The following is a 144,179-nucleotide window of genomic DNA, read 5'->3' as shown; positions in this document are numbered from 1 at the left end:
AAGGACCAATTCTTGTATTTCCAAAAGTAAATAGGAATCTGTCAAGATTATGTCATGTGTGTTATCACTTAGCTCTTGTGTGCAATTACATTTATGTGCAAAATAAATATGCAATGAAGTATGAAAGATATAATTGTCATGCACATGTATGATTCCTTTCTGTGTTTTTAAGTTTCTTCTCCCCAAAACAAACACAGTTTTAGCAAAATTTGTGTGCTTGTTTTGTATCACCTCTGGTCTGATATCAGTAAATCAGCTACCTGATATCTTGTTTGTTTCTGAACAACAGACAGACTGAAATTATGTAAGTTCCTGGAGTGTAAACGAACCTCATCCATCCATAAGTAGAATGAAGCTTCATAGCTTAACTTTGGCTTTGAGCAATGTAGTGACTGAAAGCCAGATCCTCTGTGGTGTAAATTAAATTATTTTTCCTTCTCTGCCTTCAGTGACTTGCACAAACTTACAGCAGCTGAGCACATGACCTTACACTCAGTAAATTTGTCCATAAGGGACACAGACAATGCTGTGAAATGAAATCCATTTAGATTTTTCAGTTCTCCTCCTGACATTTTTACTCATTCATTTCCTTTTTGTCTCCTGACATCTTTGGGAATGAAGCAAGGAGAACAGCATTTAAGTCTGGTTCAGTAAAAATGTAGACTATAATGGTATAGTTATATATTACAAATCTGAAGCATTTATGTATGTATTATGCCTGTACTATGGGGATAAATTATGCCCACACCTACATATATCTTTATTCTCAATTTGCATTGCAAATGCAGACCTGTACTTGAAAAGAATATATGATTTTATCATATTTTGCCAGTATCTCTTAACTTTTTGTATATACCAGTGATATATCAATTAATCCATGAATTTAGCAGCTTTTTCCTTATTTTAATATATCTTCATGACATACAAGCTGAAAATACAGCTTTTAATATTTTCTGTTTTTTTAAATGGATTCAGTACTCATTCAAATATACATTTAGCAAAATTTTCTTTCTTTATTTGTACTTGCTTTACAGATATTGGTATAGCAACTTTAAACAGGAACAAGATGTCAATAAACCTGGCAAGCTACATTATTTCTCACCATCAGTAGTCAAAGAACTTCAGAAAATCAATGTTTGTATCCTCCTCCCTAAGGAGCACTTATTGTCAGTTGAAGTAAATGTGTTTAATCCAGATACCTTCTTTTCAATTTTAGGGAATGGATGCTCTGCCTTTATGTAAGAGCACAGAGTGATGAAAATATGTGTCTGTTAAGCAGCAGCATAGTACAAGTTTTTCCAAACTGTACCATTAGAGCACTGTCGTGGTTTGACATAGAAGTGAATTTTTTTTCTAAGAAGTTGGATCAAACCAATCAGTGGTCAGGTTTAGATATTGGCACCTGGAGTGACCACTGAAAGTATGGACACGCCTCTGAGAACACAGGGGGTTAAAAGCAAGAACTCCCAGGAGAACTCTCTCTTTTAGTTCCGGTCGTCAGAGAGTGCAGACTCCCCTCCTGCCCAGCCTTAAGCTGGGTGGGAGAGGGGAAGCCACGCGGCCTTGTCCAGGTAGGCCGAGGGGGCTGAGGGTCTGGAACCCAGCCAGCTCCTGTGGACGGAAGGGTGGAGAGAAGTGGAGATGCCTTTGCCCCCACCAAGAGGGAAAGAGACAGAGAGCCTGGCGGCACCTGGAAATCTGCCAGCAGAGGAGAAAGAGAAGGGGGAGGAATGCCCAGCGTGGGAGGCGGAACGCTGGACTGAGATATCGGCCGTCCAGGGAGTCTGAACTTTTAACCCTTTCCAGGAAATGAGGGCTTTTTAAAAGTATTAATCCTCCTTGATTTGTAGTAGAAGAAAGATAGTCCGGGACTTAAGATGTTAGAAGAAGAAATATTTAGGTAGGAAGAGATGATGAAGTAGCTTTTAGCTAGACTCTTCTTGTTAGCCATGGACTGAACCAAAATCTCCTACAATAGAGACTGCATTTTAGAGAGATGCGGTGGTGACCCAAAGAGACCTGTTTCAGCTTCGAACAGCACAAGAATGGCGAGAAACGAAGAGAGCTGAAGAGGGAATGGTGATACCCTCTGTCTTTAGGAAGAAGATGATTCCTGTTTTTAGACCCCTTGGCCCCAGGGGAAAATGGGGTGGACTGTAGTCCCAAGATGAGAAACTGAACTGTTATATCTTTGGGTCCATGGCAAAGCATCCTTAAAGGAGCCCTACGAGCAGTCTGTCCATGCACAGTAGTGAGAGCACTGTGACATAGAAAGGAGAGTGTCACACTGGCAAATTTTTCTTCCGGGCGGTTGCCATGTGTGACAGGGAAACACAGGGGGGCAGCTGTGTTTCCTGGGGGGCCTGTGGTGCAAGAGAGACTTCTCTCTCCCTTGATAGTTTAAGCATAGATTACCTAAAAGGTAGTAATTTGATCAAGAATCCCGGGTAATGTTTCATGGCTAAGTGTTTTTAGAATTAGGAAGAGGAAGGGTAGTTTTAAAAAGTCTTCATCCTAGATTTAGTTTATGTGTTTTCTGTATTAGTAGTAGTTTAATAAAGTTTTTTTCCTTTGTTATTAAGCTTGGGCCTACTCTGCTCTGTCCCTGATAACATCTCACAGCATTTATTTAAGGAAAGTGCATTTTCATAGAGATGCTGGCATTGCACCAGTGTCAAACCATAACAAGCACTTACTACACATATCTGTCTTCCTCTAAAAGCAGGCAACTTCCAAAAGACTTATTTTGTTTTCTGATCATGCATCTAGAGATATCATTCTTGACTAGATTTTTCTGCAGAATTTTTAATTTACCTATTTAGGTACTAAAATTATTTGTCTAACTTGCTGAAAAGATAAATTTTGAAAAAATTGGTAATAATTATATTTTTATTCAAAGCTTATCTCGGTTAGAAAACCAATGTGATTAAACCCACAGTCCCCCAAACCATTCCTTCCTTCTACCAAGTGCATCCTAGAAATAATTACAATCTAGCAGTTAGAGTGTTTCATATATGAGATCCACTTGCCACAGATTTTCTTTAGAGAAAGCAATAAACACAAAGGCAGGTTACAGCTAGAGTTAAGTAGACCTCACCCAGCCACTTGGCTGAAACTGATTATGGGTCTATAGAATAATAACTGTTTAGAATTGTTTCATGTAATGCTTGAAAATTCCTTTTTCCAACCACAGGAAAACAATGTCAGCTGTCAATATTACTGTAATGCCAAATTTTGCCAAATTTTATACACATGTGAACAAGCTATTGAGAAAAGAGGAGTTTTCATTCAGCCTCTGCATAACTCCACACTACTGAAACCTCTGTAGATATGAAATAGCTGCAACATAGTTGCTAGGGGACAATAAAACTATTAGTTTTAGCTGCAACATGACCTGGGTCTACCTCTCTTAGAGCATCCTCGTACCTTAGGCAAATCCTGCGTGGAAAATTCAAAAGCAGTGTCAAGCTTCTGGGCCTTAACTAAATAACTTCTGAATGGACAGTATCAAAGGGCAACTCAGCATAGGGAAACATATTTAAAAGAATAAAATTCTTCAACTGCTCTCAAAATGATCTACCCACAGTCTTAGAATACCAAATTTGGTATTTTCCAAACTCATAACTTTTCAATAGGTAAAGGTTTTTTAGTATACTCACTGATAAATATGTAGTGTTCTTGTTCTTACTTGTGTATCCTTAAATCCTTAATTCTACTTCTTGGAGAGTTTCCTGTTTTTCAAGTGGACAGGTTTCTTATTATAGCTCCATCATCTTTTATGAAGAAAATCCAATTTTAATTCATCTTAGTCATGCATAAAACACAGCATACATTTCTAGTGAAATACCGATAATAGTTGTTGTTACTGGTTGCCTATGGGTTTGGTTTCTCTAGGAAAAGCAAATTTGTGGCTAAGAATGTGACTCATTGGAGTCACACATTTTAAGGAAAGGATTATGCTGGACATTTCTTAGGATCGCTTTCATTGCATTTCTTCAAATTATTGTGTGAAATATGCCAATAACTTTTGATACATTTGGAACATAACTGTAAGTTTATTTTTGATTCTGCCATATAGCTTTTGCAATTTATTCCATACATCAGTGCCTTTTTTTGTTGTCATCTCTGTATAATGGAATAATATTTCCTACTACACAGAACAGAAAATTATTCATGGTTGAGGATTGTTTGGATGGAATGGAGATTGAAATCATCTAAGAAGAAAAAGGTGAGGGATTCCTTATGAAGCGGTAACAGCTACTGAAAGTAAACTAAAAGACCAGAAAAGAAGTTAAAGGCTCTTTCTGGTAGTTTGAGGCCACAACAGAAATGGATGATACCATTTCTCTTTGCTCCTTGAATTTTTGGAACATTTTAGGAACTGTAATCTATCAATAGAGTATAAATATTGCCTTAAAGCTTGAAAATATAATTTAGAGCTTAGGATATAAAAATATTAGAATCTACTTTCATACAGAATCAGACTGAAGGTAGTCTGAGCACTCAAGCAAGTGATTTATGATTTAATCAAGACAGAGGACTTAGATTTATGAACTTTCAGAGTCTTGTTTCTTCTGGTGCAAAACTAGGAGAAGGTGTTGGATGGATTGTTTCTGTGAAGGAGATAAGAAGTGAAATTAGGTTCTTCAACAAGCAGAGAGACAATAATGCTAATGCCTTATTTCTATGATTCAGCAATAACTGAATAGTGAGATCACATCCTGGGTCAATCTGTTTCAAAACTCAGCTGAATTCAGAAATACACCCATGTTTAGCAAACTGAAAAACCAAGCCAGACTTCTAGGAAGAAGTGCAGATATCTGACTTAAGCTTTTCTGGGAAGATTGCACTTTGAGAACCTCTAAAATCTGTAGCTAATTACAGTGCCCCACACTCTATCATTTGTAAATCTCAAAACATTTCGCAATCTTGGCCAAAAATTAATTATGTTTATTTTTTATAACCATAAACAACATTTTGGATTAGGTCTTCTGATACTGAGTGGGTAGGAAAAGAGTCCATCAATCATTCTACTTTAAAAAAAAAATAATGATGAGGACTCTGGATTTACATAAGAATGTTGTCCATCAAAAAATTTCCAGCTGATTTATGAGTGCATTTTGAAAGTAGATAAAAATATAACTTCTGATGTATGAATGAACTTATTTCCATTCTGGAAACCACCATACGAAAGTATTGCAGTCTGTGTTTCACAAGCTGCCCAGCAAATTCATTTGGGTTTGGACTATTTAGCTACTCCACTGAAAGTTTTATGAAATATTCATAAAATATTTACAAGAGTGAATTTTTTCAAAGATCTTTTGAAAATTCCACAAAAAGCCCTCTTCAAATTTCTTTTGAATGGAAGTGGGAATCAAACTTTTCCACATCTCAAATTAATTTTTTTAGCACAGTAAAATTAGAAATCAATCAATTAAATCAATCAATCAATAAAATAAATTATTTTTTCTTACTGCAATAAGACAAAATTTCTCTACATTACTGTAGCTTTAAAGTCAGAAGACTGAGAAATTACAGTGAGGCAATAAGACAATTTAATTTGCTTCATCTACATGAAGTGCCCTTTTTGTCCTGTGCAACACTAAAAGACTCAAGATATGTAATCAGCTACATAATGCAACAGACTTGTCAAATTTAAGTGCATTTTAACAATATATTTTAAGCAGATTATGATATTCAGCATTTAAATAGAAGACATAAATTTAATCTCTATTTCACAGAGATTGTCAGACTCACACAGAAATAATTAGAATATATTGGTTTCAATGCTACTTAAATGAGGGAAACTTTCAGTATTGTGGCTGCTCCACTTCAGAGATGATAAGAAAGTATTAAGACTAAGTTACAAGTAGTCTTAGCTACTGCATTGCTGGTAAGCCAATTTCTTAATTTTGGGACTTTTTCTGAAGAGATGTTTTCAAATAAAAGGGTCATTCTTCCAATATTCCATTCCATTCCAATAAGTAAGAACAGTCAATTTATGCAGATTTTTTTTACCACTCATAATAAATAGAAACACATCTCACTGTGTGCAGAAAATATATGTAGTCTACATATTGTTCAACTGCTGGGATACAGTCTAAAATATTAAAGTACACTTGGGAAGTATCAAAAGGATTTATGTTAATAAAATATTAATGACTGTTTACATATGGTGATCATTCTCTATTATTCTATGTCTGAAAAGCAATATATATAGGTAGGATTTTTTTCTATTATTGTAGGACAGTAAAATTAAAATTCACTAGAAGGAATACCTCTTGGAGTGGTCTGAATTGCCACAGGGAAGAAATTACAAAAGAGGATTCTTTGCTGAATTATGCTTTTTTTGTGACAGAAAAATCCCCAAACCAGCACTCATGGCATGGGAAGATTCACTGTGCAGGCCCATTCCTGCTTTATTCTTTATAGATACTGTGTTATGTTCCTCATACGAAAATTGTATTTGCGTCTTTCATCTCACCTTTATCACCAAGTTGAGGTGAGAAAGGAAAAACTGGATATTTTCACTTTCTGGGACCTAATAAGTCTTCTAAGACTTATCCTCACTGAAACTGCTTTGATGAAGTTGATTTTCAACTTTAGAGACAAAAGGCCTCTAGGCTTTCTCATTGGAGAAATAAGGATATTAAATTGTATTACACAATGTTTGTTATAATGCAATTGCAGGGTTTTCTTTGTCAACAGGAAACAATGTATTTTTTTTTAACTTCAACATTCTTTTTTTGCTGATCTTTTTCAAATGCTATAAACCAAGGAAGTTAAATAAATGAGCTTCCAAATATGACATTACCACTGGGAAATCCTTTTTGGGTCCTATAATTCAATATTATTGCTGTACTTATTTGTTGTAACTACAGTTAGGCCAAACTTGGTTTCATTAACCTCTGTTTCTCTGCCATTAGGACATAAAATGGATCTTTGACTTGGCTGGTTTTTGCATTCCGTTGACCATCTATTTGTGTTTTGTGACTAGTAAATGCAAGCCACATAGTGGTGAGAATCAACCCCTTGCTCCCACAAAAACTGCTGTATGTCCTATCTTTGAAAGGTAGTGTTTGTGGTAGTGAAAATAATCGTACTCGTCATAATAATAACGTATACAGAGGTTAAGGGGTTTTGCTTAAAAAATTTGAAGAGCTGTTTTTCAGCAACAAGATGAAAGCATATTTTGTCAGCCTGGCAGAATAGGATGAAATATAATCATAAAATGCAAAAACCCCAGAACATTATAGCTCAAGGAATGTAGCAAATACACTAATTTATGACCTCAGGTCAAATTGCAAACAATCTTTTCATCTTTTAAACAGAGAAAAATGCGAACAACCCGGTATACTAAATGGGTTGAAACATCACCACAGCTGCAGCCTACTTCACGGTTTCAGAAATCAATATTTACATTAATTTCCTAGTTTTAAAATGCACTAAGTATCTGATGAGATGAAGGAGTTTCTCAGAGAAAAAAACATGTGAGACAAATGCTTATAGGCCACAGGTTTCTGAGAACCTTGAGGGAGAAATACCCTTAACAGTATATATAATCTGCTTTGTTATAGTAATTTGTAACTGAGTTGGTTGTCATATTTTCTTTCCTCCCTCTACCTCATTTAAACCATCTGACATGCACAAATCCATTTTGTATATATATATATATATAAATCAAAATTTCCTTATTGTCCCTTACTAACTTTTATAAAACATTCATTCACCTTGTTCTAATACATAAATCCTAATCTATATATAATGGACTATTTTAATATAGTAACTGGTAATAAGACTGGGAAGTTTCCCTGGGCTTTGTTTATCATTTGTTGCTAAACAATATTTCATATTTTAATAACTTTCATAACTGTGTAGAAGAGTTTAAGTTGAGCTGCTGTTTCTGGATTCTCAGCATGGAGTATGGTGCAGCAGAACTCTGACAAAGGTACTCAAACAGTGTTCTAAATATTATTATCTCAATATAAAAATGTCCACATGTACATGGGTAGATGGTAGGTTCAATAAAGCTTTATGGAAATTTCTGGAGCAGTTAGAGCTGCAAGTCAAAAAGCAGAATTTATGAGTGCTTATCACTGAAATCTAAGCTGGTTATGATCTGTTGTTCTCAAAAACTGTTTTACATATAGCATGCCATCTTTTGCTACTAACATAGTGGTGAAACATCCAGGTTCCTTAAACAATAAAGGAAAGACGGTACACTCATAAATAAGGATCAGTGAACAAAACAGTTTCCTGATGTGCTTTTTCTGAAGAGTGTTCTTCCTCCATGAAAATGCCTCTCTAGTAAATCTAACCCTTTAGGCATTTAATCATTTTATCTGGATGTTCATAAATGTCTGTGTCTCACACTGAGAGCCAAGTGATCTTACCGTAAATATCATGGCAATAAGATGATGAATCTTTGTGTCTTGATAAAATGATGACTTGGATTACTTGATTATCACTTAAGAAAAATGTTATGCAAAAAACCAAGGTGATGGGAATATTGACAAAATAAAGAAGGGTAGGTAAAATACATGTCAACTTGTCCTCATTTTGAAATAGAAACTCTAAAGTGTACATTTGAGACCCTTATCTAGCCCCTGTAAAAATTTGTATGTAAATACATACATTGCTGAAAATGTAATCAAACTTACTAATGATTGTTCATCCTGCTGGATTCCTACACTTCCCTAAAATTGCATTAGAATGAATATTTCAATTAAATATTTGGAATAAATTGGAATAAATAAGGTTTGTTCAGTGTAAAACAATTATTTGATCAAATAGAGGTATAAACTACACCAGTTTAAGAGGTGAAAAAAAAATCTTTTTTTGTAGACTGCCAGACTACATCTACAGGAAATAGAGTATCAGTAGTTTAAAAAATGTTTGAATATCAGAATTTTTGACTCTCAGCTAGTCATATTAGCTATTTTATATTCTTATATTTATATATTAATAAACTATTTAAACATGTCCATAGTTTGAGAGAGAGAAAAAATGTTTTTTCAAAATCTAGTACTATTGCTGAACATTACATGTTTAGTACATACCAGACAGTCATTGATAGTCTAATATATTTTTGCGTGTACTACTTTTGTGACAGTCATGAAAATTTTAGGATTGATGTCTTAACTGATGAACAGATTTCCTAAAGAGTAATGTAGTCCCCTACCAGTCACAATGAGCAAATGGGGAACCTTTATTTACTCTGTAAAAGATTGAGCCTGAGTTATAAATGAAGTACTTTGGGCTACAGCCCATCTTTCCATTCACCTTGGGTCACAGGAACATCTTTCTGAATGGTAAAGCAGCTGTACCAAAAATGGTGATTCCCACCCACCCTGGGGAAACTCAGAGAAAAGATCATTGAAGTCACATAACATTGGTGTTCTCTAGTTGGCTGAAGAAACTACTCAGCACCAGGAAGACTGCAAAGCTTTTCAAGATGTAACATTTTGACAATTATACAAGATCTGAAAACTACTTATTAGCTCCTGTTTAATATTGCACGCCTGTAACAATTGTAATTCTGCATTTTGATGCAGCTGTGATTGATTCTAGAAGTCCTAAAAGGAAAGAAGGTAAGATAAGGTACTAGCTGATGTGTACAAATAAGGTAAAAAACTTCTTCTATTAGGAATTCTACAATTAAGCAATTCTGAATGGTTTCAAAGTGGGCAGTGGCTGAATCTTAGGCACAGTTCAAGGCAGTCACAAAGATGTCAGGAAAATAATATTTTTAAATCATTAGAGCTAGACAATCATATTTCAAAAAGATGACTAAGACATGATGATGAGATGCCAATGAATCAAAAGTTAACATTTCCTTGATGCTGTCCTTATGAAAACCTTTTTACAGCTCAGTGTCAGTTGCTTGACTGCTGTGTGATGCAATTTGCTCATCTGATCTACAGTTAATACAAGGTTGGATGTCACCGTCAGACACCAAATTCTTGCAACATACAGGGTAAAAATTTTACCCTGCAAAGTTGAAAGCAGCTGTTAGCAAGCTGCCAGAGGCTATTTTATATAACCATTTACATTTAGCAAGGGATTGAGAGGTAGGCAAATGACACATTGCAAAGATGTTCTCAAGAGAAGTGTGACAAGCACCTTCTCAGAAGACAAAGATCACCTTTTGGTGTCAGCAAATATTCGGTGTGACATCAAAGCTCATCAGCTAAACAGGAACAGGGAACAGCACAAACAGTCTTTGTGAAGGACTGTGATATGCTGTCACATGTGTGAAGACTGGGCCAACTTCTTGTTCACAGTTACACTCTGATGTGCTGGAGTATTTGGGAAATCTGCAGCATAATTTCAAGTATTTTGGAGATATTACGTATTTATAAAGCACCATTGTGCTGAATTTACTGCAAACTGAAAAAAAACTCATCAAGGGGATGATTTACTTGAGAATATTTTTGAAGTGTTTCAGTAGAAACACTTGTTCCCCCCAAAAATTAAATTACTGGATCTTACTCACAGAGGAAAGAGACAACTTACTATTTAAAAAAAACTGAGGCACACTTAGGATAAAATTTTTTCACCAGCTGAAAATGTAACATGCATAAGGAAAGTTGCTGTTCCTGTGATTAAAAAACCAACCAACCAAACAATAAAAAATGCTTTCTGTGGATTTTAATATTTTGTAGTTGTGTGTAGAATGTAGGGTCCTGTGGCAAGCACATTTCTCTCTCTCTCAGGATTTTTTTTATTGCACAGAGAGAAATGAAAGAGAAAACAATTTCTATTTCTGCTCCTTGTTTTTCTCTTGTGGAATGTGTTTGGAGAATTGTTTACCTAGAGTGAGCGCTTGGTTGGATCATGGTGGATTGTTTGGGCCTGACAGCCAGTCGGATCCACCTGTGTCTGGACTCTGGTGAACAGGGTCACGAGTTGTGAGTAGTTAGACATGATAGTTAGAGGAAGTAGCATGTAGTTTTTAGTATCCTCCTTTATATAGTATATTAATGTATTATATCATAGTTATAATAAAGAAATCATTCAGCCTTCTGAAATGGAGTTAGACATCATCATTCTTCCCATTGGGTTTGCCGACATCTACAACAGGGTCCTTTCCATTTCACTGCTCTTCAGTATACAATCAACAATATTGTTTCTAAACTCAATGACCGAACTGCAATTGCATAAGCAATTAAACTATAATTATCCAAGTATTTGTGCAACGCCCTTTGGAATCAAAAATGAAAAGTTATCATTTGACTGGCTACTTAGCTGATTTCTGAAAGGATTGTTTAGAAGCTAAGCCATTGTTAATCTTCAAAACACTGCATAACTCTAAAGTATTCAAACCTTTCAGAAAAGGTCATTCTGCCAATATTTGATTTCATTCCAGGATCAGTAAGTATGCACAAGCACATTAGAAATATCCCCTCAGTAGAAAAATTTTTCATGAGTGGTTTTTTTTTTTTTTTCATTTTTTAGGGTCAGTTTTTCAAATGATAGAAATCATATTTTACTCATAAAAAGGAAGTGGTGAGAATAAGTTTCTTAGATTGATAAATGCACATTTATGCTTATGTTGCCAAGTTTATGCTGTATGTGCAAAGAGCTGATCCCTGATTGAAGTTATTTTAACTGAATCAAATACAGGATCAGAGAGAGGACAGGGAGGGAATGCTTTGTCACCTAGGAAACTGGGGATCCCAGACTTCCAGTAAGTTATTGCTAAGGCATAAGTCTAGAAGGGGGAATAAAACTTTATCATCCATTATAAGTTATTTGATTTTGGAAGTTACTCAGATATTTGAGTCATGATTTGAATTTGTGCTTAGAGATAGGTTGGTACTAAATTCCTTGTTACTATGAGTACCAAAGGGTCTGGAGGCCAAAGAAGATGATCAGGATGAAGCAGAATGTGCATTGAAGGCTTTTAGAGCTGAAACAACAGGGGAACATATAGACCAAGACAGTTAATGCTTTGAAAATCTTTTTACATAATACAAAATGCAAATGCTGGATACATAAAATGATGTTAGGTATAACAAAAGTGATGTTAAGTATAACAAAATGCCTTATGTATAGTGTATAATGTCATAATGTTACAGGGGCTTTTATTTGTGTATTGTTTTTTATCTTTTTCCTTTGCTAAGAATTGATTAGGAGGACACCTAGAGAATAGTGAAAAGACAGTATGTTGGAAAAGAGAGGGAACAACATCCAGGGGGGAAGTGAAGGGATGAAAGAGTAACTACAAAGCAGTGTGGAGCCAGCATAAAAAGATCTAGAAAGGTTTGGGGCATAACTAAAGCACATAGCCCATCAGTAGGTGGTGTACATAAGCCAGTCAAAGCCAATGACATTTTCGCTTATTAGCAGCCTTTGCAGCTGTCATATGCATCTTAATTTCTTCTCCCTGGAGACTTTTTTCTAGATGGCTTACTGGGTGCCAAGGCATCGCATTCAATCTAACATCTCCTGAGGGAATCTTTCCAGTGGTTTCTTGGGACCATAAAAATTTAAAGTGATAATAAACCATGATTAGTTGCCATTTTGTATCTCCTGTCTCATTGTGCCTTGTTCTGTTTCTTATAGCGTGTAGATGATGTGCTATTTGCAGTGCATAATGTTTGCAAATTTTGCCATGTCTCTCTTCATATATTATTAAACAAAAAAATTGATTGTATGAGCATATTTGCTTTGGAACTTATTCATTGAACTTCTATATAAACATATCAAGCTATGAGTTATTCATGAACTATTTGTTTTGCTTTTGCTTTGAAGTCTTAGCACAAATTGTCTGTAGCACAATTGCAGTGGATTGCAGTAGATTGCAGTGGTATTATTATTGCTTACTTTTTTGTTCATTGCAGGTTAAACAAGATTTCCTGCTAGCCATACAGAGAATTGTGAACTAGGTACACAACAATTGCAAGGCTATATTTCTCTGACAAGTGAAATAAAAGAACCTATTTAGATATTCTTATCAATGAAAAAGGTTCTCAACAGTGTCAAATTTAATTCATAGTTTTTATTCAAATGAATGTGTATAAGCATTCTTTTCTCAGTATTTATTCATGTTGAATAGTATTGATAGATATACTCCAAGGAGAAAACAGTGTTATAACTTAACCATGGTTATAAATGCTGTACCTTGAGTAAAAGTAATGACAGTGGTTTCACTGTCCTGAAATTTTTGTTTCTGTTTGGAAAACACAGGGATCTATTCTCCTTGTCACAAAGGCTGTCCACCCTGCAATAGAGCACAGCAGTGGGGCAGAGGCTTTTCACAAACAGAGAGAAGGTGGTAGCAGCCCAGTGAAGGTACTGGTTTACTAGTCCATAAGCCAAATAAGTGTTTCTGTTACTCTAATTCTGAAATTTTGCTGATAAACTGTGAGAATTTTGCTGTCTTCCATTAATCTGCTTGGCCTTTTTTTTTTTTTTTTTTTTTTTTAATCAGGACAAGACTTAGATTTCTGTTAAAATAAAAGAGTTATTCATTAGAAACGTTTTTGTTCCAAATTAGGGATTGAATTTAACATCCATGATACCTACATCAATATTACAAGGCTGATGTGTTTTGCACAGAACAACATGAACAGAGACTAAACAAAACTAGTCTTGTGAAGGAAAATAGGGGAGCAGGCCTTTTAATCAATTACAAATAAAAGAGAAACATACCAAAAAATTAAATCAACCAGGTAAGAGCACAGATTTGCTTTTTGAAACACTCTACATGTTTAGACTAAAAAGTGAGTCAGCAAAGAAAGACATAACAGGTGCACTGGCTGAAATTTAGAGACAATTTAGAAATAGTCACAAATATCTCATGGGAAAGACAATGAAGCATTTTAACAAACTATCAAGAGAAATGATTAATTGTATATCTTTTCTAAGTCATAACTGGAAATTACTTTTTAGCTACATCCTTTGTTGGCTTCATTACAGATGAATGTATATTTTTGTTTGAATTGCCAGAAGAGGTAGGGTATGTGATTTAATGGTACTTTCTAGCTTCAAAATCAGTTCTGCTGTTGTAGTTTTTCCAACAGGATGAACAGAGGGGAAAGAGAACAACCATGATGTACGCGTGCATCCATGACAGCTACAGTAACTTTTATTACTTATTTGGCAGCAAAAAGATTGTTCTAAAACCACTTCTCACTTCTTCCTGGTCCAGGAAGTCTCTGTCTCCCAAATCAAGGGAGAATTTGTATGTTATCTGTGGCTGATTTTATTTGCAGAATAGGTAATACAGAGCAGGCTATACCTGCAATCCTTTTTATGATAGGCAGCCTCTGGATCTCTGAGAATATTTTTTGTGACATCCTGCCTGTATGATGTATCTTAATCTTTTCTGTTAATGCTGCCATTTCATATGTGAAGCAGTGGCAGGCTTTAAATAAATAAAATGTATAATAGGTTTGCCATACTTAGAATATTTGAAAGCTAGCTGCCATATAATTTTATTTGACTAAACCCATACATTTTCTGCAGTGCAATTCCTATTTACAGCAAATATACCAAATGACTGGCAGACCTTTGAAAGAGGTGAAGAAAATTTTTTCGACATGAATGCTTCTAATATGAGAAATTGTGATTTATTTAAGAAACATGAACCTTCAAAAATCTCTTTGTGATATTCTGCTTTCATTTTGCTGTGCTATGAATGTGACAGTAAGTATTAGCACAGCACTACTCAAAGAATCAATATATGAAAATTATGAGAGCTGATGGAGACAGAATCAAATTGCTACTGTCCATAGCAACTTTACCACTTAAAATGGATATTTTAGTTATGCAGATTAGCTAAACATGTTCCAAGGAGCTGTTAAGGTCACTGGTCAATGCTCTGAGTGAAATCCAGCCATTTGTTAAGCTTCGCCACAGACCTTTGCACAATTATCTTTTAGTGGAGGAACAAAAGGAAATTTAAACAGAGAAATTGAGCCAAGTCTCTGCTTCTGAGTGAATTTAATTTAAAATAATTATAAACTTATACATTAGTATTATATAATAATACTCCACCAGTTTTATTCTTTGCATTTTCTTATGCCTTTGAATTTTTATATTATCAAGATGTGAATTTTATATTTTAATAACACATACTTCTGAAAATTGAATCAACGTGTAAGCTTTTAACAGATTACACATATAATTCCTTGCACTCATATTTAAAAAAGGAAAGAACAGTTTCTTTGCTTACTGAATATTTGTCTCCAGAGAAAATTTGCAAAGTATTAACCATGTAATTTTTAATTTCATGAATCCACTGCTTTTATCCACAGGTGGAAATTATGACTGTATGTGAAGATAGAGAAGGTGAAGGACAGATATTATAAAATAAATTATTCTTATCCACTGCTTTTGGATATCTTTGAATATCAGATATCTAATAATAAATGTGGCATTAAAAATTAAATGTGATGATTCTAATTCCAATGAGAATTAGATTGTAATCCTGAAATGTGGTTCTTAGCCTTATTTTTTAAATTAATTTTTGGTTTAGTGGAATGCAAATTTAGATTACAATAGATAAGGAAGAGAAACAGAGCTGGGAACAGCAATCAGAATGCAGATCCTGTGGTATAATTTTTACTGGTGCCGCTTGGAAATTCTTTGAGGCTCTTGCCTGCTAGTCAGATCAATGTTGAAAATTTCTGAAAAGGAAATTTTTGCAGCTGAAAACCTTTTAGCCCAAAGAAAATGTAAGACATTGATAATCAATCAGCAGGATTCAAATTAGCTAACCAAAAAAACATTGCAGTGACCACTCCAAGTACAGTAGGGCATATAAATGATAAGGAATATCAAAGGCAGAAAAAATTACATGTTTTCTTGTAAGTTCTCTGCTCCTAACCTTTCAAACTTCCCTTCACAATAAGGAAAGAAAGAGAAAGCATCAAGATTGATGTTCTCATGATACCATATCTTTATAGCAAATCCATACCCAACCTGTCTTTAAAACAGCAGGAGTTTATTAACTGCTTTTAAAGCATAATAGAATAACATAAATCACTGATTTAATTATTTTATAGAATGTCTTTTAAAGTCTACCTTATAACAATATAAATCACTTTGGGACCATCAATAAGGCAATCAAAGGCATACACTCTGATGGCAGTCATGCTTCTGGGGTAGTTGAAGGCACTATCTCTTAATTTTCAGGCAGAATATCCCCTGAATATTTCATGTTCATGCTGCAGTCTTGAGGTTCAAAAGCTAAACCAACAATATATTAACCTAACCTGCTCTGCCATGTACTACTAGCATGCAGACCAAAGAATGGCTTTTGCCAAGGTTTACTTTTTACTTGCAGGCTCTGCAAAGAAATTGTAGGCCATGTCCCCTGACTGCCAGGGAAAAGAAAATTAATTCAGTAATGTAGTGAAAAACTGCTGTTGATATTATGGTAGTCACATCATTATATCTGAGGAAATGACTGTTGATCTTATAATAAAAAGAATATTTAATAAACTCTAATGATAATATACCTAGCTATCCTCTGTTACACAGAGAAAAAACAGACTGCAATATATGGTTTCAATATATAATGCACAGCATGTTTATCTTGAAATATTAAAAAATGAAAAGCTGTGACTTATTTTGAGACATATTTATTTACAGATAAAAGTATATGTTAAAATAGTCTGCCAGAAGATCAAGGAAGAGAGAAATTAATTCTTTTAAAAAGGAAACTCCCTTTCAGGCTGAAGCCCATATTTCATTTTTTTCAAGGCCTCCTTCAGCTGCACTTTCATGGGTTTCAGGTAATTGCCTCACTCTTTTGCTACTTGTTCTACTGAACAGATATCTAAATCCTCTCCACTTTCCTGCTAGTAGCATTTTCCTTATTGCTTTACAAGTACGCAGCAGCAGCAATGGGAAACTCCCTTCCATGTCCATCTGCTTTCTGTCGGCTAAACATACAATTGGGATCCAATCACATCTTATCCTTTAACATCATCACCTCTTTTCCATTGTAATAGATGAAAAGCACAGGAAAATATTCCTCATTTCATTAAGATCACCATCTACTCATTTGTTGCTCCTTGCAGAGCTATAAACGAGCACCTCTTTCTTTTGTACATTTTACGAGCTGAAAAGAGAGCTGAAAGGATTTGAGTAAAGGTATCTACCCATCTGTCATCTATTTGCACTTTGATTAGCTTGATGCTTCTATATTTTCCTGTATATTGCATAAAATAAGAACTCTGTGAGGCTAGATAAGCTTGGATACCTGAAAGATGGCTGATAAATCTAAAATTTCCTTCTAAAACAAACATTTTAGCTATTAAGTAATTCAAGTATTTTGGCCCTGAAGTCTTCTAGTGGATGATCATGATTTTAGAGCATAAGAACCAGTGTCCCACTGTCAAAATTTGTCTTGTTTTAATCTTTATTCTCTGGAAATTTTGACAAGTTTGGCACATTACTGCAGCTTTCGGTATTCAGGGAATCAGACATTGTACCATAGCGCTGATCCTTGCAAACCCTGATACAATATTTCTTCCTGCTTCAGTGAAAGCGTCAAAGAATTTTGTGATTTTCATGGACTGTCTGCAGCACCTGCTTTGACTTGTCCAATTATTACTGGTGCTTGGCAGCCTGGAACCTTTCCTGAAGTTCCAGAGATGATATCAGTCATGGGTCTGGGCTCTGTCTGCTGGAAAAAGCAGGCTCTGCAGTGGTCTAATGTGTCAGTAACAAAGTGAAGAGCTCCACCAGAAGTGAAGCACGTTGGTCCTGTTTATGGAATGCTAGTAATTTTCTGTGAAATCATAATCAATTGACCAGGGTCATACATAACAAAAATAATATTTTCTACAATTAGTTACTCCTTCAATATTTGGTACCATTAAATATGTATGAGTAATTTACTGAGTAGGTCAATGCCAAAAGATACAGCAATGCGTAAGAGGCCCTTAATGTTGATCAGAAGAGCCTCTTCAATGGTCCTAAAATTTTATCCTACCAAAAATAATGATGATTTCTACTTGAATACATTAAAAAAATAGGAGGTTTTTTTTGTTTGTTTTGTTTTTGGGGTTTGTTTGCTTGGTAATTTTGTGTATCATGTTTTTGGAAGAACTCATAAAAATAGATAAGAACTGAATTTGTGATTAGGGTTAAATATATACAAGATATGCTGATTTTGTAATCTATACCCTAAAGAGCACCTTTGCATTTATTAAATTGATTGTATTGTTTTCACCTTAATCAGAATGAAACTTTAGTCTGAAGCAAAGCTGATATGCTGAAAGAAAGGGATGTTTTTTTATATGTGTTATCTTTCTGAGGAAACTGTATATTCATTTGCTTTCTGATAAATCAAATTAATGATGAACAGCCTTTATAAGTAGATAAAAGCTTTTTTCTCTTCATTAATCAAAAGTTTTGGAGAGTTTCTTTTTAATATAGCAGGGATGCATCCTCTGGTTGCCACAGAAATAGATTTTTATGTCTGAAATTATGCAGAAACTGATTTAAGATGTGATGAAGCCTCTTCAAATTACAGTTGTCTGGTGTACACTGTCGTAAATTTTGACCTTGTCAGGTGAAGACAGGTGAATTATGATCTAGCCTCTGTGAGAAATGATATGTCTACCATATTAGATTAATTTCCTGTAAACTTCACCATTTTGCATTCCCAAACCTTGTAAATGTCATCTTTATCCATCATCATGCAATATTTTGATGCTGCTTATGAAGGAGTTCTCATTTCATTTTCAGCTTTTCTAAAGAATTCTATTACACTGTTAAAATATGCTTTTTAAGTTCTGTGCTTTTATTAATTTTTGTCTAAATCTGCCCTTTTAAAGTTAATTAATGTGGCTTATTTTCACAGCAAATTATTTGACAGTACTTCTCTTTGAGAAAAACTGGATGATATTTTCCTTTTTCTCATGTTTTCTCTGAAGAATAATGGAAGGTCTGTATTATTTTTATAATTCAACTAAGGAATGAAATAAGGAAATTCAAAGATTTAATCTCATATTCAATATTCTTTCTAACTAGCTATCTGTTGGCCCTTAACTTAATACGTAGCACTACTTTTCAATAAGAACTTAGATCTATGAGAGAAAAATAGAGTAACTTATGGAAATCTGAAAACCCAGAGATATAAATTAAAAATGAAAACTAAGACCCTGAAGACATGCCTTTAAGTCTGTACTCAAAGATCTTTTTCTTATGTGAAAACTGTGTGGAAAGTACTGATGAACAGGATTTACTCACCTGATAAATTACATTGGCTTAGCCAATCAAAATCACAAGAGAAATATCCCATTTCCCAGGGCTTATATGAAGTGGAAATTCTTGTCCATCTGCTTTAATCCTTCAGCTATTAACACTCTTAAGAAATTACATTCCTAATGAGAATGCAATGTTGCAGTTCAAGCTAATTTCTATTACTAATTTATCTTATTAAGCTGAATTCAGAAGGTGAATTTTTATCCCCTTTGTTCTTATTCTACTATTAAATTATTTTTATTTATCTGTCATAGAATATCCATATAATATATCCTTTCAGTTAATCATCTAAATGGGGTAGTTAGGTGTTTCTTAAATTCAGTTTACCTCTCCAGCTCCTTATAATCAAAGGCGAGAATGTAAAGATGTTGCCTTTAAGTGAGACTGCTCTAAGCTTTATCCTGTTGATTGTATTAATCTTCAAATATACTGTACATAGACAGTTGATTTTCTGCTTCAATTTTTCAGCAAAACTGTCATATGGAGTATATTGATCAAAGTGTTTAAGACTGAAAAGAAAAGATCAATAGAAACTTTTCTGTCACACTTGAAAAAAAATCTCTTGTTAGCTTCTTGTAAAGGATTTTCATTCAATTTTAATTAATATATATACATAAAATGCATTTTCATAGGAGATATATTTCTAAGTTAATTTTTTTTCAATTCATGATTTTAACTTTTGTGGTTTAAAATATTTTTTTGCCTTCCCAGGCCTTATGAATATGGGTCACATTCATCTCTTATGTATTGTGTTAGCAGTGGGAAACTCTCTACTCACTTGAGCTCCACTATTTGGTTTCTTTAACGTACTCAGACATTTTTCGGCTGTAGTGCCAATCTGTTCTGTCATCTTTTTCAGCTTCTTACACATTATTTGACACCAGTGTTTTGAGTAAAATGTATATGATGTCTTTGTTCTCAACATTTTTGTGACTGAACTTATATAGGTCTGATAAAGATTACATTACTTTAAAATGTCATTTCCCCCTCATTTTGTTCCTTCTATCCCATTTTTTATTATGATTATTTTTCTTCATTTCTAAATGGGTAGTTCTTATTTTTTGTGTGGATTTTCCAGAAGAGGGAGCCATGTGCATGCACACTTAAAATGTATACTGCAAAATCATAATCATTAAAGAATAAACAGCATTTTTATGAGATTTATAATATATTTTCCTCCAAACTAATGGTTGCTAGGTGACCTGTGGCCAGCATATTGAAACCTAGCAGGAAGCACTGGGACAGTGTTCAAACAACCTTGTCAGGACACTGTAAACATCTGATGTTCATGGAGGTCCTAGAACTCATTAGGATGTTGATATGTTGGGAATTTAGAATATGCAAGTAGTACATTGAATGACATTTCCATACCTTAGATGTTGAGATAACTTCATTATTTATTAGTATGGACAAGGATGTGCTTTGAACCACAAACTTTTTTTTTTTTTTTTTTACTGTGAATATGGGTAATTAGAAATGCTGTTGAAATCTAAAACTTTTAGCTATACTTTATAGGCAGGATGGTCATATTGTAATAAAATTGCATACTATTTACTAGATTTTAGAGATAAACAGTATATTCAGGAATATGTTAATTTTTAAAGACTTTATAATACATTTCACTTCTCAGATCAACAGTTCAGAGGAAAGGAGGGGTAATATGGAGGGTTCAGCATAGAAGCTGAGTACCACAGAGATACTTCCTGTTTAAACCTCTTGAAATGCAGAAATCTGCAATTCTGTGTTTGTGAAGACAGTCTTTTGATAATGTAGAAGACTATGGTGGAACTGCTGTCACTGTTCATCCAGGCATCCTGATGGTTTCCTTTCTTCTGCAAACCTGACAAAAACCCAACAAGCAAGCAGATTCCCTGAAGCCTAAGGACAAAGACAAACACAGTGCCAGTGGTTTGACAGTCTACCATAGGTGTAGAAAATTACAGCTAAAGTTTGTGAGTTCCTTTATGTGTGCGTGGTTGCATAGCTCACCCAATCAATTCCTGCTCAGATGTGTATTCATGTTTAGGTTTACATCTGCACCAATCTTGACAAAACTCTTTGAAAAGTTTTTCAACATGCTTCAAAGACTACAGTACCCTGGTTTAAAATCACTGCTTTGGCTGGCAGATACTGGATAGCAGCAGGAAATGAGACATGTGTGCAGACTCCTTGTTTGCTGAAGTACAGCTGGCTACAGCCACTACAGGCTGAGACCCATGGCTGCTTCTGCAGTGATATGCTAACATGTTGGGCAAGGAGATTCAGCTGACTGCACAAATCCTTTGCATACAGATCTTGTCACACATCAGAGCAGTTTTCCTTTTGAAAAAGCCCCTTTTCAAGCTGGACAGTCATATGGACTGATGTGGTTAAAGAGAGTGGGTGGCAATACATCTGTCATCTCTGAGCCTTATTGAGCAGGTCTTGTTTCTTTGAACGCCCATCTGCAGTGACAACCATGATTCCAAACAATGCTAATGTGTATCAAAATACAAAGGTAAGGATGCTCTAAGTTCCCCTGATTTTCAGGTTTGGAAGGTCAACCTAACCCCTTTTGTCAGAGATGTTTTCTGAAAGAGAATGCTACTAAAGATCATATTTTACTCTGTGGCCAGCTCATAACTAAAAGTCCAAATGATACCAGCACATAACAAAAGCTTCAAAGAATACTTCTGCTTTTATATTAATTTATGCATAATGTGGAAATAATTGTTCATCTGGAGCTGAGTGACGTATGAAGTCTGGTAACATTCAGTATGACAACAGACTTGAATGTCTATCAAATCTCTAGATTTTATAAGATAACTTATGAATGGCTAGGTATATTCTTTACTTAGCAGTAAATATATTTTATATATATATATATATATATATAATTACATTGGCTTAGCCAAATATATATATAAATATATAAATATATAAAATATATTTTTATGATTTATGAAGTTGCAAGAAGGAAATCCATTTCCTGCTTTCTCTAGTTATGTTCAATCCTTTAGAAAATCTCTATCTGAAATGATTAAAAAATCTATACTACACTGTTTTGAGAATTGTATTTTGATAACCTTTCTACAAATACTATTTTAGACATCCTTCACCATTTGCCTGGCTGCATTATCTGTAATTGTCTTTTAATAGACTGAGACTAAATTATTAGAAAAGAATTGCATCACCAGGGAGTAAAGGTTGTCAGATATCACTGAGATGTAATACATCAAATGCAGTTGTGTAGAGCCTTATCTCATATGCTGTTTGTTGTTGTGGGTTTTTTTTTTTTTTCCAAATAGAGCTTTTGACCCATGTAACCTATTCTAGTTCAGAACAGGTAAAATAATGAATGCAAACCTGCATGCATCTCCATAGAATTAATGAATCAATGAGAACAACAACATATTGGATAAAAAAGTTCCCGACCTGAAATCCAGATACTACAAAGTTTCTTTTTAGCAGAGCTTATGGCTTTTTTTCTCTGCAACTAAAGAGAGAGTTCTGTAGGAAAGTTTAGAGAGGTTTGCTTTGCCATCACAAATTATTTATTGTGGTACTCCAGAGTACTATGTTACTTCCTTGAGAAAGCACTTGAACTATAGTTGGAAAAGACCTGGACAAGTTCTTTAATGCCTGAGTTTTAATTTTGGCTAAGAAATTTACTTAGTAATTTAGAGGAAGTATTTAACAGCTTTATATATCGAGTATCTTATCACCAACATAAAAATATTAGCAGTTAACAGTTAAATATAGGCTGACAACATCTAATTAGACAGAGTATTTGGGTAGTGTTTTGGTATCCACCAGCATGTCTTGGTTTATGTAATTTATTTAAATTTTTGCAATGATGAGTTTTAATAATTGTGTCAATAAATTAATAAAAATAAGAGCTGGTTGAAAATGCATCCCAAATTTACTGTCAGGACAAGATAACTCAGCATTACTGCATTTCGAAGATAGAAGTGATGCCATAGGTTAGGTGAGTTTATGGGCAATAGGAAAAGAGCCTTCCTCCATAGGTCAGTGCTGGCTAAGTCAGTGGTCATGTTCACATGAAGAATGTTGGCAGAAACCTCAGAATGAGGGAAAGGAAGCCCAGCCTTCCTAAGTGAGATGTTTTACATGCAGAGCTAATGCACTGAAGTGCAGAGAGTGGGTGGCAGTGCAGAGTGGCTGCTCACACTGTGACCAGAACTCTTCCTTTTCTTTATGGGCAGAGGGACCGAGAGTAAGAAAATATACATAGTGGAGGAGCAAAGGTGTATAAGATCAAAGCAATTTCTTCTTTAGTGAAAAAAGGAGGGAATATCTGCTGCACAGTGTAGGGAATATGCTAGAAGTGGGATAGCTATGCTACCTGGTCAGGAGCATGATCATTTGCTCTGCTGACACAAGAAGCCAAGCTTTCTTCCTACTACTCTCTGGTGTGCTTGCCTGCTTCAAGCAAATAGGAAATTTGTTTTGACACTACTTTATATGGGTGAAGGGAAAAGCCTCTGTGTAACATCACCATTCCCCAGAGCACCTATGCACAGGATACACAAGTTTATGTAAGGCCTCCAGGTAATTTTTTTTAAATTTATTATGATGCTCACCATTCTACACACTACTGATTATACACTACATAAATATTTGTCCTTCATATTTAGACTGTCCTTGATTTTTAGGAAAGAGGTTACATGAAAATGATTTCTTGGATGGCCAATCTGTCTTTCACACAATGAAAAATACCTTGGTTGATTCTCTGTGATTTTATCTGAGGAGAGAGTCTCAAATTCAGAAACAAAGGTCTCAGAAGCTTAAGATATTAATCTGTGTGAGAATATATATATATTTTGATTTTTTAGAGAAAAAAAATTGGCTCAATATGCTCACTATTTTTTGTCAAGCACAGCAAATAAATTTAATGCTATTTTGTCTTTTTTGGGGCTAAGCTGTTAGCACCATCAAGTTCATTATTTAGAGGACTGAAAGGGAAAAGGCATATTTTTGAGAACTGCTTTAATATTTTCTTTCATTTTAAAATAAGCTATTAGTCCAATCCAGAATGAAATAACAGTTTTATGACCCTAATAATTTTATTATTTCATTAAATGTTTATCCCCAAGTGCAGGGGGAGGTAATGTGGATTCTGCCATTAAACTCAATAGATTTAGGACCTGTCTTTTAGACTGTTTTGAGAAACAAAAGCCAGAAGCTGTGCTTCTCTGAATATTTTTGAAAAGTGTAATTAATTAAAAGTACCTTTTTGTTAATATCTTTAATATTTGTTTTACATTACATTATTGGGATAATTCTTCCTGAAAGGCATTAATGATAACCTGGGACCTGCTGAAATCAGTGGGAGTTCTGTGTTCATCTTAGGGCCAAGATTTCATCAACTTTGAAACTCACTAGATGTTGCTTTTTAAATACTTTAAAGAGAAAGAAAACAAAACTGCAAACTGAATGACATAATTACATACTGGAACATTAGGCCTGGTGAAAGCCACCTTGCAAAGCTGATATAACAAAATATAATTGTTATTGTTGATTTTGAAAGATATGTAAACCTCTTGTATTTTTCTGATTTCATAGCTTATGACCCTGGATAATCATGATGCAAAATATATTTTATAGAAGTCAGTCATTTGCTTCAGTAAGTTGCAAATATCTCACAGGAAGAGGGAAAGGTTATTTTTGTATCAGAAGAAAGAAACAGCTATCAGTTATCCATATTATCCACCTTGCAGCTGTACAACAGAATTTAGCTTAACGGAAAAACCTAGTTCAGAACTCACAAGTTTTGAATAACCTTCAGAAATCTATAGTTTGCCTTTTTGCTAGACACCAGGTCCAAGAAAAATGAGAGAGATTTAAAACACAAGTTTGATTTATGTTTCCATTTATTTTACCAATGGAAAGGTGAGACTAAAGCTTAAAACAGAATAAAATTTACAGAATTAGGTCTGAGGTTAGTTCTAAAGCCAGCTACAATGAAAATTCTCTCCTCTAGATGTGACCCCCCGATCTTGTTGCTGAAATTTTTGTGACTATTCCACTCTCAGCCCAGTTAAAAACTTTACCCTGAAAGAACTGTTTCTAAAGAAAATCACATTGGATTCATGCATTTGGAATAGCTGTGATATTAGTAGACATTTAATGTTATCCAAAAACAGAAATAAATTGGTTGTTTTATCAGGTTAGAAGATATCCTGTGTATCTTATGCATGGTGAGTTGCAGTGAATTATATTACTTTTAATCACTGTTTTATTGTTTGCTTGAAATCTTCATTACTATAGCTATGAGATGTGGACTGATGTATTTACACTTTGGGAGGTAATATACACCTGAAGTTTGTGAAGTAAAAGACATAATACCTAGGTAGTAGAATTGCTCATCAACTTTGCGACAAGCAAACTGCAGAGTGAATTGTTTGTTTCTAGAAGAAAACCAAAATATCTCAGAGATTTCTAGACGTGAGGAATGTATGGGAAGTATTCGTTTCCTGAGTATTTGTTGCATATACTAATCACTTGCACAGGGGTGCATGCATTATTTCTAATCTGAATATGATTAGGTGAATTTTTCAAACAGTATTCTCTTTTCAAAAAGTCCCCAGAGACTTGGGGGCTTTACATATATGTGATTATTTCTTTAAAATAATCACAAAACTGAGTTTAGATTTGGTTAGAAAAACAATAAAATTAATATTGAATGCATGGAAAGAAATTAAGTACAGTATATGGTCATTGGTTTTATTTTTGTGTACACTTGCTAACATTAAAAACTATATCTATATGTAGATATAGATTATATTATTATTACTTCATTTTTTGTAAGACTGTATGTAGAAGTTAGTACTGAGAATATTTTAAGAAAGTGAGAATGATGTCAGGTTCAACTCCCAAAAAGAGGTAATTTGGATTCTGTGGGATTATAGAAAGAAAGATAATATAAGTAAAGAAGACAAGGGTGGAAATGTAAGGAAATCTTAAATTATTCAAGAGCCCAGAAATGAGGCAACTATATAAACATTTTAAGGCTGTAACCAGTAGGAGAATTAAAGTAGAGGATGCTTTGACCAAACTAGCAAGATTAAAAGCATTTTTTGAGTGATCTCAATGAGAACAAGATGCATGTCATTGAAATGAAGTGATATCATGAATGGCTATTTGTCAAGGTATGGGCGTTTACTGCACTGTAATCTAGCAGAAGGAAGCAGTGAAAAGGAAAAAATCAGATGGTTGTAACAGCTTGTTTGCTGGATGAATCTATAACTCTTTGATTGCAGGGCCAAGTGATGACTGAATAGAACTAGATTGACAAAGGATTTAAGTCAAAAATCAGGAAAAGTTTAAATGATGGCACTCATTACATTGAGGTAGAAGTTTACTTTTCAGGGAGCAGAGATACCTCAACAAATTAGAGGTCTGGGCAATCACCAACCATACAAAGTCTACAGGGTCAAGTGCTGCATTCTGCACCTGGGACAGGGTAACCCTGGTTGTGTGTATAGATCAGGGAATGAGAATGCTGGAAAGCAATACCATGGAAAGGGACCTGGGGGTCCTGGTAAATGGCAAGTTGAACATGAGTCAGCAGTGCCCTGGCAGCCAGGAGGACCAACCCTGTGTGGGGCATCAGGCACAGCATCTCCAGCTGGGCAAGGGAGGGGATTGTCCCACTCTGCTCTGAGCTGAGGCAACCTCACCTCGAGTGCTGGGGGCACTTTTGGGTGTCACAATATAAAAAGATGTTAAATTACTAGGGAGGTTTAGGGTAGATATGAAAAAAAATATTTTTCACCCAGAATATGACTGAACGCTGCAACAGGCTCCCCAAGGTAATGGTCACAGCAGCAAGTCTGGCAGAGTTCAAGAGTCATTGGGACAGTGCTCTAAGGGACATGGTTTGATTCTTGGGATTGCCCTGTGCAGGGCCAGGAGTTGGACTTGCTGATCCTGATGAGTCCCTTCCATCTCCATATGTTATATGATTCTATGATATTCTATGATTATGATTCAAAGCTATTGAGATTGCATGGAAATATCTTTTAACACAGATTCCTTAATCATTTTCTAACTATTTATGATAGCATCTTAATTAGGATCCACTAAGATTTTACATGATCCAGTGCTTTGCATATGAGTCATAGAATTTTAGAACAACAGCTGGAGACTGCTGATACTTTAAAAAAATTCACAGAAGGATGCAATGAACAGATTGAAATGATTAGTTTAAAATGCCATAGGAAAGATTTTAAGAGAGATGGAAAATAATCCCAGAATCTGAGAAGAGCTATGAACCTTTTCCTCCTCCTGGACTCTTAAACATTTTACAAGATATTCAATGTCTGTTGTTATTTTCATTCAGAATTAATTTTCAATACATAGATAATTAAAGAATTATTTCAGAAGAAAAGCTAGGTTCTAAATAAAATTTTAAACTACTTGAATTGTTTTCAGTCTTCCTGCCAGTAAATGAAAAATGTGATACAGATGCAAATACAGGGTGAAATTTTGTTTAGCTGCCTTTGGTGACCTGGCAGTAGGTGGTCATTATCCCTTCAGCTGAGCTGCCAGAACACCATGTGAAAAAAAATCAGACCTCTTGGAGTGCTGCTATTTCTGTCTTTTTAGGTTTAACAGTGCTGGATGTTTGACAAGATTTGGGATGTGGTAGATAGTGTATTTAGAGGAAAAATTTGAGCAAGCTACAAAGAGATTACTGCATATTTCACAGCTTTATATTTTTTCCAAGAGTTGCATTTATTTTGATTATTATATTGCAGAAACTCATTTTAGAAAATAGATGAGTGGAGATCAGTTTATATAACCAAATCTACATGAGTCATGAGGACAACCAGAGACTTTCGTTCTTAAGAACAGAAACCTGAAAGAATGTGTTATAATCCTATATGTTAATCTTGTATTGGCAACTGTCTGCATAGTGAGAGTCTACATATCTGTGAATAAGTAAAAATTTTTATTGCATTTTCATTTTTCAGAGTTTTGAAGCACTATCTATAAACATAGTCCTCTGAGATTTTCTTTTCTGTGGAATCTCTTCTTTCTGCTAATATGCTCTAACTGGATTCAGGCATTTAATGAGAACTTTCCCTTGAATTCAGGTCACTGACAGTAACCACACAACACTATTACTTTTCCATCACTGCTTTGATCATGTTATCACATTCTGTCTTTCTCCCTCTCATCATGTTAAGGTTTGCCACATTTTTCACAGAAGAGGAAGGCTGGAGACTGTTGTACTGTTTATAAACACAGACCAATATTTTGAATCATGATGCATTTGTTTAGACAGATAGATTATTTATATTTAAAATTATGCATCAAAGATTAGAAATACTGGATAAATTAAAATTTTTTATCAAAATATATGATCTTTAGAAGAGAATTAAAAAACTAAAACTCCCCCAAAATAGTTAAGGATGGCATTACCATATTGAGGGTGAGGGGTGGTTTGCAGTACACAGCACAGGCCTATGACAATAAAATCATTTATGCCAAATCGTGCAGCTTTGGGTGAGCTGAACTGTTGTTGCTGTTTCTATTTCTGACCTATCTTTTCCTTTTGAGTGCTTCCTGTACAAGGGAAAGCTGTTGTTGCACTGAGAGCAGAGTAACAGGATGTTAGCGCAAAAAGACATGAAATGCTGGTGAAAAATATCTGTTAAATTATTAATGATTACAAATATTTTTTTTTGAGCTGAGATTTCAAAGTTCAGAGAGCTAAGTAGGGCCCTTTAAAGAAGGTAAAATTACATCTGCATAAAGAAAAAAAAAAGGTTTTGATGATTATTTTGCAACATCTATATCTAGAGAGATAATATAGCAAAATCAAAAGACTTAAGACTTGTAATGCTGTCTATTATTCTCTGGATGTCTGAATTACATACAGAGGAAGGTGCTTTGCTGTCATGTTTATGATTAATGATAGTGGTATTCATGTGGAATTGACCAGCTCTCAGTTTCAAAGAGCTGTATCAATAAAACAGATACTTAGTGAGGAAAAACCCAACAAAAATAATAGCATTGACAATAAGGCTTGGTAGGTACTACAGTTTCACTGAGGTTTTTTTAATCCATGTCATTCTTAAGCGGAGTTTTCTTGGGACTGGGCAAAATATTGTTGAATACTCAACTGGTTATGGTGGATCATACATTTGTGTTTAATTTTTCAGTTGCTGCCTCACCTATTGTGTGTGCTTCCTTAATCACCAGGGTGCCAAGAGAAAGACAGTCCTGGGGAATGCCATTTTAGAGACCTTTTAGGCAGAAAATCCTTCACCTGTGTGCAGAATCACGTTCCTTTCTCAAACTCAGGTTCAAGCTAAGCCTCCTCCTCCTCTCCTATGATCAGACAAGGAAATTGTGCAGATAGCTGCAAACGCACTGATAGATTGAAATTAAACACTACATGAGTGTGAATTATTATGGGGTTTTCGTGTCTTGGCACAGACCAGATATTTATTAATGAATATACTAAATGCAATTACAAAAGTTACAGAGGAAAAACCATATAAATGTGCTATAATGACAGAAAGGCTCAGTAGTGACACTGAAGTTCCTGCTCCCAGATTACATAAATGAGATCTACTGTATTGTTTCCATTACCTTCATTAAATCCATTAAATCCATTAAATCCATTAACAATTCCCAGCAACTAACATTGGTCAGTATTCTTGCATTTCTCATGGTTATTTCTATAACTTTGAGGTAAAAATAGCTGTTTTTGAAATAATCTGTTAAAATTACCCAGAAGAAAATGAGAACATACAAAGACCTTGAATAAAATTCCAGTATTAGGGACAAGAATTTGCTATTGATTTTTCAAGAACAGGTATTTCACAGTCAATGAGTTATCCCAGGTTCTAAGCTCCTATATCCTACTAAGCAAGGAAAATGGGACTGAACAGGATTCCTATTTTGATAGGAATGTTTTGCATTTCAAACAATTCTCAAGGGGCATCTCAGGATTTTTATTTGGCTAAAGGCAGACAATTTTCTTTGTGGCAATATAGTGAAAGATTACTTATGCAAAGGTTCTTATTTCAATACAGAAATTTAGTGTTGTGGCTTAATTGCACATGCATACTTAATACCAAGTGGATACAAATCAATGTAATTTAATCCAGAATGTAGCTAAGGAAGCATCATAGAAATTACATTCAAACTGATCAAAATTTAAATGAAGAAAGATATCAAGGCTCTTCATTCAGGGAGCACTGTTCTGAAGGTAGCTCAAAGCTTGATGTGCTGAAAGGCTGAAAAAGTGATCAATTTAATGAGACATATTTCATTAAAAAAGAACAATGTTAAAAATATCTGTCAAGCCTGCTTTTCTCCTAAACCATTTACCAGATGTTTATGCAGTTTAGTGAACAATCTTTAACCATCAAGGAAAGTGGTTGCCATCCCTTTTCCCTTCAAGTTCTTGTGTTCATAGTAGCACAGTAGGTGATGTTGGGTATGATGCATATTTGCCCTTTGATAAGGGTTGGCTTGGACAGTCCAGATGGGATTGTTTGCCTTGGATGCATTGGAGAGAAAAGAACAAGGCCAGAGGGTGTGGAACCTCAAAAGCCTGAATAGGAAACAAATTAGTTTGGTTGCTGGAAGGGGCTGATCACTTCCTCAGTAGAACTGATGAGCTGCCAAGGACTGTCATAATGAAACATGCCAATGCCTCCTGGGGGACTGTGCTGCAGACTTCCCTCTCAACATGCCTTCGAAGGAATTTTGAACAGGCTGATGCCAGACAAATTGTTATTCCTCTACTTTTCCCCTTTCCTTGTAAATGCCGGAATTATTTGTTAAAAAAGGCCTAGGACTTTGACATCTTTCTAATGTAAATTGTGGTGGCTTATTCTGTTTGAATCATATTTTATGTATGCCTTGAATTGGCAAGACAGAGTGTGAGACTTTAATTTTGTGCCTATCAATTAGTCAGACATTAAAAGGAGTTTAAGTAGAAAAGGCTGAATAGATGCCATAAGCACTGGAAAGATTTTTTACTTGCTTAAATAAAAATATTTTCTATTTAAAGACACCTAATTAATAAATTTGCATCAGAATGTCACTTTAGCTGAAATATTTTGGTTTCTTAGCATCTTTTTTGATTTCTCTGCAAAGAAAATATATTTATAGTTTCACACGATTTGTGATAGTGCTAATAAAACTTATTTGTCAGATTACTTTAGGTAAACTATCAACGAAAAGTGCTATGTATTCTGAAGTTATTTTTTCAGTTATTTTCACCTTCACTTTTAAAAATTCCTGTAGATACTGTCATTTATCTTCTGATAGTAGTTCATATCTAGACTTTTTCTTTGCCCCTAGATTTTTTGTCACATTGTTGTAAATTGTTTTCCTGTTCAAAATTACGAAAGTTTAATGTAGTTATCTTGACAATGAGTCTATAGACATGATGATTTAAGCAGATTAGCTTTAATTTGTTTTTACTGGTATTTAGAATAGTATTTTAGATAATAGTAATCTGAAGTAATAGAAGCAGTTTTGTAAAAAGTGGAAAATAATTTCATTGTATTTTGTACTTGTCAAAGACTAGAAGATTGGAGAAGCTGTTAATTTTGGATTGTAAAACATGCAAAGTAAAGTAGATACTTGTCTTGGTTTGGAAAGACAGGTGTCTGCTAAGGAAGGCAAGAGCCTCCCCTGAAATGGAAAAAATGTAGACCCCCTCCCTCTGAATTGTTATAAATTTGAAATTAAGGGTGCTCTCAGGCAAAAATATGGGAGCAGGAATTCTTTATTAGGGAAGAAAAGAAAAAGATAAAATAAAAAATGCAGTGAACCAAAACGACACTGACAGAGTCAGAATACGACCTGACACCCTGTTGGACAGGGGGTTTGTAGCAGTCCAATTGGAATTGTGGCCAGTCCTCCTGGAGTGGCTGGTGTGATTTGTTGGAGCAGTGATCCTGTATAAAAGCATGTAGTATTCCTCTGAAGATGCAGTGGAAGAGGCAGCTGTTCCTCTGGGAAATCCAGTGCAGAAAAAGCCATGCTGGTGTTCCAGAAACTCAAGATTATATCCAGGTAGGAATACTTGGCTCCTCTCTCTGGGTGGAGCATCTCACAATGGGATGTTATAGTTCTTATCAGTCATGCAATGACATTCAATGGCCCATTATCAGCAGATGTCTCCCCTGAGAGAGGATTAGTTGTGGAAGAGATGAGGAAAACTGCCCACTTAACAGAAGACAACTGCCATACAGATGGTAAATGGAATACATCTTGCCTCACAATCTGGGACAATACTGAAGAAGCTTTTTGTATAATGAAGTAAGTCCCTGCCCTCGTATGTGTCTCTTTCTCGTAGCCTGAACAGAAGCTTTGTGTAGTCAATAAAGACAGCATTGTCAAAGAATCAGTTATTTAAATACAGCTAGAGATGTCTTAAAAACATTCTTCAATTGTAAATTAATTACTAATTCCACTATTACTAATCCATTACTAATTCTACTAATCCTACAGTAGTGGATCTATCATCCCATTATAAGCACAAACGGTTTAGTGTCTTTGCTATTAATGTCTAACCTTAGGCCTGGATGATCTCATAAAAAAGAGAGTTTAGAGAAGAAGCTGAATATTCTGTATTTTATTAGTATTTTTTTTTTTGGTATGTAAAATGCTGTACTTCTCAACACAGAATTAATTATAGGAAAAGTAGAATTTCAGTTCCACTATCTGTCCAAGAAAAGCATTTTATTTATTCACTAACCTGATTTATCTGAGGTTTAGACTATTCTCAATCTTTTTTCTGTCACATTTACAAACCCCAAACTGATTCTATAGGTTACTATAAACAATATCACAAACACTTCAAATTTTCATTAAAAATTCATTCTTTTGAGTCAGTTTTTAGAAGGATTTTTTTCATTTCAGAAAAATCCTACACATCTCTGTTTCTTCTGCCTCCTCTGACATCATTAAGGCTTTGGTATGACTCTCAGGTTTTATCCCCATTTCAGTGCATTGCTATAGTTTTCTGTCAGAAGGAAAATCTGCAGAGTTTGCCAGTGCTGAAGACTCCTGAGACTTTCTTCCATTGCTTGAGCATATCTATCTAGTGCCTCTTAGGTGCTGTGGGGTCTGCTGCTGAGTCTTCAAATAGATATCCAGGAGGGAATGAGCTTCCCACAGGTTCTGTACTGTATCTGCCAGCTTCATGCTGATGTTTCAGCAGGTCCAATGTGGCACTTGGTGCTTAGAAGTGAGCAGCTGAAGTCAGCTTTTGTTTTGATTTATGCGCCAGGAAGCCGAAGTTTGCAGTCCATGATGATAATTATATTGTGGGTTTGCGTAATTAAAAAGCTTCTGTGTCTCCACGGTGATGACTTCAGACACTTCCTTTCTTTATTTTCTGTTGTCTATAACCATAACCATAATTTCTCACACTAACTGTAAAAAGTGATTTCTTTCACTTACACAGCCAGAAAACATTATCCAAGAAGAATCATCATCCAGGTGTGATGAAACAAATCATTATGGTTGCATGATAAGAGCAGAGAGTAAATTGGAACTTTGTTGATGCAATCTATCAAATATAGTTTTTTTTTTCTTCCTTTTTTTTTTTTCTGGCACGCTGACTTTAATTTAGTTTTCTTTATCCTTGAATGATATTGAATTTTGATAGACTGGTTTAACCCCAGCCAGCAACCACACACTGCCACTCACTCACTCCCCCACCAGCTGGATTAGGGAGAGAACCAGAAGGGTGAAAGGTAGAAAACCCATGGATTGAGATAAAAACAGTTTAATAGGGAAAGCAAAAGCTGCACACACAAGCAAAGGAAACAAGAAATTAATTCACTGTTTCCCATGGGCAGGCAGGTGTTCACCCATCTCCAAGAGAGCCCCATCATGTGCAACGGTGACTTGGGAAGTCAAATGTTCCTACCTTCCTCCTTCTTTCCCCCAGTTTATATACTGACATGGTATGGTCTGCAATATCACTTTGGTGAGCTGGGGTCACCTACTCCAGCTGTGTCTCCTCCCAGCCACCCACACACCCCCAACTTCCTCCCCAGTGTGGCAGTACCAAAACCAGAAAAGGCCTTGGCTCTGTGTAAGCCCTGCTCAGCTGCAACAAAAGTATCTCTATATTATTAACACCTCCTTCAACACACCACTAGCCAGGGTGAAAAACATTAATTCTATCCCAGCCCAAACCAGCATGTTGGCAAAGAGAATTTAATTTCTCTAAATTTAAGATATGCAGGAAGTTACATGTTATTTTCAAATGATATATGGAAGACTGATACACTTCCATCTTTCAGGAAAATGGAGTTTAAACAAAGCTGAATTCTGGGCATAAAGTAAGCTATTGAAATTTTGGGAAGAACAATTCCTTCTCTTCTGAGAAGAAATAACATTTCTGCTGTGGGAAAGCAGAATGACAGTCTAAAAATATAACATAAAGGAGCAGGACATGTAAAGGAAAAAAATTTCTCCCTTAAAGGATTCAAGAGATGCTCACTGCAGTAGCCTAAATTTGCTGCAAAAGACTGAATGGAATCAGGAAACAAGTTTTTTTCTGTTTTCTTCTTTATCTTTAGGGTAAGTGAAAGCAGGATATAAATGCTACAATATACTATGACTTGGGTTCTATGCCTAAATAAGACCAGAGACTATGGGGGGAGGGGGAAATGTATATGATATAACTGCTTGCATGAGCCATTGTTTTCTGACACACAGTGTAGATTATTTATGAAGTGGCATGATTTTTTGAACTACGTATGCAAACTCTCAGTTTACAACAATTAACCAAGTCATCCTCAGGACAGCTGGCCTCCTGAGCTGGTAGATGGGGCCAGGGACCAGAACAGCTCCCTGCAAGCTAGGAGGAAGCAGTTAGTGAGCTGTCGAGCCACTTAGATGCTCACAAGTCCATGTGACTAGATGGACAAAAACTAGGATCCATCCTAGGCTGATGAGGGAGCTGTCAGAAGAGCTCACCCAGATCATTCATAATCAGTCCTGGTGCACTGGGGAGGTCCCAGATGACTGGAAGCTGGCTGGTGTGACACCCATCCATAAGAAGGGCCAGAAAGAGAATCTAGGGAACCATAGACCTGTCAGCCTGACCTCAGTGCCCAGCAATATTATGGAACAGATCATCCTGGGCATGATCACATGGCACCTACACAACAGCCAGGGAATCAGACTCACCCAGCATGGATTTAGGAGGGGCAGGTCATGCCTGACCAACCTGATCTCCTTTTATGAGCACGTGACCCACCAATGGATGTTGTCTACCTGGGTGTCAGTAAAGCATTTGACACTCTCCCACAGCATACTCCGGAGAAGCTGGCAACCCACGGCATGGACATGAGCATACCCCGCTGGGTTAAGAACAGGCTGGGTGGCTGTGCCCAGAGAGTGGTGGTGAATGGTGCTGCATCCACCTGGCAGCTGTTCACTCATGGTGTTCCCTAGGGATGAGTGTTGGGCCCAGTCCTGGTCTAGTTGACCTTAGTGCCATGGTCAAGTTGACAAGGTGGTGTTAGGTCATAGGTTGGACTCAGTGATCTCAAAGGTCTTTTCCAATCTAGCTGATTCTGTGATTCTGTGATTTTTTTTGTTCTTTCTCCTACCTCCTACCTACCTCTTCACCTCTGAATGAATATCTGCCAGCTATTTACATGCTTTTGAGAGTTTCCTTATGCACTTGATGATGATCAAACGATGGATTTTTTTATGGTACTTAGGCTCATGAAGATGCAGATAAGCACCAGTGAGAATTAGATACTTAGGTACCTTTGAAAATTTCATTTGATGACTGTTAAGAGCTAGAAGTTCCCTTAAAAATCATGTCATGTATATTTAATGCCTATCCATATTATTGAAAGGGATTGTGAATCGGGATTTATGTAATGATTTTTTTCAGCTCATTTGTAAGCCTTTGAGAATAGATCAAAATTCATTTTGATTGACTTTTCAAATGGACATTGAATCATTCTTTCATTATCCTCTTATTTTCAGCTGAATAGCTGGATAACAGGAAAGGTACTCCATTTTTTTATTATCTTGTACAGAAGAGGAAAAGAATACAGTGCTGAGAAAAATGGCACTGAGAGGGAATAAAATTGTAACAAGGACATTTCTAATCCTGCTATTCATCCTCTACCGTAGGCAGACAGCTAAAAACAGGCTAGGGGGTTATTATACTATGGGAAGTATATTATGCAAACATACCCAAGAGAATTGCAATGTAACCAAAAAACAGAGTATTCTTTTCTTCCCTATATTTCTGTTTCCCAGTGCCCTTAGAGGTAGTGCCTCAGGCAGAAGGCTGAGCTGTGCATGAGTCTTTTCCATGTACCACAACTTTAGTCAGTGACAGAGCATCCAGAGCTGTGTTTGTACTAATGGTCCGTAGCAACTGAAATGTTCGGATCCTGTGGCAAAGACCTGTGCTATCCATCATCTCAGTTACAGCTGATCATACTGTGAGCATTTCCACGTGCTCCATAGCTATCCCAGTCTCCAAATGGATGAGTGATACCCAAATAGCAAAATGACAGCTCCCAGGCTACGTGTTGCTGAGCTTTAGAGTGTTATGAAGAATATTAGGCTCTTCATAGCTGGAGTTTTCTCCTAACAGCTTGGTTCTCTAGAAATCATGTTTTTTCTTCAGAGCTATGTGTTTGGACATCATGTCCTCCTCAGACCCAGCTGCACTAGGGCTCTGTGGGATTTCTGAAACAAGTTTAAATTAAAGTGCCTTCTAGGGGTGGATAAAATTTTGATTTAGTTTGTAATGGCTTCTGTCATAGCAAGCATTAAAAAACTGGAAAATCAGATTAAGGCTAGTCTTCCATTCCCTTTCCTGAAATGCACAGAACTTGTACCTGCATCTGAGGCTGTGATATCTATGCATTTTTGGACTACATGAATTTAAAAACCTTTCACTTTATCTTCACAGCAACTGCTTATTTGTTTTTGATTTTAGAATATTCTCTGTTCTGGTTCAGTGAGTTCTACTGGAACTTGGTCAGTCTTTTTTTTTTTTTTTCAATTTTCTTGTATTATTATTTTTAACTCTTGTATCACTGTTAAGCACTTTTTCAGTGTAATGCATTTAAAAGCTTCTAAATTATTTGTGTTTTCTGCAAAATGCTGACAATAGGTGCATAATGTAATGAACCAAAAAAATGCTGTGCTCCACCTTTCCTAAAAGAGGATCTTTTTTCCCTTGTGTGGAATATTCAAGAATCTACAAGCGTGCCTAGACCCCTAGAAACAATAGAAAAAAGGAACCACACTGTCACCAATTTATTCACTTGTCAAGAAATTTTTAATTTCAAGCCATTCAAAGTATTTCTTTTTCGCTCTCCACTTGACACGAGTCATATCTGTAACCACCCCATCTCTTCAGTGTCGTGCAGCATTCCAAACACTTTAATTTCAGTTTCTGTAAGGTTTATTGTAGAGCTTGCAGAATGTACCATAAAATAGAGATGTAAAAAACACTCAAACTACTTATGTTAATAATTGATTTTACTCCAGCTCAAGCAGGTACTGAAGTGGAAGAACAAAGTGTTACTATGAGGCAATACAAAAACTATGATAGAAAACACATTTACTCCTGTTGCTGATTTTCAGGCCATAGATAACACATATTTTAATTCAATTCTAAGTACCTGGTTCAATCCTTTGCATTACTTAAGGGTCATAAAATAACACATGTACCAGCAATTTATATAAAAATTGGAAAAAAAACAACAGCAGAAGTGAGACACAAAGAGTAAAAAAGACTAAAATAATAAAAATTAATTCTCCGCCCTGATCCTCTTTGAACTTTGGCCCTCTTTTTGAATACTAATTTATTTATTTTCCCCTGGGGATAGTATATGCAAAAGCCATTATATTCAAAATGCTTTCTAGTGTTCCTGTTTCATTTTACTGGTTGTGTAGCATTAGGGTTCTTTAAGCTCAAAGGTGACTTCTTCTTTGGACAATGAGGTTTTTAACATTAAATATATAAAATATCAAAATTTATGCTTTCTTTTACTAAAGGGAAGTCACTAATGAACTTGCATATATGCTTTAATTTATTAATTTTACTGTTCCCTGTTTTCAGTAAATTTAAGGCTATGAACCACAATAACTTTTTACATGAAGTCACTTTTTGCTCCGACTTACTGGCAATAATTCACACTGTAATACCACAGGAGTGCAACACTTCCTCTTGCTATTCTTTTTCTCCCTGCAAGTAACATATACTTTTTCATGTTGAGTTTTTTTCTGAATAAGAGAGCTTTCTTAGAGCACTTTTAACTCATATTTGAAAATAGCATCCCAGCATTATTGTCCAAACAGACTATAGCAATGCAATTTTTAATTCATTATAAAAGGTTAAAAGCCAACAAAAGAAAGATTTCATCTGCATGTAAGTTGATATATAGTATCTTTTGATGATTGATCAGGAAAACACTGCATTTCAGAAGGACCTAGTAGGGCATGTAGTGATAGTTCAAGAATGTGGGGAATAGTGAAGGTAAGAAGATTTTAGAAAGTTGGGAAAGTAGGCCTTTAATTATGAAAGTATGCATTTAATCTGAAGGAGGGTAGATTTAGATTAACTATTATGAAGAAATTCTTTCAGAGGGGTGAGACAATGGAACAGAATGCCTAGAGACTCCTGATCCCTTGAGTTGTTCAAGGCCAGGCTGGATGGGGCTTAATGTAAGTAGGTCTACAGGAAGGTGTCCCTGTCAATGGCAGGGAGGGTTCGAACTAGATGGTTTTCAAGGTTCCTTCCAAGCCAACCTTTCTCTGATTCTATGATCTTTTACAAATCTGTGAAGCTGGGAAACTGGGATAACTGGGAAACATGTTTTGTCAATAAATGGGAAAACATACCCTCAAGTTAAGCAACTAGAGAATTCATTTATGATATAGATTGTGACTTTATTTTCTTGTTTGTATTTGTTTGGCTAAGATTTCTTTTTAGCATTAAAGTGCAGTATATGCCATTCAACCAGAAATACCCCACAGAAAGAATCTCGTTAAAAAGAAAAACAACAAAAAACCCAGGAGACATCTGAAAAAAGCTGTTGCATTGGTGAGAAATCTAGCTGCCTTTTTTATTTGCTTTATATTTTGTTTGCCTTTTATCTGCTCAGATCATTATCTTCACTTTTTAATATAATTTCCTCTCTATTTGTATTATGAAAATTAATTTATCACAGTTATATTTCACTGTATCTGTGGTGGTTTAACCCTGGCTGGATGCCAGATTCCCACCACAGTTGCTGTGTCACTTGCCTCCTCAGCTGGACAGGGAGGGAAAATAGAATGGACTTGTCAATTCAGATAAGGATCACTCCTCAGTTACTGTCATGGGCAACACAGAATTGACTTTGGAAAATTAACTGAATTTATTAGCAATCAAATCAGAGTAGGTTAATTAGAAATAAAACCTAAAGCTTTAAACATCTTCCTCCCACTCCTCCCTTCTTTACTTTCTCTCCTGAATTCTCTACCTCTTCCCCGTTTCAGCAGCACATAAGGGTGGGACCTGGGGGTTGTGGTCAGTTTGTAACGTTGATTCTGCTGCTTCTTCCTGATCCAGCATGGAGTGCTCCCATGGAGACAGCCCTCCATGAACTTCTCCAATGTGAGTCCATCCCACAGGATGCATTTCTTTATGAATTGTTCCAGTGTGGGTCCCTTCCATGGGGTGTAGTCCTTCAGAAACAGGCTGCTCCAAACCCTGCAGGGTCACAAGTCCTGCATGTGTGCACTCCTCTCTCCACAGGTCCTGCCAGAAGTCTGCTGCAGCACTGGCTTCCCACATGGTCACAGCCTCTTTTGGGCATCCACCCGCTCCAACCTGGGGCCATCCATGGACTGCAGGTGGGTCTCTGCATCCCCATGGTCCTCCATGGGCTGCAGGGGCACAGCTGCCTCACCATGTTCTTCACTGTGGCTGCAGGGGGATCACAGAACTTGGAGCACCTTCTTCCCTTTCTTCACTGACTTGGGTGCTGCAGAGCTGTGGCTACCACATATTCTCACTCTTCTCTCTGGCTGCTAATGCTGTTGTAGAATAATTTCATTTCCCTTTAATACATTATCCCAGAGGTGCTACCACCTTCACTGATGGACTTGGCCTTGGCCAGCAGCAGGTTTGCCTGGGAGACAAGTGGCATCGGCTTCACTGGACATAGGGGAAGTTTCTGGCAGCTTTTCACAGAAACCAGCTGTGTAGTCCCCCCTGCTACCAAAACCTTTCCATACAAACCCAGTACACTATCAATGAGACACTGGCTAGATTTAATACAAAAATGTCAGGTTATTTTATGGTATATTGTTAGTTAAAAGACTAAAGACTTCAATGGGTTAAGCATTTAACAAAGGATCATTTATTTGTCTGTTTCTGTTTGGGAACTGGATCCAAAATCTTTGTGGCAAGAGCTCAGCAGCCACACTAAAGTCACTGGCTAATACAGTAGGAAAACATAAAACATATTAAAAAAACACACAGTGGGATTAATAAATCTGTGTTGCAGGTAGTTAGTGGACTCAATTCATCCCTGATGTAACTTCATATTGGAGAATGAGACAAATCTGGCCTTTCTGTATTTGTGCTTTATCTGATTCATAAAACACAGAAAAATATGGGTATTAAGATAGTTATTTTTTCCCCTATGAGTTCTGAGTTCTAAAAAACAGAAGAAGACATGCTCTTTGCAAGCTTTGAAGCATGCACTCAGTATTATTGTCATTTTGGGATCTCTATGTAACTGTGTTTAAGAAATATGTGAGAAAAAATATTAGCAGACGCAACTCTAATACTCATGTACCCATAGCTTACTAGCTGCAGACTGGGGACTTTAACTTCAGGATGCAACACGTTATTTGCACCATAACTATACTAAGAATGAAATGTGTGGTAGAAAGGCACCTGTCCTCTGATTTGTTGCTCTTTCTTCACACCCCTCTTTCTGATTCAGAACTTATCTGATATTACAAATGCTGCATAAGCCAGTGTTTGAAATTGTTTCTCCAAAGGCTTAAATATATTTTGAAAACAAATTGCTTGTTAGTAGATTTTAGGACTTTTAGGCAGATGATTTTGTAAATACGAGTGTGCAATTCTCTGCAAATGAATTAAATTCAACTAGTTTAATTTCCATGGAAGTTAATGACAATGATCAAATTATTTCAATAAATACCAAATGGGACCTACGGGAGAAATTCCTCTATGGGTAAGGTAGGTTCTTAAAACAAAATGTAATAGGGAAAAGCAATCCATAAAAGAAGAAAGGTAGTCTTCTTAAGGAAAATCAGGCATTTTTTTACATCCTTATAAAATCTGAGGATGAATTTGAATTCAGTTATCACAGGCATGTATGGCAAGTTCAAGATGTCAGACTTACGACTTCGCTGACATTCATGCTTTCTAAAATAAAAATTACAATAATGTTCAAACATCATCTTTGAATTCCACTTTACATCTTTTAGATTACATGAAGAATTTTCAAGGCTTTGGCTTTGGAAGTGTTAAAAGATAAAAGATGAGAGTGACTATGTCTTAGAGTGTGTGGGAGCCTGGAGTGTTGGCATGAAAATTTATGTGTCCTTATACAATTTTCTTAAAAAATATAATTGCCTTTATCCTTGTGTAACAGCAAGAGGTTTCTACTATACCTTTTTAACATGTGTGAGCTCAGTCATTATTAAGATGTTTTACTGCATCAGACTGATTGATTTAATGAACCAAAAAAATATGGAAATATATGTGATTTTCAAGTATCAAGGTACTGTATGAAGTAATTCTCTAGAAAATATGATTCAATAGTTTGCTCTGTCTGGAGTGTGTTTTTGCAACATTACCTTAATATAGGTGATGTGGCTGATTTGAATACACACCTTCTGCCAGCTGGTAAATGTTTCTTGTGCATACTATTGGCCTCTTTTTTCCATGTTAGCTTCCTCCTTGTCTGCTTTTCTGTCTCTGTCCCAGGAAGAGGAGTAGCATATAGGTATACCACAATAGAAATATTGCTCTGGAGGTTGCTAACAGGCTCAAATCATGACACGAGTGAAATCCAAACCTAATTTTTCATAAAGTATTATGTGCTATATTCATAAAAATGCAAATGTTTGTGCCTCTGGTAGATATAACTTACTGCAAAATGAAGGAAAATTCATCCATCCACTTCAATTTTTACAAACCCATTATTTGCCTGTGGTAATGGCTCATTTTGATTTTATTCTACATTATAAGAGGGAGTGGGGACAATATATTTCTCACACCATACATGGGACCTCAAGGATTTTAGTTTTCTATTTCTCACTGATATTATGTTCTACTGCTGTGTTAAAACCGTGGAGCCATGAAAAACATTGTATTTGTGTAACTATACAATTACAAACCGTGACTGAATAGCAACTAACTTATTTTCAACTCCAGGAAAGGACTAGGAAATGGAGAGACAGAAGGAATTGACAAAATAAAGTATGGATTCACTTTATTGTCACCAGTAGTATGTAGGAGTTTGGGATCTGCTAATGAAACACAAGATGAAAGGATGTAATTTCTCAGTTGACAGATTAGTTCTCTTTTATTTCTGAATTGCTTTAATTTCTTTTTTATTCAGAAAAAAAACATTGTGCCCTGTGACTGTTTTAATTTATCTATATTTTCTGCAAACACAAGATTAGCATGCAAGAAATCATGCAGATTTCCCTGCTTTGCAGTCGTAGGATGAAGCCCTTCATTTTTATTCTCCCTGTTAGTAACACTATGCTCTCATTTATTTTTTTGATGCTATATACTTTTTCAAAATAGTCCCTAAATTAAGACTTCTTATTTATCCAAATATATGCTTTATAATTCCATTTAATCTCTGTAACACTTGCATTTATGTACAGTTTCTGTATATGTTGTAGTGCACATCTCAGTACTGGATTTAATCCTGCATCCTCACACCTTTTTCAATGAATTTCCATGGGAAATCTGTAATTTTCTACAGTGAAAAAAAATATGCAGAGCTGACAACTAAAAAGAGTTCTTCCTTTCTGGGACACTGCCGGTCTTCCTAAACTTGAAGGACCCCATCCAGGTCCAAGGTCAGGTGTCTACCCTCTTTTATATTCTGATGTTTCTGCTGCAGTGACCTGGCACCACCATGTCCTTCTTTGCAGCTGCTCCCTTTTAGATGTGGAATTGGGGAGCTGGTTGCAGGCTTTTGATGTCCCTGCAAGCTGTCACAACAATTCACTCTTCCGGAGCTGGTGCTGAGTATCAGCATGCTATTCTTAGCAGCACTGCTGATTATTTCCCATGAAATAATAGGTACTTTTGCAAAATATAACTCCTGAATATAACTGGAATGTAATGTACACTGTTTATAAAGGTGTTTTAAATGACAGAACTATCATTTATGTAAAACCAAACTTTCTAACCATGTTGTCTTGCCAGTTACTTCAGTTAGTGAGATATGTAGTCTGAGGGATAGGGTATGCCTAATATCTTATGTAATCAGTCCCAAGTACCATTCTATTGATATTTAATTAGGGAGGTTTTGAGACATTTACTGCTATATGCTTCAAATATTTCCTTGAGTGCATTAAATGAGATTGATCACTTTCTGACTGTGGCTCCACACTATAGAAATTAAACCCATAGTTTTAATTTTTGGAATTTTAAGTCTCTAATTAGCCTTAAGGTCCAGCTAACTTTTTTCTTTATTCTTGTCTACTTTATCTGAAGAATTCTCTTATTTGTTTCAGAGTTCGTGGTAACCTGCTTAATTTTCTATTCTTACATGTAGTGTTGTTTCTTGATCAATCTTAGTTTTCTTTGATTTGCTTATTTGTGGTAACCTTTATAGAGGAACTTTTATGCACTTCTTTGTAACACAGGATCTTCCTCTTCTCTTAAAGTCAGTATTTTGAAAAATTCGTAAATTCCTTAATGAATGCCTTCAAAATGTTCATATTCACAGACTCTTGAATATCATTGAAATGCTTTTGTAAATTAATAAAATATTCCATTTTCTTCCTTTTTTGAACATATGGAACATGAGCTGATATTTTTTCTTAGGACTCAGGCTTCAAACACTATGATCAAAACATAGATTTTGTTCATTTGCTCATTTTTAAATAGGAAATTCCCCAGGCCTTTCCCTTACAGCAAAAAACAGTAATACCAGAATTAGAGGCAGGGGTTTTTTATGTATTTATATTTTTTTAGTCTGGGTTTGAAAACTTTTCTCTGTAGTGAACATATTTTTTTTTTTTGAACCACAGTGACGCCCTTTCCAGTTTTTTGATATATTCACTTCAAAGCTTTGCTGCTTAGCGTGTGAAATTCATCTCTCTTCTGGCAAAATCCAGGCATTCAATTTTGACAGTTTATTCAGTGTATTTATTATTTTCTGTATGAAATAATTCACTTCCCACTACCCTTATGCATAGTTTTTACTTACCTTATTTTTAGGATTATTAAGTCATTATTTAGTCCACTGTTATATTCTGCATTAAAATATGTCTCCAAACTCTCTGACTTTTTTCAGTCATGCATATGCAGTTTATATGCAATATGCAGAATTTCTAGTAGAATACATTATTCTCCAACATATGTATAGATATAGTCTCTGAAGGATCTTAGATAGATTCAGATATATTTCACAGAATCACAGAATGGGTGAGGTCTGAAGTGACCACAATGGGTCATCTGGTCCAACCCCCTTGCTCATCCAGGATCATCCTAGAGCACAGGGCACAGGATTGTGTTCAGATGGTTCTTGATTATCTCCAGTGAGGGAGATTCCACAGCCTCTCTGGGCAATCAGTTCCCATGCAGGGTCACCCACACAGTAGAGAAGATCTTAATCATGTTCAGGTAGAACAATTTGTGCATCAGTTTCTCCCTGTTGCCTCTTGTCACCGCCGAGAAGAGCCTTACTCCATCCTCTTTATGAGGTCCCCTCCCACTTGTCTCCAAGCTGAACAGGCCCAGCTCCATCAACCTTTCCTCATAAGTGAAATGCTCCCGTCCCTTACTCATCTTTGTTGCCCTCCACTGAACCTGCTCCAGGAGCTCCATGTTTCTCTTGTCCTGAGGAGCCCAAAACTGGACACAGCATTCCAGGTGAGGCCTCACCAGGGCTGAGTAGAGGGGCAGGATTACCTCCCTTGACCTTCTGGCAATGCTCTTCCTAAAGCCCCCCACGATCCCATTGGTGTTCTTGGCCACCAGGACACGCTGCTGGTTCATGGACAGTTTGTTGTCCACCAGGACCCCCAGGTCCTTCTCTGCAGAGCTGATTTCCAGCAGGTCAATCCCCAGTCTGTGCTGGTGCATGGGGCTATTCCTCCCCAGGTGCAGGACCCTGCACTTTATTGAATTTCAGACAGCTCCCAGCTCTCCAAGGTCCTCCATAATCATGGCTAGAAAACTTATTTACAGCAGCTACAATAAGCCATGTTCCTTGAAATTAGATTTTAGAAAACACTTCAGAGAGTGAAAGTGCTGGGACTTTACCCTTAGTCAGTTATTGTTTTGTTCAGTTCTACTCTTTGGACTGCCATGTGGTTGCAAGTAAACTTCAGAAAAAGCTTTCCATGATCTCTCCTAAATTTTCACCCTTCTGGTTAGCTTTATAGAAACACAAGAAAAAGCTTTATGTTATTTTTGGATGTGAAGTAATGAATTAGCCTGTTTTGGGTCTGGTTTAGTTGTTGTGTTTATTTTTGGTTTTGTTGGGTTGATTTGTTTGTTTTTTAAGGGATCAGTTTTCTTTGAATATAGACATATAGGAAATGAAGATAGGTCATCTAGGAGGTCCAGGAAACTATACCAGCATTTTTATTAAAAGGTATCAAATAGACAAGACAATAAACCAAAATTTTTTTAGCGCGAACTAATTTTTTATATGAGTGAGAGCAGGCTTTGGCCAATCCCATGGAAATTGATTTTGTGGTATAATGAAGTCTTAAGCTTAATGTTGTGAAAATGTTATATCACAGCAATATTGTATATGTTTGAAATTCTCCTTTGCTTTATCAACACATTTAATTCTTAGATGTTTATTCTTCAGTGATTTGTTGTAAGATGAGAGTTAAAGACCAGTTCTCATTAAATCACCATGAGATTATGGTACTTACATTCTAAAAATCTTATGAACTCTTTTTACTTTCATTTTCTTCTGTTGTCTTTTGGAATAGAACAATACTAGCAATTTACTGTCTTGTGTTGTCCTGTGCAGAGACTAAGGTTAACACTTGTGCTACAAATCAAAAATGGTGATTTTTTTTTTTCATTATCCTGTTTCTTTTTTTTTCCCTTGGTGGGGTGCATTTTCAATGATGTATTTACCCTATTGAGAGCTGCAGGATTCTGTAAAATCTCTATTGAAACCCATGTCTTCATCATTATCTCACTTGTAAGTATTCTTATAATCACAAATAAGTGATTATAACCCTGCACAAATGTAGCAGGGTTTCTGTTGCTGCAAAGATGAATAAATTAATCTCAAGTGGTCCATTATCGAAGGTGAAAAAAACCCTCATTTTTTTACAAGTGTAAAATAATAATCCATATTCTGATTACCAGAAAACATTGATTAATTGCTATTAAATAAGCACCCTCTGAAAAATCACTATTCAAAGTTCAGTTACTTTTTAGGTGTGTTTAAGGAAAGAAATCACCATCATGTCCACATGCATATCTCCTTCATATAACTTCTCATAATATCAAACCAAATTAAAATTAAATAAATCTGATAGTCATTTCAAGTTTAATACTGTTTTTCAAATTCCTCCAATACTCAGCAGATTCATCATGGGCCCAGGGGAACATAAATGCTGTATTTACAGAGACAGCTTCTTTAGTATCTTGAGATAATTCACTGGAAGGCTTTCACTACAGGACAGGGAGTTTGAATTACAGTTGTAGTCAGTACCACGGAGTTAATAGATGTGATGATTTTGGCCAATAGTCTCCTGCTCCTCCAATTGCTTTTCAAACCAAAGACTGCATTTCTTTGGGTAGCAAGGAATGAGATGGACTTTGAATCCCAGACTGTGTAAGCCTGTGTATGAGAAGTCTGCATGTAGGGAGACCAATTCTTTCCAGTCAGCAAAACTCAGAACCTGTTATGGGAATGATTTACCATCATTCTTGTCTCTGCTTTACATACAGAAATCTCTGCTGAGAAATAACCATTTCTCAAAACTGACAAAGCTTTGGTAAGTTTTTGTCTGACAAACCTGAGGTAAATTACTTACTAAAGAATTTCTTCCTCCAATATTCTGGCATTTTAAACCGTAGTAGCTGATACAAATATAGTTTGTGTTAAGCACTAGTAGCAATATGTAAAGTCTGTCTACCTGTAATATATTCTTTTTTTTCCATTTATAACCTCCTACTGTTGTAATCAGAAAATATTGGTTAGAATATTATTCACTCCATTGTAGAAATACATTCTTTTTATTATTTGGTAAAAACATATGCTTAATGGTACATTTATGCACTGATGGTTGGCAACTAACAATCTATAAGAAATATGTATTAATCACATATTTCTTCAGCATTTCTATTTCAATTTTCAACACCCACTTTTATCTTTATGAAAATACTTGTGCAGAAAAATAAAATACTGGTTCCTTTCTTGTCCAGTACTGTACATCAATCTGTGTTCTGGCAGTAAGAGATGACACAGACTGTAATGTATGGGAGAGACAGCTTTTCTTAAGAGAGTGACCAATACACAACATAACTGGAAAAACACTTTTTGCTGCATTCTCTCTCATCTTGATTTTTATCAGAGTATGAGTTTCCTTAGATGTAAAAAACCTTCAAGTCTCTCCCTCTTCCTCCTTCCCAATTAGGGTCTTTATGCTGTTCACCATCAAGTCACATAATCTAAATATCATGGTGGAAAGGAGAATGTGCTCTAGGCGCATCACCATCTTGAAATACTAGTGCCTCCAAGAGAGTCTACTACTCTGACACTGGACAAAAATTAGTACTGAACTAGAAAATCAAACAGGTGTGAGTGTAAAATACTTTTTTTTTTAACCTCAACTCCAAAGCTGGTATTTTTCCTTTCAAGACTAGGAAACAGATGCATTTATTGTAGTAAGTGATAGCTCTGCCTCTAAGAGAGTTATAGCAAAACATAATATATTTTTGTATTATGTATACCTGCATAAGGGTCTAGTTAAATAGAAGATAATTATTAATTTTGGGGGGTTATGTCAGCAGCATTCATATACCTTCTGTAAATATTTTTCACTTAGACACTTCCTTTTCACTTATAAAAAAATATCAGTTATTGAATCCATGAATTTATTGATTACTCCTAGAGATGAACACAGAGTTACCTTTATGTCAATAATGATTATTTTATGGTTTACCATGTTTGTAATTTAAAAATAAATAATGCAATTGCATTTTGTTCTATGACAGGAATAATTAACTACCTCTGCACAGTGTTTCCATAGCACATATCTCCCAGTGATTTAGATTGTTTGTGTACTCATGCTACAACTGACAAGGGTGAGGGAGAAGACATCTGTCATCTAATTTATTTTCACTGCATTATGTATATAAAGTAAATGCTGGTTATGCATTAACGTTAGTGAGATAGAACATTTCTTTGCATATTTTTTTTTCTGCTTCTAAACTGCCACTTTTATAGCCTTATGTTTAGAAAATAAATGAATGCCTTCTATGCCTTCTGTTGCCTGTAGTACAAATTTCAGAGTTCTGTTAGAGGGAAAGAGCTAATAGAACCATGCTCAATGAATCTACCCTCTGATGGATAGATTTGTCTTATTTGTAGAGAGTGTAGAATGAAAAATACTTTTTTCATTCACTTCTCATAGGGAAGTAGTTAATATGTCGTCCTGTCTTCCAGTCTGTAAATATTAATCCCAGCATTTCTGTCTGACAGGTGCCTACCTCCTCAGGCACTGACTGGTTAAGCACTGGTCTTTGAAAAATGAGTTACTGTTTCCATATGAATTATTTCCCTCAATAAAATTAGCACACTATGTGAATAAAATTCCTCTTACCTTTATGTTCTGTGAAGATTCACAATTCTTCAAGGCAATCCTTCAGACTGATTTTAATGTGTTCCTCTCAGTTTCAGTTCAGGTCTGCTGTTTTTGTCCTTGGCTTCATGAAAGAGAACATGCTCACAGAAAGTCTTCACTCCTTTTTCTTTGAGCCTTGAAAGTTACTTGCCTTTAATTGCTCTGTAAAAAATAAGCAGTGAACTTTTAATGCCACAAGGATAATAGGAACATTCAGTGGTATTTACAGGACCTTTTATTTTTTTTTATCTTAGTACATTTCTAATTGTGCTTTTTATTTATATTACAGAAGCGCTGAAGAATTCCAATTAGGAATGGGCCTCTTCTGTATTAATGTTCTATTGAAAAAGGATTATGCCATGCCCTGAGGAATTTGTAGTTTGATTTAAATCACAAAACTGAATTAATTTAATAATTTGAAAGAATACCTATTATAAAGGAAGTCTATTATATCAACCTATGTGATTTTAGCTGTGGTGCTTTATGCTTTACTTTGATATCCAGCTTTTCAAATCAGATGGCCAAACCATGAGCCTCACTTTGGTCATTTTTACACACCCTAAACTCCCCGCTCTGGAAGATTTAGTCCTTGAAGTTAGAGACAAAAGCTTGGAAAAGTGAGCTTTCTAGGCTGCAGTGAGAATAGAAAGAACATTTTGAAAACTATTTCATGAGGTTAGGGCCTTTTAACTTTTGAATGTTTATGGCTTTCAGTAAAGTGAAATGTCATAACTCAAGTTGGTTAAGTAGAGTTATACAATACCGAGTAGCATAAATACGGAGTGTTTTGCATTTACATTTCCAGGACAGTTTAAAAAAGTGGGTCAGTTTAAATATGTTGAAGACTCGCATGCACATGAAAGAAATATCCAGACTGTCATTACTTTTAAACATTTTTCATGTGTGATCAGTAGGTCGTTCTCTTTAAAAAGGGATTCACTGATGTCTTGCTCTTGCTTGTAGTGCCACAACTACAGCGTAGATCAGGAAAACCTTATGAGCAACAGGAAACCTATGTAGGAACAGACACAGTATGCAGTAATCCTAATTTTGTAGCAAAATCATTTGATAATTTCCCTGAAATTACTGAAGTTTTGTGAGCTTTTCTCCTGATGCCCAAGGACACACAGCGAGCAGTGGAGCCACAGCCATGTCTCAAAACATACCTAGATCCCAAAATATCTTGTCAAAATCTCTGATGGTGAACTGTTTTGGATCTAAATATTCATAATTAATATTGTACTATGCACAGATACTTAATAGAAAATTCACAGTCATCACTGATATGCTTTTTTTTGTTTCTTTGTTTTTTTGTCTTGATATATGATGAATGGTACTATGGTCCTGACAGAAACCATGTTATTTTCATTTAGAACAATGATTTTTTCAGATTCTATAATAAAAATTTAATACCACAATATTATTATAATAGGACAGACAATTTTTTCAGACTAATTGAATGAAGACAAATAATTTGTTTGAATCGTTCTATTTGCATATTCATTCTAAAAATCAGTTTATGACTAAAAACAGCACCACTAACATAATCACACAAGATAGTATTATTATAATTCATATCTGTATTACCAAAACCTCAGTTATAGACCAGACCCCTGTGGGTCTAACTTTTCTGTGAGTTAGAAATGAAGTATATAATCAAGACAACAAAAGTATAAAGATGGTCAGGAAAACACAAATATTCAATTAAATACTGTAAATCAGCTTAAAGTGCAGTGCCCAAAGGACACTTTTGCCTTTCCACATTTGTTTTTATGTAACAACATTTAAATAAGCCTTATTAACATTTTACAACAAAAGTGACCTTCTTTCATAATAAGAAAAGAGACTTTTTGATAATGCTAAATATTTCCTTAATCTGAATATTAAGATGCATATTGAACTGCCAATAAGCTATGGTAAGTCATGGAGATACCTCCTACCAAGAAGATGTCCCTAGACCAAAAAGCAAAGTAGATATTTTTCTGGAAATCTCTGTCCCTCCGTTTAAAAGGTTTGACCCTTCTACTAATCTAGTGTAGACCATATGTGGCTATTTTTTTTGACAATATGGCTTTGACAATGTAGGCTACTATAATTTATAGATAGGTAATAAGGGCAGACAAAACAGCATAATATTTTAGAAAGTGCAAAAGTGAATTTACTGCATCTTTCATATACCTTAATTTATGTTTTGGGGTGCTCAGCAACCCCATTCTGTCTTTTTTGCTAAGAAACAAGATTCCAGTTCCCACCTATATGTCTTAAATGGGCTATTGAACACTTTTGGATGGAATACAGCCATAGAATTGTTGTACAGTCAACATAATTACTCAGTTATCCCCTACAATGTTATTTACCCCTCTTTTCCTCTTTGAGAGAGAAAAAATTGGGGTACCAGTGAAATGAAGAAGAAACAGATAAAAAATATTCACTAGAAAAAGAGGTGCAAAGTTGCAAAATAGACTACAGAATTATTTTCTTCAGGACAGTTCCTAAATTATTGATTTTAAGTGTTTGTTTTTTTTTTGTTATCTTAGGTACTTTTGTTATCTTAGAACTATTCATATAACCTGTGTTGAGACACTTCACAAAATTGTACTGCAAGGGTATTTTTTTTTATTTTTAGGGATCGTTAACATTTATATTTCATTGAAAGTTGATAGTTTTTTCCTTTATCACTAATTTTTGTCCTTCAGAACACAGTCCAGTTCTGCCTCTTCTTCCTCCTTTCCTCATCTCAGGTTTATATCTTCTAATCTATGGATCCAATGTTGCTTGCCAGCCTATCACTGTAAATCTTTAATGAACTGGTCTATATTTTTGCTGAGGAAAAGGAGGGAAAATTAGCTTTGTGCCTCATCTGTGGTGTAATCTCTTTTCACTCTAAAATACTGCATCTCCAAACATGGAGCAGACACAAAAGCCCCTAGAGCTAATACAAAAGCTCTTGTCCATGGCAACTGTTTTCAGCCTGAATTTCTTGCTGAATTCTTTCTTCCTTGATTGGTGCCTTTTGCCAGATCCACCTCTACTATTTTTATTTCAATCCTTCACAAGAGGATTTGTCTTCTTAATTCTTTTGTTTATATCAGCTTGCTCTTGTCCATAGAGTGCATGGCTTTGTCAGCTTACAAAATCAAAAAATGGGACAACAAACTAGTTATTCTGTGAGTCAAATGCATTTTTCTCCTATTCCTGAAGATGAGGTACTAAGTAAACTATGTAATTTTTAATATAATTAATATGTTTATTGAATTTATTTAATTATTTAAAAATTCCTGAACCTACCATTCTCACAGCATTGTGAAACATCTATCTCTATTACAGCCAAGCTACTTCTTTGCCTAATAGAAAAATGTTATACATGATATAGGACTCACAGAAAGTTTTATATCCAGTGAGATCAGCACAGAAAGGAACAGTTTTCTGCCCTCTAATAAATCTTGCAAGTCTCCATTAGTTATGTGCTAGCATATTCACTCTGAACAGAATGTGTTACTTTGCACTTGAGGCCGTATTTCACAAAGAATAGATTGTGCCATGCTGGGTGCCTTGCCAGGCCTTTCTGCTGTAATGGATCTGAGGGCTGCTCTGACTCCCACGCACAAGAACTGGGAGAGAGAGTGGCAATGCCCGAGTGCCAGCAGCTGTCACTGCCCCAAAAGTCCTGCTGTGCTTTCTGTGGCCTTGCAAATACCCTTAACAGTAATTTTCTTCTCTTACCCCATTCTCACAAAGTATGAAGAAATGAGAGAAGTGCTGTTTAGTGCAAAGCTCTCCTGCTGACTAATCTAAAAATTGCACATTAGCCTATGAATCTGTAGTACTTCCACTGTCATTTGACACTGAAAGCAGCTGTCAGTGAATATTTACTCCAAAGGAATCTGCAGGTCTTTCAAAAAGATGTTTATTCCCAAACCCTTAAATTTTATATTTTTCAATATTATTTGTAGCCTTTTTTATTGCTGTTAATCACATTTTATATTGAAATTCTATAGATAAATGGATTGAGTTTTTTATGTACTTCAATTCTGCTAGGATGGAGCTGATTTTGTTGAAGGTCTTTTTTTTTCCTAACAGATTAGGCACCCTCAGCAGTCACTGAAATGCTTTACCTGTAATCAGGAATTCCCTGCTAAGTCACTTGCCACAGTGGAGATGATAGAATCTCAGTTGAAACCATTCACATTGGATCTAGCTTGCAACTAGTTATACTATCTAATTAGAACTTGAAGATTAGATTTTGAAATGTAGTATTTTAATGCAGTTAAATTATTCCAGGATCTAGGAAAGCAAACCGATGTGACATTTTATTTCATTTATTATTTCATTTGAACACTGACAAAATGTAGCCTATTTTCAGATGGAGTGGTAACATCCAATTTGTACTAAATACTAAAATTCTGGCATCTAAATACTAGATGCCAGTATTCTTCACATCCTGTAAAGACCATGATTAAGGCTTATCTAATATACAGTAAAAATGACCAAAGACTGTTTAATTATTGAACTTTTATTAAATAGCTTAAGACAATTAGTTATCTGTTTTTAAAAGGAAACATTTTATATTTTGAATATTAAAAAAAAAGCACATAAAAAAATCAGTACAATACACTGCTTCTCTCATTAACATTTTACATTCTGGGCTATATGGAAAAGAAGTTTTAGGAAGTCTAGTAAATCTCCTTCATTTTTAATCTACACTTCATATCTTTGAGAGAAGATAGTATTTTGCTGGTATCAAAATATTAAATATGTAATTCTGCTTTCATATCAACAGATGTTTGACTTTGATTTAAACTGCTCTGGAAAGAAGGCAGTGTGGTGAAGGAGAGAAGTTCAAGCACCGTCCTGGGAATTAGGATTTTGTGGGTCCTAGTTTTGGTGCAAGACCTTTGGCTAGCTGGGTAATTTTTAAGTGTAAGGGTTTTCTATTTGTAAAACAAGTAGAGTATTATTCACCTATGCATGAAATAATTTTTCATTAAAAAAGCACTTGCAAAAGTGAAAATGATTCAGGAATTAAAAATAACCAAGGTGTCTTCTTAAGAGAAGGGGTGACTATGACTTTATGGCAGTAAGGAACTTTCTTGTGCAGTGTCTTATTGAAAAATTGGAGAACATAGAGAAAAACAGATTTTGATTTAACACAAAAACCAAATATTTACTCTGTAATTCTCTGTCAAACTGTAATGCTGAGCTGTCAATAACTCAGACTTTGTCAAAATTCTATCTCCAGGCACACAGGAGAAAAAACTGTACTGATGCCACAATTTTTTTCTCATTTTCTTTTTTGTGTTTCAAAGGGAAAAATACTTGTGCATTTATGATAGTGTGGGAGAAGACTTACTTACTAACAGAAAAATTACCAGAGGAAAAAGGAATAGAAGCAGGCAGTTAATAACCTATCACTCTCTCTGATGTTATTGGAAGACAAGCTGTAGGAAATTACTGTAGTTGTGTTGAGATGAATACTCTGAATAAGACAAATTGTTACGGAAGTCTGAAATGCACAAAATTAGAAAAATGTCTGTTGCATCTTGGACTTTGGGTTTAGATTTGGGTTCTAATGTGTGTTAGGACATTCTGTGTACCCCCATGTATCCCTGGGTTTTCCCCCCTGCGGTGGCCGATTCCTGAGTTGCCTTACCATGCGGCCCAGCTCCCATCCCCCCTGTCTCTTCCTGTGGGTCCTTTCCTGCCGTTACCCCTCCCCTGTGGCCAGAGCCGCCCGGAGCCCCGGTGCCGCCCCTGCCGTGCCCCATTGGCTCCTGCCTTCCACAGCACACCCCCGCAGACCTGGGACTGCCCCGGGCCCCGGTGCCGACCCTACTGTGTCCCTATTGGCTTCTCCAGACCACGTGACACCCCCCGCTCAGTCCCTGATAAAAGTTCCACGCAGCCAAGACCATGCAGCCATATTCCCCAATACAGGAATTGGGAACGCCAATAAAATGCTGTCAGCTCCTGCTGCGGGAATTTGGTCCTTCCTTCACCCCCTTTATCGAGGTCTCTCGCGTGCGGCGGTAGAAACGGCCAACCCACCTTCCCGGAGTGCATGGAGCCCGGGAGCAGTGGCGGGACCAGGACTGGAGGAGCCGTGGTGCCTCGCTGGGCACGGAGGCTGCTCCGGAGCCGAGAGAGACACCAGAACGCCGCAAATGTCTAGTGAATTTTTAGGCCATCTAGAAAGTATAAAATATTTGCTTTCTGAAAATATAGCTAATTTCTTATGTTTCAAAGTTGTCACAGGACTTTGACATGGCATGTTTTGGTACATCAGCCACAATGAGGCTGCTCGTATATGTGCTTCTCTGTGTTACGTTTCTGCCACTCTGAAGTGGCTTCTCTCCCTGACATGGCAAACTAGGAGACCTAACCTACTCAGGTTCTTCATCATTAATTAATCCTAGATTGCATTAGTATTTGTGAAGGAGTTGAGATTGAAGGTCTTAAGGTGCATGTTCTTTCTTTAGAATTCAAAAGATGGCAAATTGTAAGAAGGAGCTCATACACAATCATGTCTGGATAAAAATCTGACTCTGTCAAATCACATTGGGCTTTTTGTCTGGGAAAACATTGCTTCCACCATAAAATTGATTTACAATAAATAGGATAATTTACTAATTTCAAAAAACTGAAGGATAAAGCCAGGAGTCTAAAAAGTTCTGTTTACTGGTTTTGAGCACTTTTTCGGGAATGAATTCCTGCTTTAGAAAATATGTATTTCTTCTTTTGTATTGACTGTGTTTGTCATTGACAGAGAAATTCATCTGCACTACCTGACCCCACATGACCATCTGTCTGTTTTGGCTGGGCAGCAATGCCTGTAAGCACAGATTTGACCTCAGCCACTGGCACGTTACAACCAAGGTCATCAAACCAGCTGGAAGCCTTGCAGGAGTTGGGCTGGCTGGTGGAAAAGTTTTGAGAGGTCTTTTCCCAGCCCTTCAGTCAGACCAAAGGGGCAGCAGGAATGTACCACCTGCAAATTTGGGAAATTCTTTGAGTGATGAACATCAAAGTCTAGATTTCTGGGTTTTTTGTTTTATTTTTGTTTTTCACAGTAAAAAGTTTTTGACTATTCAGTAAGTTACATCTTAAATCTATTTTTCACAGTCAAACTATCCAGGACCTGGTCTCTATACATATAGCACCTTTTAGTGATTAAAACACATATATTAATTTGATTAATATGAATCAAATTTCCAAATAAGTGATTAATGTTCTTAAGTTTGTGCAACCTCTATTAAGTGTTTAAATTATTTGCTGTTGCTCAAAAGAACTTTTAACTTTGAAGATATGCTTATATGTATATAGAAAAATAATGCTGAACTAAAACCCAAGTCAAAAGTTAACTCTGTTTTTTTTATTCCACTTGTTGTGAACTGAAAACATGGTTGTATTAATGGTGTAAATAATCATGCTGCTTTATGTCACATATTTATCAAAAAACTTTTTTTTTCTACCAAGTGCAGCTTATAAATAAGATATAAATGGTATAAATGGAGACAGTTATTTTAGCCTATATATTTGTGAATGTTGTTTTAGAGAAAATTTTTTTGAACAATTACAATATTTCTGAATTTGTATGTGATTTTTAATAATTTCTTTACCTTGAATCCTTATATCCTTGAAGTGATAATATACTCCCAGTCCTCTGGACCAGTATCATTTAATTAAGAAATCACTCTAATGATCTCCTTGCTGACTACTTCTAAATTGTTTAATTAAGGATTCTGGTTTTAGCCCTTTAAAAAGACCATTTTTCCAAATCTGGCCCAAGTTACTCTGTGTACTATCAGTACTTTCAGGCTTAATGATACATTGAATATTTCATTATTGACCAGCCTGAGTCCTGAGTGATTTCCTGATGTTTTCTCAGCAGAAGCTGCTTAGACTTAGCATTTTTATTATTTTGAGTCTCCTGAGCAATTTTTTTCCCCAAAGGAACAAATTAATTTCTCAGTAGAATGGAAGATTTCTATCTTTTGCTAGTCCAATGAGAGAGAAAGAACTGGGCTGAAACAACATCCAAAGGGGAAAGAGCTTAAATATAAAGGGAACAAATTTCTATCTGAAACAGTGAAGCACATAATCTGTAGAATATTCCTAGTAGAAGGAGATTGAAAATCCATCTTTTCTAGTGACATTAGTTACTGCTAGTCTTTCTATGAGAAATGGTGCTATTTTTTAATTGTTTAAATCCTTGTTGAATTAATTATTTTGGCTGTTTACAGGAAGGCTTTCCCATATTCATTTAGCTCTTCGGGATGTCCATATCAATAAATTTAGTAATTAGTCCTTTATATTCTGGACTTCTGTCATTTTGACTCAGGCAAAATACTTTCTCTTTGCAGAACAAGAAGAAACAGTAGAATTTCCCTTCATCTCTGCTTGTTCCCAGTTTTAATAGAGTCACTCAGGAAGAACTGTGGATATTTCTGATTACCTTCATTGCCTCCTTGCTTGTTTCTGCTGCCATTGTTGCAGTCATTAGGCAAGTAAACAAAGCTTGCTGTTCATTTTTTAAACTAAGGCTTCTGTGGTGGATAATCTTAAACAATAGTCTCACTAGATCATGTGTATACCACAGATCATTTTTACGGAACTGGAGAATTTAAAGTATGAGAGATGAATATGAAGCCTCCAGGATGATGCACTTTAGGATGATGCTGCCATTGCACTCTCTGAGCCTCAGCTGTGGCTGTTTTCAGCCCCCCTGTGCCCCTGCTCCCAGGGAGCTCTGCAAACCCCTGTGCTCCTCTCGTCAGAGCAGAATAGCAATGCTCTCTTGCTGCACAGGCTGACTGCCAGTGGGATACTGACAGCACAAAGGTGCTGAGGGCAGTGGAGAGCTCTGTGATTCAATGAACTGCTCCTATCATGCTTCTTCTGAACTTCAAGAACTATTGCTATGAGAAAGAAAAGCACCTTTATCCCATGTGAGGTTAAACAAAGTTTTTCCAGTATGTCAAAGAAACTCAGTGTCTGGTTTGAATAAGACTTTGCAATGCCTCAGTAGTTAAAACTGTGGATATGTGGGGTGATACTTGGGGAAGAAAGATACTTTTTTGTCATTCAGTAGCATGACTGGACACATTCTTTAATTTGAATCAACTAAAAATATTATATGAGACTGTAGATTTTAATATAATTTTTAGTTCAAAGAAGCATTTAGATTTATTTTGCTATAGAAGAAGCCTGCTGCATGATACTTTTTTTTTTAATTAAACTTTTGTTATTATTATGACTAACATTATTCCTTTTTGCCTCTTTAAGGGGGTGGAAGTGGCTGATAAAACCAAAATTCTCAATTGCTTTATGTATTGATATCTTTTCCTCCCAGCATCATGTGACCTGAGACAAAAGCAAAGATGAGTTTTATTCTTCTCCTTCTGGAGAGAACTCAGAGTAGTGTGAATGTGTAGGATTCATAGGAATGACTTACATACACAGGGGGCCAACCTGTCAGAGAGTGTGTGAAGACTGAAGAATGAAGAAGTGAAGAATGCAGAAGTCAAATCAGAATTCCTGAATGTACTAAAGCCTCATCATTACAGAGAGAAAAATATCCTGGACTCCAGGAAAGCATATTATCTCAACATTCTTTGTGGAATACAATCCTCAGAGTAAACTACACCACTAGTCTCTCTCACAGTGTAAAATATTTAGCTCTGCACTTTTGAACCAGGTCTAATAGCAGTGGTGCTATTTTATGCTCCATAAAGCATGCTGCACTCTGGTAACCTCCTGCCTATACTTCACTTAATTTTATGAAATATTTCCTTCTCTTTATCTCTGGTTCATCTTCCTCTCCCAGGATCTCTAGAAGGGCTGCAAAAGTCTCATTAATTTCAAGCCATTTATTGCCAGCTCTTTTGGCTACAGGTTTCTAAGTAATGCAGGAACAGTCAATTAAGTGTTTAGGAAAATGCGTGAACCTCTTTCAAATTCTGTGGGGCAAAACAGAAAGAATGAAGAGGATTAGAAATCCATGGAGGAAGCTAAGAGAAATGAATCCTTTATTTTGCCAAGGATACACCTCTGGATGAAAAATACTGTTCTTGAATATTGTTCATCTTCTAAACCATTTTCTTTTAAGTCAGCAGACTCAAGCTATGGCCCCACATTTCATACCTCCTTTCAGCAGCATCTCCATCTTGACTCTCCAAAGCCTTCAGGAAATGAAACAGGATGAGGGTCTGGCTGCTCTCTGCCTGGGGCTGTCAGGTGTCTGCAGCAGTCATGTTGCAATATTTCCTCATGTTGCAATATTTCCTCACAGCTGGAAGAGCACAACTAGAAGAAGCAATCTAGTTCTGCTGGACATCAGATAACTCATTGGTCGTTATTCTCTTATGGTGTGTGAATGTGCAGTACAGTACAATAGATCTGGGAGAAAGCCTTATTACAAGCTGGCAAATAGTTCATTTGCGTTCAGGAACTTATCCAGAGGTTTCTCAGTCACATATAGGAGCAGGATTAGAAGGCAACAGTTAATATATTCTATCCAAGATGGACTCACAAGTATTTTTTTCAGCTAAGATATTGTTATTAATATATAGGGAGGTTTAATGTAACTAAGGATGCAATAGGGCATGAAATTATAAACTTCAACTTTGGTGTTTTCACCCCAAAATCTTTCAGGGCATTCAGTTAATGTACCGGAATTTCATCATGATTTTTCTCCTTCAAAATGTATTTCAATTGGAAGAAAAATAAGTCATTAACAAAAAGTGCTTTAATTAGGTACCTAGACACAAATTATATACCTTAATTAAAATAATTTACTTATGTTTTAATATCCTTAATAATTTTTAAGTGGTGATATAACACATCTGATTTTTTTCTGAGGTCTTTTCACTGATTTTTACACTCTAAAATGTAGGAATGTCCATCCAATTTGGTGAAGGAACCACATGCCACACAGTTTCCTCCAATTATATTTGTGGTAAATTGTCACATTTCTGTTTGACTAAAATGAATTTTAAAGAAGGGAAATCAGTTTTGAAATGAAGTTGTCAAGAAATAGAGAACTCTTCTTTATCTCACTAATTTATTTTGAGAGTTGACCTACTAGCCACTCTCGTAATGAAAGATGTGTGCTTTTATTTTTAATACAAATATGCATGGATTTAGTGCCCAGACTTTTAAAGCAGGTTTTTTTTTCCTATTAAAGTAATGTATTTCTATTGGTGAAAAGGTTGGTATTGTATTTTCTTGGATGTATTCCAATACTTTGTTTAAGTAATATCTCAGGCTTCTCTTTTGATGAAGTAAATTAGTTTGCCTCCTTAGTTATCTTCCTCTTGCATTTGTACCTCAGTTAAGATTTGAGGTTGTTCAGTTCTCTTCAATTGTCAATCTCCCTTTTACACTGCAGATGTCTCAATGAGCTGCAGTACTCTATTTTCACTGGTGATGATACAGATACATAATGCCCAATTATTTCAAAATAATTTGCTGTTCACATTAGTTTCCTGGGCATTTTTGGTTGTCAGTCCTTATGGAAATACTGCCACTTTCATATAAATTACTTGCTTTAGGCATACAAATTTGAAAATACCAGTATTTCCTCCAAGAAACTCATCCAACAAAGGAGCTTGATGTAGTGAGGATTTAGTATGCCCTGGGGCATCTATTGACTTTAATGAGGCTTTATACAACCGAAATACCTTCCCATGTGGGAATCCATGAATCAATTTTGAAAATATTCAGGATGTATAATGAGAAAAAATAAGGGTAAGAAAAGAGAAATATGCTGAAAAAATCATCCTCAGGTGGGACTATGATTCTTTTAGATTCAAGATTGCATTTTTCTTTATTATTTTATTTTATTTTATTTTATTTTATTTTATTTTATTTTATTTTATTTTATTTTATTTTATTTTATTTTAATTTTATTTTATTTTATTTTATTTTATTTTAATTATTTTATTTTTAATATTTATTTTAATTTTAATTTAATTTACTTTTATTTTTTAAGATTTTATTTTACTTGTGTCTGAATAGTAAACAGTAGACTGATAAACGGTAGTAAGAAATAGTACAGTGGAACTGGAGGACAAATACTATCCCAAAATTCTAAGGGGGTACTTGATATTTGCACCATTGATTTAATTTTTTAAGAAGTATATATGTCAGTTAATGCCAAAGATTAAACAATATCACTGTATTTTCAGTCAGAACTTGTTCATTGGAAACTTTTTTTTCAAAGAGGAAATAAATTTGAAGAATACTTAATCTATTACTTTCATTTTCAATGCCTTTGGAAAAGACCTTAGAAAAACAACTGTGTATCACATGGAAACTTAAATCTACTTGTTAATAATTTCAGAATATTTATAAAATCTAAATATGAAAATTGAACAAAAGGTTTTTGATACTGATTTTAGGCTGAAGTTACAGCAATCTATGGTCAAAGGCAAGTGAAAGATAGGGAGAAAAATTATGTTGTTTTGTCTGTCTTTCATTATGATTCCAAGCTCAGGAATGCTATATGTCCATGAGAGCATGAATGAGCAAGGTAGAAAATCGCTTTTGCTCCACAAGATTTCAGTAGTTGCTAAGATTCATTAATTGCAAAAGAAGCAAGATAAACTCTGTCTACCAGAGAAACTTCTAAAAGCCCAGAGGAACAGCTTTTCTGGGACAATTCATGTATGTGAACTAAGTAAATCCAAAAGGGGCTCCTTTTCCTCTGTCCTGCACTGGTTTTTTTCTTCTGTCTTTATGAAAGTTTCTGAGGCAGGTTACTCAAATTTGGAGAAAGTGAAAAGAAAAAAAATGTCTAAAAATGTCCTTGAAAACCAAATAACTGTGTATTGCTGTGTCAAGTCTTAAATGGTGTAAAGAATTACTTGACTTGAAATTAATTATGAGAGCTTAAAATTATTTTGTAATGGTTTTGTAAACCTTTAATTGGTGGAAAAAATTTTTGCTTTTTTTGGAATGACCACTTCAATATGGAAGTGTTCTCTTCTTCTGCTAGTCACAACTGTTAGCCCAAGCAATAAGAATCTACTAACAGAGCCTATGTAATGAAAATATTATTAGAGTCAATTTCTGAAAATAAATGATGATATTTGTATCTAAATGATGATTATTTGTATCTATAATGGTTTTTGAAGGACATCACAAAAGTGTGAGATCATTTCTACAACACATCAGGAGCTATTGTGACCACAGAAGAATATCAAGTTATTTTAGGGCTGGAATTAAGATGGGAAATTATGCTTTTCAATATCAATAGCAGTTTCACATTAAAAGTCTGAAGCCTCTTTGTATTATTTCACATTGACACATTGTTCTGCAATATGTTGCAACATATTGCAGCAGCATTGCTTTCACGTCTTTTGGTTTATATAAATAAGAAAAACCGCTTTAAATTCTCAGGTAGACAGGCCTTAAGAATAGCAGTTTGTACTGAAGCCCCAGTCTTTTCTGTTCAAAACTATGTTTAAATGTTAATATAGAGTGGAAATTTGTCACCAAAACTGACAGTATTTTTCCTGTGCCACTTTTGCAAACATTTACTCATGAGTTTATTTTTAGGTATGCATATATTTGCTGAAGGTCAAGTGCTCAAGAGCTTGGGCACATAAGAAATGTTGTTCCAGAGCAGAATAATGGTTCAGTGATTTCCATATCCTGTTCTAGTGATGACCAGTGATGGATGCTTCACATCTACTTAATGATGCAGTAATATATCATGCAGATATGATTGTTCTTATCCTAGACAACCCTGGCTGAAGAACACTGAACTGCCAGAATTACTAATACTAAGGCTGTTACAGGTGTTGCTGCTTAATGGTAAATCTTTTGTTTGTGAATCATTCTGCCTCTAATGTGTTAGTTTTTACAAAACTGCTGCTTTCATTGCAGTTTCACCAAAGAGTTGTATGCCTCTGAAACACAAAGGTGACTGTAGACACCTGATGTGGTTCTCCTACTGTGTTAGAGTTTAGTGTTAATAATGCAGCAAACATGGGAACCTGAAAATGACAAACAGCAAGAACTAGATAAGAACTTAACTAAATCTTGAGGAAAAAAATGAATATTTTTCAGCTATTTGGTTATGGTCCTATTAAACATTGAAAGCAGATAAATATTTTCTACATTTAGTAGAAATCCAAATTCATGATCTAGTTATTGCAAACATGAATAATCCAGTTTGCTGTTGAGCAATGTTCCTAAAACAGCTGTAATTTGCACCTAGAGGTAGAGCAGGGATAGAATCTCAGATACTTTTAGAATTTTTAATGACATACTAGACATAGAAGGCTGAGGTTCAGATTCAGTAAAAAAAAAGTCAAAGGGAAAAGAAGTAGAAGGGAGCTCTTGGTGCACTTTTCTGGGTATATTTGTTTATCTTTTCTGACAGATACTCATCTGGTCAATTGCTGAAAACTTGTAAAGGTGAAGACTTCAAGGCAATTTATTCAATCCTTTGCTGTCCCCTTTTTTTTTTTTTTTTTTTTTTTTTTTTTTTTTAATGCAGTCTGCCCTGAAATCTAACCTTGATCTTGCTGCATTTTACTTCTAGTTTTTATCTTGGAAAGCAGTAAATACTACTTTATCCTCTCTTTAATTTCTACTTCATGATTTGAGACCATTTGGGTTAGATAATATCCTTTACAGAGGTGTTGGTCAGACTGGCAGACTGCCTAGAGAATTTGTGGATGCCCTGTTTGAGGGAAGAGTTGAAGTCCAGGTTGGATGGGGTTTTGAGCAACCTGGTTTAGTGGAAGGTATCCCAGCCTATGGCAGGACGGTTGGAACTAGATGGTCTTTATGGTTATTTCCAACACAAAACTTTTTATGATTCTATGACAATATGATTTTTTTTTTTAATTCTAACATTTCTGTGTAATTGTATCTTTGTATTTGTTGAAAGTTTTAGTTATCAACTTGACAGATTAACTCTCTTCTAAGCAATACAAATGAAAAAAGAAAATACATCTATACGTCAATAACATAAATGAAAGTATAATCATGTCTGTCTTTATGCAGGGCCTGTTTGTCTCCTAAAGTCTTAAGTGGAGAGAGAAGAGACAAATGTGTAGGAGACCAACAGATAACAGTTGAAGGACTCAGAGGTAAGTTGTTTGTGAGATAATGGACTGCACATTTATTTATTCGGTTGTTTGAATCAACTGTAGAATGTTTTGTAAGATTAGACAAAATTTCCTTGATGAAGTAAAAGCTGTGCTGTGTAAAAATTTATTTTCTTTGGTATCAGGATTTGATCTAGATCTTTCTCAGAACACTCTGCCCAGCTGTTTTGAAATAAATGGTACAACTAGTTTTCTGTTAGTGACTTCTGGTTTCTAGAATGTATCCACTGTGTTACAAAAATTCCCCAAACGAACAAACAAAAAAATAGGGAACAATCTAAATCCAATATTTTTTATGTTCATTAATTTTATAAATCTGTGAAATTAATTTGAAAGGAAGGTTTCACTAGTGCTTATTTATCTTTCGCTTACAGTTAAACATATTGAAATACATCTGTTTCGATTCAATACATGCTCCTATATATTTTTATGAAATAGAAAAGTATGAAATACAGCTGAAATAAAAATTGTTTTTTTTTAAAAAAACGTGACTAAATTCTTGTGGTATATTAACTCATACACTGAGAACTCAAAATCATGATTTTCACAGCCATGGTACACTGTTAAATAACTGTGGTTCAGATTGATTGATTTACATGTGAAGCTCTCAGGAAAGCTGATGGGAAACTACCCACAGATCAAGTACAGTCTGTGAGTCTAAACACAGTTATACTCACAGACTAATAAAGTATAAATACATTTTATACAGTATGAAAACTTGAGTACTGAAAAAATTTGTACGGTTTTTATTCCACAGGTTAGCTTAACACAGGTGCTGATGGATCCTTCCCTAATGATGAAGTTGCATCATCTGTTTGTGAGAAGTGGAAAAAGAGGTAATAAATTTTAAAATGTGAAACAGAATCAAGGTTGCATTCAGTAACAATTTAAAACCAGTTCCAATCAGTCTATAATTAATTAAGATGTTCTGCACTCTAATAATTTCTTAGAAAAGTACTTGCCTAGGTCAGTATTAACTTAAAGTGCATTAACTTCTTACACTGATTTTAAACAAACTATGGTGTCATAGAGCAGGCAGGAAATTGGTTTGCCACTGTGACACTGGGAGTCACAGCCTAGAGCCAAATCAGCATTTAATCAGCTAAACTGTAACTCCAATGCAGCTTAGGCAGCTCAGCTCTTTCAGACTGATTCACAAAGCCTCTGTCTGGCTGCTTAGATGTGCCAATAGAGTTACTTTTGGTCAGCAATATTAGTTAGTTCCCTAAAATCTGTAAGTATGTAAACAGCATTTTTAAAGCCAGACATAGCATTTACTTATTAAACTCACACCTAAAGCCATGAAATCAGTTTGTAAATGTGACTAGACACATTTTCATTTGAAGAACAGATTGAGTGTTTTTGTGGATCAACAATATTTTTCATGGAGGACAAAATTATGACAGCTAAAAATTTTTTTCCATAAAGGTGCCTTATAATGCAATCTTCAAATGAAACAGATGTCCATTTACACCAACAGGGAATTTGGCTCATATTGAAACTTCCAGTGACCTGTTTTTTTGGTTCAAATAGGCTTCATTTACACCTTAAGGGTTTGCTGGACATCATTGTTCTCTGTGAAATCCCAGCCAACAGATATTAAAAGAAATTCAAGAAACAATGTCCAAAGCAAGTAATTGAAAGAAACACAGACAATGTTCAAACATGGTACTTGTCCTCTGTTTTTCTAAGGAAGGACAAGCTGTTAACAGTGAGAGAATTCCCTAATAAAGTCAATCAGAATAATAACTTGAGAATCTCACCTCTACCACATCCACAATTTATGCTACCATGTTACTGAGTATAAGGGGGAATGTTTTCCCTTGCCTTAGTCAGTTATAAAATTATTCAAACAGATATACCAAGGAAAAATAATTTTTAATCCCCTGAATTTGCATCATTATGGACCTCTAAAATGATATGAAAATCAGGTTAATTGCTGTGGTGCTTACCACAAATTGCTTTCTATCCTGGACATCCTGTGACAAGTCTCTTTCCAACATGCATGTAGGTATTGCAAAAAGGATGTGTCTACAAACAGCAGTAGTTGCCACTGTAGGGTGCATTGGCAGCCTATCACTTTTGGGAATGAGAGAAGAGTTAGAGGACTTCTATGGATGCCAAGCTCTCCTTTAGTCCTGTATGCAAATTTGACATGCATAAAACTGGGTATTCATGCACTTTTTATTCCACGGTAGCAGAGATGGAAAGTTTTTTGCATCCATGTTTTGTCCTCTGTAGGGTACTTTTGATTTTCTTTACATTTCACTTCTCTGTAAAGTGCTGTTGTGACAGCTGACTTGCAGTGTTTTGACACTGCTCTTACCAATTTGTCAGGTGTTTCCCCTAAAGCTTTGCAGTCTCATTTCCCCCCATTTCTATGTTTAGCACCATCTTTCTGTTTTCTAATTCAAAACTGTCTGTATTGGTTCTTTTCCTTCTATTGCCAATGCTCACTTAATCTGTAGTTTGATGGCTATGAACTCCTCCTCTTTGATCAACTCCTTCATAGCTATAACATGTGTACACCCCCTTTTCAATTTAATTTTTGCCTCCTTATGATGCTTTTGTATGTAGATTATAATTCCACCGAGTTAAACGTGCAGGATTAAGGGAGTCCATACAATACAACACCATTTCAATACAATACATTACAAACAACTCAGAGTACAAGGAAATCCATGCCACAACACAATATTTACATCTCTGAATTTGACACTATGCATTTAAAGATGCTGAGAATGTCTATTTATTGGAACTCTGTTCTTCAGAAGTGACTGCTTCTCACGGTGGCTTTTACATGGAGCCAGGTTTTGGCAGCCATGCAGTAAACAACATGAATCATTCATTGCTGCCTGAAGTCTGGCCTATAGAGATTTTGAAAAAGACCAGAAAGGAAAGGATAATCCAAGGAGAGAACCTCTAGTTCTGTGTCAACAGCTTGTTTTGCTGCTACACGACCTTGCCATAGTGGATGAATGAAAATTTTGTGATCACATTTAACAGCAGTATTTGCTGGTAAGCACCAGGAAATGCTGAGAAGTGTAAGGAAGTACATTTGACATGACACTGTTATAAGAGGTCTGTGGCTGATTGGGAATTTGGAGCATTTTCTGGCAATGGGTAGGTAACAGATACAAAACCCATGCAGCCTGGGAGGCTGGATCCCCTGAATTCTGAGGATGTTCAGCCTGCCTCAGTTGCAAACACCCAGAGGGAAGTAATCCCTGATGCTTAAAAGCCACACTGTCACAGTGGGTTTCCCTAAAATAGTGTGATGATGAAATTAGTCTCACAGAATAAATCCTCCTTAATATCACAGCTGCAGTGAAAGTTTTCATGGGGAACTGACATGACTTACCTGTTTTCCTTGACACTACTGGCATTCCACTGCTGCTACATACCATGGTTTATGTAACTTTTTGTTATTTTCGCAGTACTCACAGACCTAAAATTGAAGCCAGAACATCATAGGCTTACAGCAGTTTGCAGATAAGAACAGCAACAATATTTGAAATTTTGGGTGTTTTTTTCCTGGTTTTTACCTGCATTTTGGGTTGGCAGAGGTTCTTCTGTAAAAAGTTGCTGCTGGCTTAATATGGGCAATACATGTGGTTCTTCCATAACCACTGTCAGTGTTTTCCAGTCTTCACTTACAGTGAGTCTATTAATCCAATCTGAAGCAAAAAAAAAATAAGTCAAGGACTACAAAACATCTTGATGTGGTATTAGAGATACAGTTGTCTACCAGCACATCTCCTTGGAATACTGAAACTCAGTGCTGAAGCCAATGGCAGTAAATCCAAAAGGTTTTGAACAGCACAATACTTTAACTCAGAGCTTTGTGAACAAGTGTGGAAGCTAACGTGTAGCCCTGACTGAAAGACCTAATAGATAATGATAAGAGAAAACATTAAAATTGATGATGTCAGAAAAAAAATTATAGTGTTTCTCTTCTCATTGGGTGCTGCTGTAGTTGCTGTAAAAGAGTAGATAAGAAGGAAGTCTGAAAATAATGTTTCATATTGTAATAATAATTAGATCTCTGAGATTTTCATACTACCAAAGCTGAAAAGATGTAGTGATTTTCCACCTGTGCTTGAGAATTTGAAACATGTCTTTGGCAACTTGGTAGGAATTCATACCCGTGTTTTTGTTTTTTGTTTTCTGACAGTTTTCTTTCATTTTCTACTCCTACATTGCTTAATATAGGTGGTAAAATATTTATAACAAGTGGTGAGATTGGTCTCAGAATAATAATGGATTTGTCATTAAGCACTATTTTGCTTAATGCTATTCTGCCCGTCTGTTTTATAAATATCAGTGAAACTTAGTTTTGTTTAATGATGGAATATTAATACTTAAAAATTCAGAAGGAAAATTGCTGAAATAGAATTGAATTTGTTTGGAGAGGCTTTAAGCTCAAATGCTGATATCTCTCTCCTTTTCCTGTTTCAACAACTGAGTCAAGAGCTGGAATACTCTAAGTATTTGTATTCTTTCAATACAATGTTAGCACTAAATATAAACTTATAAAGGTATAAGACACGAATCATCCTTCCATTTATGTTTTTAAAAGAATTGCCTGTCAAGCAGAAAGACACTTTCAAACATTACTGTGTTTGTCCTGACTTATACCTTTGGAAAGAAAATACCTAATACTAATAATAAAGCTCTGCAACAATCCCTGAAAACTGATAACTGTAGAGAGGATAATTCCTTTACACCAGCTACTGTTTTAATCCACTATATCCTAAAAAAAATTCTCTTGCTTTCAAGGGCCAGTATTTCCTTGGTGCAAATTTTCTAGCTGTATTTTCTTTTCTTCTTTAGGCCATGTGTCAGGGAGCCTTCTGCACTGAACTCTTGCCTATGTCTCTGGCCACTCCCCAGATAGCCAGCAGAGCCAGGGCTAGGAAAAAGACAATTCTGAATTCTTCTGTTCATCTTCTGTAGGCAGCTTTTTTGTCTATCAAGGATACCTTCTTTTTTAGCTGCCTGGGAAGTATGATGAATGAGGTTGCAGTCAGGAACAAGAAGTGTCCAGCTCAATATTCTTTTCATATGGTCTTCTCTCAAATACCACTTTTTTTTTTTTAGTAGGATCCATGTCAGATAGTTTTAGAGCTGGCTATGAGATCAGCACCCAACAACTTTACTGTGATCAGCACCCACAACTGCCTCATGGATAAGAGACCTGTTTGTGCTGCAAAGTGCTATGGTTATAGATTAGTTACACCTTCCTTTCAATGTCCTTTAACTTGTAAATATTAAGCCTTTTTGGTGTCATCATCCCATGCTAAATACATTTACACTACTTTTCCCCTCACTAGTGCAGATGGCAGTGGCATAATGTTTGTCCCATACTGACACTCAGTGTCACTGGCAGGATTTTATAACATATGCTTAAGTTATATTTCCAGATTTGCTGTTGTGGTTACTTTGAACCTGGTAAATCAGTTAGTTCAGCTTTGTCTATCATACTGCAAAATGCTTCAGTAAATGCAGAAACAGTCAGGCCTTTTGCTGCTGTATCTTGCATGCATTCACTCTTATACAATATGCCAATTGTATTTTATGCAGCAGTTTTGGTGAATCATGCAAAATCTATTACCAAAAGCATCACATGCTAAGTCAGTTCTTGGGTGCTTACCCTTTTTCTCTGAGCTCACACAGGTGTATTACAGTTTTCAAGTGTCTACAAAAAGGTGGATTTTCAACAGTTATTCTGCTAATTTTCTTTCTTCTGTAAATTAAATGAATATGTTCCTATAATAGATCCTCTTCCAATGATCACATGACACAGATTAGCAGCAGTGTCTGCACAAGCACTCAAAAAACCCATTTCTATATGTGTAACAACTTACGTTTCTGTGTCGTCAAAACAGTATTGGGGAAGTTATCCACTTTTCTGATTGGAGTCAAGAGGGGAAGCCTTAAATCCAGCAAAAGAAAGACACTCCCCTTTTGTCTCATACCTCAGTTAAATTTCTCAGCAGACAAACACATTTATTTTCCTTCCCAGATAGCTGGTACATAAATACCAACAAGCCTTCCACCTATCCAGACAGAACCTCAATCACCACGCTTTTCTGAGTCCATCTGGTTGAGTGGCAGATGGCAAGCCATGTGTTTAATCTTTCAGATTGCTATTGAGTCCCTCCCCTGAGGTTTGAGCCCCTCAAGGTTTGAATCAAACTGCAATTTTTTTTTAGTGTTTATCAGTAGTGATAGCTGGAAAGTTATGATTAAGCAATTGCATTTGAATGTTGTATGCTTGGGTAATCTTTTGTTTTAAAGAAAAGAAAAGACTATCCCAAGATGAATTGTCTGTCTGGATGAGACCCACCAGGAGTGAAGTAAGCAGAAGTGAGCAGTAACTAGGGGAAGGTAATTCTGGCAGTGGGTGATTGCAACCACTGACTCATTGACCACCTACTGAAAACAGACCCCAGGCTGAAATGGGGAGAACAACTGTGCCTATGGACTAATTAGCATGACAAGTGAGAGATATAACTAGCAAAAAAGGGGTTTGAGTACTAATTAATAGAAAAGTAAATTTGTAACCAATGAATGCTGATGTCTTTGTTAGTTAAAATGTATAAAGAGAGCAAAGTTTTGATGAGTGGTGAGCCAGCCTTTTGAGGGTTACTACCTGCTCCCTACTTTGAGCAAACAGGATAAAATACAGAAATACTTCACTTGCTGTGTGAATTGGTGCTGCGCACTGGGTAAAAAGTCTGTGTTCAGCACAACAAGACGAACATTAGATCCAACAGGATATTTATGTATATATTTATATAATATTATTATATAATATTATATAATAATTTTAATAGTAGTTTCTTTTAGCATCTCATTATGCTGTTGATATAAGTCCAAATTTCCTACTGACTTTTCTGGAAGTTCAGTACTCAATCTGATTAAACAGCTGGATATGTTTATTTCCTCTTGATTTATTTGTATATTTAAGAATAAAAATACTAATAAATTAATATGGTGAAAACAAGTTATACTAATATATAAATATATAATTTAATTTACAGAATGAAAGTCATAATGGAAAATGCAAATAACAGCACTGTTTACAAGTCTGTATTCACTTTTTTATTATTACCATAAAATATGGTAATTGGGTATGTGTTTTTCTGAATGTATTTTTGGGAAAATGGGTTAATTAATATGCTGGAGTTTAATGTTTGACTTTTTTCTCTTCACTGGAACTTACAATTAGAAAGTTTCAAAATGTCTTTTTATAGTTCTTGCCTTGATATGTCATTTGTCTGTCACTCATGCACACATTTTTTAACTTGTAATATGACAAAGTCTTTAGGAATATTTCTCATATTTTATGAAAGTTTTTACTATATTTTCCTTTCTCCTCTAGTGTGCCATTAATCTATGGAGTTATGTCAATATAAAAATACAGATAATGTGCCTGGATGCTATATTTAATGAAGGTAGGACTCAGTAGAGATTAAAGCATTAAAATATGTACTCGTTGACTGTCAATGTGATTGAATAAGATATAATCAACCCCAATTTTTTTTTACTCTTTCTATAACTTTTAGTATTGGATGAACTGAATCTCCTACTGGAAAGGGAGTAATGGAAAAGGAATTTCATTTGGAGAATAAATATATTTTTTAACACTGAGACATGATTTAAATGTACCTACTTCTAAACAGTGGAAATGTTGAAAATATTACAGATTTAACGAGAAGGAAGTCAAAACAGAAGGGGAAAGTTGTGGGTTTTTTTCACTGCAGAACTAAAAATAATCTGTGATGAGGTGACTGAATCCTTAGTAGATGTTATGGTTCCTAGAACAATTAATGCTCACTTTGTATTGGCAAGCTTATAAATATTCCTTATATTTACTGGATTGCTCAATCTATTTCTTTTATTGGTGATTTAACTTTCATACAGACAATGCTAAATTTAAACAGTGAATTTCCTCTGGAATATTGTTGATCCATGTACATAACTGGACTTAATTATGATATCTGGCAGCATTCTGGAGGGCTCGCTGTGATAAAAAAACCAAAATTTTCTGGGACTTTTTTCTTATACTTTTAAATATCTTCATGAGACATGAGGTTAGTAAACAAGATGAAGAAGTGTTATATTAAAATTAGCTATATAGGGCCCTAGGAGCTTGCTTTTAGTTGTAGACTTGCCTTGTACTTATATGTGCATTATTTTGAATATTGTTCAATATTCACTTGGGCAAACCACTGCTAACATCAAAGTGATTTTCCTCCTGGTACAGCTGGGATGGAAGCCACCTGACAGGGCTCCAGGTACAGGTACCCACTTGAAATGAAGGTACAGGATCCACCAGAACCTCACTACACATGCATGATGCCTATGAATGACAAGTGACAGTTTATAAGTGTCACCTCTGATTAAGGCATGAAGTGGACATGTGGTTTTGGAACCACAGGAGCAGCAAATTAAACCACGATCCCTCACTCAGCTCTGGTCCATTGGTAATGCAAAGACTTCTATCAACAGCAGTATTACAGCTAGCACAGATTTTGATGTTCAAAAGGACCTGTGGAGCCTTTAGAAAAGTCTTCACAAAAATGGTATGCAAAGAAAAGCAGTTACCCTCTCTTTTAAAATGCAGACTACCTGGATAATGTGACATATCTGGGACACTAAAAATGAAAACCAGAACAAGTACAAGGAGTGAGATGTTTTTACAGGCAAGCTTCTTCATAAAATGGAGATGTACAGGCATATCCACAATATAAATCAACTCGCATAGACATCAAAATATTTTAGAACCATGTCATATGACATCAGATATGGGAACTGTGCAGAGGAAGCAGTTATGAAGATTTACTTTTTTCTACCTAATGTACTATACAAAAATCTGGCATTAGTAATGTTTTATTGACAAAGAAAAGAGACAAGAGAAAAGAACAAAATCCGATGACTGAACTTCAGGAGCTGAAAGGCTGCATATATTTAGGCTTCATTGAAGCAATGTACTGAGTTGCCATGCATGTGTTTCACTGAACAACTTTGACAATTGATATGACAAAAAGCTTATACAGTAATGTGCTTCTTGTATGAGAGGTATCAACCTCTCATTTTTATGAACTAAACTGATTTACAGTGTTCAAACTTCTAAAACTTATGAATAGAATGGATATGAGAAGAACCATGCTGACAGCATTTCTCCTTAATAGATTATAGAAAGGGTGAATAGAGTACAATGTTGCCTAGTAAAATGATAACTCTTTCAGATTGGGTTAATTACCTGTTTTTGTGATACAAATAAGTTATCTTCAAGAAGACTTTCTTGAGTTTCAAGGCTATATATGAAAATACTTATGATTTCTGTCACTTTTGTATACAGAAATCACTTGAAGGAATTATAGACTTGAAAATACGTCTTCAGTATTTCTCATCTTTTTTGGAAATATTCAGCCAAACTTTAACAAATAACAAATGCATACCTTGCAATTAAACCCTAATCTGATGTCATGTTATACCATAAAAGATGTAATTTAAAGACCAAGCAAGTCTCATTAGAAGGCAATAGGAACACAAAGCTTCCAAACTTTGGTAATTCTCTACAAATGTGAAAACCATTCATTGTTATAGTTCATAATTTTTCACTTACAAGTAGGATTGTAGAGGAAATTTGTATAGAATGGGGTGAAATAATCACATCTTCAGGAATAAATATTGATCAGCATTTTGAAAAGATACCAAGAAAGGCGGAAATGGAAAAGGAAAGATTATGTCAGAGGCTATCTGATCATTATTGGAACTTGTGCAGCTAATCAGACCTCTGGACTACATATACAGAGGAGCAGAAGTAACCCTCACACATCATCTTGTTACACAGGTATCATTTTTGCTTTATCTGAACCGAGTATTAGATACCTGTCTCTGCTGCCTGTTTTAAGGTCTTTGAATAAGGATGCTTGTCACAACAAAGGGAATGAGCTGGTTTTCAACTGGACATGGGAAATGCATGGCCTCTAGGTTCCTTTTAAAAGAATTTTACTAGTTATGGTTTTACAAGCAGGATGGGGCAAGAAATGTTTTGATGGAGCATAAAGTCAGAAAAAGTTATTTATTTACCTTAGAATCTGAAAAAAATATTGAAAACTAGATAACATGAAGAATGTTCTCTATTTATATGGCACTATCATCTGAAGTCATACATGCAAATGAACACTGAACATCTTCAATTGCAGATAGACATTCATAAAGAGTGCAGCAAGTGAACCCTGGGTATTCTATAAAAAATATTGTAATCAAATCAACTAGCAAAATCATATCTCTGGAAGAGATTATCTGCAAGTGTATGACTCCATGTCAGATTAGATGACTCCATGTCAGATTAGATGTAGGAAGCATTTATTTTAAAAATTGCTAAACACTCCACACACATCATTGGATTTACCTTCTGACTAGTGAGATAGCCAAGCACTAATCTAATTTGCAGATTTGGAAATGGAGAAGCTAAGTGCCTCCCAATGTCATACAATAAATCTTGTTAACTAGTTAGTGTAAAGAATAGAGGCCATTCTGATTAACTTTCCCCATTCTTTAAATTTCAAATGGTTAACTTTCTTTCATCTTCTCACCTGTTTGCAAGCAGCTAAAGGAAAGGAATATTATATGACTGGAATTGTTGTAGCAGCCCATACTAACAGGTGCTGGAATAGTCTGTATGTATTCATGTTTAGTGAACAGACTGGATTTCAGCTGCCAGATGTAAAAGTGTGTGATATGAAACCCTTTTCATTGACCTCTATTTCCTTATGAAGTCTATGTCTGATATTAGAGTAACTAAGTCTTGAGTGGACGAAGTGCAAGTATGAAATATGTAGAATCATAGAATCCTAAAAATAGTTTGAGCTGGAAGGAAACTTTCAAGGTCATTTCACCTAAGCTGTCTGGAATGAGTTAACTACATCAGGCTCCATTCAACCTGACTATGAATGTTTCCAGGGAGGGGGCATCTGCTACCTCTCTGGAGAATTATTCTATTGCTTCACCACCCTCATTAAAAACAAACAAACAAAAAAAAACCAACAAAAAAACCCAAAACAAAACAAAACAAAAAAAAAAACCAAAAAACAAAACCACAAAAAAAAAAAACAAACAAAAAAAAACCCAAAAAAACAAACAAACAAAAAAAAACCAACCGAAAAAAAAAAAAAAACCCTCCTTATCTCAGGTCTGAATCTACCCTCAATTAGTTTAAAACCATTACCCCATGTCTTATTGCAACAGGCCCTAGAGAATGTTTGTCCCCCTTCGGTATTAGAAGGCTGCAGTAAGGTCTTGGAGCCTTTTCTTCTCCAGGCTAAACAACTCTTAACTCTTTCAGCCTGTCTTCATAGGAGAGGTGTTCTAGCCCTGTGACAATCTTTATGGCCCTTGTTGAGACTTGCTCCAATATATCCATGTCTTTGCTGTGCTGAGAACTCCAGAGCTGTCCTGCCTTCCCAATTTTAGTCTCTTTAATTGCACTGAACACTCATCTGCTCTTGCCCTCTCTGATTTATTTAACTTTGGAGTAAATTTATTGCATATTAGCATGTTTAAGTAGTGCCTGTGTAAAAAAGAAGTAATATCGTTCCTAAAACTTCATACAAGAAATATATGTGGTAAAGCATCTGCTCTTAAAGTCAAAACTTGTCCCAAGAGGTTATTGCTACTATATTAACACTGGCCAAAACCTTACATCTCTGGCTCAAGGTTAGAAGAGAAGAGTGAATAGCCCAACAACATGCTGGGTCATTTTGGTTTGAAATTGTGGAAAGGAAAAAAAATTTCATTATCATGAAATTGTCCTTAATAATCTTGATGGGAGGTTTTCTAGCTACTCAAGAAACAGATGGGAAAATAATGAAGATGAGTAAATGGAGTTCAAGTGTTAAGGTTACAAGGAAACATAAAGTTAATTTATCTAGTTTCAGGGTTAATTGTAAGGTTTCAGTACAGCTCTGAAGCTAATGGGCCAAATTATTTTTTAAAGTGAATAGAAAAAAGTTTGAAAGAATTTGAAACACAGTTGCCTTAACATCTCCTTGAGACTGAATGGTAACTCCAAGTATATTACATAGAAAAACATTGTGCATAAGTGATATACAAGGAGGAAAAAAAACACTTATCTGGGAAAACTGAATTTCTTCTACCCTTAGGCTGTAAATTCAGCAATTTCCCAAACTGCCAATTGTCTGTTTACATCCTCTTGTCCCCAAAGTTCAAGCTTAGAGCTGTGGTGTTAAAACAGATTGTATTTTATATGTACTGTATTATTGACTGAGTGGTGAATGTATTCTTAGCATTGTACAAACAAGTAAGAGGACACAGAGCTTACCCCAAGGACCTTGCAAAGTAGGTCAGACACAAGCAAACCAGCTTAGGAACATTAAAAACTGACTGACAGCATATACTCAAAGCAGTGAGAAAGTGCTGAAAGCTTTACAGATGTTAAAAGTAAAATGATTTTGCAGGGGGTGGTGGTGGTAATACATTACGGAGTGATTTGAGGGAGATTGATGAACTAGGTAATATAAAAGAGATAGTAGGTACCAGGTCTGCAGAGACCTGATCCACATTACAGTAGCTAAATCTATAAAGTGCCACAAGTTTCAGTCATGGGGGATCAACAGACAAGGCGATGATAATGCAAAAGCTTTTGAAGGGCCTTCAAAAGAGAAAGCAGAAAGGAAGTTTTTGCTGTAGATAAAGAAGCAAAAGAATGATGATGAGGCAATTTTAAAGAAGTAGGATAATTAGTAAGGACATTCTAGAAGTCTTAAAAAGCTATTAAATATGGCTGCAATACCAAGTATCACCTCTTGGCTCTCAATTTTCTTTCTGCAAACATGCAACTAACAAATGGAGATAAAAGAGAAAAAATGGCTTGCATTTTGATAGGAAAAAAATTCCTTTGAGCAATGTTTTATCTGTCTTGTCTTTTTAGGCACAATGAAGTTAAATGGACTATTAAGGTTCATCCTGCCATACAATTTTAGAATCTTTTTTCTAGGCTATATTAGTACAAAACTGTTCTAAATCCATTTACTAATCATCTGTTAATAACAGTGTGTCATCCATTAACGAAACCTTTTCAGAAATTCTTCTTTTCCCTGCCAAAAAAGATCTTTGCTGACTTTTACCTAAATAGCGTTCTTTTTTTCCAGCATGTTTAATTTAATCAGATAAATTTCTTATTTAATTTTGAAGCACTAGAAATTCACCATTAGCAAAAGATTAGATAATAAAGGACAACACATAAGTACTGATAGGTAGTATTAATATACTAGATATATAGAAATGCAGTTTGTTTAAAGAAATGAGATTAACCCCTTGCAGAAAATGGACATATATCCACATGCAAACCAACTGCTCAAGCAAAATTCAGACCTAACTAAAATAAAAATTAAGTGGAGAAAGTACAGCTATTTTCTAGCCACATTTTAAGAGAGAGCATAATTTCCTAACATGGGAGAATGGGTGACAGACTTACACTACTAACTCAATACAAATTTACATACTCATCTCTTGAAAGTTCCAAAGGAATGATGCACCAAAATCAACTGTCATGGTATGCATGTTTCCTGAGGGAATGTGGCTGTGAGTCACATGTGCTGGTGTTGACCCTATTGGTGGTGATTAACCCCCAGTCCTGATGCACCACACTGCATCATTGTCCTTATGCTGAACTCTCAATTATCCTTTTCCTTCTTTCATAAAGTAGTGATATTTTTAATATGGCAGAAAATAATAAATTAATAAATATGTCTGCTTTGTGTTTCAGAGTATAAAATACAGTATTAGGGATGTTGATAACAGTCTGAGTCAGACTATAAAAACCACTTTACTCTTCAGGTATGCTAGAGTACAGACAGTGTTGGGTAGCCTTGGATCATATTTGATATGGAGTCATTATGACACTGATGGGAAGCACTACATGACACTCATGGTTTTTACTGTCTTCATTGCTGCCAAAAGAGCAAAGAAAATTCACCCTGCTGCTGTTGATTGGTGAGTTACTCCTTTTTTCCTCTTGTAACACAAAACTGGTGAAGTAGCTGTTGCCCTGGCCTGTGTCAGCACTCTGCAATGCAGTGTGCAGAGGTGTTTTGTAAGGCAGTTGCTTCTTTGTCAATGCTGCAGGTTTCAGATTTACTTCACACCAGCTGTTGCCTCTCCTTCCTCAACCAAAATCAGTGGAAGCAGAAAAGAGGCCTGAACACAACTTTAATAACTGATTGTGCCTGCCACTGCATTGTTGTTACAGGCTGGAGAGAAAGAAAAGTTCTTGCTCTAAGAGAGACACAAGCAGCAGATTTAGTAGAACCCCAGAGGCAGTGCTGAATCTTTCCCTCTTACTGTGATAGAGATTGTAAAGTTAAGTGAGACACTGGAATTAGATCTTCTGTAAGGCTTTATATTCCCCTGAGCTCTTTGACACATGTGAAAAGCTCTCAGAACATCCTGTCCTCTGCCCTAATTGTAGACTAATAGAGATAAGACCCGCTTTAAAATTGTTTGTTTGCAATAAAAGTCTGAATGTTTTGCAGTCTTCTTGAACCAGTGAATGTGATCTGTGACATCCAGCTCCATTCCATATGATCTCCTTCCCTCTACACTCATTATAATTTGTGCTCCAGGTATAGTTTATATTAAGTCCCTATTAATAGTGCTAAGAAGTCTATCAGCCTCTTAGATAAGAAACCACTGGGGATTTTCCATACAACTAGAGCTGTTACAAAAACACACTCTGTGTGAGCTTTGAATGAAGCACTTCTAATTCTCATTGAGTGGACTCCAAAATAGCAAAAAATGCCTGGAATCTCCTTCAAAATGGGTAGACATGGGACACAGGACAGATCTGACTAACTATATATATATATATAAAATTCAAATACATGGGAAACTGACTCACACATCATCCAAATATTTTCTTGAGCACCTAAGAACACAAAAAGAAAACCAAGTGTCAAAGATCAATGTTTTGCTTTCACTTATGTAAGTGGACCTTGGCTGTCTTTTCTCAAGCACTGTGGGAAGAGATGCAGCTGAAATACTGCATTTTTCAATTCCTTTGAAATTTTTGTTCAACCTTTTACTGATACACTCTGTCACCTAAGGAGAAAAAGCACATGAAACGGAATGTGATTTGGTAATTTTTAGGATTTTTTTCACTTTTTCTGTCTGATTTTTTATTCTAATTACCTACTGGCTATATGTTGAGATTTTTCTTCTCTATTATTGAAATAGAGAAAGTGATGAGACCAACTCATCAGCCAAATAAAAAATTTTGTCAATTTATGCCATTACAAGCTGTTCTCAAATGTTAAATTTTTTAGTAATAGCAAAATATAAACATATATAAAAAAGAAAAAAAATAACAAACACTGATGATGGTACCAAACAGAAATGAAGGGTGGAGACTGATGGGAAGAGGCAGACATGCCAGAAAAATGTTTTCTGAAATGACAAAATTGTAGTTTGGCTGAGAAGATGGGGTATATAGTGGATGAAAGTAAAGCCTAACAAAGGTGTATTAAAAGGGCTAAGGAGAAATTAGGATAGTAAGATATTAAAAAGCTTGATGAGAATGGGAGAAGCATGAAATAAAATTGTAATATTTGGGAGAACACTGCAGAGATATTTTTGCTTGTGTTGCCCAGCAGGAGGCAAAAATCAGTGCTAGGAACTGAACAGACCAATAAAGAAAAAATATCCAAAACCTTGTTCAGAGGTTTAAGATTTTTACACATAAAGCAATAATTTTGGGAAATAGCTAACCATATATATATGGAAGTCATATCACAACACACCAATTGCTAGAGATTCTAGAAAACTCTGGGGCTTACACATGCACATATAGCAGGAAACTTTAAGCGGGAAACTCTAAGAAGTTCACTTCTTTGATATGATGTTTAATGTGAAGGTTTAAGAAACTATGCCCATTAAAAACTTTTAGTTTGAATAATTTAATTTATTCGTTCTTGAGTTCTTTTATCAGTTCTGCCTTCTATTCTTCCTCATCGATATATTCAGGTTTAAGTAGAAGGTGAAAGCACCTTCAAAAATATACCTCACATTGCTCTTCCCATGCTCAAAGCATATAGGATTACTTCTGTAGGATAATGCTAGCAGAGTCCTTAAAATGGTTTAAAAGTCACATAAATTATGCAAAAGAGGCTTCCGCCCCTTTTCTGCAGGACTAGAGAATGACTTTATTGTCTGACAATCTTATTTCAGAGAATATCAGACTGTATATAAGTGGGTGTTATTGAAAATATAGTTTCTGTGAATGCTAACATACAGTAAAAAATTGAGTGTATGTGATTGTTCAAAACTGAGATTTTGTCCTCTCAATTTGAAGACTGCCTCTTCCTAGATACAAATTATATGGGCCAGTTTTAGATTTTGAAAGTGCCTGGGCTAAACAGAATTGGCATATCCAGTTTCTTCCATTTGATACAGAGTCATGAGGCAGGATGCTTAGGAGCCTAAATATGCATGATGTTTCTGCACATATTGCTTAGAGCGTACAGAGGCTGGGAAAACTGGGGAGGTGGGGGGTTCTTCTGCAAAGAAGAGCTGGCACCAAAAGAAGAGTTCCCAAAAAGAAGTAGTCTTTGAAAGACAGGTTGGAGTAAAGACCTCAGAAGTGGGTGCAGATCCTGAAGATGAGGTAGATGCATGAAGCTGAGTGACAGAGGATGCCCCAGGACCTTGGCTGGTGATGCCCAGGATGGGTAACTGTGAGCAGCGTCCAAGGTCAAACAATTCAAGAGTTCATTCCTGATCCATATTCCCTTCTAGATATTTCATCATCCTTGTTGTCTTCCTTTGGATGTTCTCAAAAAGCTTTGTATCTTATATTGTGGTGTGCAAAACTGCACACAGGACTTCAGGTGAGGCCACACCAACACAGAGAAGTTGTATTGCAGTAAAGCATAAAAATAAAATAACTGTAAGGCTGTAAGAAGTAAATATTGTGAGGAAAAGCATTACAAAATTTCTTTTGACTCAAAATACTGGGATAGTTCAATGGAAGTTAGAAATGGACTGTATTAGCTATAATTGCAGACAAGATGAAAAACCCACCAAACATCAAGCTTTTAGAACACTTGGGTAGAATGCTTGCCAATGAAATATCTAAAAAACTAACAGTAGATATGTATGACAAAAGTCAACTTGATGATAAAGTTTCCAAATTGAGCTAGGAAGTTAACTAGTCCTATGCAGGGGGAGTATGTCTTGATAATGCTAAGGAAAAATTTCCCCCCATGACCAAATCTGTTCAAAGCCAGAAATATAGTTAGGCATCAATGACTACATTTCTGATCCTTTAGATTGCAACTTGACTTTGGCGTGGATTTTGTTATTTAAGTGTTTTACTTTACTCTTGCAGAACACCATAAATGTCCATAGTAACTAGGAGCAATGATGCTTTTTGAACTATGCTGGAAAGAAAATGGAAATGGATGTTGAACAGGAAGGATGCAGAAGCAGCATCTCAAAAGAAAAAAACAGAATTAATGCATGAAAAAATAAGGAGAAAAATGGAAAATTTACAATGGAACGAAATGTGAATGGCTATTGTCCCAACAGCCTTCCCTAATATATAATAGTCAGCCAGCCATAGTATAATATCACACAAAGTTATCCTGCCTCTTATTGGAGGTCTTTTTCAATAAAAGTATAGAATGGAATGACCACTGACATGAGAATAAATTGACCAGGGATTCTGTGTGTATCCATCTCTGTAATGTAGAAGGAGCAGCTTAGTAAAGTATAAAAATAGATTTGAAAGGAATATTTATCAAACCTAATGGATTGATTCAATTTGAACTCCTCTTTTTTTTCAGTAAATTCTCTCTTATTCCAAATGTTATGTACCACATGTTACTTACTCTACAACAATCAATTGCTTTGCAGTAATATAAATATGTATTACTGAGTTAAGTATGGCTAATGAAACTTTGCTTATTATTCCTACTATAATTCTCTAAGACCTGTAACTCCTTCTAAGACATTTGGTTAATATATCAAGGTGCTGTGCACTTGAAGTTTTGCTTTCCCGATATGCTTACATCTTTATTTAACCTTGTGTTTGTGATTAATGGAATGTGCTATTTCTGTTTTACTGTAATGGATGGCTATGTTGGAGCAATGCACAACTCAGTAATAACATCTCATTCCATAGAAGACATTATAACAAAAATTCATAGCTTAACCAGAGTTGACAAATGCATTTTTACCCTGTATTTATTTATCTCTTTCTCTTTGACATCTCTTTATAACCTAAGTGGCTTTCCCTGTAAAATCCCACTGGTAGCACTTCTCAAAAGTTCTCTTCTAACTACCCCAGGGATTACATTACCCCAAAAACTGAGTTGGTGTATTCACAGACTGTATATGAAAGTGCAGATACAAATGTGCAATTCCTTCATTTAGAAGTCAATTGTGCACTTCAAAGGAATAAGAAAAGTATGTCATATCCCTTGGTTACTAAAATGTTAAAGCATTTTTTATCCTGAAATGAAAGAATTATTGAAATCCTTTTGGTGACATATTATCAAGCATTTCAAAAAGATAATGTAACTTGCAATTTTTGCAGTAGTAGGCTAATTCAGGTAGTTACATGAATATAGACAGGACCACAAGACTGAAGATTAAGATGCATCCTGAATTCATTTATGATTTTATCTGTTGCTGTGTTTATACTTAAAACAGTAAAGATACTAGGAAAAAAATATGACTATAAAAGGTATTTCTAATGTCCTAAAAGAAAATATTTCTAAGTCAAATACAAAATGCTTGACTGATTCAAATTATACTAAAGTTAAATTCTTGTCATCCAACCTCAGATGAATACCATATAACTGTAATAAATTCAAGAAAGAATTATCAGAAAGACAAGGAGTTTCTTATGTAACTTAAACAAGATTTTTAAAATATATATAATAATACTTTATAAGATTTTACATAATATCTCATTCAGGAAAGACATAACTATTGAAATGTTACCTATGCTGCCTAAAAGGTATTAAAAACATGACTAAAGAATGATTATTTTACTTTTGTAGTAATATAACGGTCTTCAAAAATAATAATGAGCAGTAGGCTTAATATAAACAAAAGGAAGTACTTTACCGTACAACCACAGGACATAATTAATCTGGGAATCTGATTGTCAGAGGAACTGGGGAAAAAAAAAGAAAAACTACGACACTACAAGTGAGTTCAGAAATAGATTTGTCAAGTTCCTGGAAAATAGATTCTTGGCAGCTATAAACAAAAAAGTCTTGGATGGAACATCGGGAATGGGAAGTACCTAAGATGGAGATTGGAAAGAAAAGGAACTATCAACTATTCCCTATGGAATTAACGACCCTATATGATTTCCTATATGATTAACAACTGCTATTGATGTCATTAGAAAATGGTACTTGTCTAGGGAAACCCTGTACTGACCCTACATTGTCATTCTTCAGCCATTCTTCCCACTCTCTGTTGTACTTATGCTTTGTATCTTCTTCCACTTCAAATTTTATCAGTGAAGGATTTTTGCTTAGTTCCACAGTACCTATAGCATCAAACATTTGTAGAGCATGGTTTAATAGACTATCCTACATCAAAAAATGGTAACTTTTATGAAGCAAATGGAAGATCAAGGTCCTAAACAGGTTTTGGACAGGATAAAGCAATACATATAATAATGCATTGTTCAGTTCTTTTTTGTAGGAATAGGCCCTGGCTTTGTGCCAAAAGAACAGTGTGATTGTCAAAATCCATTTTGACTTGTTAATGCAAATATATTTTTTCCCTCAGAATTTGCTTGAAATGTAATGATTTATGAGTGTTGTATTTGTCCTTTTGATTATACTCAACATCATTCACAAGTGTAAATGTTATTCTAAAACACTGAATGAAAAATCTTTTATATTGATTTTTGTTGAAATTAATGCTACAATTAACATCGAAATACTATGAAATTGCTTCAAGATTTTTGAAGATTTTCAAATAGTCTTAACTGTTATGTAAAGGTCACAATTACTTGGTTGGAAATTACCAATGATTTGCTTATCATGGTTACAAGCTATATGGGATGTTCTCTAAAGGATTTTAAAAGTTGTCAAGGATTACAAATTTTTTTTATGATGTTTAAAGTTGTCTTGTGAATGAGATACAGCATTAAGTTGTCTGCTTTAAAATTAAATTAATTTGATTGGTGTACTCCCATTAGTCTCATCTCTATTCTAAGAAGCACTATATTTGATAATACAATGGAAATGTAAACAGTGTTCCCTTCTGTTGTTGCGACAGCATGTGATAATGTTCTCTGGAGTATGAAATTTTCTAATAGAGCCTGCCAGAATATAAACTTGCTTGGATATTGTCACAGGGCTAAGTAGAGTTTTTTGGCAATTGCTATTCATGTCCAAAAATTTCCTAGATTTATTAAAAATAAAAGTATTTCAGAAAACCTCTTATGTGCTCTGAGCTTCTATTTTGTGGCAACTGTGACAACCTCAGGAATACATTTTTCTTCTAGGGTTGAAGCACAAAAATATGCCAGCTATCAATTAGGAATCAAGGTACATATAAAATTACAGTGTCAACATTTGAGTCTTCAGATGCCTTTAGGTTTATTCAAACTTGCATTTTGAATAAAATTTATTACATTCTTCATAAAGAATGTTAATGTACACGATTCTCCAGTGTTTTGTAAATTACCCATTGATGCAAAACAAACATATAGATAAAAGTCATTACTAATGGCAAGCAACGTGCTCATGGGCAAAATCTGTGCAAATATTTTTGTAATGAGACATAAGTCATCAGTGGAAGGGATGAAGTAAGATTCTTCAAGTGATGCTTCAGAACAACTGAACACTATCTTTGGTCAACAGCAATTTAGAGGCAAATGCACCAGATACCTGCAGGACATCTCATAAGATTTTTTTTTATTGACTGAATGGATGTTAAAAAACTATTCATCTCAGTTCTAGAGGCTGGCCTTTCTAAGGTGGGTCTGTGAAAGACACATGCTGTCAAGTCTCCTACCGGTTCCTGTTTTAACTCTGATGGAGATTAGCAATTCTTATCTACAGGGCTTTAGAAAAAAATTAAATGTGAGTAGTCATTTGTTTGCCTAGTCTCACTGTTAGAATGAGTCCAACATCCTTTATGTTTTATCTGCCTAACAAATACATTTGGGTGTAGCACAATTCTTGACAACCTTTTAAGAATAAATACTTGAGATTAACCTGTTTGTTCTCCCGTCAGAAATATTCTTATTCCTTTTTTTCTTTTAAACAATCAACATCTATTCAGGGAAAGTTTAACTAATGCCTAAATTCCCTGACTTACTAATTAAAGAAAAGTCTCAATACTACACAGAAGCCTTTCAGTTCTACTTCATGAATAAATGAACAACCCCTTTTGGATAAACCCAAGCCTTGCACTTTGGTATAATGATTTCAGTGAATATACTGTCACTACTGATGGTATAGATGATTACATATTTTTCTCTTCAAGGTACATAAAAGACAGTTTGGTTCATGATCTATCAACAGCTAGGATTTAAGGTCCCTTCCTGTATATTTGCTTCATGCATGGCTGACTTTGAAGGGTTTTCTCTGTATGATATTAAAAAGCAAATGTTGCTGTAATTTTATTTGGTTTTTTCAGAGTACATAAATTAGATACTATGTGAGTGAGAGAGTCTGTGTCTTTGAGTTAAAAGCTTTAACTTGGTATAAACAAATAACAATGTCACTCCTCCTGGCTGGAAAGACTAATAAAGAATAGTAGTTTTCATAAAACACTGCATCTGTTTTCATATAAAGAAACACATTGAGACATTTATAAGTTGGGGGAAGAACATTCATGTAATTCAAGTAAGAAATATAGCTTCAAATGGTATCTTTGCATCACATATAGTACATCTAACCAAAGCATAAATCTTGGAATGATTTTTTTTTTTTGTTAAAAGGATATAGATAAATATGGATATTTAAGAGTGAGAACATTTTACATAAGTGAAGGAAGTAGCAATGTTAAGCAGCTGTTAACAATATCTATTTTCTCTAACTGATCTAATTGTGACAAAAGGTAAACTGATTACCTCTCCTACCTGCCAAATGCCCCATTCTGTACAACACTGGAATCTGTGTAAGTGAAGCTAAAATCTCACAACATGAAAACTGGCCTAATTCTTAGCCAGAAGGGAAAGTCATCATGATATAGACATCATGCCTTGCCTTGCCTGAAAGAGAAGAAATTAGACCAATACAAGCTAAAGTCCAAATATAATACACCAAAAAGTAAAATAAGCAGAAAATACCAAATCTTTATTATATCAGTACAGCTGTGTATAGTCTTACTAATATAGGAATGATTGTCTAAGAATATGAGTGACACAAAGGAGAATATTTGTTAGACCAAGTGATGTAACCAGAAAATTCAGAATGCTCCATGACACAAGTTTTTCTGACTTGGTTACTGAGAAATTCAAGCAACACACAGGATCTGAGGAGATTTCAAGCTCTCAACTTCATTTCCAGCTTGCTGTTTTTTTATTGAGAGATATTATAATGCAGACATAGTGCTGAAAGCTCTAATTTGACAATGTATTGCGTACCCATCTCTTAGAGAAACATGTGGGGTCATTAAAACATGTGGGCTCTGATTCACCCCATGTAAATCAAATATTTACATAGGTTAATGCTCCATTAGTTCCTTTAAGTGAGCTGTCTACAAAGCAGATTGTCCAACCTTTTCCCTATCAACATTTGATCTCAAATTTGGGATGGTGTGTTTGTGTAAACTGATGTCTAGATATGAAGTTTTATTTTTGTATATGAACCTTAAAAGCATCTACTTTTCTCCAGTCTCCCAAGAGGAGGGTGATACAAGAGTTAATGACCTCTGACATTTAATGTTGTCGCATTGCAGCTGAACTGAAGCTGCCCCCTAAACTCAACCAATCTAGAAGAAAACAAGTCCCTAGATAAGTTTAATAAGCCATATTAAACTCATTGCTGTTTGCTGATGACCCACGGGTGTTGTGTCATGTGTCTGTCTCCGATCCATGACCCCATGAAACACGTGGATATAAACGTAATACTTAAGAGTGGGGTGTGGTTTTGTTCTTTTTTCCAGACACAAGAAAGCTCAAGATATGTGATTCAGGTGTTTTATCTTGCCTTCCTCATTCATGATCACAGAATCACAGAATATGCAGAGTGATAAGGGACCCATCAATGTGATGATGAGAAATGGAAGCTTTACTTTGAGCTTCAAAGTCTCTGAGATTTCATGTGGAGAAACAGCTTTTTTCCTACTTAAAACAGCTGCTGTATGCAGCTACTGATGGAAAGCAGAGAAATCTGTTTTCCCCTGCATCTGCTCTCCGGTTTGTGTGGTAGCTTCAATAGAAGTATATTTTATCTTCCCCTCTTGGCTATTGTCTTTGCCCTAAGACTGTCACACTGCATGGATGAGACAGCCACAGATATTTGGATTACCTCCACAGAGGTTTCTGTTTTCTCCTTCAGCGCGTTGACAGTCTTGTTTTCTCAGTAGCAAATGTTGTAATTATGGTGGGTGACTTGCTCTTGTAGGGTCAGACAAAGCTTCATCTCATTTTGACCTTTGATGAAATGAATCATGTCATATATTTCACACGTGCCCTTTCCAGATATGTGATGGCAATCTATCTGACAGAGACATGGAGGAAAGGACAAGACAAAATAATAACTGATGCTATCAGCAATAGCAGGCACAGAAGATCACAGGTTTTTTTAGTTTTTTCCAGCTACATTTTCTGAGACAGTAAACATGTACTGTTTGTATAATACACAAAACCTTTTTCTTTCTGCAGTAAGTTAAGCCACTAAAGGAAAAAAAAATATTATATGCCACAATACACCTTATATAATTTTTCTCTTCTTACTCTCTCTGCTGCAACAAAGACTTTCAGTGGTTCTGTTTCTGGAAAATTCATCTGACTTCAATAAGGTAGCATAAAGGTTTCTCAGCAATTATTTAAGAGCATATTGCTGAGTTTAACCCTGATGGACACAGCAGCTCTGAAGTTTATGTTTTGTAGAAGCAGTAAAAAAAGCATAAGCATAACCTGGATACAACATTTTCACTTTACAACAAAAATTAACATAGATCTGCAAACAATCTGGATTCTTTTGAGGTGCTCCTGAGGAAAGTTTGCCAATAATTTATCCAACAGTGAAACAAATATATTTTTCAATGGCTTGAACAAAAGGGAGCCAATTTCAGTATAAAGCTTATTGATGCAAGTGAGCTTGGTTGAGTCTTGGAAAAAAAATATTTTCAGAAATAAGCACAGTGTTGTGAACATGTGAAATGCCCTTAACAAAGCAGCTGTCAAGTGTCTATTCAAATAGGTGTTTTTATCAACATGATTCCCCATATGGTTTGTCTGCATGTTGCACACAAAGTGCACATATTTTTCCATGGCATTGTGCTTGTATAGCTGTGCATTGGTTACAACACTTTGTGGTGGTTCTTGGGTCTGAGTTTATACATAGCCACATCCCTGCCTTGTAGTGGGGTGAAAGCTGCTGTGCATTGGGTTTTTTCTTCCTTTACAATAGATTTTTCCTTCTTGCTCCATTTTCTTTTTTCCTTGGTAATAAATCTAGACACCTGACCTAGTGGGCATAGAAACAGTCTGTGTTTCTGTTCATTCTGTCTGGAGTTACCTTTTGTATTTAAGATGAGGTTTCATTTTCAAAAACTCCTTCATTTTAGAGAAGATAAAATTTTTTGGTCCAGTAATCCAAGTAGAGAGACTAAATTTCTCTTTATGCAAGAAATTGAGGAAGATGACACAGTTCAGATGCTACAATCATTATGTGTGTCACTGGGTCTTTTATTGTCTTCATCAGTACCTGTTAAAAGTCCTTATCTATAGTTTTAAAACCATGGTCTTATTTAATAAATAATAAAAGTGATCTTTGGATGATGACTGTGTAGTTTGCAAATACAACACTATGTTAATTAGTTAAATCTCCATTTGAAGATTTCAGGGTTAGATAATTTTTATTTCTTCTGTATCTTAAAAACAATGCCTCTGTTTTAAGCAACTAAATAATATAATTTTTTGAACAGAAATAAATCCAAAGCATAAATGAAACATATAGACTAACAAATAATAAAAATCTATTTATTATGAGCACTGTATGCTCACCAAAATATTTCTGAAATTGTTTTCTGTGAACTTGTCTTAACTATAATATCTGGTATGGGCATCTTCCAAATTTTCTTAAGACTTTTAGTGCTCACATTCCTAATCTCAGATTGAAAACAGTATTTTGTCTAGAAAGGATATTATGCAAGATCTTCTTGCCAAAACCAGGTGATTTATTTGTCCAGTGTCATAAAAGAAGCCAAAGGAAAAGCCAAAGGAAAACTAACTCTATTACCTGTCTCTATTACTGTTTCTAGCTCTATTTCTACCTTACAGAATTCTGACTCTATTACCTACCTTTACCAATTAAGGCATTTACCTGTGCAAATATTATGAAGCTTACTTGGATACTATCTCAGGGGTTAAAAACTGTTGAAATCAAGATTTTGCCTCCTCACAAGCAATAGAGGATGTATTTTGAACCAGTGAAATTATTTTATTATTTTTAACGGCTTTAAATACTTTTATGAAATTATTTTACAGGTTCAGTTGGCAATGTTTCTATACACAAATACAGAAAGGGAGGTGCTTTAGAAAATGGCCAATGTTTCACAGAAGATATTTGCATTTGTGTGTGCAGAGACAAAAAATATGAATTCAGAAACACAGTATTATATTATTATAGTTCTCATACAGTCATTGAATCTTTAAGGTTGGAAAAGACCTCCAAAAGATCGAGTCCTACCTTTGACTGAACACCACCATGTCAACTAAACCAAAGCACTACATTCCATGTCCGGTCATTTCTTGAACACATCCAGGGATGGTGACCCCATCATATTCCCGGGCAGCCCATTCCAGTGCTTCACCCTCTCAGTGAGAAAATCCTGCATACTCATAACTAGACATGTGAAATACATAAACAGTGCCAGCATAATCACTTCTATGAAAAAAAAAGAAACATGTACAATGTTCAAATAGGTACAGCGCTTAATTTTTTTCTTTTACAAATTGCATAGATTAGTTGCCTGTATTTAACCAGTTTCAAGAAGCAATTGACAGGAAAAAAAAAAGGATATTTAACCAGTTTCAAGAAGCAATTGACAGGAAAAAAAAAAAAGGTGTTTAGTTGTGGAATGAACACTCTAAGAATCAGAGCAAGAAACCTCTCTTCTCCTGGGGTACAAAAGATTTCTGTCAGAACAGGGTATGCTAAAGGCATTGCTAAAACCAGATGTATAAACTATAAATCCTATGTGAAAGAACTGACCTCAATTCTGTTTCTTCAAAGTAGGAAATATCATGGGAAATATGGGAGAGGAATAAGCTCATCTACGAACTGGTAAATGTGAAAGAATGAGATGTGCGAGAGAGTAATAAGTTAGATGAAGCATTTCTGAGCTTTGAAATCTCAAAAGGATGCACTTATATACTCTGAATAATTTTCTAAATAAATACAGAAATACCAATATCTTCAGCTTTATTCTTCTAAAAAGATGAATTTTTATTGGAAAAAAAAAAAAAAAAGATCCCCATAATATTTATTTGAGACTAACTTTCTGTGAAACTATGTGTGAGCTCAATAAAATGTTTTAATTCTAACAGGCTAAACTCTAATTCAAGAAAAAAAAATTCAAGTGATATTGTGACACAGATCTGAAATATCTCACTGCAAGGCTTTGATATTCTGCATGGAAAAAGCATAGCATCATATACCTTGAGAGATATTAACAAATCATTGATATTCTTTCTCAATGTCTTTGTTTTGTATAGGCAGCCATCATATTCCTTATGTAAGCAGCAATGCTTTTTTCCTACCAATAACAGAAATCTACCTAATAGAACTTGATGGAATTGTATGAGTTCAACACAGGGGAACAATCTGGTTCTGCACCTTCAAGATCTTGAAGAACATCCAGGATCCCTGGACATTTGCCAGTCATGAAGTCATTTTGCTCTTCACGACTGCCCCCCAGGGGACTGCCAACAGGCCCCTAAGCAGGCCGAAGTCTGTCCTCTGGAAGTCCAAGGTTCTGCTGAGCACCTTAGTTCCATGACTGCCAAGAGTTCTCCAACCACCACATCCCTCACCAGTCCTTCGCTGTACACAAACACCAAGTACAGTGGGTACCTTCCCTAGCTGGCTCCTTCACCAGCTGTGTCAGGCAGTTGTCAGCCAGGAACACTCCAGGAACCTTCCTTGGCTGTGTCCTCTGCTGTGTTGAATTGCCAGCAGACAACTGGTCAGCTGAAGTCCCCCCCAAGGGCCAGTGACTGTGAGACTTCTCCCAGCTGCTTATGAAATATTTCAGCTGCCTCTTTGCCCGGGTTGGGTGGCCTGTAACAGGCTCCCACCAGGATACCTGCCTTGTTGGCCATTTCTAAGACCTGCTGCAACTGATGATTCTTTTCTTGCCCAAGGAAAGCAGTTTCAAAAATCAAGATTTAAAGTGGATTATTTAATTTAAGGGAAGCTTGAGCTGATACAGAGGCTTTGATATATTCTCTGATATAAAAAAAACCCAACAACTGAGCAAGCATACACAATTTTCAGTGTCTCTAAAAGAGAAAAAAGGGGTTTCTTTAGCTCTGCTTGAGCCACTGCTTACAAAGCCATCCTGAATATCTTCTTTGTTTTGTTTTGCTTTGTGGCACATCCCCTAGAGTATATTAACTTTTTCTCACTTTCTCACTTTTTAAATCTTCTTCTTACCCAATGTGTGCATATTACTGTTTTTAAACCACAATTATAGCACAAGCAAAGACATCTCTGCCAAATTTACCATAGTCTGATAACTACAGAGTTTGTTTATTAATTAAGGCATTCCTTTAATTTGTGTACTTTTAGTGGAGAGCTTGTATAACATCATTTCACAGAGACCCCTGAACTCCTTTGCGGAAATTTCAATGCAGACACCTGCATAGTGCCAAAAGGGTTTTAAAACATCATAATTAATACAAAGGATAATGTGAAATATTACACAACTTCCAGACCCAAGGAAATGACATTACTTCTCTGTCCTCCATAGTAACATTTTCATTCACAAAATTTTCTATGCTTTCTGCACAAACATAACTGCAATGATTAGTGATAACTGCAACTATGATATTTGACAGGAATAAGGAAGCATAGTTCATAAAAAATAGAGGATTTTATTCTGCACACAGGAATTTCTCCTGTTGTCAGCAAGATGAAAATTTACTACCCCAGGAAGTCATAAAGACTCTGATGCATTCTTACACAACACAGTGTGAGCTGCATCTGAATGAGACTGTCCTTTCCAACAGCTTCACCCTCACCCTGCACTACACTGTACAGTCTTACACCTCTGGCATACTACCTGAGGCTTTTGTACAGTGCACAGAAAAGCTAAGTAGCACACCAGCATTATTTATGATTACTTCAAGGCTGGAAGCGTTTTCTACCTGTTTTAATTTAGGGGGTCATTCATTGTTTCAGACAATACATTAAGAAGTGTGTTTGGCATGATTGGTTTTTCTCCAATGCCCAAATAGGCAATGGAGCAGTTAAATGTTTTGTCATGTCTTTTAGGAAGAATCTAGAAAAGCTGTGAAAATGATGCTTGCTTGTCTCTGGCCCATGAATACTCTATTTATGAAGGTGAAGAATAGATGCAATACATCATCATAGTTAGAAGAAAAAGGATGACCTTACGCATCATCAAGTCCAGGAATAATACAAATGATTGAAATTTCTGCAAAACCTTAATGCAATGGCTGAAACACTTGGCAACAAGGAAAAAGAAGAAAATTTTGCATTTGCACCTACATTCTGCTAAGGGCTTGCAATCTTGATGTAGAATTGAATCCTTATGGTGGTGAGTTCTGGTTTTGACTGGGATAGTTAATTTTTATCGTGGTAGGTACAAAGCTTTGGATTGTGCAGAAAAAAGGGTCAATAACACAGAGATGTTTCCATCATTGTTAAATAGGTCTTGCACAATTCCTCACCCCACCTTGCCAGAGAGGAGGCTGGGAGTACACAAAGAGCTGTGAGGTAACAGAACCAGGACAGCCCATCGTCACTGACCAAAGGGATATTCTCCACTGTATGGTATCACACTCAGCATATAGAGTTGGGGGAAAAAGGAGGAAGAAGGGACATTCGGAGGGATGGTGCTTGTCCTCCCAGGTCACCATTAAAGATGATGGAACCTGCTGTGCTGAAGATGACTGAACACCTGCCTGCCCATTAGAAGGGGTGAATGAATTATTTGCCTTGTTTTGCTTGCCTGTGCAGCTTTTACTTAATATATTAAACTTCCTTTATCTCAACCCATGAGGTTTTTCACTTTTACCCTTCCCATTCTCTCCCCTATCCCACCTGAGGATATTGTGTGAGCAGCTGTGTGGGGCCTAGCTGCTGGCTGGAGTTAAACCATTACATGGGGTGATTTCAATTAATTAGTTATTAAAATCTAACCCCCTGATATCACAAGGTAATGGCAGTTGCATTAACTTAATCTAACAACCTAATATTGAAGATTTGTAGCCACTTTGGACCAGGTTTCAGAAGTATCTTTATTAGCTATGGATATCATGTCAGTTGATATAGGTATTTACTAACAGAGTTTCTAGGTTTTAGTACTTTGGTCTCTGTCTGAAAAGTCTACCCATGTGGACCAGCACTTAGAGAAAAAAATCATTCCCATTCTTAGTGCAGTATCCATTCTGTATCACCTTTCAGAAAGTTTATGCATGTGGGGAAGTTCAATTGACAGAATCATACAATATCCAGAGTTGGAAGGGACCCACATGGATCATCGAAGTCCGAGTTCTGGCCCTGCACAGGACAACTTCAAGAATTGCATCATGTGCCTGAGAGTGTTCTACAAATGTTTCTTTAACTCCCTTGGTGCTGTGACCAGTTCCCTGGGGAGCCTGTTCTAGAGCCCAAATAAAAAATTATATTTAAAAGTACCTACACAGATATAAAAGTGATTCTTTGAACTTGAAGTACAAACATCTATTTCCTTTATTTTGGTGTCAGATGGATACTATATATTGAACACTCTTAGAATTCCTTTCTGCTCTGACAGACTGAACAACAGAGATTTTATTGATTGATCTCTTTAAGTCACTTAAATAGAGACAATTCCTTACAGTATCCAAGAGATCAAGTCAGAGTATTCTTGTACAATGCTTCATCAAAGTGAATTATAGATTAAACAAATAGAAACTCAGGGTTTTTGTTTTTCTGGCCTTTTACTAAAGAAATGTGTGTTCATTCAGTGAAATCTTGTCTTTTACCCATTGATTGTTCACCATTTCTTGCAAACATTGTTTATTTTGTTGGGTTTTATAATCAATACAGCACAAGGCAACCATAACGTCACTAAAATTAGCAAGAAAAAAAGAAAAAATTCTTTTACAGATAAGGCTTTCTAAATCAGTAGTGGCATACAGAATAAATGATAATAGAGTAGTATTTGGAATTAAGTTCTTGTTTAGTCAAGTTCCATGAAAATACTCTACATTCCATCAACCACAGAGCTTCCTAAAGCTCTCAGGCTGGCTGCCTGTTGAATTAATTGCAGGACACGTGCCTTCTATTAGAATCTAAATGATCATATTGCCCAACTTGTACAAAGATGTGTGGGAGTTTGAGGTGCAGGTTCTGCCTCATTAGAGATATTTCTACATGATGCACGTGAAGAAAAAACCAAAAATAAACCCTTCCTAGAGACACTTTTACACACATAGTGCTCATTCACACAGTAATGCCTTTGCTGTCTTTCTCTGTTCTCTAGGCACCAGTTTCTGGAATATTTTGAATGTTTTTCTGATTATACCTTCAACTATTAAAGATTTGGGTTTGTTTTTTTTTAATCTGTGGTGTGTGGTATATTCACAGTTTATCAAAAAAGCAACACCCTTTTTCTGAGTGCATATTATTTTTACAATATTCACCCAAATTGTTTTTAATAGCGACCTCTATGAAGTTTCTCATGTTATCAGATTGATTCTGAAGTGTCTTTAATTTACTGCACTAAGATAAAATAATGACTATCACTTCTTATCACGTTATATTTAGCTTTTATCTCAGCTTCCCAACAGTAAATTCGGGTTTCGAAATTTAGTACCCAGTGAAGGCAGTACAACCTGAACCATGTATGCTTTAAAAACAGCTGATGAGTTCTTAGTTAAAAATTATTACAGATGATGCATTAAACTTGGAGTCTCTAAACAATACCACTCATTTTCTTTCCTAAACAAAGAAAGTTATGAAATAGTGAAAAAGACTTGTTAAAAATTAAGTCTCATATTCGAGCACTCGAATATGTCAGGTTTTCTTCAGGATTGCATATCCAAAAATCCCCCATGTAGTACTGCTAGGGGGTACACAAACTGGGTGTTGCCATTGTATATACCCTGAACAAAGAGGCCTCATTAGCTATGACAATTTATATACACTACATGGAACCTATTCTGACCATTTACCAAACATTTAATGTAGTGAAAGGTATGTCAATTTTTTATCATTTCATTGTATTTGTTCTCATTTTCATAAGGGTACAAGGAATGTCCATTTCATGCATTCTTTTGCAAACTATAACAATTTTTTTCATCACAGAATGTCATATTTTCTTCTTATAACTATTATCTTAAACAATCAGGTTTTCTAAATATCTAGTTGCAGAAAACTAGTAATATAATGCACAAATTACCATATTACAAAAACGTCCTCAGCAGCTCAAGGAAGTATCTCATCTATGAAAGCCAGAAATCTAAACACATAGGTAGCAAACCTGCAAACCTAAGAAAATTATATTAACATATTATTCTACTTGCAGAACTTTACAGCTCTGCAAATCATATCACTATGGAGTACTGAAAAAATTCACAACAGCACTGAATTCCATTTCAGTGCCTTCATTACTGTATTATTGGCCCATTACACCTATCAACACATCATTCTGAATAATCACTATAAGGATGAGCCTCTACCCTAAAACATAATGACGTGTATACAGCCTGCAGCAACAATAAAATAACAAAATAATGTACACTAATATAACAAAGTACTAAGTGGAGTTGACAACAATCAGTAAAAAGACTGGCATGCCTGTTAAGTATTCCCTTAAGTAATAAGAACAGTAGGTGAAGGATTTGTTTTAAATACACTCTATCTTAGGGAAGATACAAAGAAGCAAAACACTGTCCTACCATCTCTAATATCCAGCCATGGAGGTAAAACCGAGTTGTGCATTTATGTCTGTATAATGAATTGGTTTAGTCCATACTTTCTGGATTTTCCTCATTTGTTAATAGAAATATCTGCGACACTCACAGAATTGGTTCAACAAGAATTCTGAAAACCGTTCCATATTTTCCAAGAGAACAGGTACAACAGAGCCACTAGTTCTGCACATTTTTATATGTGTCTTCCAAAACACTTTCAATTTTAAGCTGAAAAGAATACCTTGTGGGAATGAGAGAGTGGCTAATTTTCAGTGCTCAATCAGTTCTTGCAATTTCTTCCAAAACTGCCAACAGGGATGCCAATTAATTTGAGCTAAGATAGATTTTGTGATGCACCTTGAGATCATTATTGTATTTCATACAGGTCACTGACCCACTGTTGGCTAGTAATACATTACTGATCAAGAAATTTCAAACTGTTATGATTCATATACCAAAGTCTCTTTTCTTTTTTTTTTTAAAGGGGAATAATAATTTTTTCCTTCTTTTCAGATGAAAATTGAATTCTACTCTTGAAGGATACGCTTTAGCTGAAATGCAAGTTACTGATTTCAGTTCAGAGGCAAATGGGTAAAATACAGTGACCTGTGGGAAGTGATCCAACTTTATAATCAGATTGACCCTTGAGGCCCTCAGGTCTGTCAGTCTATGAAGTTTAGCTGAAGCATTCACACTGTTTGAATCCTCACCATTGTACACTATGATAAGCTCCTTAAAGAGCTCTTCTCTCAGTTCTGAAACAGAGAAGGTGTCCCAAAACAACTATTTATTACTCCTGCTGTATTGATAGAAGTGCAATCGCCCATTATTCTTGAACACAACACATTTTCATTGTAATTTTTCTTTCCTTTTAGTCCCTTTAAAATGAGGGAGAATGGAGAGATGAGGAGGGCTCTTAACTCCTAGATGTTTTTTCTAAATGAATTAGCTTGAACCCGGCAGGGCTAGTAAGTTCATCTGATTCTATTTCAGACTTCCATGTTTATGCTTTCTGTTTTCTGGTGGTAATATATTTTAGGACACTGTAAAAAGAGAATTATTTTTCAGTTTGATGAGCACTGCTACATTGACTATGTAGAAGCTGAAGTGTCTTCAGGGCTTTGAAATCCATAGACTGGCTCCTGACTAAGCCTCTCCAGTTAGTGAAGAGTTTCTGATTTGTCTTAATGAAAAGAATAAAGGCACTAAATAATGCATCTTTTTCTTTGTGATAATTTTGCACCTGGCTACAGTTTACTTGTCCTTTATTGTTTTTGAGGAAGAGAGGTATTAAACAAGAAGGGTTTGCACAAAGCAGGTTAAGGGTAAGATGCTGTAGCTGAGACCACACTCACAAATTGTACATCTGTGAGTAGAATGAGTACAATGAATAAAACTCCAAGACTCTTAAATAAAGACAGTTCTTACAGTTTCCATGGTTGGAGATGGAAACTTGTAGTCAAGCAAGTCTAGTTCTTTCTTGATGTAAAATGTTTGCCAATGAACTTTCTGACAGTATATTTTATTTCATCTGGTCAGATGTGATATGGCTGCTGACTACAGCATATGAGTTAAAGATGTAACAGATGGGGAGGATACACTAAAACTTCAAATTTTTGCATATATAAGGCAGTAATATTCCATCTGGGACTTGCTCTGCCTTTGTGCTTCATTGAACACCTCATCAGACTACAGCAGGCATCCCAGCTTTCATGCTTTACAGAGAGACTGTCCCAAACTTCTAAATACCAGGACAAGACTTCAAAAACCCTTTTCCTTGAATGTGTTTAATTACCATGGGAATAGTTTAATATTCCCACATTTTCAAGCCATACTGAAGAAAATGTTGATGTGCCAACTCAAGCAGATTATAGGTGCATGTATAGTTAGGAACATATATGTTTCATAAAAAAAAACCCAACTTACTGATGAGAAAAATTGATATTTTTAACTTATAGACACATAATTCTGGGAAACTTAGTTATTAAAATGGCTAATCCCTACAGGAATAACTGTCTATAACTCCCTTTTGACTGAAAATTATAAATGGTAGGTAATGAAAACCACAAATATTCTGAAATGTTTTTAAAATTTGCTGTTGCTGCTGTTGACAGTTTGGTATTATTTCCATGATTTCATTAATATTTTTTGAATTAGTGTGAATAATTTGTCAAGTGTAATACTCAGGCCACTTAAGAGGCACAACTGATACATTTTTTGCAAATGAAACTGTTTACAGTTACCACTTCAGTGTGTATGTCCAGTGACAGCAAATGGCTGTTATCCAGTGAAAAATACTACATTTTTAAAATCAGCTCTTAAATACAGCAACCTAGTGGAACCAAAATACTACAGAAAGGATATACATGGAACAGTAATTATTTTCGCTCCATTAATTTGATTTATTGCATTGTTTATTTGTTACCAAAATGTACTATAAAATGAATACTAATACTTGTCGTGTGTAGTAACTATAGCACAAGATATGCTGGATGTATTTGTGCAAAAAGCATGAAACTAAATCCAAGATGCATTTAATTAAAAAGAGATTATTCAGACTCAACAACATAGAAAATGAAATTATATCTAGTTGAATTCTGGGACCATATTAGGTCACTTAAATCCTAAGCTGAATTCCAAATACAAAGTATTCTGCCTCATCAATCACAGTGAGGGAGGAGGACTTGCAGCAACACTTGCTCATCTCAGCAAACAACTGACTCTAACAAAGATTATTGCTTCCAGCATGTGCAGTTGTAGGGGTGGGATGGGAAAGCAACAAATGCAGGCACCTTCTTTATCAAAGGTATTTGTAGAACAGCAGTGTCTCAAATTCTCTGAAGTAAGCTTTGGCTTAAGCTGTTTCATTGCACATCGTCTGACTTCCATCCTGTGGAGTCTGCAGTACCTAAGGGGAAAAGAGGGAATCCTGCACACACTGACAGCAGTACAACTCATCCAGAAAGAATTTTAGTTTTTTGTGTTAGAACTTGGCTGGCCTACAACTAACTTTCTCCCTTTGCACATATGGAGGCATCCAATGCAATAGTTACATGTCAGGGACATGTCAGGAATAATGGAGTGAGAGAGCTCCCTTGCATTGTACGGGCATGATGCCTCCAGCTATTGACATTTTGGAAATTTTCTCTGGCTTCTTCCCAGGATGATTCTGCTCCAACTGAGTAATACAATTCAAAGTGAGATACAGAAATTTGGAGTTGAACACATCCATGTACTTATTGAGGAATGGTATCTTCTTTTTTAATGTTCACTTAGCAAGTGAGTAACCACTGAAGTTCTTGCACAACACCCCAAACCAGTTAGAGATTTTAAGACACTTCTCCTCTGTCTTTTCTTTTATACAAGCTTTCCAACACGACCAAACAGCTTTTATAGACCTCTTTTGATTAGAATTTAAACTATAAAGAGAAACTCTTTTTTAAGAAGGAAAAAAAAAATTAGAATGTGAAGAGTGAAAAGGGGAGACTGGGAAACAGATCTTACTCCCTTTGCCAGCCATATCCTTTAGCTGAGGTTACTTAGAGCAAGTAACTCTAAGTAACCTTTTCATTTAGGGTTGTTTTCATCCAGCAACCTTTACTTGGGCTGTAATAAGCTCTGCAAGGATAACTTTGGATTTACTCTCAATCTACAATGGTCTGCATAGGTATCTTGGCCTGCTTCAACCTGTACTCTGAAGTATTATCCTCTAAATATTTCCAGCTCTTCCCACAAAGGAGTAATTTTCTTCCAGATTCTTTTAGAAAGTTGTGTTTGACAAAGTGTGCAGCAATCAGGACATGACAAATGGAAGCCTTCTTGCTCTTCAGATTCATCCTGAAAAAGAATCACAATATGTAAAATGAGAACAAACACATAAAAGAACTGCTGCAGAATGAAAGGTTGTCCATTTTAAATGAAAATTTGCAATTTTTCTGTTGAGTACTGTAATGAATTACTACAGTAATAGATAAAAGACTTCTGCACTTTCAAGGAAGTTTTATTCACTATTTCCCAAAGCAGGAAGAAGGAGCTCCTTTGCAATCTGATCCTCGGGCTTTATTCAGCCCTTGAAAACAAGGGACAGTCATGTGCTTTGGCAGGAGGTGATATATTCACTGTTTCCTGATCTTCATTATCAGTGCATAGAGATATATTTGAGGGGACATCTGTAGTGGTTTGATCCTGTCTGAATGCCAAGTGCCCACCAAAGCCACTCTATCACTCCCCTTCTCAAACTATAGAAGGGAGAGAAAAATATAATGAAAGGCTCATGAGTTGAGGTAAGGACAGGAATCACTCCCAGTCATGAAGCAGGCTGTTCCTTCAGGACTGTGCTCTGTGGAAAAGGGGCCCATACTGGTGGTAGAGACTAAAGTTAAACCCAGGAAGAAGGTAGTGGTTGGCAGAAGGTGCTTTTAAGATTTGTTTTACTTCTCATTGTCCTGCTCTAATTTTGACTGATAAAAAGATCAACTAATTTCCCCAAGTTAAAGCTGTTGTGCCCGTGATGGTAATTGGTGAGTGATCTCTCCCCATCCTTACCTCAATTCACAAGACTTTTGTTGTGTTTTCTCTCCCTCTCTCCAGTTTCAGGAGGGGAGTGAGAGAGTGGCCTTGATGGGCAACTGTTCTACAGCCAAGGTCAAACCACCATAACATCCAAAATGTTTTTTCAAATGCTTGCAATTGACATCTCTGTTATAAAAGAACTTTTCTCTTGCAGAGGAAGCTTTCACTTAGCTGTTGCACTGTTCAATAATCTGCCATGTGTGAGAGGGATGGATAAGCCCTCTGAACATAGCTGTGGGCTGGACCTTTGAACAGGCAGAAAGTGCAGATGCATGGAAGCTGGTTTGCAGCTATCAACACATGACTGCACATTAGTTTATCAAAAGAAATGGAGAAGAGGTGGCACATTACAAAATAGAAATAAATCAAATAACTCCTAGATTTCAGTGTATATGATAAAATTAAAATTTCAAAGCATCCTTCATAAGTTATTTTAAATCTATTTTTTTTTTCACAGAAAACACCTGGAGAGTTAAATGTAATATTCTCTGGTTTAGATTTATAGTGGAAGAGTATTAGAAATGCTTGTTTCTTTTTCTTCTTTTCTAACATGGGAAGACTACAGAAGTTCCCCAGGCAATTATTTTATATTTTGTGCCCTTATTTACAGAATGTCAACTGTTGCCTTTGCATCTAATGAAAAGGTAATATGGCAATGCTGCAAAGGCTAATACTGTGGGCATTAGACTTTATCATACTGAAAGTCAACTTTAAGGCAACAAAGTTTTACTTTGTGGAAGAATTCTATAAAGATTCTTAAGCAATGATCTCTAACATTTTATATATTTTTCTTGCCTTTATGCAATGTACTAATATACTAACCCTTACTAATATACTTTTTTACTAATATTTCACATCAGCCTTTCCTCATGCACTAGAACATATGTGCCTTGTGCCTTAACTAATTTTTTCCCTCTTTCCCATCACCTCCACCTCCTAACCAGCTCGCAGTGCTTTTGATGCATGTTGCCGGGACCTCAAAACAACGTTCTTCTTTCTTCTTTCCTGGTTTGGAGTTACCTAATTCAATCCCAAGCCCTCTCTTCTGCACACCATGATGAACACATAGGATGTAAAATCTTTACTAATGTTTTTCTGCTTTTCACATCTCTGGTGTTTGAAAGGTCTGAGAAATTTCACTGGTCTTCTCAAGGAAAGCTAATTTCCCTCTTACCTTCTCCTCTGAGGACTATCATCTACTGGCTGGATTTTATATACTGCCAGAGAAATCTGGAACTTGTGTCTGTTAAAGTTAGAGCAGGCACCATTATAGCCAGCCTTTTTTCTGCAGTGCAGATCATGTGGCTCTATTGTCTCAAAACAGACTCATTTGTTGCCCTGCCACCTAAAATTTTTTCAGCTTTTCAGTTTGTTATTCTTTTGATTAAAATTGCTGGTCGCCTGTAGTCTTGTGGATCCCTTCCAGTTCAGGATAGCCCATGATTCTATCACTTGCTTCCCGGTCAAAGCCAAAATATCTGCTGCTCTTTATTAAGATCAGTACTTCTTTAGGTCTTTCTCCTCCTTGTAATACACCTCGAAATTTCTGTGTGCTTTCAGTTGCTTTTCCATTTATCTGCCATTTGACTTTGAGAGGTTCATTGGTGTTCATTGTGTGGAATTTTGTCATATTTTCTTTCCAACTTGCCATGATTCTAAGTATCATTTATTAAGAAACATTTAAACAGACAAACTGGATCAGGAACCACACTATTAGGGTGATTTGCACTTGAATCCTTTCAAATTTTGTTTGAGGAAAAAAACTTTAATCACTCCTCATCTCTTGCATCAATTTCCTCATCCTTTGATACAAGTCCCATATATTTTCTTTTGAAATTTTTTAATAGTTAGGTCTCATAAAAGTTCATACCCAGTCTAATTCCCCTTCATTGTCCACACACATTGTCCACAATGTCCTCCACTGTTCATGCACAATTCTTCAGCCAGATTTTTTGAGCAAAGCTGGAAATTTGCAGAATCCTAAATTTACCTGTCTAAATTCAGACCTCATTTCTGCTTGCTTAATATTTTTTTTATTTTCTTTCTGGGGCATTGCATCTTTCCCTCTTTGCCACTAACTCCTTGCTCTACACTGGTCTGACAGGTTTGACAAACTAAGAAAAGCTGCAGATTGCGAGGGAATGCATAGAGTAGTGATAAGTGAATTTAAAAAGACAAGCTGCTGTGAGAGGTATGTGATTATTAGGATTAGAGTTAACAGGCAGAGAAAAAATCCAGGGAACATAATGAAATGAGAAGAGTTATGGAAACCAGCTTGCTAGTATATAATGAGGGAAATGGTTATAATCCTCACCCATCCTATAGTACTATTTACACGAATGTAATTGATAGATTAGATCAAGGTAGGACGTTCCACATGCTATAAATTTCAAGATAATATGTACTGATATTACTATATACAATACTAGCCAACACTTGCCAAACCATTACAAAAAAACCCAATGTAAACTAAGAATATTCTCTAGAAATCAGTATAAATTGCTACTCACTTTTTATCTTCTTGCTAATGGCTACATAATGCGTGTGGTACTATGTGGAGCTGTTAACTTTGTTGTTACGAAAAGGTTGCTTTGTTTAATTTCAGTGGTAACAAGAGGAAAATAAAATAAGAAGAATGTGTGTGTTTGGAGTAATAAAATAAATAAACAGTTAACACCATTTTTATGCTTAAATTTCATCCATCTCTATAAATAAGTTTGGCATGATCAGTGCAGAATCACATTTGAATATTTGGATATTTTTAACTTCTTAGTATTCTGATGATAGTTACATTCTGATGATGTTCTTCTGCTTGTAAGTAAAAGTGACTAGTTCAGAATAATTCAGGCTGTGATGCACAACACTGTAAAACAGTTAAAAGTAGTGATCAAAACAAAATAAGTGTGTTTTCTGTAAGAGGGATCTACTATTTCCTTCTAAGTCAGAAGGCTACAAGGAGTAACACAATATCACCCTAAGGGAAAAAGAAAAACCTGATGACAGTGTCCTAGCTTCATTTCAAATACATCAAGCATTAATATTGCACTGCTGTTGAATACAAATGTTCAGACTGTAACATCTGAAAAAAAAAAAAGGGTTCTTTTTATCTCTGTGAACTAATCTGTTGTTCATTTATCAGGATTTCAGCTAGGTCATATTCAATTCCATTCTTAGAAATATTTGGATACCTGCTGCATAGCTCTGCACTAAGCCTCTGGATTATCTCATTTTTCACTCTTGCAGTTTATTTAAGCACATTTCTCCAATTGCTCAATTCATTGCTTGTAAAATGGAGATGTTTGAATCTCCAGATTTTGATTCTAATTTATCTGCTTTTACTCAGCCCTCAGTAAAGAATCAACTCTACCATATTTTCTGACTTCAGAATATTTCTTATTTTTAAATTGTTTAAATCATGATTTATTCTTTATTTGGAGAGTTTTCTGTAACTGGATCCTCTCTATCCTTCATGTATGAGAATCTCGAACAATTCCCTGTGCCTGGATGTTCTATTTTTTTCTGACCATAATATCTTGTAGTTAGTTGTATGGCTTCTTTCACATAAATAGCACCAGTACTGCGAACCAGCTGTACCCAGAATTTCTATCTTCTTCCATTTATCAAGATTTTCTCAAGACTTTTACTCTCCCCTGGAGGTTGAAATGCTTTCTACTCATACCATGCTTTCACACAGTCCCTCAGGGGCTGGTCAAGGCTCTTTGGCATCAGTTGGGGAGGAGAAATAGACCCCTTTATTTCCTTCATTTGCTACTATGCTGAAAGCTATTCTTTGAAAATGACCAGTTTCTGTTACATATTTCATTGGAAGCACCTCAGTGTAAATTTCAGGAACATAATTCATGTATTTCACTGTATTCAAATCAGAATCAGAGGTAAAAAATGTAAAAAACTATGACAAAATTTCATAACTGCTTTGGATGCTTAAATAAAGCATCCCTCTTGCTTAAATAAAGCATCCCCATTGCCCCCCTTGGCAATGCAAGGGAAATATTTTGGGGAAATAATAATATAGTTATTATTAATGTTAAAAAGAATGTAAAATGTATATTGAAATCCACCATTCCTTTCCTGCAAGATATTGTAAACTTTAACTGGCAGCTACATGCTAGAAAGGCAGAACATCTGCTTCATTTGTGAGAAAGACATTCTCATGCTTTACAGAAGGCTGTTAAAATAGAAGTAGTTATTATTTCATCTCAGTTTCTCAGTTTGAGGAACTTCTACTATTCCACAATGGAACTCAAAAAAAAAAATATTTTACCATACAAAATAAAAGCTGACATTGAATTTCCTGTTACCTCAGAAGTCATTCAGAGTTTTTAGTTGCAAAGAAAAACCTTTAAGTTTTCAACAAAAGAATCCCAGCAAGAAATGAGGGATTTGTCTGTGTGAGGAACAGTCAGATTGCAGAACTCTACCCTAGCACTCTGGCAAAATACTTGCAGTAGAAGCTTAATCCTAAATAGCCATAAAAGCTGAACAAGAGGTTTTCCTGATCAGCCTGGGGAAAAAAAAAAAAAAAACAAAACCAAAAAAAAACCCTTCAGTATTTCCTTCCTGTCACAATTCCACTGTTATTCACTGCAGTTAATTCTTTTTCAATCTTTGAATTCCCTTTCAGGCCTGCTATTGTACAAAGGGAAATGGTATATTGAAGGAAGAGAATTTAAGTTGATCAAAGTTACTCAAAGCCAAGTAATATAAAAATTAGAGAGAAAGAAACTTTTAAATCAAAGAAGAATATAAACAATAATAATACAGGGGAAAACTAGTATTGAAAAAAAGTGACCCATTTTACTAATCAGTGGAGGGCCACATCAGAAAGTCCCTTATAGAACTAAAGGTAAAACTAAGAAAAATATCTGAATATTGACTCTGATGACATTATTAAAAAAACACACTAAAAAAGAAATAGTAAAAAAGACCTGGAAACACCTACCTGATAGATGAATAGGATCATCAGAACCTATCAAGCTTGATTTTTTGTCCCTTATTTTTCATCTTAGCTAATTACATCAGCTGAAGCTTATGCTATACCAGATGTTAAAGAAGCCACGCAAAAAAAATGTATTTTCATTGAGAGGTAGATTTTCAAATATCCAATAAGGTGTAAGCTGTGAGGAGTTTCTCCTGTGATTCAAATATTGACAACACACCTCCCTTCCCCCATGGTTTCAATACACTGTGTCTTCTCTTGCAGTGGACATATTAATAAGGCCTCTAATCTTAACACTGCCAAGAATTTTCATTTTCCAAGGAAAGAAAAATTACACATAGTTGAATCTTTTAGAATTCTATTAATGCAGTTATGTGAATTCCTGTGAGTATAGTTTAGGTAGACTTTAATTGTCTTTTCAAAGACATGAGAAGTCTGAGAAATGAATTAAACATGAACGGAAAGGCCAAGTATTGTTATGGATAAAAATCTACCTAGAGGACAAGAGAGAATAAATGTTTTATTGTGAGAAATGATTAATAGTTGTCTTTCTTACAAGAGCTGTCCCTGGAAAGCAAGTGAGGACTGAGACAACAAATGGGAAGATTACTTAGGCTAATCAGAACCAGAAAGAGCTGTGAGGAGCTCCAGAAAGCTATAACCAAATGGGACAAACGGGCAACATGACAAGCAGACAACTATGTGATATTATCAGAAGGTAAAGTGTATACGAAAGAGAAATGCAAATCTTTCTTCTCAAAAATGCCAGTCATAAATGAAAAGTGATGAGTATCAAAATGCTAACAAATCTACAAGTCAATAGTGAATTCTCATCTGGGTTTTTGGTGACTGTGCTTTTAAAAAGTTGCTTCAAAATGAAGGAAGCTCAAGAAGGGTGAAAATACTGAAGTTGTAGGGGGAAAAGAAGCTGAAAAGTTTAGGATTATTTGCTTTCGAAAAGAAATGAGTAAGAGAGAATATGATGAAAACCTACAATATAATCAATGGTAGGCAAGATGGAGTGAACATACTTATCTACTTGTTTCATAACATGAGAACATGGAGACATTCAATTTAGTTCAAAGGCAGAAACCTGAAAGATTATCTGTAACTTTTCACATATGGTGCAGTTAAACTGTGAGACTTCTACTTTCAAGAGTTTATTTAGGCTAAATTTAGTGAGATTCAAAGAGGAATTGAGTATTTATATGATGATCAAGTCAAAGTTATCCAAATTAGTAATAAATAAAAACTTGGATGTTAAATTCTGCCTTTTATGGTTTTTATGCTTAAATCAGTCTCTAAAAATTAGAAAGCAGAGAGTGACCTATGTAGGGGGATAGATTGTGCCATACCTATGTCAACTGCAGAATGCTTGAATCAGTCTTTCAAGCTTCTTAGTTCTTCTCTTCTTAAACATAAATTACTGTATAAAATATCCACTCAGCTACCACAGTATATTTATTTTTCTTCCATGTTTCTGTATAGCTGAATTGAATATGCAAATTCTAATGTACAATTACTTTCGTTTTTTTACAACATTGCATTATGACTCAAATCAGCATGCAACTCAAAATGAATTAAAAAACAAATAAGAAATGAAGTAGTAGTAGTTACAAATGCAATCTGAAGTACATGAACAACCACTTTATTTAGCTAGCAAAAATCTAACGGATGCCTGAGCAAGTTTCCCAAAGGAATAAACAAGCAATTAAAAAGTCAAAATCACAAAAATGTCAGTGGTTATTTTGGCTCTCTTCCCCAGCAGGAGCACTCATTAAATAAACATGAGTCTTCTTTTTACATTTCTGTGGTTTTGTCTTTTCCTTGAGTGCTCATTTCTCCTCTGCCTTTGTGGATTTTTTTGCTTTTATTTTGTTTGGTATTGCTTTTTCCTACATTTTATATTATAACCTGGATATAAGGAATATAAATTGCAAACTAGTGTTTCCAGATGTTGAAATTACAGTTGTGTGAAAAAAGTCCCCAGAGCAGAAAAGGATATAAAAATGTGCTTATTGTGAATCAAAGATTTTTTTTTTTTCACTAAGATAATATGAACAATCGGATAGCAATTTCAGCTTGTATTCTAAAAAGGGTTGAGGAGCTGTTCTATTAATTTCACAAAGTATCAAGTTCTCAGTGTTGACTTTTGTCATTTTCCCCACTTATTCTAACTAGTCCACTAAATTTTTTCTTCTAGAGTTGATCCATTAAATAAAACGGACCACAACATGTGGTTTTGATTGTACATATTATGGCATTAAATATTGTCTTCTTTGATTCTACATTAAAAGAATGTTTATGTGAAAATGAAATGTCAAGGAACAAGTTACATTACAGAAAATGTTATTTACTTGGTTTGGGTTACAGGAAAAAGTTGAAAATAATAATGGCTCACCTGCCTCTTTGTATAAGCTGATTATGGATTTTGGAGAACCTCCTTCAATAATTATTCATTACTATGTTCCTTTCATCTTTCTCTCAAACACTTGGTGCCAACTATTGGCAAAAAGAGAATAATGAAATGTATGAATTGCTAGATTTTATTAGCTGTAGCAGGGATTATTGTGTTCCCTATCATTAAATATTTGAAAATACTAATTTTAGTAGAAAATCACTGTATTTTCCAATGTATAACCACATCAATTTTTTTCTGAAATCAGAAAACTTTTTAGTCATTAATTATAATGGCTAACACATTTTTAAATAACCCATTAAATCCTGTAAATCTTACAGCAGGACACCTGGTCCCATTTAGGGTTCAGTTGACTATTTGGCAGGAAATATATATCAGTGATCTTTTAAAAGCCACCCTGTCACTCTCTCAGCAATGTCTCTCTCAGCAATCAGTCTGAGTGATGCCTCCTCTCTTTCCCTTTTAGTTTCATTAACTCCTGGCAGTAGCCAAACTTATTCATAAATGAAAATGAGAAGACCTTGATGAGGTTCATTATCTCTGAAAGTGATAATTATGTTATGATCAGAAGAAAAGATGTCGATGCAGCAAATTTTGATAGGTGGAGCCTCAAGCATAAAATTATATACCCAGTAACAAATGTCCATGGTGATAGCTTGGAACAAAGTGGAGAGTGAATAGTAGCTTTCTGTAAAGAAAAAATTGTGGTGAAAGAGTCCTGGTGGAAGCATAATGAGTAAAAAAAGAGCACATTAAACAGGTTGGAAAGACTGTTGTTTTCTCTTTGTAGTGTCACTGGAAATTAAAAGAAACTTAAGTGCAGTCAGAACTAAATATCCATTCAAAAAAATGGTGAAAGCTAAAAATGAGATTAATTACAATGAGCTCAGAGTACTTTATGACCCCTGAAAGTGATAAAGATTTCAGTCTCAGAGAGAAGAGAGTACAGAAAAAAAGTTTTGCTTTGGGTTGTGACACTGTATGGACATTATAACAAGGCTGGTTAAATAGTTAAAAACAGCAGTACTCCCGAGTCAGAAAACTGTGATTAACCTGCTTTATCTTCTGCATAATCCTGTAGAAATGTTGTCATTGTTGTTAAGTACAAGAGGCAGAGTTATTTAAATCCCACTGAAGATATTTGGTCCTACTTTCTCCTTGAAAGGCATCCTATTCCTTGCCCTGCCTTGTTGTCTACGCTTCCTCAGTAATTAATGCAGAAAAGAAAACATTTTTGGAGGACAATTAACATCATCTGTATTAGGGTCCATCTTTGGAGAGAATTAATCAGTCTGTGAAGGCATATTCTAATCTAACTACTATAAAATCAGCCTAGATGTCTGGTTTAAAGAGCACATAGCTTTTGAATACTTGAAATTAATTTGTGTCATTTTCACCCTTGAACTTGACCACATAGCTTGGATGAAGATGTTTTGCCCATATGATCAAAACCAAACAAATTTTAGGGATTTGGCTGAGCCTTGAGAAGTGAAACAAGCCATGTTCATTTGCAGGATAGCACCACAAACCTCACTGAGAACACAGAGCTTATACAACCGAATATTATGTGGCATAGGGAGAACTAAATAAAAACCTAACTTGGATAAATCAGGGGAAAGTTATCAGTATCTCTTATCTCTTCTTTCATTACTGGAACTATTTTACAGTCTGTGAGTTTATTCCTTGCCAAGCAAAATATTCCCAGTGGACTTTCACTTAGACTCATTTCAGATGTAAATCTGTTGGAAAACTCAAGGGTTGAGTCTGGTTCTGGATTAGACATAGACTGACCTTCTGAAGGCAATTCTGCAGTTTTAAAGGAATTTGGACAAGAGGGGCTAAGACTAAATGCATTAAAGAAATATATTAAGGAGTGACCCTGAAGCAGTTAATTCACAGGTTATATAAACAAGATAGAATGTATTTTGTGAGAAGTACATTTTGATTTCGATGTTATTCCTCTTCCTTTGGAGTTTATTTCTGTCCTTATTATATGTATTCAGATGTTGAATGGGAACCTGCAAGCTGGTTAAGTTGGAATTTTCATTGAAATTTTGATGCAGAAAATAGAAATGCACTACTTGCCTTTTGCTTTCTTTAGTTTATTCTATTGTCTACTATAGAAAAAATTGTTAGAAGAATAAAAATACATTGTATTTCACTTGTGAGGTCTTTGTCAAAATGTCTGTTTTTTATAAGAGAGCTCTTTTACTTACTTTACTTATTTTGAAATCTAATAATTGGGAGCCTGAAATATATACTGTAATTATTCTCTCTGCAAAAATGTGAACAGTCAAGGGATTTCTTTGCCTCCTATTGTAGCCACTTTCTCTTGATGCTCCTTTTAAAGGACACTGCTTTGCTCACTAATTAACTCCAAAGTCTGTTTTTGCTAGTGCAGCGTTAAGATGCCATTCTTTAAACTGGTAACCAGCACTGTTTTATGAGTGAGTGCCTGACTGTCTCTACTGTGCAAAATGTTCGCCTGCAGTACAAATTTAAAACCAAATTATGGTCACTATAATGAAAACAGGAAGACTTCACAGATTTATTCTGTATCAGCTCAGAACAGAGGCTGTTTTCATCTGTGAAATGTCTCTAGATAATGAGTTAGTAAGAATAAAATAGCTACATAACTGCTATTGTTAATTATCCCGTTTTTCTATATTTTTGTGAGATGCAAAACGTATGCATACCAAACTGACCTCTTGAATTAAGGCACAATACATGCTGTGTACTTGCTTGTGACCTATCACAGTGGAGCATGAATTCTGCCCAGGGATGCTATCTGTTAAGAAATAAAAGATTCAAAAAGAGAAAAGACAGGACAATAAACAGCTATGATAATATAAGTAAGTAGCAAGCTCACTCACAAACGTAATTGTTGCAAATAGCAGTGTATGTTTGAGCTTACTCACACAATGGTTATTCATATCTAGCAGATGCTTCTTCAGAACCCTAATCAAACAATGAATAATGGTTTAAGTCCTAACAGTTTAACAGCATAGCCAGAATACAGGTTTACCTGGGGCAAACTGAGAGAAAAGGCATGTGACATTATATGAGTAGGCTATACTAGACAAAAAAAAAAATTCAGCTGAGTAGCTCAGTCTGTTCTTTCCATACATAATAAAGTTTATGTTATGGCTGAAATGAGAATACTCCATGTCTTGTATCAAAGAAAATAGCAGGAATATTTGATGTGTAATTCCAAATTGTCACTGACTTCCCTAAATGGTAAATATCTTTCTAATGCCCCTGTTTTGTAAGGGGCTAAATGAACATAGGATATGAATATTTTGCTTATTTTTAAGTGAAAGACAACAGTCAGTTATTTGATCTGAATGGCAATTTCCACTGTACAAAGCTGTACAGCCTAAGTGCCAACCCCAGCGAAATAATAGAATGACTGATATGGTGGTACTTGACTAATAGAAAATTAAAGTCAGGTAAGGTAGTTAATGATAATAAAATGGATTTTTTTTGGAAATATGAAAAAAATTCATGAAAATATGAAAAATATGAAAAAATCAATACTGATAATCTTATATTCTTTGATTTTGCCAGAAAGATTATAAGACAATTGATAGAAAGCAATTATCAGTAAGGCATTTTTTTTCTTTCTGCATGGCATTTTGATTAAGAAAGTAGAATGATACAAAGTCAACATGACATACATTGACTGAATTGAAGCTGACTAACCAACAGCCAAAACAGAACAGTACTTGTGACTGAGGGGGTCTATGCCAGTGGGGTCTCACAAAGATTCATTCCCATTCTGTTTAATATTATAAGTAGTGGGAAAAACACCCATGAAATCAGTACTGGCATTGGCAGATGACATAAGGAATAAGATTGATAAAATATGGTATGTTAGGTCACAGAATACCAGCAAACACTGTGTGCTTTAGTATAACCAAATGAAACATCATATAGATAGAAAAAAAAGTATGTATTTCAAAATTAAAGGAGATTGTCTATAGAAACCTACCATCTGTGGTGCCCAGAAAGTTAAATTAAGTTATAATAGAAGGCTTTTGTAATTGTTGGATGTGTAGAAAAAGAGGGATATAGACTAAAAAATCCAAATAATAGAATAGATAGGATTTAGTATTTGTTCACTACATGGGCAGACGTAGAGTAAGGAGCTCAATTCCACTAGACTTTAGAGGCAAACATAGTTTAGGTAGCAGAAGGGGCTTCATAAACTTTGGAACCTTGAGACCTGTTATATAATTTCTTTTCTTCTGAGTTATGATGGTGGTGCTAGGTTGGAAGTTGGACTGGATGATCTTAAAGGCTTCTTCTGACTGTAATTTTCCTGCCAATCAATGTCTGTAGTTAAGGGAGATTATTAAGGGGAGGAATTTGCCTCTTGTGTTTTCTGTCCTCCAGGCAAACCATACTAGATGCTAGGTTCACCTATATTTCTTTTACTGGTAATATTTTTAATATATTAAACAATTTTCAGATTGTTTACAACCTGAAAATACAGATTTTTTGATGTAGATTATGGCCTATTATGCAAAGGAAATACGTATGTTGCACTAGCAAGCTAGCAGTAAATGCATAGTCTTTATGCAGCATTTTTCTTGTGTGCTTATTTAATGTCCTTTACTCAAATGATGGTGCCCTCTGTCTTCCTTCCTACTGACATTTTCTCCACTAATCCAGACAAAGTAACTTTACCTTTGAGACTGAAGAGTTAACCTTCTTTTCTGTGTGCCTTTATGTTTGCTCTAGGAGTTATCAATAGGATTTGGAATGAAGTGTGGAAATGAAGTTAAAGCACAAGGGCATATTGCAAGATAAGGCAATGCTAAGAAGAAATACAGAATTTAGAGAACAGCTAGATTTATATTTGCCTATATTTAGATTGAGGAGTCAGAACAAGACAGTTAATTTGTGATAATATTCCAGCAGAAAATATATATTTATGTGTCTGTGACTTGGAAATCCTAAACCTTCTGGCTTAAAAAAGAAAAAGAAACAGCATAGGAAAAAAATACAATGTACTAAAGTGTTCTAATGAGGGAAAGAATAGAAATCAGACAAAAGGAAGTTAAACTGAGTCTTTTTTATGGAAAGATATTTTAGAATCAACAATTTTATTTTGTTGATGTTCCACAATTTGGCATCATTAGCTACCTCTGTATAGGATAAATTAACAGGGCAAAATATAAGAAATCATAAGTAATCAAGAAGAAGAATCACTTTTTTTTATGTCAAATATTAGAGGTCTGATCCTGTGTTACCCTGCATCTTGCCTAGTCTTTCTCTAATGAGCAAAATCATATACTAGGCAGATATAAAATGCTATTTTACTCTGTGAAGCAATTTGTGTGCTGTGTGAGACATTTGCACTCTTCTGAGCCTGAGCAAAGACTAGGACAGAGAGAGTGGCTGGAGAGACATGGAAGGGGACATAGGGGTACCTGCTGAGAAAGCTCCCTCATTCAGTCTGCAGTCTACAAATGCTCAGCATAATTGCTACTCTGTATAGCTTTGGTTTTGCTAATTGGGCCATGTAGATAAAAATTATAAAAGGTGTCCTTTAAAATTCTGCCTGAAATAGGTAATGTGGTGTTAAGGCCAAGAGCGACCTCGCCTCCTCAAATTTTTGACAGCCGCACAGCCCCAGAGGAATGAGAAATATTAATAGTCACAAGGAGTACCTGGTTGATGGGCAGTGTATGAAATATGGAGATGTCAAATAGATTACAGCAATGATAAAAAAGGTAAAATCACTTCGCTAGATCATGTTCTACTACTTTAAGTTACCATGTATTACTGCACTAAAATTAATAGACACATTAATGCAGCTGGGAAAAGAACCCAGTAACTTGAACTTAGGCAAAAATTTGAAATTTTCCAAATTACTTAAGTGAGTTTACTTTTGCAATACTTGATAATTAGCATTTTGTGTCACATGGTGTTTATAATCACAGATAAGCTGATCATTCTAAAATCAGTGCTGTTACTTTTTGTCAGTCATATCACTGTCTTTGTCAGTCTAAACTTTCCTACAAGTTTTATTATAATTTTTCAGATAAAAGATATGTCCTGTTACATTATCCAGTATGGTCCTCTGAAACAGATTTTTCTTATCTAATAATTTTCTCTAAATTTTAGCATTAGTCACTCTACCCTATGATGTGGCTTCTATCAATCTCCACTGATCTCAAGTTTTAATAACTTTTCCTCTTCTACCTGTGTTTCCTTCTGGCCTGGAGTGCATTAAACAACTTTCCAGTTATGGAAACTTTGAGTGCAGATAGTTTTTAATAATTTTGATTTGTTGCAGGAAGCAAAAAGGCTGGAATCTCAGCAGGATTAAAAACATTCAGCTTTCCATAGTTCTATGAAATTAAATGGCAGTGTGCCAGTCTATATACTGCGAGCTTCTACACATAAATATGGAAACAAACTGCTTCTCTTCTTGCAAAAAGTATTTGAAGCTTTCCTACATATTACTACTTTTTTATTTTTACTTTTTTTCCTGGGGAAAGTAAACACATCCACATGCTTCTTTAAGGATTTGCAGTTGTGACAATGGGGAAAAAAGCAGTGCATTCCTCTTGGCAGGCAACAGAATGAAAACAAAGACCACCTATAATTCAGAACTACAGTGTATCAAATAAAGTAAGATCATAATAAAATAATAATGATGTGATTCATGAACCAGAAACTCTGATTGTTCAAGAAATGTAGTAATAGAGTTAAGAATGTAATTCATTAGTGATATGAAATAGAAGAGTTTCCCAGCAGGAGCTGAAAAAATCTCAAAGTAATTTCTTCATTAGCGTTTAATAGAAATTGAACATGAATTTGTGCATAATTAAGGTTGAATTAGCAGCAAAAGTGAGACATGGCATCCATAAACCCCTCACAAATGATGAGAGTACTTAAGAACAGCAAAGTCTGGACAAGTGAATCCAACTTTCAGGATATTCATTTACACTTTACTGCAGTATATAATGAGGTTAGTGTGGTATTGAGGGGGCCTAATAAAAGGTAACTTCCTAATGGTCAAAGTCTTAATTAAAAGAGTGTCCTGAATAAGCTACTATTCCCCTTTTAATTGTTATGACTGTAATCAGTGAAGACATATAAATTGTTTGACACCTTGTAGAGCTGAAGATTACTTTAATTTAAGTGTTAATAAGAACTGTTTTTTTTTTCTTTAATATGTAGCAAAATGGCAATATCTGGTTTTTCAAGGACATAGGGTTATAACTGAGTATATAACTGAAAGATCAGGAGTTGAGGACCGAGGACAGCACCTGCTTCTCTGCTTTGGGAAGCTTGAAGTCTGCTGCTCCTTGACTGCTCAGGCAGATGTCTTGAGTGTAGGTACTTTTTTTGGGTTTTGCTTTTCATGTAATGTTGTATCCCGGGTTGGTTCAGTTAGGGGTCTTAATAAATGTTAGTTAGCTGGTTCAATGTACTGCCATTTCCCCCCCATAATGGTTCGCTCTGAGTCATTCACCATTGGAGCTTTCCCATGTCAGTCTTGTAGTCACCCCCTGTTCATTCCTGAAACTTCCGTGCCAGTCACCCCATCCTTGCAATCCCATTCGTCCCAGAACCCTGTATCCACCCCTGTTGTGTTCCCGTTGGCTGCCGTGGTCCACGTCACTCCCCCGTTGCCTGTCCCCATTGAGCGAGGGGGGCTTCTGCCCCTGTCTGCCCCGCCCCCTATATAACCCCATGCCTCCTTTGTCTCATCACCATCTTGACCACGCACACCCTAAGAGACAGTCACCTTAGCCATCACAGTGGCCACATGGGAATAAACATTCTCCAGCCATGCAGGACAAGGTGTGCCTTCCTTCGTCCCTTTTTCTCCTCTCAGCGTCGGCTACAGAACACGGCATGCCCACGCCAGAAGCTCAGCGCTAGAGCCTCCGAACACGCAGCAACCCTGGTCCAGCCAAAAGGCAGCATCATTTGCTGGGCTCCTGAGCTGTCTGGACCAGGGCGAGAAGAACGCAACGCTGCAATGTAACTTTCTGCAAGTTTATCTTTGGTTTATGTTTTCAACTTCATGAGGCATGTCAAGTACTGTAATTCCGTGCCACCATTTCCCACACTGTGTCTCTGTCAGGAGGACCCTAATATGAAGTAATGGCAGATGTTTGTCTCAGAAGTGGCTGTAGGGTACTTGCTCATTCTCTTCCTCAGTGAACTTCATGGACTTCCCAAAGTGATATCAATCAAATTTTAATGCCATGCTGTAGTACCCAGCAGTATCCCATCTCTTCTATCTAGAGTATATTCATTCCTCTCATTAAAAATACATAGTGCATTAAAAAGGAATATCTGAGTCACAAAATATGCATTCCAGGCATAAGCGTTTTAATAGATGATGGATTAATTAATTAGGTTGCTGATTAATTTCAATAAAGAGTTTATCTTGAAAGGAATTGAATTTCCAAAGCTGAAGGTGCACAAATGACTTGCTTCAATATTCACAGTGTTTGAAATATGAAGAAATAACAAGTATGGAATATGAAATGTGAGGATTGAACAGTTTACATACTTTGCAGATACAAAGCAAAAAGCAAGACAGATATTCCCATTTTCTTACAGAAAACCGGGGAGTTGGAGAAATATATAAAAGTACCCCTTTTGTTGGAGCAATCTATATTAGTCCGTAATTCAGACACTGCTCTGATTAACTCTGGTATGAGAGAACACTCAAAAGTCTGAATATAAAGATAAAAACTAAATATTGCTGTATCTAAAGATAGTCCCTGGAATGAAGAGTACAATCCAACTGAAATCAAAATACGTTTCTTTGATGTGAGGTGCCACTCTCTCAAAATCAATAGCCATGAGTGGTACTCATGTAGTATGTGTGAGTAGTATGTGTAGTGGTGCATTTCACCCAGAGGTACCTCAGAAATTAGTCCCTTTTGTAATTTGAAATATCCTATTCACTCTTTTGAACTGAAAAAAATGAAAATTTTAAAAGCTATGCATTTGTTAATCTAAGTGAATTTAAGCATAGAAGTAGAAATTAGAAATACTTTGTTTTATTAATTCTATTAATACTTATGAATAATACCTAAAATTATTACCTATAAACTTATTATTTATCATTGCTTTCCATGGAAACCAAAAGGTAAATGTAATTTACCTTTTTAATGTATTTAGTAAATGTATACTAATGTAGTAGTTTAGTAAATGTATACTAAATATACTAAAGTCATACTTTAAACTATGACTTATTACCACTGATAGCTCTTTCTACTAATACTCTTAGAGGTTTCTGTAAAATATAAAAAATATTTTTGTTTCAGAGACATTCTTAAAATGTCTCTGATTCATCCACACTATTTATATGTTATGTATATATCCTAAATGCAAAATGTGGTGTAGTAATTATAATAAATAAAATTAAATACCCCTTTATTTTTATTTTTACTCTGAGGCTCTAAAATTACTGCATTTTTGCCATAGTGCTACATATAAGTTTTCTGTTGAATATTCATATGACCGTAATACTGGCAACACTCCAGCTTGCTCCTCAGATCTTCAGATGCTTCTTATAGGTGCTATTTCATATTTGAGATTTTCATTTTTTATTAAAACAGTAATATATATCTAGGATTATAATTATGGCAATATGCCAAATTTCTATTTTAAAATAAAGGCAAAATAACTGCTTTCAGAAAAATTATTATAGCAAGTTTTAGTATATCTCTTCATCAACACTTGGAATGTTTTTCTTCTCAAGCTACAATATAGGAATTATGCTTGTGAGACTTTTTTCATTACTATTATGCCAAGGTACCATTAAAACAGAAATTTAAGAATAACTTCACCTAATCATCACCACCTATTCTTCCAGCAAAACAATACATGAAAGGAAAAAGAATATAATAATTAAAACTATCATTTCAGCTTAGTTAATATAAATATTTAAGCAAAGACAAACATATTAGGGTGGAGTTTTTTTAAAACCACACCACAGCCCTACTACAGTCCCTTTTAAAAAGGAGATTAATATAATGTACCAATATATTTTTGCAGAAAAATATCATGTTTACAATGGTAAATCCTATCTCTTAGGCTGCTTGTTTTTCTGTATCTATTCTTGGAAATGCTAGAAAAAGCTCTCTTCCCACCCCCCCCCCCCCCATTTTTTAATAAAGATCTAAAAAATATTGTTTGAGGTAAATTTGTTCTTCCTACAGAGAACAAGCAATATATATGAACATATCACAAACAGTATCCATACAGTAGTGGTTTGCTCCATGTAACACTGGCCATATTTTGTCCTTTTTGTTTTTATTTATTCTTTGCCTTCACTGCAAGTGATTTGCCATTTAATGGGATAAAAAGGTGAAAGAAGAAGGTGGGCCAAAATGAAAAGGATGATAGAATTTGTGTGTCTGCTTTGTGAACCACCTCTCCTAACACTCTTACTGTCTCTTCTGATTGAATCCCTTTCCTATCTTTTATAAGACATTAATTAATGTAAGTCATTGTAAGGTAAAATAGAAATAGAATAGGTCTGGAAAACGGTGGAAGTGCATCGATCAGAACAAGAGAAAAATCAGATTACATAAAGGCTTAATCAGTCCCTAACATCACATCCAACCACAGCAGAAAATGAGTACTAATAGGAAAACAACCACCAACAAGAGAGTGTTAAAGAGTTCTTACACTAGCGTTAGTTTAAATTACAGATATGAGAAATTTGGCCATTGTCTGTTAGTCAGTATCACTTGCAGTTTATGACACTGTGTTTTATGGCTTTAGAGGAACAGTTAGAAGGGAGATTTTTGTAAAGACACTATAAAGGTTATGGAAATTGTGTTCAAATATCAGCTGCTTAATGGAAATGTTGGATATGTCACTCCTCAGAAGGAACAAAGACAAAGTTTAGTGAGATAAAGGTACATAAACCTCTTAAAGTTTTTATTTTAAACACAATAGACTTACACTCTACTCAGTACCACTGAAAAGATGTGGAAGACAAAGGAACCTTGATGTTTGCTTCAGCTAAGTGCTGGGGTTTGGGGTGTAAGCTAACATACTTGCAACACAAATACTTGCTGTGATGTCCTGGCTAGCACTGCCTTTCTGGCACATTCTGGGTTACTCATCCACAAGCAAAATAAGTTGGAAAACCACTCTGAAAAAGCTTCTCTCCTGTCTATTTTATTCCTCACCTAGAATTAAAAAATGGCTCCAGCATTCCTCTCTGCTAGGTTGGTATTTTTCATGAGCCGTAAACTAATTTACAAGAATGCTAGATATATAAGCAAACATGTCTGAAAATATTTTTTTTCTTGGAATAAATCTGTATTCTGTTAACACTGCAACCTGAGGTAATATTGCATATCAGCATTTTTAATATATGCTTGTTTGTTCATAAAACCACCTGAGCTTACTTACTGTCACATTTTACTTCCCCAAAAGAAAATTTGATATAAGCCTTTTTCAATATTATATTTGCAAAACAACCAATATCATTTACAATCCAATAGAAATGCAACTGTTTAATATATCACTACATTCTGCTCTGCTCCATTTTGTCTGCCTGAATATAATATCCCAAACATTTATGACTCTACTTATGCCAAGCACAGACACCTAAATCAGATTCCTGACTTTTTTTCTCCACTTCTATTGCTTGAAATGAGATCCAGATGTTATTAAACTCTTATATTTTGTTGTCTATCCTATAAAAATAAAATGTTTTCATATGATGTCAAAGATTCAAGACCCATTCAAAATTCTGGTCTTTTCTATCAGTTCGATAAGATGACATATTTGTTTTCAGAGTCATCTGCCTTCTAGGTGCCATTCCTAACATTGATTTGAACACAGCTATAATTTTTGAAATACAGATGAATGAAAAAGAAGAATCTGACCTTGTACTCTCCAGCTCCTGACTTGCCTTGTTATTACTGGCACAGTTCTTCGAGGACATTTTCCATGTATTCTCTGAGTTGCTTACACTTCTAAGATGTTTAAAATGCTTCCTACTAATGTTTTAAATTGTATTCATGAGCAAACAGCACTTTTTGTCCTTGGCTGAAATATTTACACAATCTCCCTCTTTGAGAAATATTTGGCAAAATTTTTCTCCCCATTAGGAACCAGCTTACTAAATGGAAAAGAAACTTCAAAGCATAGATCTTGATCTGACTAGAACCAAGAAAACACTAGGGACCAGATTTCATGAGCCAATGTCAGACTGCCTAAGATGTAGAAGTTAAATTTCAACCAGGAATAGCATTCAGGATAATCACAGAATTGAGAGAAGGAAGATAAAATTCTAGAAAATGATAGAGAGATGGAAATATGGCTTGTTTCTTGGGATTTCTAACCAAAGGCAGCAGTGAAGAATAGTTATCAAACCGGGATTCAGTCAGAAATCTCTGATGGTCTGAGTGATGGGGTAGGACACTAGCAATACAATGGCTACAACCTTTCAGGAGGGTAGGACTTCACTCCTTTTGTTTTCGAGTCATTCCTCACCTCTGCAGCCAGGAATATAAGTGGTTACAGAATGCCTGATGGAAAGGATAAGACCACACCAGAACAGTCCTGGATTCTTTTTCCTGCTTTTAGGATTCTTAAGGTTTTTTATCCTATAGCACTTCAATGAAAACTGTATTAATATGATAGTATTAATAGCTGTGATAGTATTGATAGCTGTGGTCAGTCAAGTCTGTGCATACCTTCTGCCTTTCAAAATCACATGTTATTGCAGAAAAAAAAAGCATTGAACAGCAAAGAGTACATAATGAAACAACAATCATTTCACTGTAAGATAGAAATCTTAGTGTAGATAATGGTTAGATAATGAATAACTGAATACCTTGTTTCACACAAGCAATTAATTTTATCCCAATGATTGATTCAACACAATTTGTTAATCTTAAAAATGTGCTTAAATACATATTTAAATTTTAAGTACATATTAAATGTTGCATCTTTTAGGAATGTTTCAGTTTCAGACTGTAGTTAAAATTTTTCTTTTTTATATCCTTTCAAAGTGGACATAGCACAAAAACTACAGAGGTCAGTAAAAATCTAGAAAAATGAGACTGTGGAGTGAGGGCATGGAAATAATTCAAGCAACCTGCTGGGTATTCAGAATAGCCCCCTTGCTGCTCTCATATTACTTCTTCATGAAGTGACCCATTTTAAAAGCAATTAGGTTATCTTCCTGTTACTCTGACAAGGAATTTTCCAATTTATAAGGAAATTTGTTCATAACCACTTCATACCCGCTTCTTCTTGTGTCAATACTTGTCATTTACCACACATTTACCCACACCCCATGACTGGTTTTGCTTTGATATATTTATGGACAGTTGTCCTCCATAGCCTTCATTTTCTTGACTGAAACAAGTCCAGCTTTACCCTCCTCTATTAAAAATATGCTCCATTTATTAGCCAACACAGAAGCAAATATTTCTCAATATTGACTCTCTGTGACACCCACCAGAAAAATTCACAAACCATAGACAGAGTTCATGGAAATATCCAAGCTGTTCCTCACATTAACAGTCTCTGAGAGCTACCAGATTGCTGCAATTTTCAGAATAGGTGGTATCTCAGAAACAAAGTGGTACCATGACAAGAAAACACACAATTGGCTTTATTTAATAATCAAGGACAGCTTTATAGCTGCAATCCGAAATAACATTCTTGTTTCCTAAACTAATTGTCATCCTGCCCCCATCCCCCTTGAATACATATTTCAAAGGAATTACTTCTGGTTTCTAGCCAACAGAATGGATTTTACAATTCATTACTGAAAAAAGAATGACATTGAATTTAACCTCCTAAATGTAATCCTTTTATGTCTTGCTGACTTGTAATACAGCCACCTTGGTTTTAATGGCAGCTGTTTTCTCAGATTTACAGCTCAATTTTCACAAATGCATGAAATACTTATCATAGGTCTCAAATGACACGTGTTCAGGAATGTTACAATAATCAATAAAGGCATTTTTATAGTGTCACTAAACATTTAATCAAGCTTTCAAGAGTCTTGTAATGTTGTGATTTTCTCCTTCTGGCATTAACTGTATTAGATGGTCTGTAGAATCTGATTATTTGTCCTTTGTGGAACATTCACTTTTACTAATTGTCAAATAAAATATATATCTTGCACAGAGTGTTTATAGAGACAGATGCAGCATTAGCAAGACATTGGGAACAGCTGTCTATCTGCTACAGATTTAGGGGAAGTGTAAGTTTCAGAAGACCTTAGCATGTTTAAGGCTAAAAATTGGTGAGAGTCTCCATGCTTGACTTCCACAGTGTCAACTATTTTCTAGAGAATACTGGAAACTCATGCTCATCCTGTATGCTGCTTTTTCCTATCCTTCTCACATAAACTTGCTATACTTTGTTTCAAGATGTTTTCCATTCTCACATGGAATAGTGGGTATTATTCAAGAATACTTAAGGATCTTAAGTTTTGCAGCATTTAAATCAAATCAAGCTTTTATCACTGCTCTTAACTCTCTACCTAGTTTTGACTATTTCTCTTGAGCTATGATTTGCATCTGGTTTTACATGATATAGGTTTGACCCCATACAATCACAGGTTTATGAACAATATTTCTTGTCTGCCAAAGAATTGAACTTCCATTTTTTCTTCCTTTTTTATTGTTAAAATCCAGATGCACTCCTTTTTCTTTGTTTGAATTGCACATGCTAAATATTATATGCCTAGTAAGGTGTCATTTGATTGTATTTACCTATTACTGTTGTTTGTGTTTCTGTGCTTTTATAAGTTTTATCTGTGCTGTTTCTCTAGTCTTGACTTTTCAATATTATTAGTTGCTTTAAACTGTTTTAAAGTCATAATTAAGGGTTTATAATAAATTTTTAAAATAATATAGTAGATAAAGTTAAGTGAAAAAGTGTGTAGCATAATTGTACACACAGACAACTATGTGCACATAGTTTTGATTTAATATATCAAACAATTTGGGAAAATTTTTGTTTGTCCTTAGTGTACAATATGTTTTTCTATAACAGGAAGCATTGTGATTCCCACAAGAGCTAAGCAAATAGACTTATATTTGTGTATCAAACTTAAGCTTGCTTTTAAATCTCTGGAAATGGTCAGTAAAGTCCAATCATTCTTGAAACAAGTCTACTTTTCGTATTTTAACATTTCTCAAAAATTTACACAAAATATGTAGTAAGATCTAAATTCCCAACATTCTGTATGTAGAGACCTTAGTAAATAATAATCAGTTAAGACTGAAAATACTGCACTGAGCTAGATGTTCAGAAGAAAATGTTCTAGTCCCATTGCAGCATTTCTTTTCCTGAGGCATACACATATTGTAAGACGAAGGACAATGATACACATTGTATATCGTTTGATACATGTTGGGTATGAAACACAGCAACATTTTTTTTTTCTGAAAATAAATTATTTGTAGCAATGACAGATAATGTCCTAAATTCTTATGGTAATATATTTTATTTATACCAATGCCAATTACATGGCAAAGTCCAATGTATTACATGAAAAACCACCACTGCATAATATCCCTACATAAGGACAAGGGACAGCAAAAATAAATTGGTAATGATTTTAATTCCATTGAGACTAAACAAAATCTAAGAATGCAAAGGAAATAGAAAACACTTTTGGTGTAATATTTTTCTCCTTCCTAACATTAAATCCTCTAATGCTGTAGTTATAGTGACCAGAATTGGACATTAATTGTTAGTGTGGAACTCTTAGCTCTTGGGAAGTTTAATGCTGCTGTTCCTTCATGAATAAGAAACTGGAGTGAAGGTGAAAAAAAAGATCATGCAAACAAACAAGTTTTACCATCTCAGCTTTCATATTCTTACACTGCTGGCATACCAGCAGCATATTGCCACACTCTTGAGATAAGCCAAATTTTCCACATCTAGTAGGAAATTTTAAAAGAAATGTTTCAGTCTAAGTTCTTGTTCAGATTTTAGAAGCAAGAACTTTCACACTCCTAAATTAGACACAGAAATTTCACCAAGTGCCTTTCTGTGTTTCCTGTCTTGAAAGACTTAGAGCTCTGGGACCCCCAAAATTGTCTCTGAATGCCATGAGCAACCCTTTATCTAGGATACCAGGGAAAAACTATAATGACTTTTTAGAAGAATAGTTCCATCAAATTAATAGCTGGCTTAAGCTCAAACTTCTGTGGCTTGAGTACAAGCTTTTTGTGGATCTTAAAAATAAAAGTCTCTTCTTCAAAAAAGGTTGCTGACATACATGTCTATATCTTATCCAAATGAATGTAAAAATCTGATGCAATAAAAATAAATTGCTAGTTGTCCTTCATTTGTAAAAAGGTTATAGTAATATTCCTAATACCTACCATATCTAGTCATAGATAGCTGTATATGAAATCCTTATACGTACAAGATTAGACAAAAATAATTCTGCTGAGTCGTTGAATTTTGTAATATTGCCTAGAGTAAGGAGGCATTTTTATTTGTCATATTAAAACAGAAAGTCTTGTATGCCTGAAGAACATAGGACAGGCTAAAGTGCAGGGTTTGTATATGGAGAGAGAGAGAGAAGAGAGAGAGAGAAGAGAGAGAGAACCAGATGTTTGTGTTACTGAACTTTGTCAGAAGTCCTTTAGGGAGCATTAGGGAGCATTCTGGAAAAAAAAAAAAACCTGAGGTCTTAGTGTTTACATATTCCAGAATCATGATGCAGTTTTAAAACTTCATATATGCCTGATACCCAATCAGGAGCTCTTTCCTATTTTTACAGTTTGCAACCTTAGTAATACTACTACTGTATAAATGACAGTGTGAACCATAATTGAGTCTAAAACTGAAACAGAACTTAGTCTCTGTGGAAACATGAAAAACTACAGTATTTTCTCCATATCAATTAACCCAAATGAAAATAATTTGTATAAAGTTATTGCACAAAAAGAATAAAGCTAATTATGTGGCATCTCTTCCTAATTTTCAGACTGGCAGGACTAACAAAACTTACTAGAAATTCTAAAAGTTCTGTACTTATGTGTCAGAAATATTACCCCAGAACTATAGCCTCAGTGACAGGTGAAATAAATATTATAAGTCCTACAGAGCCTTTTACATTTTTTTTAATCAGAAGAATTTGAAAGTTTTTTATTATGGAGACAAGTTGGAATTTAATGAAATTATACACTAATAATAATTTTAAAAGAAAGCCTAAGTGTAATGGAAGAAAATATATAATCCATGGTCAGTTTTTAATGTAATAAAAGCAATTGGTTTCTCAGACTTGAAAGAAATAGCATGTTTTGTGCTCAGTAATGCCTATTCTGGCAGTTGCTCCTGGCTATGTAGCTCATATAATTTTGAAAGGTACAAAGACATGAAAAACTTCTTACATGAAACAGAACTCTTGGATATTAAGGTGACAGAGGGTGAAGTGAAGAATGTAGGCTTTGAAGAAAGCAAGGCAATTTTCAAAGCAACTAACTTTATATTCTTTTTCGAGAGTTACTCTGTCAAAGATACTTAGCTCAGCTGTCATTTCCTCCTTACTAAAGCCATATGTTTCACAACTTAAATTGTCAGATCCATCTGTGGTATTGGTGGTGAATAGCAGTGGTTAACTGCATTCTCTGCATACAGATCATTCTGTTGTCCCCAGGCTCAATTTTCATTTTAAAAAATCAGCAGCCAAATCTGCCAGCTACAAGTCATAGACATTTTCAGGTTTCTGACTAGGAACAGAGAAGAACAAGATCTCTTTTTTCTTGCCTATATAATTTGTTCAAAGACATAATGGGGAAAAAAGTGTGATTTTTAAATGTAATTTCTTTAATATTTTCAAATTGAAAACAAATCTTTTTCAGTATTTACAGTGGCTTTAGAAGACCACACAGCTAGCATATAAGATATTACTCTATTCCATCATGCACAATAAGCTTTTATCTGTGGTAAAAATTAACTTTTAAATCCCAGTAAGTATTAAAATTTGAGTAACATCAACTGCTCTACATCATCACTTGAGACATATTCAGTAAGGTATTTCAGCTAATAAAATATTTTATTTGATAAGATATATTACCCTCCTAGTATGCAGAACAACTGCCTGTTTGCCAAAACAAAACAGTAACTCTCACCTCAAACAACATAATTACAGAAAAGGAAAATATTGTTCCATTTTGGTCTTTTATAGATATAGATGGTCTTTTCACACCTGTATATATACATAATATATGCAAACCATCAAATATTCACTTCCTCTGCTATTTAAGTGGACTGCAAACCAACCACCATTCTGCTAGACAATTAGAATACTTTTTCTCCTGAAATCATAATCAGAGAGATCCTGAAGTTACCTCTGCCTTCTTGCCTTCTTCTAGCTCCATATGCATTAACTTTTTCATAGTTATATTTTAATTATGATTGAGGTGCTATAAAGAAGCTGATAACTTCCTAAATATATTGCTGAAGGATTGAAAGAAAGCTAATTATTCTCCTCCAATGCAGGATTTGATAAAGAGCTTGATCTTTTCTTTTTCTTTCTTAAACGTGCTTAATTTTTTCTCTCTCAAGTATTTTGAGTTATCTCTTTCCCATGACAAATGGGAATGCTTTCAAAAAGCAGCTAGGGTCAGCCAGCATACTGTCTGCATGGGTAGGAAGGTTTGAAAAGGATTCCTCTTTTCAAGTGTCCATTCCCACTGCTCTGTTGCTTGCATTGCCGAGGTTGTTAATGATAGGGACTGTTTCTACATGAGAGTTGAGAAAATCCTGACCCTCAAAGAACCCTCTTCTGAGAGATCAAAACCAATTGTGCTTGTGATGGTTTTTTCTTCTGAAGTATGTGATTCACTGAGTTGCTCATACAGTATTCCCAGCTGTATCAAATTTTAGTGAAAAAAAACCCCACCTTAGATTAGTTTTCTTGACATTAGTATAGACTGTTTTAAAACAGTATTCTGTTGGTTTTATTAGGTTCTCTGATTATTAGAAAGATTCTTAAATCATAACTAGGTAAACCTAGTGAATTCTAAGTACAGCCAACAATCATTAGGGGCAAATCCAGAAACTCTCCACCACTCTCCATTTATATAGACAAAATGAAATGTTACTTTTTATCTCTCAATATTACTACACTCCTACTTCCTCTACTTTGATGTCAATGTTCAATTTTTCTTTTCCAATAAAGATGACAAGTTAATCATATCAAGAAAAATTAATGAACATTTTCAGAAGTGCAAATTAATTTGATCTGATCAATTCCTGGTACTTAATACTTTCAGTCTTGATTTTCCAAGGAGCTGGGAACACATTTCAACTCTGGGTGATTACTGAGGCAGTAAAGCCATGAAATATCAGCAGACCAGTCAGTCTGTGTATGAAGACATTTAGTATAGGCAAGTAGTCTGGTATGGGGAAGTTTTAATCCTACTCAAAGGCCAAACCTAGAATTCCAAATTGCCTTTCTCTACTCAGTAGCGCTGCTTTGAGGCCCTACTGAACTCCAGGGAATGACTTGTGTATTTGGGTGTCAAAGCTAGCTAAGATTTCAGACTTTCCGTTAGAGAATATGTCTATTATTAGAAATATTGAGAGATATGAAGAGTATATTTCTATTCTTTAAGCAGGGCAGTAGGACGACTTTCTAACAATTAGGAAAGATAGTATGCTTACTGCAGTAATACCCCTGCTCCAGATCTGTCAGGAATGATCTATCTCCACCACCTGAAATGTCACTCCAGGGGATCTTATATCTTTAAAGTCATGTTCCAAAACCAAACTTTTCAGCATTTCAATGTCTCCTTTTCTTATTTTATTTTCTTTGCTTTTACCTCCTCATTTTCTTTCTGCCTGAATTAAGAAACATATTTGTAGCTCATCAAGGAACAAAAATAGGTATGCTGGAAATAACATATTTTACAGCAACTTTTGAATTTGCTAGACATTAGTCCTAGGCAGAACAACTCATTGCTGCTTACCACAGAAAATTTTAAAACATTGAAATGAGGAAAATGAAGAAAAGTTTAAAACATTGCTGACTGTGGACAACATTAAATGTTTTTTCAAAGTAGAAAAGGAAAAGCTGATGTGAAAAAGTTAAAATCAAGCTCTAGAGGTTAAAAATTAATTAAGGCCATTTTACTGACTGATATATATGGTACAATAGGCAAACCCCAGAAGTCACAGTGGAGGTTTCTCACTGACCTGTGTCTAAAGTGCTTCCAGGTGTTTTGAACACATTGCTCATCTGAGGGCACTTCTGCCTCTGCATTGCACAGTGTGCAGCCAACCCCAAACAACAGTATGTCCTTCCAGGATGTGATGAGTGTGCTCAGTGGGATGGATAGGCTGTCTGAGTGCTGATGTAGGGTAACAGATATGGATTCTGATGACTCCATGAACCTGTTTCTAAAGGAGGGTTTTCTGAAAATAATAATGTATGTACCCTATTTGTTAGAGTTGTGCACTTTACACGCAGTATGTTATATTTGAAAATTAGGTGTTTTAAATGTATAGTTTGGCTTTTTTGGTTGGTTCATTTTTTTTTTTAAGAGTGTATAGTAGGGAACTTATGGGTAATTGCATTGTAAATATATGTTTTACTGTTTGCTCTGTCAATCCAAATTTCAATAAAATATAACTGGAAACTCTCATGAGAGAATCTCTCAGTGGTGCCCACTCTGAGAGTGTGGTGAGTACCTCGTTTGCCAGGTGCCCACCAAATCTGCTCTGACACTCCCCTTGTCAGCTGGACAGGGGAGAGAAAATATAATGAAAGGTTTGTGGGTTGAGATAAGGACGGAGGGAGATCACTCAGCAATTACCATCATGGGCAAAGCAGACTCAGCTTAAGGAAATTAATTGAATTTATTACAAATCAAATCAGCGTAAGATAATGAGAAATAAAACTAAATGTTAAAAACGCCTTCCCCCATCTCTCTTTTCCTCCTGGGCTTTGCTCCTGAATTCTCTGACTCTTCTCCCTACAGCAAATCAGGGGAACAGGGAGCTGCAGTCTGCTCATCACATGTTGTCTCTGCTGCTCTCCCCCTCAGTGAACTCACAGCTCACACTCTTCCCCTGCTCCAGTGTGGGGTCCCTCCCATAGAAGACAGTTCTCCATGAAGTCCTCCAATTGTCATTTCTGTCTTACTATCTTAGTTTAGTTTAGCTATTGTCAAACCAGCATTTCAATATTTCATATTTTTATATTTTAAGTAATGAAGCTTTACAAATTGTCATGCTAAGTCTACCATCTTGACCTCATTTTATAATTTAAAAATCTCTTCTCCTGCCAATAAACATCAGAAATAATTATACAGGTAGGACGTTTTAGAATGAACATCTTTTGGGATGAACATCTTTATTTTCTTTACATCAAATAAACACAAAGTATGTAGTTATATTTATTGGGGAAACTGGTGTGGAAATTGTGCCTAACTGGAAAAATTAATGGACATCTTTGTCAATAAAGCAAAAGATATCCCCTTTGAAGCTGATAACTACCAGTGTGGGTGCTAGACAATTGAATAATGTTTTGGTGTAGTAGTACATGTCCAGTGACAGAGTTTTCACACATTTAATATTATTTAATATTGTATATGATAATTTCTGATTTTATCTACCTCCAAGTAGAACTAATGGAATTTGCAATTTGCAGTACTATAATTTTAGCATCTTATAATACTAAAGTGATAAATCTCATCCCTGCTTCACACATCATTGCTGTGATATAAACTAAATATAGGAAAGTTTGGAGAGGGAAGATTGTCTTTGAAGGAGGGGTAACTATTTGCATTGTTGCCTCATGACAACACTGCCCCTGTAGGGAGATATTACTTCTGGATAGCAGTTACAGATAAGTTGTGTGGAAAACTCTCACTCTATTTTTACATTGACCACCTCTCTTAGTTCCAATCTTTAAGCCTTCCTTGGCGGGATTAGCACCTGGAACTTTTCCTGGTCTCTTCAGCATACTCCATGGCATGGTTATGAACTTTCTTTAAAACTGGACTTTACAGTCTTGCTGTTCCACCCTCAAAGGCAGTTCTTATTTTCCATTTTAAAATGTCACAGTCTGGGGGTTTGTTTAAGAGTATTAAATAATTTTTTCATACTCATAAGGAATTTCAAGTGTTCTAAAATTTTGAATGTAAATCCCAGAGTCTTACAAAGCAACTGAAGGAAGATACTTTATGGTAGAACCCTTCAGCCATCTCAGCCTCACAAGATACTTTTTGTTTGAAAGGATGGTGATCCTCAGTTGATATAGACACACTGATGACTTTTATGGACAGATTCCATATTATCCCAGCTTTATGTGTTTAATGTAAAAGTTATCATGCTCTGATGTTACTAGAAGTCATTCTCAGTCAACAACCAGACTCCAGGCACACTTTGTTCAAAGGCACAACAAAATAGAAAGTATGAGTCTTCCCAATGAGAATTCATGTGCAGAAGGATGCTGGAGAAAATTGTGAACATGAAATACCTGAATGACTAGTAATAATCTAGATTAATCTGATTTTGGATTAAAGACAGTTAAGTAAATAATAAATATATCTGTAGTCTTAAACTGCTTCTATTACACAGCTCAAACATTTGTCTAATTTATTGTGTAGATGAACATGCTTATTTTGTATCATCTCTGCTTGGTGTAATAGAAATCTAATTTTTAAAATAATATATTTAGAAATTGTGTCTCTGAACATCCTTAAAAGCCATTTATCCAATATTCATTAATTTGAAATTCTGTCAGCACTGAGTTGTGTTTAACAAAATTGGTTTCATTTCATTTGAAGAAACTGAGCGGTGTTTTATTTTTTCCTCAAAGCTATGATACATTTAGAACTTTCATAGTGGGAGTGTCAATAGCTCGACCTCTTCCAAAAAAGGGCACTTTGAGGGCATTTCAGCTCTGACCTTCTCATTTCAAATATGAAATCAAAATCTGGAAATATGGAGAGGTTCCCCATGAGGCAATTCAGATATTAGTCAAAACTTCTTGTTACTGATTATGAATATTGCTGATCATTCACATGCCAGGTACTGCATTACTGGGCTTCAGGAAATGCAAGTAACTTGAACTGAAGGGAACTAAGCACATTTTTAGTATCAATTCATTGTGTCAGTTTCTGTACTGTGAATTTAAGATAATCATGTTACCGCTAATTAATTAATTAATTGATTAATTAATAGTAATATACTACTTGAGAACATATTTCCAATAATATTGCCATCCTTATTCCCCCACTGAGTTAGGTGGTTTTTTTGTAGATCTATAAACTAACTAGAGTAAACTGGGCTTGTTTAGTAAAGTTTTACAATACACAAGGATCCAGTTTTAGCGCTCTAGCACAACAGCTGAAAACTGACATCCAAGGGGCTTGTGTTGTTAAACATTTAATTCAGATCAGTTTTTTAATGTAAGCAGATGCAGAATGTGTTTTTCTTCATGTAGCTATCACTTATTTTAGAACTCCTGATCAATCACTATCTGAGGATTATAATTGTTTGCTTTCCTTGTTTAAGCAGGGGGTTTTGGAGTGTATGAATTACTATGGTTACAGTCTGCATGGTGAAAAACAATAGATTGTCCTAGATTGTCCTTGACAACAGAAATATTTATTAATTTCTAATGTTCTGCCACTTTTCCAGATCAGATAAATACAAAGAAAGTCTGAAAAATATTGTCAAGATTATAAGGTATTGAAAGGGTTAAAATATTCTTCAAGGTATGAAACCTTTTAGCAGATGTGAAAATAAAGCCTAGACCTTTTTTCCTAACTCTATTTTAAGAATGACTTTTTGTTTAAAAAATAATTGCTTCCAGTATAGATTTATTTTTGCAAGAGATTTAGAAAACAAAGGTAAACTTGTGTGACCTTTCCCCAGAGTTTTGAAAATAGTAGTTTATCAATGAAATTATTCAATATTACTGAATGTGATTTTTGCCAACCAAGACAATGTATTAACAAAGCCCTGCTCATATGGCATATCAGAAAAATAAATGAAACACTTATTGATCTATTTTTATGAATGCAACAGAGGTTATATTAAAACAGGCTCACTTTATTGATGCATCTGTCTCACTAACAACTTTTACATGTTTTAAAAAAACTCATGTTACACAATTCTACAAGAGACCTTACTATTTGAAACATCATTAAAGCAGCAATCTTGGACTATGAATGAAGGAAGAAGGACATTAAAGTATATATTTATAATATTTACAGTGTATACTTAGATGGTCTCTTTTTACATTTGATTTCTCTATTCTACACTTGGTTACTCTAAGTAGACTTACTCTTATTAATGACCGCCTTTCTTTGATTTACATTTATATCAGATTAATTTATCAAAAAAGTACAAATTCTGTGGGATTCCTTCTGTTCTGTGATCTTCTAGATCTATCTTGAGACTGTTCTTTCAAAGACAGGTTTCAGCTCTGAAAAGTTTCCCTCACCCTAGGAGACTACAGGCTTCAACATGTAAGCAAATGTTTTTATCAAGGGTTTTTGTCACTGAGCTTGACAATAAAACCAGCAAACCCAAACTGATTGATCACCTATATGTATATATATATTTAAATTATTTTTTATCTGTCTGTCTGTATATCAGTCTCATGATAGCATAAAATTAACTTGCAAGTAGAAGAATTGTGAGAAATTACCTGATATCTGACACCAATAACGTAAGCACCCGACGTGAACAGAATATGGCGGAATCGCAGCAATCACTGCAGGCAGCGGGGAGCTGATAGGCAGGAGCTGCCTTTTCTGCCTGGATGCTTTATTTTCTGGCTGGATGCCTTATTATCTCTGAGTTCACAACCAAGAAAATGGCCTCTGCTACCCAGCCTGACACTGCAAACTAGGGAATGCTAGGTCTCAGTAATGATCTCTTCTGCTCATAATAGGCTCAGAAAAGATGGGGTCAGTCTGCACTGTATGAACACAAAGCTTTCAGGTGACCTTTTCTTTCTCTTTTCTTAATTATTACTTAATGTTATACCAGTCTGTCACATTCCAATAATACTGACTTCAGATGTGTGGGAGCAAATCCAGGATGAGTCTAGGCTACGCTGAGAGGAAGGGTTTTGAAGTCCTTCATCAGTTCAACAGCTCAGGATTAGCCACCTGAACCATCTCTGCAAAGAGTGGACAGAGTCTGAGATGGCAGAAGGATGATTATAGAATAGCAGATTGCTTTAAAACCTTAATAAATCCGGAAGTCTGTGTTCTAGCTCAGCAATTAATTTTTATTTGCTATTATAATGGAAGTTTAACAATAATGATAAAATCTCAATTGTTTATATAATAGTGTCTGGGGTTTTACCAGAAGCATTCAGCGTGCTAGAAAATTAACATGAAAGTAAGTATATATCAAGTAAATCCACAGTCCAAGCTGCAATTCAAATCAGTGTTCTAGGAAGTAAATTGGGGCTAAATATATAAACTGTTTTCATTGTTGTGGCACAAACAGAAATGTTGGCAGATATTTTTCTGCAATGACCTGAAGTTAATTCTTTTATAATTGCTATTAAATTAAATAACACACTGAAAAACCACCCAAATAACTTCTACTTGAGAAAATATGTTATTTGACCAAATATGAAATTTTCATTCTGTTTTTTGTCCTTGTGTTTTAATTAAACCAGAATAGATTGTGGAAGGGAATTCATCTTCAGAGAAGAAATTGAAACATTTTTATTTGAAATGGTAGAATCAAGCATTTTAAAGTTTTCATTATCCCCTGGTATTTTTTTCTTCAGCCAGAGGATGCTCTCAATTTTTATAAATGGTTTGGTATATTTTTATAAAAAGATTCTTTTTTTTTGCAAGCTTTAGTCGCTTATGCCAATAAGCTGTGTATTGCACACATATTAAGTGAAGAAAAATGGTCTCTATCCTCCTGCTGAATGAGAGGAAATGTAGCTTACATACAGTCACTTTCAGATGTGAAACTCAAGTGGCCGTGTGTCCTTCAACTCTAATTGGCAATTACATAACAATTGCAAGAGGCTGAAATGTGATTCAAACACAGCACAAAATTTCAGAATCCCAAAGTGATTTCCCCTTCCTGGAGTATCACCTAGAAACACAGTGCTTTGAGGGGTAACATCCCAGAACGTTCAGTGTTTGAGTTCAGCAATATTGTAGAAAGCAGTGAAGGCAAGGATGGTTGAGAGTTGCAGGAAATAATGATCAAAAGGTGAAAGCAAAAATGTGGAACCTTGCCGTGGAACCTTATAAAAACAGGGGTGAAGGAAACCCAGCAGCCATGAGAATGATGTGCGCTGGGGCATTTGGATATTGTGATGAGTTCCAGAGAGAGGTTTGCAGAAAACCAGAAGAGTTTCTTTGCCACTGTTTAGCAGACCTTGTAGACATAAACTCCATGAGAAGTAATGCACACCAGAAGCTGGATTTTAGGTACAATTGTTGTATCATAATTGTTTGGTGATGTACACATGAGAGACACATTATGTACATGAGGTAAACCAATGTATATCAAGCCAAGCAGCCCCTGTCTGTTTTGGCAAACATTTTTATGTCATTATTTGTAGAGTTTAATCTTTTTAACTGAGACATAGTAATGGCTTTTATTCTTTTTTTAATTGTTATTTATAATGGCAAAATGTTCTTTTCCATCTGATGGAAAGGAATGCAATGTGAATGGAATACTGCAGACATTGGTTTTGAGCATCGGTTTTTTCTTACTTTAGTAAGTCATGCAAAAGTTAATTAAGCAAAATATGCAAGTGTTCTGTTGTCTTTTGGTAGAGCTGAGGCCACCAGATACCAGTCACCAGATACTAGTACATGATAAAACATACTGAAAGATAAACTTGCCTTTTGTAATGAAAAAGATTGATCTGAAGTTTTTTAAAGACTTCTAAAATACAAAATCTAGCCTACAACATACAAACAAAGTTGAGGTTTGTATTCTCTTTTATTATTCTTCCACCTTATTTACAAAAACTTCCCATACGTTCAGTAATAAAACCTGTCCTAGTGGAGAATTCTATGTGAATTACACCTGGGTTTCATTATTTTTAGCTTTTGTATCATATACTAATTCATATTTGAGATTTTTCATTAAAATTCATAGATTAAATCAATATAAATCAAATTATTTCAATGAAACTGTACATTACTTTAACATGTGTATACAGTGTTCAACTTAAAAATGAAGTCTGATTAAATTTAAAGCATTACCATTTTAATTAAAGTGACTGCTAACATAGAAAAGTTGAACCTTGAAAGGTTTAATGCTGTTTGCAAGCTGCCAATCTCCAAGCAGGTAAAGTAAGAATTATAAGAATGAGAAATGGGGAAAAATTAAGACTAGAAACCTACTCATATAGCAATATCACATTTTTCAAATAGAAATGTATTCCTAGCTCCTAAACCATGATAAGTTCTGGGAAATTAAAAAAAAAATAGGTAGTGAGTTTTTTGTTCTGGGTTTTATTGGTTTTTTTTTTTTTTTTTTTTTTTTTTTTTTTTTTTTTTTTTTTTTTAATTCCCTTTCTAATACAACACTGGCATGCAATGACAACTCCTGTAACCAGCTCTTAGGTTTACTGGAAATCTGAGAGCATGTTGAGGTCTTATACATTCCTCATCTTTATTATTCTTGCTTCAGAATATCCTGAGCTGAGACAGTCAAGGTCTTGGTCATGCATTTGATCACACAGAGTACTCTGTGTTTCTCCCATCAGATGGTGGGTTTGGGGTTTTGCTTTGTTTCATAGGGTAGCTGCTGTGAAGAAAGACCTAAGGTTGACAGTTCCCTTTACCAGCAATCCATAAGCTTTGTGACTTCTGTGTACTAAAGGTTTGCCCTACATATTATGAAATCATGATTTCCAGATGGTTATTAGTTTTGACTAGGCCCTAGCAGATGATTTACATGTAAAATAATTCCTTTCTCTTTCACACTTAGCAGAAATACACAAAACAGTTAGCAATACAATGCAAACACCTGGGAGCTTTTCCATAGTCTCTGTTCTTCCTTGTGTACAGTGTTTTGTTTCTACTGCAGAGGTGACAAAATGTATGGTTTTACAATCAGGATTGTTGCATGTGCTTTACAACATATGGATTCATCTTTCATAGGCTTAATGGTCTGATAGCAAACAATTTTTGAAAGCTTCCCAATTATTTAGAAAAATTATTTCTACTGACTTTTGTCAATAGACACCAAAATCCATGGAAATTAAAATTAATAAAACATGGACAAAAATGTATTTATAATATTACTCTATAACAATAAAATAACTAGCAGTCATGGGAAGAATGAAATCCAACTAGAGCCACACAGCTATTTTTACACCTTTGGTGTAGAAAAACTTTACATATTTTAAGATTCAGGAAAGAATTCCAGGCAGGAACTGTGTACCTAATTCAGCTTGTCTGTGAAGTCAGCTTGTTCTGTTTGGCTCTTGTGAAAAACTCATAGCTCTTATAACTGACTTATTGTAGTTATTGTAATTCATTATTATTGCAGTTGTATCTCACCATAGTCAGATGTCAGTTTTGTTGTATGGGTTGGCATGTTTATAAACATGAAACTTTTTGTTTTCAAAAAAACCTAGATGTCTTTTGCCTTTCGGACAAAAAGACTGCAAGTGGTGAAAGGACAATGCTGTGGGAAAGAGTTACTTCTGATCTAATGAATACAAAGGAGACATTTCTACCTCGGGAGGTGAATGTGTGGTCATTATCAGTCACATAAAATATTTTAGTTGCCCTCTGCAGTTGTGACTTCTGGGCTCTCATAAATCAGATGAGATGCTGATGGTCAAACAGACTTATTATATTCCCTGAGTCAAAAGTACTGTTTTTCCACAGTCATTTTGACCCTGCACTTATCATCTAGTCCTGTTTTAAAATAAATCTTAAGAGTTATTTTTCACTGCTGGCTGACATCCAGCAAAGGAAAACTAGTACTTGACTTTTATGCAGTGAAAAATGAGAGCTTCCTAGTTTAAAACTAACCTGGTCTCCTGTGAAATTCCACCAGTTACCAGTCAGCAAGCCTTAGAAACATAAATGTCTTTATGTGGGGATGAGCTCTTGTATATGTACAAAAGTGCTAACACTGAGAGCCTTGAGGAGAGCAAGACATTTAAGGCTGCCCTGCTAGGAATAGACTCTCCTCACATTCTTCAAAGAGCTCTTATCTCTAAAAGGTATCTGAGCCCTACTAGGTTTTTTTCTGTAATAACGTCTTGTTGAGTTTTTTCGTGTTGCTTTCTTCACATTCCAATGAGATGCTGGGCTCTTGGGGAACTTGGAGATCAGATGAGTTTTATGCACATAGTCCTAGGGCAAATAAAGAAGCTAATTACAAATGGCGCAGAAATGAAAGTAAAATAAAAATTGGTTCCAGTGCCACAAAAAACTCCAGTCCAAATTAAAAAAAAAAAATCCACAAGGAAATTTTTTACCATATCAGGAAAACTAAATGTGGTAAAATAATCTGATTGTGACTTGAACAGGACTGTCTTCAGCTCTGATCTCTCTTAAGCTTCTAAAACTAAAGGTCGAAATAGTTCATTCCCAGATAACAAGAAATCTCTAAAATATTTTTTATTATTATTATTTTGTTTAACTTTGAGGAGTAGCAGTATTGGGCAGAATTAAGTCTTTCTCTCTAGGAGATGATTTGCGGCTGTATTATTGTGAAAATTGTAAAATACCTAATCAAAGCTGAGATAGTTTGGGAAAGCAGGATTTGGTTTTGTTTAAATTCTGTTAAAAAGCTGTATAGTTAGCTTCATTTTCGTTATAGATATTCATCAAATTATACAGTTGGTTAGGAAATCCAACAAACATTGTTTTGCAAATAAAGTTTGCAAAACTGGCATTCAGTTCAATGATGAACTTCATCATTTACTGTGAAAGAAGACAACTATTTAAAATGCACTGTGAATGAAGCCAGCTTCCAGGAGATATAACAGAAATTCTGTCTGCAAAACAGAATAAAGCATATGAAAAAAGCAAATTGTCTTTGTTACTGAGATATCCACCCAGAATCCGCCTTTTCCTCCAGGGCCACGGCCAGTACTGCTGCCCAAAATGACCTCTTCTCTGTAAGTGCAATTTGGTTTCTCATGATTCACCATACACAGGCAACCTAAAAAACACAAATAGGATTGTAAGGACATCATAAGGACTGATGACATGTTCTCCCTGCATGAAACTGATGACATTTTGTCAGGTGTGCAGGTTTTCTGAAAGACAAGCATGGGTGTGTTACCTTGTAGTGCCATAGACATACCATGGCCTCAAAAAAAACCAAGAACTGCTGCACATCAGTCATCAGCTGTCTCAGCTATGGGCTGCTTGCTTTCCTGGTCACTCAACTGCCATTTAATCTATAACTTCTCTAAGAGCATTAGACATATCTTCATCTCAATTAATAAAAATTAATTTATAATCCAAATGATCTTTCCTACTGTATGGTTTTAACTAAACTGTGCCAATCTCATCAGTATTAGAGCTTGTCTAGAATTTTGATTGACTCATTCTAAATTCACTGCAGCTCAGAAACCTCAGTGCAGTTCAAAACCTCAACAGACTCTTTCTAGCTTCTCTGGAAGTAAGGGCTATACTTCTAACTCACCTCCTTTCTACCATCTCTCCAAAAAAGTTTACATCTGTGATGCTTTTTGGGTTCATGTACAGGCTTAGAATAATATAACTCTGGAATTATTCAAAAACATATGCTTATTGCACATGCTACTTATCTTAAATAATCTCATAAATAGCCAGCATATCACAGGATAAAATAAATAGGATATATTTAAGCGCATGGAGGGAGTGTCAGTTGCATGAGGGCATTCCAAGACATAACCAGAGATCACTATGTATCTAATCAAATTAAGACAGAAGAACATACATGATTCCTGTCTGCTATGCACTATTCAACTGTTCCAAACATTGCATTCATTAAAAAAAAAAAAAAAAGCTTTCATTAAAGGTTAGGTTCTCTGCAAAACACATTTGAGTTGTGCTAAAAGACAGCTACATTAGAAAACAGCAGTGGTTTTCACTAAAGTATTAGCAGAAATACAGTTTTCTGAGGAATGTTAGAATTGCTGAGGTTGTGGAGGTGGTAAGAATACCAGATGTAATGGCTGGAAATAAAAGTGACATTCCTAATTTCACTAAATAATAATCCCTTTGTGACCTCTAGCAAGTTATTTAGGATACATATTGCAAAAGCTTGTAAGGAATTCATATGCTAAAATACCTCTCATTTTCAGTGGGAATTAGTGTGTTAAGTGTACCTGAGTCACTCACAGATGTGGGACATAGTCTCTGAAATTCCTAGGGAAATGAATACCCAGAGAATTAGAATGGCAGAATTTTTAAAGAACTTATTTGTAGAAGAGTGTTGAATGACACTAGCCTGCTTCACCAAGGTACAGGAAGACCTTGAAATTTACAGTTGTTAACAGCTTAGAAAAATATATGGATATACAAGCACAAATGCAGGTTTTGTGTGTGACCTAGATGCATACTCTGCCTGGATTCTCTTGATCAGAATTAGAAAGTTCACCCTGCACAGCTGGATACGCAGGAAGGTAATAGATCCTACCAATTCTGAAAATTGTGGCCAGGCCATTTAGGTTACTTGAGAGAGTGCTGACTTCTTGGAAAATTAGAACTATAAATGCAATTCAGGTGGTCCAGAGGAACCACTGAGGAAAGTGAAAAGCCTTTGCCGTGTTTTGTTTACCTCAGAGAGCTCATTGTCTGGAAAAAAAGCTGATTTGATAATTTAGTTGATTATCCCTCTGATAATGAGGACAGAAAATTGCTGAAGATTTCTCATGTAGGACTATTCCTTGTGATTAGCTTTTAATACTCCTAACTCAAAAGCAGCCTTCTCAAGTCTAAGAGAAATCAGTATTTAATCACCTGGGACTACTAAGGAGAATGCAGCCCTTGCTGGATGACAGGAAAGGGTAACACAGAAACATTCTGAGGCTGGTGATAAAGTAGAATTTATTTCATCTTGTTTTTTGCCCTCTGAAGGAGCACAGATAAGTTCACTCCTGCAAGAAATAGGAAATGCCCTTAGGCACTGGAGATCTCCAGAGTGCATGTTTGTCTCTCTGCCTCTCGCTCACACCACCAAAGAGAGTAGCTCTTTAAAAATCCTGTTTCAGACAAATTACTGAGCTCATCCTATACAGCCAGGAGATAAATGAATCTGCACTAAATGCCAGGATTAACTGTTGAGGAGGACTTTCACACAAACTGGTGCAGCAGTGAGGTATCAGAGGACTGCGCTGTGTGCTCCTGAAGGTTACACCTAGTTTTTTTGATTCACAATCAGGACCAAAAACTCAGACAGGATGCGACATTTTCCTTTCCATCTTCTTCCTCTCCTTTCCAAACCCCCACCATGTACATGCTCAAATATTTCCATAACAGGCAAGTATTTTTTGGTCTAAGCCAATAGTCCAGAAGAGTAGGTGGAATGTTGTTATCAGATAAATCTTCATTATTCTTTTGATGGTGATTCAGCAAATAGCAGTAAACAGAGGCTGACTAGAAAATTGGAGGTAAGCTGGGGCCATGCTCTCAGTATTTACATTTTTATTTTGACAATCTGTTCCCTTGAACATTTGGCTTCCTTTTGGGCTTCCTTTATCTTCCCCAGCCTGGATGGTGCTCTTGGCCATGGACTGTGAACTAAGGGCACTCCCTAATGTGACCCTGAGTGAGCTTGCCAAGGCATGAGCTCTGAGGGAAGAGAAATACCTCTACTGAGGGCATCTGTCAGAGTTTGTGTGTGAGCAACATAGCCAGCTGTTCAGCACTATCTGTTAGGGCTTTAGGGCTTATCATAAAGCTGATTTTGAGAGACTTAGTGAAAATTAGTATTGACACCTGATGTGTCTGGAATTTTCAAGCATCTCCAGCATGAAACAGGGGCTGGTATTTAGAAGTTTGACTATGCATAAATCCTTTGGATCTAATTTTGTGTATGTAATTTATGTTTTGAAGGGAACACAGGTACTATTTGTGGCTTTGAATTCACAAATTAAAGTGCACCACAAGAGACATATATCCATGTAAATTGAAACTGATGAAGAGGCTCCTACAAAGCTTAGCAAAGTCAAGGTAAGTACCTTAATAGATCTCTGCAATGAAAGAATGCTGTAAAATTGAATTAAAGTATTAATGCAGTGTGCTACTGTATTAATGTACTGTAGCATGAAATGAACTTTATCCTTTTAGAAAAACAATTATTATTTAATGTCATTTCCTATGTGTTAATACTGTAGAAACAAGGAACCATAATCAATTTACAATTATCATCCCAGCAAGATAGATTTTCAGATACCTGTTATTTACTTTGTCCTACATTCTTTTCAGCCTTGGACTGAAACTCTCAAAGCCAGATTTTCATTTCTGGACAAATACTCATTTTTCTGCCACTTCCTCTCTCAAATATACAAAGTAGTTGAAACCTGAAGTTACTGAGTATCATGCTTAGCATCAAGGCATGTGAAAGCATAGCAGCTATGGGGTCTAATGCTGGGACAGAACCTACCAACATGAAGGAGTGGCCTGAAGCTGTGTCAGGGGAGGGTTAGGTTGGATATTATAAAAGAAATTTCTTCACCCAGAGAGTGGTTGGGCTCCCCAGGGAAATGGTCACAGCCTGACAGAGCTCAAGAAGTGCTCAGACAATGCTCTCAGGCACATGGTGTGATGTCAGGGGATGGCTCTGTGCAGGGCCAGAGTTGGACTTGGTGATCCTTGTGGGTCCCTTTCAACTCAGCATATTCTGTGATTCTGTGATATCTGGGGTGAAGATGTTGCAAGAAGAGGAAAGCCCCATATTGCTGACAGAGTTGTCAGTGCTCTACTGAGCTGTGAAGGGAGAAGGCTTCTGGCAGCTCTCTGTGTCGAGGTGCTCTGGGCAGGGCAGGTGCAGCTGTGGAGCCCTGCTGGCAATGCTGACAGACAGTGCCAGAGGCTTTCTTCCCTGAAAGAGGGAGCACAGAAAGAGGTCAAACAGCACACTGTAACCATCAGAGCCTTGCAGTGGGTGGATTGAATCCACTTCACAAAAAGAGAGAGGATTCTCTGTGGTCATTGCAGTGCCTTTTCAACACAGAATACTCAGAGGAACAATGAAATCTTCTCTGCAAAACTCTGTGCAAACTCTTAATTCGGAAGAGTCTGAGCAACTTCAGTACCTGTAGATTCTCCCAGATAAATACTTGTGGTATGTCTGCTGTACTGTAAGAATCCTTTTTTGTTTAAAATGATTTTTTGTTTTAAAACAACCAAATATTTGTATTAAAGGGGGAAATAAAATCTTTAAAAGAAGATTTAGGTAACAAAAATCAATAGGCATGTGTAAGGAAGTGTTTTGGAGTATCTGAATGGCTGATTTATGCAGATCTTGACCCATTTAGCTCATTTAACCAATAGTAACTCCATGTCATCTCAATTTTATAGCAAAGAAGAAAAGGGGAATTAAGGCATTGTAAATTACCTCAAAACAGTTAAGGGTTAAATACCATCACTAAAAAACCCAAAATTTTACTGTCTTGTAAGCCAGATGGCTCTAAACTTGCTGGGTTATTACTCTAAGCAAAGTATAGCTTTTATCCATCCCTTCATAGTACTAAGCAGAAACTTGAAGGACATAGGTTTAAATGAAATTTCAAATTATTTCTTTATTTTTAAACAGTCTTCAGGTTATATAAATTAATGCATTTTATCTTATACTTGCAATGGACAAATCATATGCATTTACTGCACCTCAGCAGCAAATCTGAATAAAATGCTTACAAGGGGTATTTCAAGAAGTGGTGGTATCTCAGTCATTTACAGTCCTGTAAATATCCTCTTAGGCATCTCAGTAATAGCTGGCTTTCATACGTTCTACAGATGCCTGGTATCAGAAAGGAGTTTAAATGAAAGAGTTTCCACCATAATACTTGAAGGAAAGGAAAGAGCCTTCTTTAGTTGTCATTGTGCTCAGGTTCAATTCATGATGACTGAAAACAGAACGAAATGGGGTGATGATGATCAACAGCAGTTTCTAAAGTTTATCATTTTGCACTAATGCATATTTTTTGAGATAAAAGAAGTTAGGTTTATAACTAATAGCATTTTTGCCTTTCCCTCAAATTTGTTTGAATTCATAAAAAATAAGTAAACTAAGTAAAAATATTTGCTTCCCCTGCTGAGGGTTAATATTCTGTTTTATTAACCTTTCTACACATCTTTTTGTAGTTTTAATATACAGGGGAAAAGAAATCAGATAGATAAGGCACAGCAGTAGATAAGAGATTATCAGTGGTCAGGAGAATGGATAGTAAGCAGAAGGTACTCATACAGATGAGAGCTGTAGCCAGTTAGCTGAAACTGATAGTGAGAGATTAATCCAGCT

The sequence above is a fragment of the Vidua chalybeata genome, chromosome 4 (genome assembly GCF_026979565.1).
Source record: "Vidua chalybeata isolate OUT-0048 chromosome 4, bVidCha1 merged haplotype, whole genome shotgun sequence".
NCBI lineage: Eukaryota > Metazoa > Chordata > Aves > Passeriformes > Viduidae > Vidua > Vidua chalybeata.
Note: the sequence above shows the minus strand (reverse complement) of the source record.